The 144,179-nt window shown below is 37.4% G+C and overlaps 1 protein-coding gene, 1 long non-coding RNA gene and 1 pseudogene across 3 annotated transcripts; 2 read left to right on the top strand and 1 right to left on the bottom strand.

Moving 5' to 3' along the window:
* Window positions 1-29,246: 29,246 nt before the first annotated feature.
* On the bottom strand, window positions 29,247-38,325 carry LOC145985758 (uncharacterized). The gene is made up of 3 exons (XR_014441444.1): window positions 38,090-38,325; window positions 33,176-33,268; window positions 29,247-29,405 (listed from the first exon to the last, which is right to left on the bottom strand). It is a non-coding gene; the product is annotated as an uncharacterized LOC145985758 (long non-coding RNA).
* A 584-nt stretch (window positions 38,326-38,909) lies between these two features.
* LOC145984995 (centrosomal protein of 120 kDa-like) lies at window positions 38,910-127,598 on the top strand. 2 transcript variants are annotated; one of them, XM_083118479.1, is made up of 14 exons: window positions 38,910-39,239; window positions 45,851-45,998; window positions 49,550-49,676; window positions 54,701-54,814; window positions 73,906-74,085; window positions 79,667-80,736; window positions 88,187-88,430; window positions 99,029-99,197; window positions 111,010-111,113; window positions 115,430-115,612; window positions 117,810-117,908; window positions 120,148-120,315; window positions 124,493-124,596; window positions 126,798-127,598. In XM_083118479.1, exons 1-14 carry the CDS (start codon window positions 39,203-39,205, stop codon window positions 127,207-127,209), a joined length of 3,159 nt encoding a protein of 1,052 aa, XP_082974605.1. In that variant the 5' UTR covers window positions 38,910-39,202; the 3' UTR covers window positions 127,210-127,598. The 2 variants fall into 2 exon arrangements, with proteins under 2 accessions (XP_082974605.1, XP_082974604.1); XM_083118478.1 differs by having other exon boundaries at window positions 124,436-124,596.
* Window positions 127,599-138,186: 10,588 nt separating this feature from the next.
* LOC145985521 (ectonucleotide pyrophosphatase/phosphodiesterase family member 5 pseudogene) lies at window positions 138,187-139,458 on the top strand (annotated as a pseudogene).
* The last annotated feature ends 4,721 nt before the right edge of the window (window positions 139,459-144,179 follow it).

The following is a 144,179-nucleotide window of genomic DNA, read 5'->3' as shown; positions in this document are numbered from 1 at the left end:
GGATCCGGAACCAACCGGATCCGGATCTGGCCATCCCTAGTTTAAACTCGGTACACTCAGTACACTCCACTGATGTTTTTATTTCTATACGCTTCCACGTGAACACATCACAGGAAGGCAAGTTCTTCAAGCCGATGTGACGATGACGTCACAGAATTTTCAGACCGCGAGGGTTGACAAAATCCCATTCATTCTCTTTGCAAAAGGGGATGAGGCCTTGCTCGAAAAAGGTTTTATATCCCTGCAAAAGGAGACCTTCAGGCAGTGGGCAGAGAACACAACGTAACTTGACTGCGGGACAGAAGGGATGCCTTCTTGCGAGGCATAGAGGACCAGTCGTCCTTGAGCGAGGGAAGGTTGGGGGAGAGACGGATCCATTGACCATAGTTTGATGTCGTGCGTCAACGATTTCTTTAAAAACAACCCGCAAACTCCGTGCTGTGACTTCCTGCGTGATGTAGGCTTTGTCTTGGTTGGGACCAGAGGCGCAAACACGAATTTTTGTCTGGGGGGGAGGCAAGTACCAGGATAATCGTACCAATAATAATAATAATAATGTTAATAAAATAATGTTAATAATAATGTTGCTAATAATGTTATTGTAACATTATTATTATTATTATTATTATTATTGATTTACTTTATTTTACTTCTCTTCTTGTGCCGATCACCACTACTAGTTAGCAGTCTTAAAAATATTCCCGAATCAAACGATAGTATTATATATATTGTAATATTGGGCAATGTTTGTTAGAAGTTTTAATTTAAATTTTAGATTAACTGAATACTTAAGAAGAAATGATGCCTCTCGCTCAGGGTTGGCAAATTTTTTTTTTTTAAAGAACAAAACAAACTGTTTTTTTTTTGTTTAAAATATGTTTTTTTTGTTTTAAACATAGTTTTAAACATGAGTTTTAAAAAACAAGTTTTAAACATGTGTTTTAAACAAAAGAAAGTCAACTTTTTCCAGTAAATTATAGTTAAAGTCGTTAAAGAAAAAATAGGGATGTGCGGAATCCCGAAGAGTCGGGACCAGGATCTGGAAAAAAATTTCCCGACTTTTCGGGTTCCCGAGCAGTTAGTTTTTGTACCAGAAGTGCAAAACAAGTACTTAAGATGAAAATTACGTGTAGAATTCGAGATTTTTAGAGCTTCGGGAAATTTCGATCATTTCCCGTCCCGAAAATTTCCTGACTTTGTCGGGAAATGTCAAATATTTCCCGTCCCGAATGTCGGGATTTAAAAATAATTTCCTGTCCCGATCCCGTCCCGACCAAAAACATTCTGTCTCGCACACCTATAGAAAAAATACTCATTTTTATGAATCTATATTACTGAAGTACAGTGGCTGCAAGGACAGTTTATATCCCTTTGCAGATAAGGTTTACCATACTGTAGGATAGGGGTGTGCGGGACAAAATTTTTAGGTCGGGACGGGAAATTCTTTAAATCCCGACATTCGGGACGGGATATGTTCGAAATTTCCCGAAGCTCTTGTAATCGCGAATTCTACACGTAATTTTCATCTTAAGTGTTTGTTTTTGCACTTCTGGAACAAAAACTAACAATTTCCGATACGTTCCAGACATACATTTACATTGAAGAAAATGTTCAGAATTGGCGACTTTTTAAAATGACCATTCTGTATTTCCCTACTGCTTGGAACCTCAAAAAGTGGGGATTCGGACGGGAATTTCTTTTCCCGATCCCGGTGCCGACTCTTCGGGATCACGCACACCTCTACTGAGGGACAAAAGTAGGGGGTAATACCCCCATTTTCCGCCACTGCTGAAGTAGATTAGGATTCATATTCATCTAAATCTCAAGAAACTAAATATTATAGAATTACTATCTTCGTCGTGGAAAAATCAGTGTGAAATAGTTCCTGCTGCCTGAACAGTTTATATAGGAGAAAACAACCTGCAGTGTCATAATAGATTCTCCAGATCAATTTATCTATCCAAAGTACAAAATTGTGTTACCAAAAGTAAGCGTCTGCGCTTTATTCAGTTATACAAACGAATGAATCCTATCGCAAGATAAAAAAGTCACATCATCATCAAAATCACGCATTGTGTATTCAGATACTTCCACCAGTCTCAAACTTACAGGACGGTACGAAACAAAGAACTGAGAAGTTTCCATTTCTACAGTAAAGTACGGGCCCTTCTTGTCGCAAAACAGTTTTTCTACCTTGTGCATACATAGCTAGCCTGCCTAACCAACGTAGCCCGTGATGTCAGAACATGAGGTTGGTCAAGTGTTGTGCGATAAGTGAGACCCGTAAATTTTCATTCTCACAAATGGTTTGATATTTGGTTTTATTTACATTAAATTTGGCAATGTTCATTCCAAATGCCATAAACAGGCGAAGTCAAAATCGACCCTTTACACGGAACGGGGTCTTTCCCGGCGGTTGGAGTTTTTCCCCCTCATTTCGGCAGGACCGCGAAGGAAGGGAGGGATGCTGCTAATGAGTGCCAAACCTTCGTTGGAAGAGTAAACCTTCAAGAAATAGAAGATCGAAGAGAGAAAAGGCGCAGAATACCACATTCAAAGGTTCCAAAGAAGAAATCTCGGCAGGGTGCTCTTCTTCGGAATTAATGGAAAAATCACAATTAATCTCTTTTCATTTAGATCGTTCGGCGCCCAAGGCCGACTCTCGCCACCCCCAGCTACGGTTCGGAACTTGATAATACTGAGAAAATCAGGTACTGCTAGCGAAGCGAGGAAGAAAATTTTACGAAAAGTATTTTTATTTACATAAAATTTCACAATATTTTTTATTAGCTTTATTTTTACTTCAACTTTTGTTCACTTTTTGGCTAATTTGCGAAGACGGGGATGAGTGATTATATGACGAAATTGATGAATGGACACTCACAAATATCCATGCCCAGGCCGGGAACCCGAGACCCCTGGCGTTGGAATGCAATGTGCTAACCACTCCGCCACGGGAGCCGGCTGAGTTCACAATGAAAATTGTTTGCATGTCCGGGTAAAAACAAATATTTAATTTCGATTTTGTGGTTTGATTGAATTGGTTTATTTTATTTGCTTTTCTGCCACTTTTAGCTAATCGTGAAGATGAGGATGATTGATGTTCTGATGAACCGACACTCACAAAGAACAACCATGCAAAGCCCTGGCTTCGAACCTTGAATCCCTGGCATTGTTGCGCACAGTGCTAACCACAGCGTCACGTAGGTCGGCGATTTGGTGTATTAAAAATAAACAGAGAATCCTTGTGTATTAAATCATTCTTAAGCGAAGTGATAGCAAGGGACACCAGATCACCAAAAATAAAAAAAAAATAAAGACAAAATGAAATAAAAATAAAGAATACTGCTTCGGTAGTCTACTCGGTAGGGCGTCTGACTGCCACGTGGGAGACACAGTTTCGATTCTGGAGGTGGGCCTTGTCCCCTCATAAAGCGGCTCTGAGGCTCACCTAGCCTCTAATCAATGTGTATCTGGGGGCAACCCTTGGGATAAAGGCGGCCGGATCGTGGTGCTGATCACATGACCGAGACCGAGAATGTGTGGGGCCCTACCTCACATCCCCTAAATGTGTGTTATGGCACGGTGAGCTTTGCTTTACCTTACCTGTGAAAATAATGACGTCCTATACAGAAATTTATCCACGCACCCCTAACGACTACAAAATTTCTCAACTCTCACCAAAAATTTTTCACTGAAGTCAAATTTATGATTATTTCGGCTCTAAATTTACCCTTACACTTCTGTAAAATTCTAGGTTGACCCCTGGTCATATAAAATCAGTATCGTTCGGCTTGCAATTGCAAAACAGTGATAGACTTTTTGCTAGCTTCCTAGTAATACAAACTTTCTAGTAGAACCATATCAAATTCTTACTTATTATACTTGGAAAATATTTCTACTTAGTAACAACTTTTCTCCCGAAAATTTTGGCCAGGGTATGAGGCCGGAGGGCACTCACCATCATGAGCAAATTGGGGAGCTACGAACGATTAGTGTAATCAGGTCGTGGAAACCTATAACAACAACTGAGGGTTCGTCGTGCTAATCACACGTCATCCCGTAACTGGTAGCATGACAGAGGCGGAACCACGAATTTTTTAAATTTTTGTCTTGGGGCGGGGCAAGTACCATAATAAACGTACCAATAATAATAATAATAATGTTATTATTATTGATTTTCTTTATTTTACTTTGCTTCTTGTGCCACTTTTGACTTATTTGCGAAGATGGGGATGAATGATATGATGAAATTGATGAATTGACACTCAAGCCGGGATTCGAACCCGGGACCAACATTATTTTTATTATTATTATTGGTAGTAGTAGTAGTAGCGGTAGTAGTAGTAGTATCAAAGACGTTATTACCCTCGTAAATTATGCAAAAAGGGGTAGAAGTTGGTGCTAAAGTATTTGTTTTCGAACAAACGATCTAAATTATTTTTCAAGACGTTCAATTTCACATTAATAACGGAAAACAAGTACTCAAACTATTTTTGAAAGATAGTAATGCTTGATAAATGCATTCCAAATATAATTCCCTTTTACATTAACATGTATAACTCATGCACGATATATGTTTCGCACATATGCAACACTAAATTGTGTACGTATTCAAAGTTTCTTTAATGCATATTATATACAATATAATATATTATTTAAATACATTACACAATAAATTCATCCATCTCACAATAAACCAACAGCAAAAATTACATAAATTGTGCACGCTCCTTTTCCTCAACAATTGCTCATACATTTAAAACAAAATCAATTAATAAAAGTGTTACTCTCTCTCTGGTAATTTACAATGCATTACAGAAAACAACCTGCGAGCAAGAATATTTTTAGATCCATTTTTTTTAAATTTAATAGGGGGCAAATAATTTCACGGGACGCCAACGCATTCTCTCTTTTACAACTTTTTAGCTTCCCCGATGGCGTAGTGGTAACGTCGTCACCTTTTGATGGAGTCCCGGGCTCGATACCCGGCGGAGGCACATGACAGTGCTTCGGATCCCACTTTAAACTGTATGTCCAGTCCCTATTAGCCTTTCTGTGCATAAAGTGGACTTAAAATACAATTCATCTCTTTTCATTTAGATCGTTCGGCGCCCAAGGCCGACTTTCGCCATTCCCAGATATGTTTCGGGACTTGATAATACTAAGAAAAGCAGGTACTGCAAGCGAACCGAGGAAGAAAATTTTACGAAAAGCATTTTTATTTACATAAAATTTGAAGTTGTGGGCGGTAATTGCCCCTTGCAGATGCACTTGGCCGTCAATGTTTCCCCCCCCTCCAGAACTCATTTCCGTCCAAGGTTGGGGTGGGGGGCAATGCCCCCTGTAGTTGCGCCACTGTTGCATGATCTCCCTCTGCTGAGGCATGTGGGAGTGATGCCGGCAGTATCTTGACCTGCTTGGACCTTTGCGCCATGGGTTATAATTATAATTATTGTTTACACGGAGAGAGAAATTGTATTGTATACGCTTCATCATCCTCATACTCGCGATTAAGCTAAGAATTATAAAAGCAACGAAAATAATAAATACAGTCAGTTTATGTGAATTATAAGACTGTGTTTTCCATAAAGACCTCGTATGCTTTCTTTCAATTTTCTTTATCTTGAAACTTTTTCCCATCAAAGTTGATCTAACGGTGAGGTGAATATAAGTGTAATAAACTTAAATATATTGCTCTTTATATCATTAGATTAAGAAAGACGAGATGGAGGAATAAAAATATGAAACTGGGAGGAAGAGCCTCCATTATGGTTGCATCTTAGAATTTATCCGGAGTGATTAAGTACAAACTGATACACGTATCTATATTTTCTACATTTAATGGACAGCCTCAGTGGCCAAATGATTTGAGTTATCGACTCAAAATCTCACCGCCGAAGATTCCAGGTTCGAACTTCGCCCTGGGTAATGTACACGTTTTCTTGAAAATTCTATTAATGTTTGAATTAGTAAGATTTTCGGACAGATTTCATTAGTGTATATCCCACGACATATATTGATCGCTGATCATATAAATTATAAACTATCTGTTGAAAATATAAATTACAAATTTGCGCTGTCTGGATGTCGTTCAATTTGTCTTTCGAACATGGATTCGTATAAAGTGTACGCAATGAGGCTTTTCAAATCTCATTTCACAGTGGATGTTTTTTATGTGGAAGCAATTCTGTGAAGACTGAACTAAATATAATCTAAAAACTAATTTCTGACATAAGCACAGAAATAAGCATAATATTTCTAATGACGCCTTCTTTGACGAGATCCCAAGAGAAGAAATGGAGGACCTCTTCAACCTGGACATTAACGATAGGTTAATTATCATCTCTTAAACATGTAATTCAATTTCTGTAACAGTGCATTAATTATTATAATAGGCCCGAACCCGAAGTGACATTGGAACATGCTCTTCACAGGAATATTAGAAAATGGAATCCAAGAAGTTAAATGAAGATAGAAGTGTTTTAGTGTTCCAAGGTAAAAACCTGCAATTTTGTGACTGTCTTCGTTTGGATATCACTTTAATTCATTCCTGAATTAACAAACTTACGGACAGAAAACGGCAGCAAAAGTTTCACTAGAATAACTTACAAAAAAAGAAGCTCAGTTGTAATAAAATAAGCCAACTATTTTTTCAGCGAGTTTGCAGATTCAAAATAAAATACCAGGCTGTTCCAGAAGACCTGCACCATACTAGAACGAAAACGAAACACAGAATATCAGAAACAAAGACAGACTTTATTCAGCAAAGTACAGGCCTCCATGTTCAGTTACCTTCACCCACCTCTGCGACAACAGTTCAATCTGATGGCGATACCAGGTGGCAGGTTTAGAATTGAAAACCTCACGACAGGCAGAATTTACCTCATCATATGAACTGAAGTGCCGACCACACAGGAAATGAGAGAGAGCGAAACAAACCGTAATCGGATGGTGCAACTTCCAGACTATAGGCGGGAAGCTCAGCTAGTGTGTTGGTCACTCTTCGAGACCGGTGACTGGGAGCATTGTAATTTTGCAGCAGTAACCTCTTCCTCCTCGTTAATGCCGGGTATTTCCCGTCCAGAATGGCATACGCTCGGCGTAATTGTTCAGAATACATTTCACCTGTTACAGCATGGTCTTCTGGAACAAACTCATAATGGACAATCCCGTCAATATTCCACCACACACTCAGCATGAGCATTTTCCCAAATCTGTCCTGTTTCACATGGGCGATGGCCTCCTGCCTTCTTTTCACCCACTGTTTACGTGTATCGGGGTTTTCAGAAACACATACTTCTCGTCTCCTGTCACAATTCTCCTCCTAAAACGAAGATCATGCGGGTTTTGTAGCAATGTCTGGCAAATTGCAACTCTGCGCTGGGCCTGCACCTCTGTCAGCTCGTGTGGACTTTGTCGAGACTGTGTATTGGTGTAATCCATGTCATGCAAGCGAAGTTTTACTGTCGATTTGGATGCCCCAACCACTCTGGCTAACACGTGTGCTGGATTGTGGTGTAGCATGCACAGCATCCTGCAGAGACTCGTTAATGTCCATCGGAGGTCACCCCGTGCGGGCCTTGTCCGCGAGGCGTACTTCACCCGAAGCGAATTTTTTAAACCAACGGGAAGCTGTCCATCGATTCACCACTTCTTCGTTCTCCACACGACAAATTTCCTCCGCTGCCGCTTTTGCTGTTAGACATTTTTTCCATAAAAAAAAAGCTAGCACTGCACGAAGTGCAATTTGGTCCTCACTCATCGTGCCCACTTTAATTTCAAAGGAACACTCGCTACACATGCTGCGCGTGCCTTCACTTGATCCCACGAACCTGTCCTCTATGCCTGCCAACTGCCTTTCACCGGTGGCGCCACCCACCCTCGCAAACTTCATCTCTTAGGGCTCAGTGTGCTGATGGTGCAGGACTTCTGGGACAGCCTGGTATTAGTGTTGAACTAGTGTTTATTGACTAAATTATATATTTTACGCATGTACATATTTGTTGTGTGTATATGATAGGACAGGGTTTCGCCGATAAGCTGTCATTCTTCTGCTGGCTTCCTGCTTAATTGACTTCTATAGTGAGTACAGTTTTAATTAAAATTATTGATTTGATTTGCTTTCTTTTACTTCGCTTTTTGTGCCATTTTTGTCTAATTTGCGAGGATGGTGATGAGGAATGATATGATGAAATTGATGAATGGACAATCACAAACATCCATGCCCAGGCCGGAATTCGAGCCCAGGACCCCTGTCGTCGTAGCGCGATGTGCTAAGCACTCCGCCACGGGGGCCGGCAGTTTTAATTACACAATTAAAATCAATCAATTTAATAAAACAATAATCAATTTTATACGGAATAATATTATATATTTTTTATCAGAAAGGGGTTTGTCAATAATAATGAACAGAAATTAATTTAATGATGATGGCTTGAGGAACTTATATGCTATAATATTGCTTTGCTCCAGTGATTGGTAACTAATTTAAATTTATATTTGTCAGTCTTTATGATTATACCACACTTTCCAATTGTTAGTATAAACTATAAAAAAAATGAAAAGTATTTACGAATAAATTTGTTGGGATTGGGCATCGTCCTATAAAATAAAAAAATACTAGGCCGAGGTCTCGAAAAGGTTGAGAACCACTGGGATAGAGTAACCAACCTACCATCTGCTCTGTGTTCCTATGGACACAAGCAAGTGGAGAATAGAAGCTGCTGCGAATTTTGTCACGCTGCCCCTGCCCATGGCTATAGTAAAAGACCGAGGCTATTTATTCTGGAGGAGGCAGTTCACTCCCCCCCCCCCTCTCAATCCCTCCCATCGGGCGAAACACTAGAAACCACTGCCCGCTCGGTCCCGTCGATTCTCGAAACCTGTTTTGTTTACCCTCGGAATCGGAAAGTGAGAAGCCGACCATTTAGTGAGGCAATTGTACGCTGTTACCAAACTCAATATAATTAAAATCAAGTATGAAATCATTATTGCTACAGAGAATTTGAGTGAATAGATTATGAAATAAACCTTTAAAAAGTGTCCCATAAAATATGAAGGTCGTAAGTCCAATAGTTACGGAGGAGTGGAATTGATTACTTCTTTTACAAATAAACGGGGAAAACTCGTCTTTCTAGGAAAGGGAGGGGGAGACGGTCGCGCTCGATCAAGGGGCATGATTTCCTCTTAAAATACTATTTTTATATTTATAAAGTTACTGGACAAATGACAGTTATACAAAATTTTATTGCTTGAGACCTCAATTCGAGATGTTGGAATGAGCTCTAATTTATATGACTGAAAATGTAAGAACATAACCATCAACAAAATTTTCAATATGCAGTTATTCTCACAAAATACTTTAAAAATGAGTATTTCACAAAATAATCGTTTATTTTTTAAAAATAGATTTATTGATTTAGTGTGAAAGTTTATACTATTTGGAGCACTTCTGAGAAAACCAGACATTCATAGGCGTCACCGTTCCCGAGAAATATCAAACCAAAATAAATCTAATACGGTGGACTATTTTGAACATGGGAGGCATCGGCACGCACATAGCGATTGGCTCCTCGACTGAAAATTCCTTAAATGGCATAACAATTATACTACCAAGTCTCTTGCTTTTATCAAAAAGTGTAACAATTCGTCAATCATTAGGGACTTAGCCGCTGGACAGTGATCAAGATGGTGGGTACGAGTCCTCTATTTGGAGACACATCTTATGGCGATTCTTTGATTAAATACATTAAAAGTTATATCAGTTTAACGCTTATAAATTAGGCTATAATTTTTATTCCAAATAATATTCTGTCGCATAATTTATCTGATAGTTACAATCGAGAAAATTCTAAAAGTACAGGAAGCCTTGTCTCTATTTTACAGGGGAAGACAAGACTTGTCTTTATTTTAAAAGATGATTTCTTACATAACGTGAAAACCACTTACATTCGTATCATTGCCTATCCTTCCAATTTTCATTTATTTCGAATTGAAATAAATGAATATCCCACATCTATCACCACGTGGGATCGTACTACGGGTAATGTAGCTCATTCATCATTCATCACCCCCAACTATTGGCATACTCGCTGTTCATGGCAAACCTGATGGTAAGGTGCAAGTGGTACTGACTAAACACATACGTGTGGCTAGGGTTAGCACTTAGCAGATCGCTGTAAGGGAAATGTAGGACATGCTATCCAAAATGTAGGTAGGACACAAAACATTCTCAATAAATAATAGATATTTCTATAGAACACTTTAGAAAGTAGTTGAAAAGTGACACTTTTCAGTTTTAAAAAAAATAATTCTTAATGAATTTTTAAATGCAAAATTTCAAAACTTGCAATCATACTAATCAATGCACCTCTCACTACATGATTTAAGCGGTACTTCTCAGAGGAGACAATCTTTATCAAAATTTCAGGTTTAGCCAAACTATATTTATGTTAGAGTGGACAGTCAAACTCTTTGAAATTATAGGGACCAGTACCAAACAAACATTTTACAGACTTCATGAAAAAATAATTTCTCTCGTGAGTCTGTTGTGCTGATGGTAATGAAAGTACTCTCTCAACATTTGAATTATGACCTGTAATGGCAAACAAATATTCAGCAGTTACCGTAATTGAAAATGGTTCGAGAAGTTTCATCTTGAGTAGTGTCCAGGGTGTCTACCAAAATAACACATCCAGAATTCTTGACTTTTTCTGGACTTTTCTATACCTTTTTCCGTTTTTCTTAATGTCTATTTATTCGACCGCTACTTAGGTAAAGTTGAAAATTAGTAATTAAGAAAATAAATATTTATTTAATGAAAAACCCTACTAAAGGGCCTGAACTGTGTTTGGCAGATAAGCGAGGCTTTGGCGTCTACTCATGTGGGGCTTGTGTCGGTTGTCCCTATATGTTTGTGACTGTCTCTTCATCCATCTTATCTTACCACCATTCATCCTCATCTTCGCGATTAGCCAAAGGGACAGAAAAAAGTGAAGTAAAATAAACTAAATCAACCAATCAGTCATTATGATAGCAAAACTTCTTGACAACAAGAATAATTTATTGCCTTTTTATTGACTTCTTGACCTACTTGTTAATATATTTACTTTTTCTTGACTACCATGACTTTCTTGACTGGCAGACACCATGAATAATTTTGTTATCTATACCCCTGCTTTACAATCAAATTGTATTGAATATTGAATCAGAATGGGCAAGACCTTGTTCCATCAGTATAAACCCTAAGGCAAGAAATTCTGCTCAGGCATTGAACAGTGACGTTATCAGAAAGTGGTCCCAAAACTTTGTTCATTAAGTGCTTCCGTTTTCCTGTTTGTTTAATAGCAGGACAAACTTTTTGGGGGGGGGGCAATGACTCATGGCCGCGTTCACCAACTCCGATTATTTCGAAGTTCAGATGAACGAGATCAATTTTAATCCACAATAAATGAACTTGGTTTAAGGATTTGCATTGCACCAACGAAAAACGACGTTCAGGAGGTTCCGTTCAACTGATCCGAGATTAATTTGTAAGGCTATACCTGATTGGTTGGCTAACACAAATCACAACCAAGAACTCCATAGAGTAATGTGATGTGGTAAAGTATCAACATGTAGGAGAAGAAGATAATTCGGGCTGCAAACTTCTCTGAATTTGAGAGATGTACTAATCAACCTTGTCAATATGTACAAGGATGTAGTGGAGCGTAAAGAAATAATGATATTAAAAAAGAACTGACGGCACAACACAAAAGGAGGAGAAAGCATGGAACCTTCTTCTACGGGACTTTAATGCCTTACGAAATACATTCGATTTTGAGAGAACAGTGTACGCTGAACCTCGCCCGCAATAAAGATATATTATTATTATTATTTCTATTATTACTGTACTGTGGTAACTATTTGAATTTTTCATTTCTTAATTCTTATATATTTATATTGTCGTGTCGTGTAAATAGCCAGTAACATGTATTTTCGTAAATTTATACAATCATATTTCCAAAACCATGTAGCAATATCGTAAACATTGCTGTGTTCTAATTTACCTTGCGCGTAATATATGACATTTATATATGTTTTGTGTTCTGGGATAGAAAGTACAGTATTTATAAATATTACAACCTTGCACCACAGAACCACAAATTATTATTATTATTTTAACAGTTTTTAGTTTACATAGTTCTCGAATTATTAGCATTGTACATCCAACATCTCTAGCGTTTGCACGCCCTCGATATCACTTTCCGCTCTTTTTATATTAAAAAACAACTGCCTGCAGTCGAAGCGTCAGTATCGTGAACCAGGATCACACACCAAAACGGTCGCGAATGGCCGATCAGAAGGCAAACAAGTGTTGAACCGTCTTCGTGCAATGGAATTTTCCAGTGATCCTTTCCCGATCCGAGTTTAAAATTTGATCTTCGTTCGTGCACACGGACATCAATGACTGAAGCAAAATAAATTTCACTATTGAGTTTGGAAGCGTAGTCCATAGACTTGTAACTAGCATGATTTCTTTCTGTTACCTATTTTCCTAATTAATATTTTGTGACGCTCAAAATGTAGGACTTTTATGATATTTTTCAAATTCCTCCCGGACGCCGGACATAAGGCTAAAATGTAGGACATGTCCGGGAAAAACCGGACGTCTGGTAACCCTACGTGTGGCAAGACACACCACTTGAGTTTTAAACCCCCAAAGACTGGATCAACATGGCTTATTGGAAAGGGTATACTTGTCTCTGCACTACTGAAGATATGCGATGAGAGGTTACGCTCGAGACTATACAAAGAGTCTGACTTGCGACTCGTCTCGACACGGTCTTCCCAAGGCGTCCTCTTATCTCTCTTCGTAATCCTCGTACTCGCTCCTCGATTGACTGACTTAGAACTGACCACTGACCTCTCTCCTTCCAGACATTTATTCCAATCGAATTTACTAAGTAATGCCGACTCAGTTATCTGTAGACTCTTCCTTGATTGCGATCGTTTACACCTGTTTGCAACGACGGCGATCAAGGAAGCTCGGCAATGTCTAACAAGACATTCCTTAGATGGTTCTAGCAATTTCCTGATTTGGAAAGTGATGGCTAAATGTCTGGGATTTTAGAGTTCGTTGTACGTTACATTTAAAAGATTCTACAGATCGTTACGATGCCCCTCTCCGGAAAATAATTCCTTTGAATTCGTCTTTATATGTGATCCAATCTTATAGGGGCATCGTTCATTACCAAAACATAAAATCCTACAGATCGTTACGCATTATTGAACAACGAAACATTACCTTTTCTTCAGTCTATCTAATGAGGATCAAAAGTTTAATAGAAAAATAACTGCTTAGATATAAGCCAGTAACTAAGAGTCTGTGAATCCGATGCTTGAGGGGAAGCACAGGGGAGAAGGACGTGAACTTTTGAGATTTTTTTCTTCTAGTAGAGGTCTAACAACTGACCAAAATCCATCTTTTACGGAATCATTCCCAACATTCGTCGTTTTCAACTTAATTTTTTTTTTTTGGCTAACACAGAAGTTTTCACAACACTCCCACATCTCGTCCCCATGAACGCGGCTAAAAATATGAAAACAGTAACGTATAAATTAGCAATAACAGCACAAAATAAAGGCTATTATCAAGAGGAATATCATCTGTCCCTGAACAGTACGTATGTATATCCTCTAGCGCGACACAAATGAAAAGTCTCATTATAGCTCAGTTCATTGCTGATGCAGGACAAATTTCAAATTCATTTTTCTCTCTTATATAAAAAAAAAACCTTCATAAAACTTTATTAGTATGAAGAGGAAGGATGGTAGTTAAAAATATTCAAAAATGAGAAAAATCGATGAGGGGATGTTTTGAGCTGTTCAAACTTGAAATTTGAACATTTGAACAGTGTGTTCAAATTTTACAAAGTTTCAACATTTTATCATCTCATAATATGCAACCGTTTTTCCCCTTTACAACGAGCTCAAGAACGCTTCTGTATCTTCGTTCGTTCCCGAGATATACTTAATTGAAAAGAGCATGATGCTCAAAACTGACATTTTGAACAACCCTCATATAATTCGTAATAATCATATTTCAGCAAAATCCTTTCACAGGTTTTGGAGCAAAGCAAAGCTGTGTCCGAAATATCATCAACATCGTGACTATGAGGGTCAACTCCTGCCTGATTTGACATGGAATGAATGACCCGACCCATATTTATATATATAATGTCATTAAATGTCTCAAATTATTTTATAATATATACAATATATTATATCGACTGTCTTTCAATCAAAATGTATAATTGCAAATAGATGAACAATGATGTGCATAAGGGAGGAGGGATAAAAAATAAGATATATTAAGATGATATAGTTTCATGTATAAAATTCACATATAAATGCTATTACGTGTTTTATTAATATATCTATGTACTTCGTGGTTGCTAACGAAAGACGATGAGAAATGGAGAAGAAGTAACAAGTCGGTCCAATTTCTGTGTTCTGGGGATTGCTGGGTTTAGTGTCCTTAGAGGTGAGGCTCTTTGTTGTCCGTTCTTTTTGTATGTTCTCGATATTATTCCAGTCATGTATATTCGAATCTCAAACTAATTGTTTATATTTGTTGTTAAAACAAAAACTCTTCCCCCCTTGGAAGAATTTTTGTGGGGGGAGGGGGGAATTTCAAGACAAGATCGTTGGTGGGAGGAATTCCCCCGTCCCCCCGGGATTCCGCACCTTGGTTTGGAACATTTATGTTACATATTATGCTGTTCATTAAATCACATTTTTGTAATCTGTAATTTTAAGGCAGTATATTGTTTGAAATAAAATATGCCAAACCATTTCAAAGGTAGAATTACAAGTATTGTCAACTGACCCCGAACATATCGTCAACTCACTCCACATACAGGTTGAATTGACAATTGTCACTCTTCAAAAAAAAAAAAAAAAAAAAAAAAAAAAAAAATAACAAAATAAAAAAAGCAATAATTTTACAAGTTTTTTGGAGCATGGTGAATTAAAAATTTGTAGTGGTTGAGGAAAATACAAATATTGCTCGTAGGATTTCATCAATAGTATATCTTAATTTTTAAAAGCTGCAAAAATTTAAACATAAAAACATGGTCAAGTACGATTTGATGTTGCTCTTAAAGTAGGGTGACCATAATATTTTGACCCAAAGGTCACTTTACTCCCTCCTGAAAAATTGGTTAGGCCTAATTAGCTATAAAATTATTGTCATTAACGTATTATTATTATTATTTATAGTAACCGCTGTAGCTCAGTCGGTGGTCGGCCTCCGTGGAGGAGTGGTTAGCATAGTGGTCCCGGGTTCGAATCCCGGCTAGGACTTGGATGTTTGTGTTGTCCGTAAATTTAGAAAACCGAGAATATAGAGAAAAACTGATATGTACGAATGTTGAGAAAATGTGTGTGAATGACGGGGGATACCACCGAATAGGGGAATTTCTTTATTTTATATATAAAAAAGTCGGTATTGCGTCTGACTACCATGCGAGAGGCCCGGGTTCGATCCCCGGCTGAGAGAACCGGGACTTTTTCCACCTGTTTATGCGGCTCCGGCGCTCGCCCAGTGTTGTATAAAGTGGATACCTGGAGGAAACTCTGGGAGGTAAATGCGGCCAGGGGCGTGGTGCTGATCACATCACTCCAAGCTTCGGCCGAGATACGCCTTCATGGCGTGGTGCAAAGCACAGGGGAGCACTTTACCTTTTTTATTATTTATTATAGTATGGATCACATAAATGATACATCATGAACAATATCTATGTAAAATATGATCTCTCGTTGTCAAGAGCTATTAATTTTTATAATCTCGGTATGACTACTATGCCAGAAGTATTTTGCAGAAGGACCAATCTTCTTGAGAACAACTTTATTCTTTACTAACCGTTAATAAAGCTCCCCGAAAAAGTTGCATCACATATTAATATCTAACACAAAACGCGGGATTTGACATTTGAATTTCCGCCAAGACACAGAAAGTCATTCTTTTTAAGAATCTCTCAAATTTAGACTTGGTTTTCAAGCTAATTCCTAGACTTTTAAAAAACGGGACAAATAGTGTTTCTTGTATAATATCGACGGGACAACTGGGACACGCCTATGAAACGGGACTCTCCCGGTCAAAACGAGACGAATGGTCACCCTATCTTAAAGAAACGATTTTATTTCGAGCAAAGTGAAACAAAAATTATTTGAATTTCACGCTATTCAGTTCATTTTCATTTCTTGTGCGGCAAGGCCGAGTAAAGATTGTTGCAGTCAAGAAATGATTGTTGCGCCGGTGCATGGAATTCGCCGCCCCCCGTTTGTACTTCAGTTATGAGCTATTATTTTTTTCTTTTTGCTCAGGCCAATCGGGACTAGACCTACAGTTTAAAGTGGGATCCGAACCACTTGTAGCTCCACCGAGTATCGAACCCGGAACCCCTTGATTACAAGGCGACGACGCTACCACTGAGCCATCGGGGAGGCCCACACACTGTACTCGTTATTTCAAAAGTGGTAATGAAAATTTCCACAAGCGAAGTTGAAATATTTTTTAAAAAAAGTTTTTTGAGAACTGAATTTGAAAATTCAGGCGCCAGTTGAAAATGCCTACATTTTACATTCCCAATTCCGCCTTCAAATAAACACTCAAAGAATCTGTTAATTGCATAGGAAAGGCAACCTTACTTTCGAGTAAAAGATTCCGAAGAACTTTGAGGTGGCGGAAACGCATCACCCATCCCATCTCTTCACCCCACCCCTAACAGCGGTGCTTGGAAGGGAACCAGCGAAAAAGGAAGCCCTTGCCATTGGTAACAGCCTTGATGGCATACAAGAGATCTGACCAATAAGGACGTTTGAAACCCACGTGACTGTCACCGAAAGAGCTCTCCCCCCAATTTGTGCTGGAAACAGCAAAAGAAGACGGCCGCGCCATCTACTGGCCACCGATGGAAATGCAATTTCAAAGCGCAGCGAGGTTTAAATGTGGGATAATCCTCTACTCCCTAACTCCTCTATGGTATAACTGGGGTAGAATGTCGAAAGGGCCGATGAAACGCTAAATAGTTACAATATAATTTTGGTAGTTAATGATATATCAATCATGCCCTATATATTAGGGTTGGAATTACTACCACAACACTTTTTCCTTGTCTTCTTCTAATACGTAGCGTAAAAGGTAGGCATGCGCATGTGCTAGTGCAACGTCATAACAATGACGTCAGATTTGAACTTAAATGTGGATCTTGAATCTTAAGGGCCAAACAACACGATTCAGGAGCTCTTGTTTTAAATGGCGGCGTAGCAACATCATTACTTAAAAACTTGAACGAAGAAAGAAGTAATTTATTGCGAAAGACTGCCCTCCAAAAATAGGCACAATAAAATTGGAAATAATTAATTTAAAACTAAAGATTGCCTCACATTCGGTACATTTTAAAATTGTATCAGAATTCTTAGGTGACAGATTAATCAACACACTTGAGCAACAAACTGTTGTGGCAGCATACATTCAAACCTCTCCTGCAACAAAGTGTTGTGGCAGCAATACATTCAAACCTCTCCTGCAACGAAGTGTTGTGGCAGCAATACATATCCGTTTCGTATCATTCCCACTAAATGCTTGCCACATGTGGAGAAATATTTCATTTTAAACTTTATTTCTACATATTTTCAAGGAGTTCTGCCACTATTTTGTGAAATAATGGTTAAATTTTAAAGAGCGTCTCCCATCATCCCAGAGTGTTGTGGCAACAATGCATACTCGTTTCTTATCTTTTCCACAACATACATGCCATATGTTTTGAAATATCAGGTTTAAATTTCATATCTACACTCTTCAATGATTTCCGTCATTTCTTTTATTTTTCTATGTCGGATAAAATTTAATTTTAAAAACGTCTCCCTTCAAACCGCTCCTACAATGAAGTGTTGTGGCAGCAATACCCTATCCGTTTCGTATCTTTCAAAACTAAATGCATGCCACATGAAGAAAATATTTTATTTAAACATAATTTCTGCTTTTAAATGTATTTTCTCAAGGAATTATGCCATCAATTTGTGGAATAACGAATATTTACAAAGAGCGGCTTCCTTCAGACCACTTCAGCAACAAACTGTTGTGGCAGCAATACATTCAAACCTCTCCTGCAACAAACTGTTGTGGCAGCAATACATTCAAACCTCTCCTGCAACAAAGTGTTGTGGCAGCAATACATTCAAACCTCTCCTGCAACGAAGTGTTGTGGCAGCAATACATACACGTTTCGTATCATTCCCACTAAATGCTTGCCACATGTCGAGAAATATTTTATTTTAAACTTTATTTCTACATATTTTCAAGGAGTTCTGCCACTATTTTGTGAAATAATTGTTAAATTTTAAAGAGCGTCTCCCATCAACCCAGAGTGTTGTGGCAGCAATGCATACTCGTTTCTTATCTTTTCCACAACATACATGCCATATGTCTTGAAATATCAGGTTTAAATTTCATATCTACACTCTTCAATGATTTCCGTCATTTCTTTTATTTTTCTATGTCGGATAAAATTTAATTTTAAAAACGTCTTCCTTCAAACCGCTCCTACAATGAAGTGTTGTGGCAGCAATACACTATCCGTTTCGTATCTTTCAAAACTAAATGCATGCCACATGAAGAAAATATTTTATTTAAACATAATTTCTGCTTTTAAATGGATTTTCTCAAGAAATTATGCCATCAATTTGTGGAATAACGAATATTTACAAAGAGCGGCTTCCTTCAGACCACTTCAGCAACAAACTGTTGTGGCAGCAATACATTCAAACCTCTCCTGCAACAAACTGTTGTGGCAGCAATACATTCAAACCTCTCCTGCAACAAAGTGTTGTGGCAGCAATACATTCAAACCTCTCCTGCAACGAAGTGTTGTGGCAGCAATACATACACGTTTCGTATCATTCCCACTAAATGCTTGCCACATGTGGAGAAATATTTCATTTTAAACTTTATTTCTACATATTTTCAAGGAGTTCTGCCACTATTTTGTGAAATAATGGTTAAATTTTAAAGAGCGTCTCCCATCATCCCAGAGTGTTGTGGCAGCAATGCATACTCGTTTCTTATCTTTTCCACAACATACATGCCATATGTTTTGAAATATCAGGTTTAAATTTCATATCTACACTCTTCAATGATTTCCCTCATTTCTTTTATTTTTCTATGTCGGATAAAATTTAATTTTAAAAACGTCTTCCTTCAAACCGCTCCTACAATGAAGTGTTGTGGCAGCAATACCCTATCCGTTTCATATCTTTCAAAACTAAATGCATGCCACATGAAGAAAATATTTTATTTAAACATAATTTCTGCTTTTAAATGGATTTTCTCAAGGAATTATGCCATCAATTTGTGGAATAACGAATATTTACAAAGAGCGGCTTCCTTCAGACCACTTCAGCAACAAACTGTTGTGGCAGCAATACATTCAAACCTCTCCTGCAACAAACTGTTGTGGCAGCAATACATTCAAACCTCTCCTGCAACAAAGTGTTGTGGCAGCAATACATTCAAACCTCTCCTGCAACGAAGTGTTGTGGCAGCAATACATACACGTTTCGTATCATTCCCACTAAATGCTTGCCACATGTCGAGAAATATTTCATTTTAAACTTTATTTCTACATATTTTCAAGGAGTTCTGCCACTATTTTGTGAAATAATGGTTAAATTTTAAAGAGCGTCTCCCATCAACCCAGAGTGTTGTGGCAGCAATGCATACTCGTTTCTTATCTTTTCCACAACATACATGCCATATGTTTTGAAATATCAGGTTTAAATTTCATATCTACACTCTTCAATGATTTCCGTTATTTCTTTTATTTTTCTATGTCGGATAAAATTTAATTTTAAAAACGTCTTCCTTCAAACCGCTCCTACAATGAAGTGTTGTGGCAGCAATACCCTATCCGTTTCGTATCTGTCAAAAGTAAATGCATGCCACATGAAGAAAATATTTTATTTAAACATAATTTCTGCTTTTAAATGGATTTTCTCAAGGAATTATGCCATCAATTTGTGGAATAACGAATATTTACAAAGAGCGGCTTCCTTCAGACCACTTCAGCAACAAACTGTTGTGGCAGCAATACATTCAAACCTCTCCTGCAACAAACTGTTGTGGCAGCAATACATTCAAACCTCTCCTGCAACAAAGTGTTGTGGCAGCAATACATTCAAACCTCTCCTGCAACGAAGTGTTGTGGCAGCAATACATACACGTTTCGTATCATTCCCACTAAATGCCTGCCACATGTGGAGAAATATATCATTTTAAACTTTATTTCTACATATTTTCAAGGAGTTCTGCCATTATTTTGTGAAATAATGGTTAATTTTTAAAGAGCGTCTCCCTTCAACGCAGAGTGTTGTGGCAGCAATTCATACTAGTTTCTTATATTTTCCACAACATACATGCCATATGTTTTGAAATATCAGGTTTAAATTTCATATCTACACTCTTTAATGATTTCCGTCATTTTTTTCTTTTTTTTTTGTCAGATAAAATTTAATTTTTAAAACGTCTTCCTTCAAACCGCTCCTACAATGAAGTGTTGTGGCAGCAATACCCTATCCGTTTCGTATCTTTCAAAACTAAATGCATGCCACATGAAGAAAATATTTTATTTAAACATAATTTCTGCTTTTAAATGGATTTTCTCAAGGAATTATGCCATCAATTTGTGGAATAACGAATATTTACAAAGAGCGGCTTCCTTCAGACCACTTCAGCAACAAACTGTTGTGGCAGCAATACATTCAAACCTCTCCTGCAACAAACTGTTGTGGCAGCAATACATTCAAACCTCTCCTGCAACAAAGTGTTGTGGCAGCAATACATTCAAACCTCTCCTGCAACGAAGTGTTGTGGCAGCAATACATACACGTTTCGTATCATTCCCACTAAATTCTTGCCACATGTCGAGAAATATTTTATTTTAAACTTTATTTCTACATATTTTCAAGGAGTTCTGCCACTATTTTGTGAAATAATTGTTAAATTTTAAAGAGCGTCTCCCATCAACCCAGAGTGTTGTGGCAGCAATGCATACTCGTTTCTTATCTTTTCCACAACATACATGCCATATGTTTTGAAATATCAGGTTTAAATTTCATATCTACACTCTTCAATGATTTCCGTCATTTCTTTTATTTTTCTATGTCGGATAAAATTTAATTTTAAAAACGTCTTCCTTCAAACCGCTCCTACAATGAAGTGTTGTGGCAGCAATACACTATCCGTTTCGTATCTTTCAAAACTAAATGCATGCCACATGAAGAAAATATTTTATTTAAACATAATTTCTGCTTTTAAATGGATTTTCTCAAGGAATTATGCCATCAATTTGTGGAATAACGAATATTTACAAAGAGCGGCTTCCTTCAGACCACTTCAGCAACAAACTGTTGTGGCAGCAATACATTCAAACCTCTCCTGCAACAAACTGTTGTGGCAGCAATACATTCAAACCTCTCCTGCAACAAAGTGTTGTGGCAGCAATACATTCAAACCTCTCCTGCAACAAAGTGTTGTGGCAGCAATACATTCAAACCTCTCCTGCAACGAAGTGTTGTGGCAGCAATACATACACGTTTCGTATCATTCCCACTAAATGCTTGCCACATGTGGAGAAATATTTCATTTTAAACTTTATTTCTACATATTTTCAAGGAGTTCTGCCACTATTTTGTGAAATAATGGTTAAATTTTAAAGAGCGTCTCCCATCATCCCAGAGTGTTGTGGCAGCAATGCATACTCGTTTCTTATCTTTTCCACAACATACATGCCATATGTTTTGAAATATCAGGTTTAAATTTCATATCTACACTCTTCAATGATTTCCGTCATTTTTTTTATTTTTCTATGTCGGATAAAATTTAATTTTAAAAACGTCTTCCTTCAAACCGCTCCTACAATGAAGTGTTGTGGCAGCAATACCCTATCCGTTTCGTATCTTTCAAAACTAAATGCATGCCACATGAAGAAAATATTTTATTTAAACATAATTTCTGCTTTTAAATGGATTTTCTCAAGGAATTATGCCATCAATTTGTGGAATAACGAATATTTACAAAGAGCGGCTTCCTTCAGAACACTTCAGCAACAAACTGTTGTGGCAGCATACATTCAAACCTCTCCTGCAACAAACTGTTGTGGCAGCAATACATTCAAACCTCTCCTGCAACAAAGTGTTGTGGCAGCAATACATTCAAACCTCTCCTGCAACGAAGTGTTGTGGCAGCAATACATACACGTTTCGTATCATTCCCACTAAATGCTTGCCACATGTGGAGAAATATTTCATTTTAAACTTTATTTCTACATATTTTCAAGGAGTTCTGCCACTATTTTGTGAAATAATGGTTAAATTTTAAAGAGCGTCTCCCATCATCCCAGAGTGTTGTGGCAGCAATGCATACTCGTTTCTTATCTTTTCCACAACATACATGCCATATGTTTTGAAATATCAGGTTTAAATTTCATATCTACACTCTTCAATGATTTCCCTCATTTCTTTTATTTTTCTATGTCGGATAAAATTTAATTTTAAAAACGTCTTCCTTCAAACCGCTCCTACAATGAAGTGTTGTGGCAGCAATACCCTATCCGTTTCATATCTTTCAAAACTAAATGCATGCCACATGAAGAAAATATTTTATTTAAACATAATTTCTGCTTTTAAATGGATTTTCTCAAGGAATTATGCCATCAATTTGTGGAATAACGAATATTTACAAAGAGCGGCTTCCTTCAGACCACTTCAGCAACAAACTGTTGTGGCAGCAATACATTCAAACCTCTCCTGCAACAAACTGTTGTGGCAGCAATACATTCAAACCTCTCCTGCAACAAAGTGTTGTGGCAGCAATACATTCAAACCTCTCCTGCAACGAAGTGTTGTGGCAGCAATACATACACGTTTCGTATCATTCCCACTAAATGCTTGCCACATGTCGAGAAATATTTCATTTTAAACTTTATTTCTACATATTTTCAAGGAGTTCTGCCATTATTTTGTGAAATAATGGTTAATTTTTAAAGAGCTTCTCCCTTCAACCAAGAGTGTTGTGGCAGCAATTCATACTCGTTTCTTATATTTTCCACAACATACATGCCATATGTTTTGAAATATCTGGTTTAAATTTCATATCTACACTCTTCAATGATTTCCGTCATTTCTTTTTTTTTTTTGTCAGATAAAATTTAATTTTAAAAACGTCTCCCTTCAACCCGCTCCTACAATGAAGTGTTGTGGCAGCATTACCCTATCCGTTTCGTATCTGTCAAAACTAAATGCATGCCACATGAAGAATATATTTTATTTAAACGTAATTTCTGCTTTTAAATGTATTTTCTCAAGGAATTATGCCATCAATTTGTGGAATTAACGAATATTTACAAAGAGCGGCTTCCTTCAGACCACTTCAGCAACAAACTGTTGTGGCAGCAATACATTCAAACCTCTCCTGCAACGAAGTGCTGTGGCAGCAATACATATCCGTTTCATATCTTTCCCACTAAATGTATGCCATGTGTGGACAAATAATTTATTTAAACTTTATTTCTACATTTTTTAAGGAATTCTGATATTATTTTGTGAAAGAATCGTATAAATTCTTATAAAACATCTGCCTTCAACCGGAGTGTTGTGGCAGCAATATATATTTGTTTCTTGTCTTTCCCACAACATATGCCATATGGTCTGAAATATCTCGTCTAAACATAATTTCTATTCCTCTTAAGCATTTTCTCAAGTAATTAATCCATCTTGTTGTGGAAAATTACAGTGGCGTCTCATGGCCTCAAATTTGGCCAGGGCATATTTTTTTGAAGAATTTAAAATATAATGACAATTCACATGATTACAAAAGAAACAGGGGTATTGTTGTGAAACATACCTTTCTATGAACGTTGACTTCTGTTCTTCTGCTCAGCAAATTTTGTTATTACTTTTTCGTTGAAGCCTTCTTTGTTTGAAATGTATTCTATCTCTATTGTAAGCAAGTGCCAAGGCATTTGTCTGTCTTGTCCCATTGCATTTTATTAAGCAGGTTTTAATACGCTTCAATGTGCTGAAACATCGTTCAGATTAAGCTGTTGCCACTGGAGTTATTAAAACTATGTTTGTCATTTTTACTGTTTCTGAAAAGGTACCCTCTAAATAATTTTAAATAAAAAAGGAATGCAATCTACTGATAAGAGTTTATGTTTTTCAACTCTTCACTACAATAAAGAACACGAAGTTCCCTCTTTAGTTTTCCCTCTTCTATGAAGGGATAATAAATCTGGGAAGATGCCTCTGTTTAAAGATTGTTCTCTTTCATTATGTCCTCGTAGAGCAAGTTCATGTCGACCACAGAATTTTAAGCAATCCATAATTCTATTTAATATATGCCTATTTTTCCGGACAAATTCATTGTGTCTTGTAATTGACAGCCTATGTCCTTCATCAATTTGTGTTCGAACATCAACCCTGCCAAACTCACTCAAACATAGCGAATGAAAGCCACCAAAACACTACAGAACAACACGCAAGATCGAACGCGACGCAACAGAGCTAGCCCTGAATCAGCACTCAAATCCATTGCACTCTTCCCTCCTCTCTGTAGGCCACACCTTCCTTTGCGATGTGCCCCGGAAAACGATAATTGACATCAATGCCGCTAGGAGCGCTGTCGTATCATTGCAACAGACGATGACTTTTTTGGGGTAAAAATCACCTTTTAAAAGACTGTGTGATAGTTATGCGTTATGGTGATTGATAATTACGTGAATACGTCCGTTTTTCTTTAGGGCCAAGCCCCGGAAAATTAGATAATTTTTAAAGAGCATATTTTTTCAAACCACTCCAGCAACAAACTGTTGTGGCAGCAATACATATCCATTTCTTAGTTTTTCTACTAAATGCATGTCACATGGGCAGAAATATTTTATTTAAACTTCATTTCTACATCTCCTAAGGGATTCCTCAAGGAATTCCATAACTATTTTGTGTAATAATGGTAAATTTTATAAAGCTCCTTCCTTCAACCCGAAGTGTTGTGGCAGCAGGTGCATATTTGTCACTTATCTTTCCCACTGCATGCTTGCCGTATGTGAAGAAACCTCTAATTTAATTGTCATTTCTATGCTTTCTAAGCATTTTCACAAAGAATTCTGTCATTATTCTCATGGAATAATGAATAGATGTTAAGAAGCACCTTTCTTGAAACCACTCCAGCAACAAAGTGTTGTGTCAGCAGTTTATAACTATGTCTTACCATTCCCATTGCTGAAATTCTACAAAGCCTCATCGAAATGTAATTTCTATCATTACAAAAGATTCTGTCATTATTTTATCGAGTAATTAATGTTTTTAAAGAGTGTCTTCTTTCAAATATGAGTAACAACTATTTTAATAGATATTAGAATGAGCAGCCTAAAAAAAAATCTAGCATATTTTGTATTGCTTCTTGACACTGTTAGCTAGTCGTGAAACTAAAGTCTATACTCAGGGCAAGATTTGAAGCAAAAAACTGTAACAACCGGCATATTAGCCAATTTCATTCATGAAGTTAATGTAGTGCGCATATTCAGTCATGAAATATTTTACTTATCACTGTCAATTCTTAATCCGTGTGAACAGGTACTAAAATTTTGGACATGTTAAATAAAGTGCATTTTTTTGTTTTGCAAAAAATTCATTCAATCGTGATGAAATTTTAGTACGGTGTAGGCAGAAAGGTTTTAAACAAAATTCTTAATTATCAGATTTCCAAAGTTTGTAAAAATAATGTTCTTATCAATTTTGCGAAACAACTTTTTCTTAGTATTGGGTGGTTGTACAAATACAATATTGATCTTGTTTGAAGTTGTTAACATCTGTTTTTAAAATCCATTATCATTGTCAATTGACACTGCGAAACTGATTTTATACAGTTTTTATTCATTAAATTAGGCACACACAGGAGATGTACTACATAGATTTTTGAGCAAAAGATGCATGCTTGACCAGGACTCAAACCTGGGTCTCTGGCATACTGTGCCATTGCTCTACAACTGAGCTACCAAGCCAGCCTGGCATCGCCTGAGTTATCGCTGTTGCTGTTTTGCCTGTGTACAGTGTTTCAAAGGCAACAGATCCCATTGCAGTAGCTCTTGCAAAGACGAATACACACAGGTAAAACAGCAAAAAATCAGGTGATGCCAGGCCGGTAGAGCAATTGCATGGTATGCCGGAGACAGGGTTCTTTGAGTCCTGCCTTTTTCACTGAAAAATCTACGTAATTTTTATTCAAGATGTAGTCACGGACACTGCCGGCTTGTAACGATTCCATTGAAAGTCTATGTATTCATTACAAGGCAGCAGTATCCGTGACTGTACATGTAACATTGTAATACCACTCACAGTGACCCCCGCAGTTTTAACAACCCAATCTATAATGGCACCAAGGCAGCCAAACACAGACATAGAACTTCTTGTGGACATACCTAGGTAGCACATGAAATGTAAACTCCGTTAAATTATCCAGTTACACCCCCTCTCACTTAATCTTGATGAATGTACAGAACCACTAAGGTTTCTTGGCAATTGTATTCTTATATGACAGAAAATTTAATGATGTTTATAATTGAACTTTTGTAAGAGGTGCGCATCATTCTTTTCCCTTTAACATAAATTATAATCTACTGTGCTGTCATTCATTGTTAATAATGTGCAGTAAACTTGTGCATGAAACAGTATGTAATTGAGATATTTGTTGAAAATATGTGCATTTGTCACTATTTAAAAAAATATTAATTAAGTACTTACATACATGACTGAAGTGTGCCACTTGTCAAGTTACACAAACAAGCTCCTGTGACCAAGTATTTCCCTGCAGAGACCTTCACATAGATTAGCCTTTGTCAGAAAAGTAACAGGAGTGATTTTTTTTTCAAACTATGATACTGAAAGATGCACAATGGATGTTATTTAGTCACCTTATAGGTGTTGTGAATATAAATGAGCTTGGAAGTGGCTCTGCATTTACAATGCCTTTGATGAGTTTGGCTTTAATGACTTCAAATTCCATATTTGTATATAAGAATTGGTGTTGCTTGTATAAAAATATCAACACAATGTCTCTGTAAAATTCATGATATTACATTTTGATTTGATCAAGTTAAGAGAGTTTCTCTGCTCACAAGTATAACTTTTTAAAAATAAAAGCTGATTAGTATTCATCAAGATATTCCATCAATCCAAAAGATGGCTGTGTCATCATACATGCTGAGAAGCACGTATTGCTTCTGAAACCTCCAGAAATGCTCATAGTCGAGTATAGATATCAGAAGGGATTACTTTGACAGGACCAAAGGATCATTAATTGGAGAGTTCATTATATGTATAATTACTTTATAAAATCAGTCCTGGAACTTTTATGGAAAAGGGTATATGTTCCATAAGAAATCACTGCTTGTCAAATGAATGGAATTATTGCACACCTTACTGAGCAGCTTTATTTTAACATACATTTTAGAAATGGTGACAAAAAATTACTATTATCCAATCATATAGTATATCAAGGATAAATTGTGATAGTGTGTGAATTAATGTGAACAATTTGCAAAACAAGCATTGCAATTGTAGCTCAATTTTAATTATATCATAATTTGTTTCAGCTGGTACATATGCAGCATGCAGCTTACAAACTCCATAACAACCATGCTTTCACGAGACACTTGTTGCACACTTTCGCCGCTCAGTCACTAATATTCAATCAAGTTACTGCACAAATATAACAATAAGCAGAGTTACCCTTGCACCTTGTGTGTCATGAACACACACAGTTGGATGCAGAAGAGTTATATGCTGGTCACATTTAGACCCCAAAATACACATTTATTTGGATTTGGATGAACCACAGAGCTACTTCATGCAGCAACAAGGCTGGAAAAATACAGACTTTAGATCACTGTTCCTTGGACTCCTGTTTGGCAGCCAGACACCCTAACTGGACCACTATGGCTCGATTTGAGAATAAATGCATGGGAAATACTGAGGCAACACATTTGTTGCAGAATAGACACTTGATAAAGATTTTCATAGCATCTTACTATGTCCTGCACTTTTTGAATTTCATTTGTGAAAAAAAATTGTGGAATTTCAATTTTACATTTTTCCACATTTTGTCTCCTTTCACTTCTGTCCCCTGAAAAATGTAAAATCTAGATTCCACCGTACATACAAAATGTTTGAAGAGCCACAGTGATGAATAACTTAAGAAGAAACATTTGAATGATAAGAAATCCAATGTTCATTACCAAAATTCAAAGTCGTGTATTACAATGACAGCATTGAAAATGCTAAAAATTCTACTTGTGTAAAAATGAAGTAGTTTTCAAATTCATAAAAGGTATTAGAGAAGTTCTGAGGTATCTCCAAAGAACAGTCTTTCCAAGCAATACATCTAACATTTTTCTATTCCTAATAAGAGAAATTCATAATTTATGGGCATTGCAACCATATTTTGGACTATTGGTAATACCAATGCCCTACGATTTGTTTCACATTGAATGAGAAAGAATTGATGATGTCAGTCTTTCTCTCGCGTTCCTCACTCTGGCATCAATTACAAAGGGATCTAAGTGGTTCATTAGATCCAGTAGTTGACAACTAATTTAAAATTCCATGTCATTCACATGAAAAATCAGCTTCAATTCTTTGCCCAATACATAGCCCTTGTATTCAGAAATCTGATTAGTCCAGAAACATGTATATTGCAACACACTGTAGATTACAACACCACTTATATCTTAACCACAAAATGATTCCCCGAGCTCTGATAACCACTTTTAGATTAAATATTTATTTACTCATTCATTTGTGAGAAACTGTAATGGCAAGCAAATGAGACGATACAATATTGAATGGAATTATTTCAACAACTTACTTTCATGCTGTATGACAGTATTTTCTTCTTAAAAACAAGTTTGTTTCAAACATACAGTAGGTGCTATAGGTTTCATCTCTCAAAGTATGTGAATACGAATATCAATTGAATAAGGTTTATAAATAAACAATATTAATAAGATTAACACTACCACCAAGTTTGTGGAACACAAAGGTGTCTCTTAGGAGAAGATACCTGAGTACCTCATGTGTACATTTCCTTAGGGATTCCAGGTCTGCACTTATACATGTCATTCTGCTCTAAAGAACAATCAAATAAATCCTTCAAATCAAGAAATATTAACATTTATTACATTTTTTTAAAAAAATACTACAAGCAATTTTAAAACATGATAAAAATGTATTCCTCTTCCAAAGATATCTTTGTCGAGTTGTACCAGGAGTATGGTTTGGTGCGAGTGCAATTCTTCATGAATCCAATACTGAAATAAAAAGTTAAAAAACTTTAAAATCCAAACCACATAAATACATTACATGTAATTTTTCTTAGAACACGTCACCTTATGGCATGTACAGTCACTGACACTTCTGGGTTATAACAATTCCATTAACTTTCAATGGAATCGTTACAACCCAGAAGTGTCCATGACTGTACAAACACTTGAAGGTTCTATACAGTCTATTATCTATTCAATGAATCAGTATGTACAAATAATTTTGTTGACCTTAGATTCAGAGCTTGAGTTACTTGTCTTTAGAGTGAAATATACAGCAGAGGGAAAGAAACAATACAGGAGGTATGGTGAAATCAAGAACAGCATATGTTTGCGATTGCCGTAACTGCTTCATCATACTGATACTGTACGAATGCAGTAGACGTTATTTCTTGTGAATCCTTATATTTGACGAATACACATGATTGTATACACACAATAACAAATACAACTAAATTGTGTTCGCGCAACACACATGCACGTCTTAGTTGAATGTTTGACTGCAGCCGAATGAGTGTCTTGAGGCAGTGTTGCCAATTGTACATGCTGCTTCACTGGCATGCTGCAAGTCCCACTAAAACCTGAACATAAAAACGCAATATCATCATCATGGCAAGAAATACACTAAAATGAAAGTAATACTTTTGGTTGATTGATTGATTTAGTTTATTTTACTTCGTGTTTTGTGCCTCTTGGCTAATTTGCGAAGAGGTGGATGAGTGATGAAATGGATATTCACAAACAACCAAGCCCGAGCGGGATTCGAACCCGGGACCCTTGGCATCGCAGCTAACCACTCGGCCACAGGGTCCAGCAGTAATACTTTTGGTAATACTTATGCACAATAATAAAAACATATCTAGTAGAGCAGGCATGTTTCCTTGTCTGGGTGATTATTACAATGCAAAAATGTAATATAACAATATACATTGATTAAATGTAAGCTTAACGGATATGGATTGATTATAAATTCCATTTAAATCTTTGTCTACAACAACAGAAAGGGATTAGCTTCTACAAATGTTGAGAAAGCCCTCAACACAAACTGAGTCTCATTTAATTGTATACAAAAAAAGAATCTAAATGGCCTGCCATTACTTTGCCCATCCTCACATAAAACTGTATATTACTTGATAAGTGCCATCAACAAATGAAATATCAGAGCACTTTTGACATATTTTTCACACATCAAAGGTGGATGACATTGGTTGGAAATTGCCATCACACCATGCTTTGAGATCTTTTACAAATTCTTCAAAAGACCCAAATTCGGCTTGTAGATCTTTACTTTAAACTGCCTGCTACAAAGAAACATGTCAGAGAGTTCTTTCATTATTTTTAATATCCTTGCAGGTAGCTTTAACACAGAATTTAGAGCCATGTAGAAATACAGCTTGCAGCAAATATGGAAGGAAGACATCAATTTCATTAAACGTAAAGACTTCCAGAAATAACAGAAGGAAGCAAGAAATGTTACACAGAAAAGGAAGACAGGCTAAAGAAACACAAGAAAAACCAAATGCTGCATATAGCCACAGGAATAATTGACCAAACAACACTGCTAATAACAGATCTTCACCTTTGTTAATCCTATATATGGGATACATATATGAAGAGATGAAATCCAATTCTTGAGATATGCGGAGGCAGCTAAGGCTTTGAAACACTAACTTAGTCATAAAATTTATTGTGTGAGGGTTAACTGGGGAGTAATAGAATTCAGTATCATTTGTGTCGAATGAATCATTGGAATAGTTCAAACAGGTAATGAGGGCACCTAGGGAAGCTATATTCATCTGCTTTGCACTAGAAAATATGAGAACAAATTAGGTACATCAGGGCTCAAGGATTTCAATGAACAGCAAATTATTTACAATGAAAATGATTCATACGAGTTTCTCAGTATTGCTGTCTTTGTCGTGCAATGCATTTATTCTAGTTGTAGCAACATTTGCACATGAACTTTGTTTTGTTAGAAGTGACCACAAATCGTTTAATGATAGCCAGAGGAACATTTAACTCCAAAAATGAATTTTTAGGTTTTGTTTAATTGATCTCCTCTGAAAAGATCTATTTGGAGTGAGATCAACACCTCCATCTCTTCCACTTATCAGTAGTCATGTATCTACAATTTACTAATTTGACATTGAATACCAATGCGACACAAACTTCTCACGTCTCATGATTGCTATGTAATCTATGGAATGTATGCATACTACACAATCTGTCAAAAGCTATCTTAAGTAATTTTTCACATGAGTATGACTAATAGAGCTGAGCCAATACCACTTTGAACAGATATCCGCATCCAAACAAAAGTTCTCGGGTTACCAGCTAGGTTAAGCTGATGTTGGCTTCCAACGTTTCAAGCGTATACATTGCTCTCATCATTAGGGAATATAGAAATGGAGGCCAGTGTAGGGTAATCCAAGAACACTTGTTTGAATCACGTCGCCAGGAAAGCTACAATTCCTAGACATCCACATCGATGCCAAAGCTCTTACTGATTCCCAAGATACCAATGCTTTAAAATTGTAGCAATTAAAGGCTGTTCAAAATGTTGATCAATATTAGTGGGTTAGTTCTCCACTCCAATTACAAGCACCAGTTTATCAGAGTTTTGTCTAAAATTATTGAAGAATTACTCCGCCCCACATCAGGCTTTCAAGTAATCACAGTTTTCACACAGATTATTGGTGAAGTATAAAGTTCATAATTTAAATAATTTTCAAGATAATTAGATAATGCCATAAGTGTTACATGGCATTCTTGCAGAAAACCATGCAAGACCAAATGTTGGAAAAGTATCGGCCAGTATTAGTGAATAAAATACTTTATGATACCGATACATTAGCATTGGGATTGGCTCAGCCCTACTTATTACTTAGCTATAGTTGTTTAGATTGGTGACACTGGTAAAAAGGTAGGCTCCATCCGGAAATCCTCCACCCTCAAATTCTACCACATTTCAAATCTTTTTGTCCAAAATGTAGTTTCTTAAGAAAGGGTGTTTTTAACTAGCGCGGAAGGAAATTTTTCGAGATCTACATGCTACGAAACTTGCATTTTTTAAATATTAAAATTCCTTACATACATAACGTCATTATGGTTTTTCAGGGCTTCCATCATGGATTCAGTCACATTTCTTTTTCTTCCTATGACTGACTTGTGGAATGGTATAATTTGCGATATTTAATTTTTTGGTACCTTGAGTGAATTGTCGAAAAATAGTGTTGGGCAGGTTCTAACATGCCTTTAAAGGGATGCTATAGAAAAAGGTGGGGCTGCGGAAGTAGTAGGGGGTGGTAGGTTGATTAGCCCAGGGACGGAGCCTGGAATCTGTGGCCAATTTTTATGGTTTAGGCCTGAAAAAGCGACTGTTATATATCTATTGGTACGGGTGCGGGTGGCTGCTACGAAACTGACATGGCCGCAAGTAGACTTCCAGCTTGCAACTTTAAACGGCTGTATCTCCACTTTAAACGGCTTTATACTTGTAAATATTTGTTTCCACACTACAGAATTTTCTTTTCAACAATATGCAACACACAATCTTGCTAAAAATATTTCACTACCGAAATTGAGGGTGCAGGATTTCCGGATGGACCCAAAAGGTATATATGGAGTAAAATATGGAATACTGTAGACTTTTGGTCACACATGCAACTAGTATGGAAGTTGTGCAAAGTGATCTGAATACGAAGAGCAGAAAATTCAATAAAATATATAAAATTCAAACTATGAATGTTGAGACTTACCATATGAGTTTATTCTTGACACACGGTAATGTTCTGTGAAGATGGAAATACCATATTCCAACTTAAAGTTGTCTACTACATGTGGGAGAACACCTGTAAATTATGAAATTTGCATAAGCATTGTTGACATAGATTTATTTGAGTGGTAAGACAAACAGATTTGTATGACAATTTTCATCCATCTTGGCAAGCTTTGTGTGTAATAAACGAAAGATGAAAATTTAACAATCATGGCAAAAATTATTCCTACATACAAATTATATGCTGGATTACACACTAACAGCATTTTATGAAGAAAAACTCATAATGCAGAAAATTGTAAAATTCTGGAAAATATTAAGTAATTTATTGCTTTATTGGGATTTAGAAAAATTTCTTCACATGGCATAATTTGCAATAGCAACTACATACATCTCATTCCACAATAAAAAAACCTAATTTCTATAAAGTAGAACCTTGTACTTACAGCCATTGTACATTCACAAACTGACAATGGTTCATATAGTGTCTAAAAGAAAAAAATACTCAAAGCAAATTCTACATAATTGAAAAAGATAAGTACATTAGTTTATACAAAATTTATTTTCTGAACTGAATATAGGGCCTTCCCGATGGCACAGTGGTAGCGGTGTCGCTTTATAATCAAAGGGTTCAATACCCGGTGGAGGCACATAGTGGTTTGGATCCCACTTTAAACTGTAGGTCAAGTCCCGATTAGCCTTACTGTACTTAAAGTGGACTTAAAACACCAAATCAATCAATCAAACTGTCATATAAGGCAACAGATCACTATTTCAAAGCATTTACCTGAATCAGTTAATTGTTATACCATTGCTTCTTACAAGTAGACTAGATATGGGACAAAATAAAATTTGAAGGAACATAGAAACAAGCAATCAAAGCTTTAACTAATTTTTCTCTCAACAATAACAACCAAGACAAACTCCCCTTCAGTGAGACTGACAAATCCTCCATGAGACAGTTTTGAATTATATTAATGATTAATTAAAAGTTTAGTAGAAATTATTGAAGTTGCACACACAATTCACAGAAAATAATGCTGAACATTTCTATATTGAGCACCCAGCTGTGTTTAAATTCACTTATTTCCTCCTCCCAGAAATTTTACTCATGGGCGAGTCGAGGCCTACACTTTCTGTATAGCTAGTTTAGTCTTGCAGTTGTTATCATAGCTACAGAATTGAGCGAAGCAAATTGTCTGTTAGGCAGATAAAAACTCAAGTGTACAATACTGTACAGAAAAAAAACTTTCATTATGAAGATGTGGGAAAACTGTGCTAACGGAAAATTAAAAATAAAACCTAAGAAAAAAAGACAAACATAATGAAATAGTGTGAGAGTGGTTTGTCTCTGCCAGAGGAAAAAAAATCACCACATACTGGGTCCCATGTTACAGTAATATGCTAAAAATGACACTCAAAAAATGTGTAAGACTGAATTCAAAGCATGTAATGGATGGTTGGACATGTATTGCAAAAATAGACCATTATTGAACAGCATTAATTTGCCTTACAGCAGAATGATTTGGATATGCTTAGTGTGGTTTCTCAGGCTAAAAGCATTTGCGGAAAGTCAAGCAGCCAAGAATCTAAAATGTGTGCAGAAAATCCTGTTCCGCTACTGGTAAAAAAAAATTGTTGTGTGCTATTCAGTGCAATGTTAGCATTTGCGAATAAATACTGTATGGGAATATAGCACTTACTTAAGGTAAGACTGCAGAATATGGGCTGCTTAGGAGGAACACGGTTCATAATTTTTTGGTAACGTTTTGTAGTTAGTAATCGGGAAAAGGAAGTTTTAAGGTGCGGAAAATTTTTTTTTTCTTTAAAAAAAAACAACAGAAAAACGTGTCCAGGTTGGGTGGTATTGAAATCGTAGCAACGAAGGAAAATGCATATTCCTGCACAAATCTAGTGAAAGCAAAAAATGCCTATGTTGTTAGGTAGCTAGGTTTAGTTCTCTTAGCCTAAATAATAATTAGTCATTGTATTTATGCTAATGAAACCTAACCTAACAGGCCTAACCTAACCTTGTACGCATTCCTCGAAGAAATAATGAAAGAAACTGTGCGTAAGCAATATGGACACGAACGAATGGAGATATGCATTGCTTTTAGTAGCAGGAAAAACATTTTTCATTGTATTTATGCTATTGGAACCCAACCTAACAGGCCTAACCTAACCTTGCAAGCATTCCTCGTCTGAAATAATGAAAGAAACTGTGCGTCTGTGGGTGGAATCCGGAGCGACAAATCAACTCGAATGCCGTGAAACGAAGGGTCTCACTTATCGCACAACACTTGAGCGTGTAAACAATATAGACGTGAACAAATGGAGAAATGCGTTGATTTCAGTAGCAGGAAAAACATTTTTTATGTGCAATAATATAATAGTAATCGTAAAAGGAACACCGGAAAATGGAAGTAGAAGGTACGTACGTATAAGTGAGACCCTTATTTAATGTAATCTCAGTTTTTATATATAAGTATACTGGTCCCTTCTGATTCAATTTAAGGTGTGTTCCACTGTATTTTCAATAAGTAAGGCTTAAGGTAGGCAAACACAAAGAATAGTTTCACCACTATATTTTCATGAAACATCAACACATACGAAGTCCAAATATGCATGGAATTGTAACTGTCATCAAGCTGAACCCACAATATGAAATAAACAAGTTAAAAATTACAAACCCCATGAAATCAAATTAATTTGCTAACATAAAATATCTAATAACATAAAACTATTATATCTCATGGTAAAAATCATGCCTAAAAATAAAATCTGATAGTGTTTCAGGGTCTTGAGAGGTTCATTAGGTCCAGTTGATTTCCTATATTTTACTTCACTTCTTGTGTCACTTGTGAAGATGGGGATGACTGATGATTTGATGAATGGACACTGATAAACATCCATGCCCAGGCCAGGATTCGAACCCCGGACCCCTGGCATCGTAGTGCGATGTGCTAATCACTCAGCCATGGGAGCCGGCCCTTTAGATCCAGTGGTTGACAACTAGTTTAAATTGTTCTATTTGTCAACAATCCTAGACATAATCGAACTATTACCACAGAGAAATTAAATTTATAAATTTAATTTCTCTGTGCCATTACTCTTCATTATTATACCAAGATTTGAAAGGTGCATATCAATTACAGCAAAATAAATATATTTTTCAGGTGTTTTTGGTATTTTCACCAGGTGGTAAAAGCTAGCTTTTGACCTATTTTCACCAGACTTTAAGCTGCATGTGTATGATCTGCAACCTGGCCTAGCCTAATGCACATATGTGTGTATTCTTTAGTTGTTGATGTGTGTGAAGTTTACGGCAGTGTGTATTTACTTTTCGTGCAGGAGACAAGTACTTTTTTCTGCATGCCATGGAGTTGGAAAACTACCGCAAGGTGTTCGCATGTGGACTGGTGCTGCTACTATGTCACATGACATAAGTATGAAAGGGTATGATGTTCTTAATGCTTTCATTGCTAGGTTAGGCAGGTTAGGTTTATGGCTATTAGCATTAAAATTATTTCGGTAAATACTTCCGGTAACAGTTTACTATACCGGAGACGGATTTCTTCAAATTTACAGGAGAAAGTACTTACGCAAATCATTTTCTGTAGTGTTGTTGATGTTCGGGAATGTAGTTTTGATCCATTTTAATGCGAATGCATGTGGTTTTCTACGAAAATCTATTTCCGATGCGCTATTGCTGCTGCCGCCATGATGTTGTCCGTATATGCTAAATTGAACGAAAGGAGTGCTAATGGAACCTAACCTAACCTAGTAGGCATACCTCGTCCCCGTGATGGTTCGTGGGGCTTTCGTGAATTTTTGGGCTAACGTCAATGGTTTTTGGGGCTACCCGTGGATGGTTTGTGGGAAATATGGAACAACAGTAAGTACGGTACTACTTTACTATACCTGAGACACCTGGGAATGATTTCTTTTGCACTTTTTTACATTGCTAACGTACTATTCTGCATTCCGGAACACTTATTTAGGTGAAATAATGTAATTTGTAACGAAAATAATGTATATTTCTTACATTTACGAGTACTTACTGTTCTTGTTTATTTCCACACACAACATAGCGATAGCTTACCCTTGATTGTTCGTTGTGCCAGTGTTTTGTCGATTTGGAGTGTGCATGCAGTGTTGCAAGCTCCATTACCGAAAAATACCTACTTTCGGGCCGGATTTCAAAGTATGCTCAAATAAAAAAAAAATTACAAAATTATTTTAAAAAAACCTCAGGAACAAACCTTTGACGTTATGTTAGGTTAGGTAAGGCAAGCATAGTTTAATTTTTTTTAAAAAAATTGAAAGCACTTTAGGAATTTTAAATTAACTTTTTTACTTACTTACGGGGACGAGGTATGCCTACTAGGTTAGGTTAGGCCTGTTAGGTTAGGTTCCATTAGCACTCCTTTCGTTCAATTTAGCATATACGGACAACATCGGCTTGTAGCAGCAGCAATATCGCGTATTGTGCTCTCGTGCAGAAAGCAAATCACGGCAGCAGCAATAGCGCGTCGGAAATAGATTTTCGTAGAAAACCACATGCATTCGCATTAAAATGGATCAAAACTACATTCCCGAACATCAACAACGCTACAGAAAATGAATTCCGTAAGTACTTTCTCCTGTAAATTTGAAGGAATCCGTCTCAGGTATAGTAAAGTGTTACCAAAATATAATTAGCCTTCGAAAACGCGTGAGTGAATAAGTCAAACAGATTAGGATAGATGGAATAGTATATCCGCACTGCAATGTACACTAGAAAATAAAACGTTGATATTATACAAAAATAATAATAGTATTACTCACTTATATTCGAGGACCTGCAAAGTAAATAAAACTTCGATATAATGCAAAAAAGAATAGTAGTACTCACTTATATTTTAGGTCCAGCAAGTATTTTATGTTATTTTTTCCTGAACGATCGTTGATTCTTCGTGTAAATTCCTCTTCTCTAATCAACGTGGAGCTCCAATTCCGAAAAAAAGACTTCTTTCTTGTTGCTTGTTACCGGCTTTTACCTCAAACAAAACACATGTGAAGTTCAAAGATTCATTTACGCTTCCAGCAAGGCAGTACGTCATTAATGCAAACCAGTACGTCATTAATGTGTCCACCAATGAACAACGAGTTCGCGTCAACCAATCGGATGGCTTAAAACTGGTGTGGCAGCAATCACTACCATATATTAGGTTGATAACTCTGCATGGTATTGGAAATGTCTAATTGCGCTATGTTAGGTGGCAAATATATGCATCTTTTCTTGCGGGAGCGGCTGACTTCAATTTCATAACATGAACAACGGCGCCTATATTCTAACTAATAAAGAATGATATAATATACATATATGGAAATAGTTTTTTGTGTCGCTGGTTGGTGCTTTGTACGCAAATCGTTAGTTAAATCAACCTACTAGCTGTACAATACATGTTGACTGTATCCAATATTATGCTTGTTCCATATTTTAAAGAGATTATTAAAAAAAATATGCAAATGGATATGTAGAAACTGAAAACCACAAAGACAGATTTAACTCTAAATAGATTTTAAAAAAGGGAATTTGTATTCAATTCTTTTTTTGTTCTCCTTTGCTTTGAACCACCGACTATTTTTTAATCTTACTCAGCATAAGAAATACCGACTATCATTTCTGTATTGTATATTACAAAACATGATGCTCCTTTGTTTCTACCTATCAAACTTCCAACTTTGTGGTACCGCGCTGCTACAAATTTTGACACTTCATTCGGTTTATGTTAATGTATTCATTGAAGATTGCAGAAATTAATGTTGCTGCAAATATTATCTCAAGAATTAAAGCGGTACTTGTAATTGTTAAAAACCTGTAATTGCATTGTAATACTTTGGCATTATGGACCAATAGTACTTCTGATTTTGTTTTACCCTACTTGTGGTACTTGGAAGATGATTATAAGTGGTCAAGAGAGAAATTATCTCGGTAAATGTAAATTTTAACCAAATAATCGGGATGGAGGAAGTGCAAGTTATTCTCAGCGTTAAGGAAGGTTAGTCGCAAAGTATTCAGAAATAATGGTCTGTTGATATAATTTTAGATAACTAAGTTTGGATTTATGTGCTTCCATATACTACGTATAAGTCTTCATACCCGTGCTAGGGTTTCTAATATCTTAATTGCCTGACCACATAATTGGGGAATGCTCAACCAGGTAACTCCATAGGGGAGTCGGAAATCTGGTCAAAGTTTCTTTTATGCTCAGATATCATACGATACAGAGCCTTCAGTGGAGACGAGCCTGGATAAAGGTTCCAATGTTTAATGCTTGTTCGTAAGTTTTATAGGTGTATTAGGAAGTCTTTTAGAATATTGGAAATTATTATGGATGTAGTAGCTCGGAGGAACTAATTATCACGGTTAAAAACTTCGCTAGGCATTATTTACGAGAGAGATTATGATTTGAAAAGTAACTTAGTGAGCTTGGGTACTTTACAGTGAGCAGCCGTTCTTAGTTTTCCGTCGTCTCAACACGTTAACTGGCAGCTTTTCACACAAAGGGGATTCCGTGCTTGAGACCAGGTGTTATTTTAATGCTAAGAGCCCTAAATTAACCCACATAACCCAACAACGAAAGCATTTAGAGATGTAAAAACTCCTTTACACCTCATGTCATGTGACGTAGTAGTAGCAGCACTCCGAGCCCAAGTTCCGATTGTTTAATTCTCATTTCATCATGGCCCGACCCTGTGGCCGAATGGTTAGCACATCGCGCTGCGACGCCAAGGGTCCCGGGTTCGAATCCCGGTCGGGCTTGGTTGTTTGTGAATGTCCATTCATCAATTTCATAATTTCATCACTCATCCCCATCTTCGCAAATTAGCCAAGAGGCACAAAACGCGAAGTAAAATAAACTAAATCAATTCAAATCAAAATCATTTCATCATGGTATGCAGGAATTTTTGGTAAAACTGTTAAAGCCAGGAATCGTCTGTAACTCGTTTATTCTCTAATTGTTTACATTCGTACTTACTTATTCTGCATTGGGAAAGATGGTTTAACAAGGAATTTCGTTTTTTTTTTTTAACGAAATTAGTATCTATTGTTGAAATATCGAGTAATTATTGTTCGTTCTTTTCTCTTTCTGAACACGCAAAATGGCGGGCAAATCTGTGTTTCAAACGGCAAAGCAGTGTTTCAACCTTCTTAACAGAAAAATTCCCGCATAGCCCCAAAAACCATTCGGGATAGTATGACCATCCAGGAATAGCCCCAAAAACCAATCTGGATCGTATAACCATCCACGAATAGCATCAAAAACGGTACCAGTTAGATATGCCGGAAACACATTTAACTCGTTTATTTTCAAATAAAATTCATTTCTACTTACCTCATATGCAGAGCTGAACATTTTTCAACTTTGGATCACTTTTTTTTCATGAAAAAAGCGTTATTTTTAACATTATAATTATTTATTGGTCGTTGCTAATTCGGCCGGTAAATCTTGACTCACGTTGTCTATCGTCAGCTGATGTGCAGTGTTTCCAAATTTATGAACCGATATTCACAAAAGGTTTTTAAGCGAAAATTGATCCACAAACCATTCACGGAAGGTTAGGTTGGATTCAGTTAGGTTAGGCAAACAGAAAATTGAATTGAAAAAAAAACCGCTCGCACATCATCTTGTAAAACTACCGCGTTGTTGTTACACTATCACTTATTAACCGAAAAATGATTGTTTTTAATCCACAAACCATTCACGGAAGGTTAGGTTCGGTTCAGTTAGGTTAGGCAAACAGAAAATTAAATTGGAAAAAAAATCCCGCTCACACGTCATCTTGTAAAATTACCGAGTGGTTGCTACACTGACAGGGGGTTACGTAATAGAACGCACAGAACATTTGATTCACGTAGTCGACGGTAATGGTGGCACGAGCTATCGTGCAACGGAGATACATGAATGTCGAAAAATACCTTATTTACAGGCTGAATAAGTTGCACGATTCGAAAAAACACTTTCCCCAGCTTCAGAAAGTCCACAAGAACTAAATTCCGTAAGTACTTTCTCGTCTTTTCTCCTGTAAATTTCAAGAAATGTGTTTCCGGTTTATATAATCGTTACCCCAAAAACCATTCACGATAGCCCCACGCACCATCATGGTAAGGTTAGGTTAGGTTGCTTTAGGTTGGGCAATATAGTGAAAAAAACTGTGTGTTTGGAAACACTTACCGGGGATTACGTCATCAGATGCTCGCAACATCCGGTTCAAGTACATGGATGGAAATGCAAGCAACAGCTTTCGTGCATCGGACGGACATTATTATAGAAAAATACATGAATTAGCAGCCAAATACATTGAAAAATGCGAGAAAATACTTCTACGACCTTCCGAAATTACACAGAAACTCAATTCCGTAAGTACTTTCTCCTGTAAATTTGAAGAAATCCGATTCCCGGCTTTAACAGTTTTTCATGGTTCGATTTCTATTTATGTCTGTTAGCACATACTTCAGAGGTTTAGTGATTCTGATTGTGTGTTTACGGACTGCTACTATTATCTATGTCAGATGTGTGGTGCAAAGGGGTTTCATAGTTAGGTTAGGCGAGTTAAGTTTATAGCTCTTAGTATTCAAATAACGTCTCTAAATGCTTTCATTGTTAGGATAGATGGGCCAGGTTCAGGGCTCTTACAGGGTGTCTACCAGTCAAGAAATCGACAGGTAGGTCAAGAAATTATGCTTGTCAAGAATTTTTGCATTTTTTTTACAGTATAGTGAATTTACATTGTTATATACGTGTACTGGTATTTGTTCAGTTTAATATTTTGAAATCTAAAATTGCATTGAGTTGTGGTTATGATTTGTGTACTTTGTTTCTTAAGAATCTCATTCTTGCATGTGTGAAGTTGTGTAAAAATATTAAATAAAGTAATATGGCCATTCCCCATCCAGAATGAAGCCTGAAGCATTAATTCGGTATGAATTTACAATACCGGAAATATCTCCAATTTCTTTCAAATTCGGCATACTCACTAATTTTGGCCTCGTAATCACGAATCTGCAGTTAAAAAATGGTGGTCACGTCTAGAAATTGCAAAATAACCTTGTCAATTACCTCTATGATTCTCCATACACTAACATGGAAACGATATGAAGACTTCTTTCTTTCCGCATAACGGTCTTGCTACCAACATTGCCCAAGTGTTGTGCAATAAGTGAGAACATTGATTTTCATGTGAGAAAATGGCATCTTGCGTAAAGGTGGAAAACATGTCTGCCCCACGAACCATTCACTGTTAGGTAAGGTTAGGTTAGGCAAGCATAGTTAAAATTAAGGGTCATCATAAACATAGTTTTCAATCGCTAATCATTGCAAAAACATAAAATAAAATATAAATTTTATTATAAAATTTTAGGAAAAAGGAGAAAAAGTCAAGAATTTTTGGTTTGTTATTTTGGTAGACACTTAGCATTACAATAATTTCCCTAAATGCTTCCAACATCTCATTATGTTGGTGCTGGTCTCAAGCACGCCACTCTTTCGAGCCTCATGTAGGCCGTAGTCTGTAGAATGCCTAGTCGATGGGAAGCAGGGATATTTGCATAAGGTACATCTTCTTTTGCACTTTTCGAAACTTCAAACAGTGGTAATACTTTCACAAAGGTTCAAATTTACTATAGCAATCATTTCTACAATACTTCATCAGCTCCTATGGAACTGAAAATAATCATTAAACATTTGGATCCATTGCCGTGTCTGTGTCCAAGACAACAGTAAATGAATGGTTACTCACAGAGAGTTATGGATATTGCAGTATACAGAAGGGTAAAATGTTTATACACTAAACTGTTTGCCAGGAAATAATCACCGTGTCAGTGAAGTATGTGTGTGTAAAGGCATGAGTAGAAATCAAACCATGTTAAAATTGCATATGTTCAATGATTGTTTTGGAATTAAACAATCAGAACTTGAGCCAAACCTTTGACCTCTTGATTACAGCATTACCCAGTGGCGTATGCTGCTTTAACGAGTGTGTAATTTCTGACCGTTGATTCATCCACACACTCCTAAAATCCCCCTGCAAATTTACCTCAGCATCCATATCCAATTTATGAATATTATGTGAAAATTTTGTCTTATTGTTGTAGCCACTATCAATTAATTCTTGAGATTACAGTTAATCTATGTGTAGAATTTCAAATGATATAAGAAGTATAATGAAGCTATAAAAACACAACCTGTAAAATATAATATGAAATGCCTGTGCTGGTGAAATAAAAACACTTAATATTAATTTAATTGTAAAATTCAACTTACAGTACCTGGTTGCTTGCATATTCCCAATTTTTGTCTTTATATATACACAGAAATAAGCTCAAGAGATGGCAATTCTGCATTAACCGCATTAACAGTGCAATTTATCTGGAAAATATGTTGTTCTAAATGGTTTCACATGCAAATCTTCTATTATATCCATTGCCCTTTTTAAGTTTAGTAAACAGAGCACTAGCACGATATCATAGAAACAAATAATACATTTTTGAATCTTCAATGAGGACCACCAAGCACAGAGTCATCAATCACATGCATTCAATTCCTCGTGCCAATCTTCTGATATATCCCTGGCTCAGAATGAAACTCCATAGGGATGCTAAAAAAAAAATAATAATAATAAAAAAAAAATCTTTCCCAGCTTGGAATTCCCTGCGATGTGAGAGGTCCTATAAGTTCGACTCATTGTGTTGATCTTTTTTAATTCATCCATCATTTATCTTCATCATCTAAAGAGGCGGAAAAGCAACGTAATTTATTTCTGGTACCTTTCTCTTTAAAAAAATATTCGGTTCATGAAAGAATTACTCTCACTGCTTTTGAAGGTTACAGAGATAATACAAAAATGGTAAAAGCCAGTATATAATTAGTTTAATTACTCAAGCTTTAAATTTTAATCAGCTTAATTTGCTTCATCTTCAATATTTAAGCTTTTTCCTTTTGAGAAATTCCTGTTCAAGTAGCAAAAACCAGGACAGAAGCATATGTAAAGTGAAAATTAGCATAGAATTGGTTTGCCAATGCTGTTTAGATTTCTCTGTTTCTCATACACTTTCAGATGTATTTTCCAAAATTCCCTTTTCAGTATGTAATTTGTGATCCCAGAATTCCCGTTCCTGAGGAATTTCCCTGTTTAGCTTCGACACAAAGACCATCAGGGTAGAATGGCAAAGGTGGGTGCTAAGAGATCAATGGTAACCAGCCAAGGGTAGAGAAAAGGCTCTGGGGTGGAGAGTATCATTGCTGAACTCTCTCCCTGGAGGAGGTTACCCTGGGCTTTGAATGTGCATGACTGAGAATGGGTGTTTCCTTTCCTCGCAGCATGGTCCCTTGTTCAATACCCAGTGGAGGCACATGGCACAGTGGTTCGGATCCTACTTTATACTGTAGGTCCAGCCCCTATCAGCCTTTCTGTGCATAAAGTGGACTTAAAACAGCAATTCAACTTCAATCTTTCCTCGCAACAAGAGATTTGCAGGGAGCCAGGGTCGTCTCACACGTTAGGAGAGTTTCCAGGCTTGGCGGTTGGAACTGTTCACGAGTTGGAAGTAAAGAAATGTATGAATTGAAGATTGATTCGAAAGAATATTGCGGGGAAATAAAATAACACTTTTTTTAAAAAAAAAATATAGCTGGGTCATCTCCTGATTACCTAGATGACCCAGAGTATGTGCTGCTGGCATTACCATTACTTCATCAGGAGGTCCATAAATATTTGTCAATTCTTCTTATTCAGTAATTTAACTCTAACTCCCTAGCTTTCTTAAACCCAAAGGTAGCAACACAAGCATTCCATCTTGGGTTCGATACCCGGTGGAGGCACATGGCACAGTGGTTCGGATCCCACTTTAAACTGCAGATCCAGTCCCGATTAGCCTTTCTGTGCATAAAGTGGACTTAAAACCACAAATCAACAAGCATTCCATCTGTCCGTACCCTGGGCAAGATCTATCCAATCTTTTCCATCATTACAGATTTCCTTTAGGTCTATCTTAATGTTATCCCTCCATCTTCATCTTTGCTTTCCTACAGGTCTCTTACCATCACGTTTCCCAACAAGAATCCTGTAAACTCTTCTTTTCTCTCCCATTCGTGCCACATGGCCTGCCCACCTATATCTTCTTGATTTAATTATTCTAATAGTATCTGAACATGAATACATCTGAATAGTAACAATTTCTGCATTCATGAAAGTCCACCTAGTGAATTTGTACCAGATGAACTTTAAACTTGCTTCCATAATCATTTCCAATGTAAATAAATGCATTCTTCATACTCCTGTACAACTTGTAAAAGTCATTATGCAATCAGAACCATGACTATTTCTTGTTTACATCTCCATAGTGTAGCTCTACAGACATTGAAACAAATGTAAAGTAATTGAGGTCTAAAGTAAGTTGTTTTCAGTGGCGGCGATTGGGTCCCAAAACTGGGGGGGGGGGGGGGGGGGGGGGCAAGGTGCCAAAACTAGGGGGTCAAAAACAGTACGTTTCCCTTTGTAAAAAGATTTAGCATAGTGCAGGGGCAAAAGTGGCTGCCCCCTCGCCACCACTGGTTGTTTTTTTTTTGCATAGAGTCACGGTAAAAGTTACAATATTCTTTCTCAACAGGCAAAGGTTTCCCACCCTTGGACCGACCAATCATGGTGGATGCGAACTTAAATGGACTCACGTTACAGACAGATCCTGTGCCTCCGTGCCCTGATCCATTTTTTGGAACAGAATTGGTTTGGGAAGCTGACAAAAAGAACCTTCGAAGGTATGATTTTCTTGTGGTTCAATTAGCCATAAGCGTTGTGATAATAATCTTACAATTCCACATATTAATCATTGAGTACCAGTTTCAGTGTCATGCCAAACTGTGTAGTACATATTACATGATATATTAGGATAGTGAAAACTGTATTCTGATAATTGGATTTCAAATTATTACTGCTGCATATTACTGTTTTTCAGTTCTACATACCTACAGTATATCCTCATAGTAATTGAAATTTCCAATTAGATTATGTGCTAATTTCTTTCAGTGCAGTGTTAAATGCTTTTTCTAAGGAAGTTCTGGGGTCAGATGCTTTTTTTTTTTCAATGCAGTGTGTTGTGTGCTTTCTACAAGGCCTTGAGTTCTCGGGTCAGTGAATGCCCAAAAATTGACTTTTGTGTTTCAGTGGAGATTCTTTTTAGTATTAGAAAATATGTGGCATATTGTATTGTCATATTATACCATATATTAATTTTGACAATGAAGATGAATTATTAACTGATGGTTTGAAATATACAGGGTGGGCCAAAAGTGTGGAACCACCCAAATAAAACACAAACTGGCTGACACACACGAATGCAATGTCCGGACACATGATGTAGAGGAGGGGGGAAAACCTTCCAGACCATGCAACCAAGATGGCCGCCATCTTGAATAGAATCATATTTTCTTAAATGGGAAGGGGGTCATGTGACATACGAAATTAGGCAAGAATTTTACGAGAAAAACAGTGGTGTGTTCAGTTTTAACATAACTTTACTTATTCTCATGTTATTGTTCATTTTATGGACCTTGATGAAACAAAGAATCAAAGGTACATTTCAACCATTGAAAGGTCTGGACTGAAGAGAAAAGTGTTACATAAGATGTTCAAAGTGGTGGCCACCATGTTCGAGTGTTAAGGCGATCCTCCGTGCCCATTCCTCGTGAACCCTTACCAACACTTCCTGCGGAATACTGCCACGTGCTTCAACAATTCGCTGTTTCAGGTGATCAAGGTCCTGGATTTTTACAGCATACACAAGTGCCTTGACGTGACCCCACAGATAGAAATCCAAAGGCGTTAGATCCGAGGAACGTGGTGGCCATTCCACTGCACCCCTGCGGCCTATCCTTCTGTGGGGAAACTTCACATCACAGTATTCTCTGGCAGCACAACCATAATGTGCTGGGGCACCATCATGCTGGAAGAATTCGGGAAATTATCCATTTGTCAGACAACAACGATGGTAGGACATATTCGTCCAACAACCTCCGATAACGTTCTGCTGTTAACGTGCCATCAATGGAAAATGGTCCCACACACCAGACCATACCATCACTTTCGCTGATCCTTGTACCTGTGATGGCTCCATCCAGTGAGGGTTTGTGTCTGGCCAGTACCGGTGGTTTTGTTTATTGACCTCGCCATTGACGTAGAAATTTGCTTCATCACTAAAGAGTACCTGATGTGGGAAACGAGGGTTTCTGTGAAGTTGCTGTGTTGCCCATTCTGCAAATTCCATCCGACGGTCTGGGTCCTCCTCCGTCAGGTGATGCAGCAGTTGCAGTTTGTACGGGTGCCACTAATGAGTAGTCAAAATGCGACGTATGTACGACTCACCCCAGTTTCAAGGGATAGACGACGGGTGCTCCGCTGCGGACTCTTGCTGAATGCATTCGGCTGTTGTTAATACCATGATCATGCTCTGAACCTGTAACGACAAGAAATGAACAATAACATGAGAATTAGTAAAGTTATGTTAAAACTGAACACACCACTGCTTTTCTTGTGAAATTCTAAGCCCCGCGACAGGTTAAGTTTGCAGCAACTTTTCACTTATATAGACCCAAACGTGAGCGCAGAATATAGTTCCGCTGCAACACTGCCGATTTTCTCATTGTCTGTGACATGAACAGCTCGGCGGTTAAGGCAAGACTGACACAGGAGATGCTGAGCGCTGTTCTAGCATGGATTGATACATAACATCTGCTGCAAAGTTAACCTGTCGCGGGGTTTACCCTAATTTCATGTCACATGACCCCCTTCCCATTTAAGAAAATATGATTCTGTTGAAGATGGTGGCCATCTTGGTTGCATGGTCTGGAAGGTTTTCCCCCCTCCTCTACATCATGTGTCGGGACATTGTGTGTCAGCCTGTTTGTGTTTTATTTGGGTGGTTCCACACTTTTGGCCCACCATGTACATGTATTTTGCATACTTCAAGACAAAGTTGAAAATATGTTCAGTTTCTTAATCGGCATACTAGAAAAGCATAAACATCTCCCCCTGTGCATTACGCAGTGGCATGATAGCATGTGGGGAGTTTGGAGGTAGCACCCTATACATTCTCGATCTCGGACATACTTGAGGTGATGCGATTAGCACCACGATCTGACTGCCTTCATCCCCCCAAGGGACCCATTTTAAGCAGACACAATGTAGGAAAATATTCCACTTGAAATCACCCACCCTGGGAACTGAACCTAGGTCTCCTGCATCACAACAAATGCCCTACTGGCTGGACCATGAATAAAAAAAAGGTAAAGTGCTCCCCTGTGCATAGCACCATGCCATGAAGGCGTATAGGGGGTGTGGGGGTAACGCCCCACATACTTTGGTTTTTAAAACTACTTACCCCAGTCGGATATTACAGTATTACATAAATCTTTTCATGCCACTTCCATCCATGGAAACCATGCAATGTTGAAGATGCATTTTTGTGCAGTACAATGCTAAATTGTGGAAATAAAATATGCACAAGTGCAAACGAGTGCAAGCTTTGATCTGATTCATCAGTGCACATTCTGAAACTTTAATCTGGTTTACCGCAACAATTCTTATTTATTGCATATATTTATTACATAAAGGGCTTGTGGGTAAAACATGGTGACATTTTAGTCATTACTGAGTTTATTAAGCAGAAAGGTTATTAGAAGATATACTGTAGATAAATTGTTTTCATGTTGTGTTCAATGAGTTCAATTTAAATTGCATGACATGGAAATTACATGTGAAAATTGAAGGCTGGCTCTTTTTACTTTGTAACTCAATAATGACCAATATGTCACTTACCATATTTTACCCCCTGAGCCCTTCATTTATTAATTAGATATAATAGAAACAAAATGCCATTGCAGACTTGCAAGTAAAACAAGCAGTAGTTCTACAACTTCAAATTTTACGGCAATGTCTATATACTATATGAATAAAGTTGCTTTACCGGCAGTATACCAGGTAACATGAGAGATTACGCCACTGATTCAAATACAAATGAATCAAAGTTGTCATAGGAGAAGACTTCAACTGCGGACACAAAAGCTCACATTTACTCAAGTTCACTGATATTAGTAGATATAGCAGTCGTGTTTTTATGTATTTTTACTTCATTTATCTTTCCTATACTCAAGAATAAATACGTTCATCACTTTAGTTTATGACAAATATATGCTTTTGTGTCTCAAAAGCAAAATTTTAGGCATAATATATACACTCTAATGCAAGCTCTAAAATATGTTATCTATATCCTGCCAATTTTGTTTACACACCGCTTTTCGTGGTATCATTTCAGAATGAGGATGAGCATGGTTCCTGTAAAGGTCGAGTGCTGTGTTCTCAACTGTGACAAAAGAAAAGAGCGGCTTGGTTATATCCTCATTGGCTTAAAGTGTGCTCAACTGGTGCGAGAGGGGAAAGAGGTGAGCATCTGTGTCTTTAGGTTTGATTCATGTTGGTAGTGTGGATGATTTTTGTTTAAACTTTATTAAAATTTCATGTAAGGTGCAATTGATTATTTTATAACTAATCTTTGCCAGTTCTCCGGTTAAAGTAATGCTGTACGTGTATAGATCCACCAACTTATTTGAAACCCTGGCCAGAAACAAGTGGCGCTAGTGTCGAATGTTTAGGAGGGGAGCTCGGGAACTCTGGGGCAAGGGAAGGGATGGCAGAAACACGTGTTTTCCCCCCTGTGTTGCCAAATCTGGAAGTGGGCGTGTGCCGTGAAAGGTTTGCAAGTAAACAAATATGCAGGCCGAATATTAAGTTTCGTTTCTAGACGTGGTAATTCAAATAACATAGCATAAGAGAGACGAGGGAGGGGGACACTAAAGTTAAAAACGCCTGCTGTCTCGCAGAAGGATATCAACAATTTAAACACACAAGATTAATATTCTAAATTATGTAAACTATAAAAAAAAATTATGTAAAAAAAAAATAAAAAAGCATGAATCCAAGTTTCATCAATGTAAACAACAGGCTTCCCTTCGTTGCGGAATCTGTTGATCGCACGAAGATATCTTGCTCTCCAAACCACAATGTTGCTTCGTTCAACCAGAGCTAAGAGAGAGTTTCTACATTTTTAAAATTTAAAGCCTATTTGTTTCATAATTTTCCGTAATGTTTCTCGCCCCCCCCCCCCCTTATAATTAATTTCTTCCTTAGCAATAGCTAAAAGTTTCAATATTGTAGGAACTTCTCTTTTCACTACGTACATTTCATGGACAATTTCTGGTCAGGGGTTTGTAAATCTTTTTTCTCTCTTTTCAGTTTTTTAAGCAATGACTCCGACCGTCCCGTTAGATATACTGCTCTCTTTAGGGGTTGATCGCGAGGATAATTCCACCCGTCTCTTTTCTCTTCTTCACACTTCTCAATGATTCGTAGTAGCAAATTTAGCTCACTGCTGTGCACAACTTTCGACACTTTACACTTACTCAAAAACACGTCTACGCACATCAACAACACTCCTCGAATTCTTGAAGAGAGTAAAATTAGCAACACTGTGTCAGCGGAAGTAGGAAGGTCCTTGCCTGACCAGCGCCAGAGAAAACACCGGGGGTGAAAGAAGGGGTGGGGGAGGCCGGTTAGTTCGCATATTTTCCGAGGTTTCAGAAAGCTTGGTGGATCTATAATACTCGTGCACTTCCTTTGTGCAACAGCTCCTGCCTGCTACATCAACCCTTTGACTCCCACTCACAAGACATTCCAAGGTAAGGTTTGATGAAAGACCATCCCTTTGGAGGACCTTGAAGGCAAGATATAATAGTAAATCATTTCTCTTCATCTAGAACAATAAAACACTGTTTTTGTTTTGCAGTGTACAACTTTTTTCAGTGGTATTCTCTTTCAATTCTTATTGCATTTTTGTGGGATTTCTTAACTACATTTTCCTCCTTCATGGTTATGTTGTGCATTTCAGTTGCATTTGTTTCTCCCAAAAAAATGTATATTTTACTTTGGCTCAGGTGCAAAGAGAGAGGAAAGAATCAAATGCTTAACATTGGCAGCTGCAAATAAGAAGTACAATACTGCTTTCCTCATTAGCTTTGGGATAATTCTACAGTTATGGTCCTAACATTTGCAAACTCTAACTTTGTGTATTGTTTAGATGAAATATTTGAAAAGTTTGATTTTACTGTAGAAAGTGGATATTGACATGAATTTTACACAGTTATAAAGGGTGTTCCATTAAGACGGATCAAAGTTAGCAGTAAATAAAACTGTGTTATTGGTGAAACTTTATTGATTTCAATTTTGGGTCATGTTATCTAGAGGCATGGCAATTATGTGTGAAAAACAATATCGGCCAAAGGTCTGCCAAGGCTTCGGCAGCACACGTCCACTCGATGGTCAAAATTTTTGATGACGTCTCTGCATAGTTGCTCCTCGATCTCACCAATATGCCTTATCTCATCCTTCAGCTATTGAATTGTTGTTGGCTTGTTGGCATAGACCTTACTTTTGAGATAACCCCAAAGGAAGAAATCTAATGGGGTCAAGTTGCACGATAGGGGTGGCCAATTGACATTGCTGTTTCGAGAGATGATGCGACCTGGGAACTTCTCATTCAATAAAGTCATTGTTGCATTGGCTGTGTGGCTTGTCCTGTTGGAACCACAAATCTTCAACATCCATGGCATTCAATTCAGGCCATAAAAAGTTGGTTATCATGTCACGGTATCACTCGCCTGTGACCGTTACAGAATTCCCGGCATCATTTTCGAAGAAATATGGGGCAATGATTCCGCTAGCAAAAAATGCACACCAAACAGTGACCTTTTGTGGATGCAGTGGCTTTTCAACAATGTTCCTTGGATTTTCATCAACCCAAATGCGACAATTCTGCTTATTAACGAACTCACCAAGATGAAAATGGGCTTCATCACTAAAGATGATTTTTTGCGAAAAATCATCATCGGCTTGTTTTTGCTCGTGCATCCAATTGACGAATGTACGGTGCTTCAAATGGTTAGCAGGCTTCAATTCTTGTGTCAATTGAATTTTGTAAGCGTGTCAAAATTCGATGTAGCGTTGTTGTGGAGAGGTTCAATTCCTGCATGCGATGACAAATAGAGGTTCAGCTGAACGGCGTAAACGAGCACGCATTGGCGTTTTCACATCTGCCACTTGTTTGAATTTACGAACAATTTTGCCAATTGCACTCTCGGTTGGTCGATTATGTTGACCAAAAAAATCACGAAGTGCCCGAATGCATTTCTGTTTGAACGTCCATTTTCGTAATACGCTTCGATAACTTTAACACGTTGCTCGATTGTTAATCTTTCCATGGTTGCAATTGCCAAAGACTGAAGTTGTTAAATCTGAAAGAAAAAGAAAAAAAAACATTAAACACTTAACCTTATTTCACATTTCAAATCGTTCCAAATTAATGGAAAACCCTTTTTTTGGAAATTTTGGCTGTAGTTCTCATGTATTTGTTAAAATTATAGTGTTAATGGTCATAACTCAGAAAACTTCTTCACTTAGTAACTGCCTGTGAGATGAATAGTAAAACAAGAAAATTTCTGATATGCAAATAATAAGAGACCACGCTTTTATAAATTGGATGGTCAAAACAGTCAGTTGTTATTATTTCGTAATTATGGAATAAACGGTATGGGAGTAACTTTTCTGCTTACATCATCATCATTACAGTAAGAAACATTTATGCAAATACATATCAGATAGTGTCATACAAACATTAAATTGTCAGTCACAGGTCATTAGGTCAGTTGTAGAATTAATAGACTTAATACAACAGAATTTGACATTTTTTTTCATTTTTCATAGAATTAAACCTTTAATAACATAGATCACCAAACATCCAGTTGCATCCATTTATTCAAATACTTTTGTATGCATGTGATTCTTTTGTCATTTACGTATGTTTAAAAAATCAAACATAGATTTTAATGTCTAAATTAACTGTATTGGTTATTAACTCTGATAAACTTATTTTTCATTTTTCCACGTAAATTTCTTTCGCGATAAATTTTGCAATACATGCCTGATGAAGCTACCAGACGGGTGGCGAAATCGATCGCGAAATAAATTTATGTGAAATAATGAAAAGTAAGTTTATCAGAGCTAAGTTAATTACCTATCTCTGCGTAACCGCCAAACAGATATCTTTAAATACAATGTGTATTGGTCATTTTTAATTTTAATGCCATTTCATAGGCAATTTTTTTTTGAGGATTTTTGTGTCAACTTCCAAGCCCAAGCCATAGAGGTTTTTTTCCATTTTGTTTTCTTGTTTCTATCCTACCATGAATTGACTGAATAGATCTAATACATAAATAAAATATGTATAAGACCAGAAATTATGGGTGAGAGTTGGATTCAGTGGCATAACTATGAAGTTTTTGTTTTTTGCATGTGCTGCTAAACTTTTGATTTGAAAAAATAGTATTAAAAATCGTTAGGGAAAAATGGTGCTGAAATAACAACATTCAATGCAAATACTTGTCTTCCGAGTACATCAATTATGACTACTGCATTCATAAAATCCTACTGTTGAAATATATTTAACACATACATTGGTATGGTGCATTCAGTTCTCATTGTGAGTTCATTAAAATGCTATTTACAACAGGTACTTCTTAAAAAAAAAAACTTTAATTGAGAATGATCTACCTACTCTATCAGCAGTGGCAGGAAAAGTTGAAAGAAGTGACAAGCATTTGGTAAAAAATTATACATTGCATTGAACAACTGCTTCCATTATATTTTATCACTGTGTCAGATATAATTTTTTCCTTTTTGTTCCATACTTGAAATTTAACTCTGAATAACAGTAAAAGCATGTTTTGAGATCAGCACTGTATGCGTCGCAAATGTCCTCTTTGCATGAAGTAATATTTTGGGATCATTTGGCCAAAATTTCAAGTAGTGAGCCTAAGCCAGTAGTTGAATTGATCAGATATTAAATGTTTTCAGTTGTGTTCTGTTTATCAGCTTTTGCTACTATTTCTGCTTGATAGTAGGCGGTGTTGAATCCCAAAATATCTGTACTGGGATCAGAAGAAAAATATTGTCCTCTGGAAATTACTTCCCTGTTTTTTTCGACTGTCTCAAAATTATGAAAGTCATGTGTTAAAACTTTTTATTCTCTACATTTTCTGCACTATAACTGTTAGAACGTCTTGAAAATGGCAGTTTTCATTCCAGAAATGCAAAACCAATCGCTTGAGGAAGTTGGTGTGTAGAACTTGAGGGATTCAAAGTGTCAGGAATTCCTACACAATTTCCATTTCCTGATATTTTCAGCAAATTGATAACATTTCCCATCCTGAATGTTGAGATTTTTCCAATTATCCCATCCTGATCCCTTTCCAACCCAAAAACTTTCTGTCCAGCACACCCCTGCTTGATAGTGTGACTAGAAGAGTAATACAGGAAAGGGAGGACCATAGGCTCTAAAATAAGAATTTTCTTTCAGATAAAAGAAACATGGTATAAATTGTTGGGACTGCGATCAAGTTATAAGAATTATGCAATTGAGCTTTGTATGGGACTTCGAGTAGAGGATGCAGAAAGCAGGAAAGTGAAGAAGGTGAGTTTTTTTTAGCACTAATATATACTGCTGATTACAGAGTAATTGAAAAGTAAGTTGTGCATGAAAAATACAATTACCCTTCACTTTAATTTAAGTTTTAGTAATGAGACAGATCAGTACCTTATCAATATCATGACATGTGTAGCCACTTATCAGCAAAGTTGCTGATAATTTTACTGATGTGTACATAAATGTAATTGTTGAATAAGATCAGTCGTGTAACTCCATAACCTCTAGTTGATAATATCAGTGACAAATGTTTGGTAAATCATCAATTGTCCTGTCTAACTAACCATCCCATTTGGTCAATGGAAAGAAATGCAATAGATGTATCGGTTGTTTCTAACAGACTCTGGGCACAGGTCTTGACTTGATGCAATATTTCAAAACAATAATTCTAGAGCATAAATATCTTCTTTACAGTAAAAGGCAAACTTTCTGTAACAGATTTGGTAGTACTGCTGTGCATGTACAAGAGTAGTTCCTAAAATAAGTTTTGTGCAGTGATTTTTTCTGACATTGGGACATTAGTTAGGGGATCATCCTCTGTGTCACTGAGTATCATGTGGTCTCCAGAGATATTGTGCATGTGCAGGAGTAGGTGAAAGGGAGGAATGTTCATGCAGATTGTATTATAAGTGCTTGAGTCACAATGGCAATCAGACTCACGTTACAAATGTGGATGAAAGATAAGTGGAGGAGGTTGTCCACTACTGACAAGATTGAAAGTCATCGCTCAACAAAAGAGATGGTGTTCTGCAAGAACCCCACACATCAACAACAGCAGCAGCTCTTCTGGAGAGGATATGTTAGGACCATCTACCCTACAGTGCTGATCTTGCAACTAGCAACTTCCACTTCCCAACTTTCAAGTAGTTCCTGTCTCAACACTAGACACACACTTTGATGATTGTTCACGTCATTTACACCTTCATCAATGAGCAAGGCACAGAGTTTTATGCAAATGACTTTTCCAGCCTAGTGAATTGATAACAAGTGTCTCAATAAATACGGAGAACTTTATTGCTCACTTTTTCCATGAAGCTGTTTTTTGTAGTTAACGAGGATGATGGCAGTGGCCACCGAAATTAATAGAACTACAAAAAACAGCTTCACAGAAAAGGTGACTAGTAAGTTTCTCTGTATTTATTTACTCTCATTTCCAAAATATGAGATATCTGGGAAAGTATCCCTTTCCAATAATAATGTACATGAGTTCCTGAATAAAACTTCTGTGAAGACAAGACTCGTGAAACTTGTTTTCAGAATTTTCCTCATAGATATTCACTTCATACTAATTTCAGTTTTGTAAGTACTATGGCAAGCCACATGAAAACTCATAGCAGGTTGGATGTGGGCCAAAGTTTGGACAACCCTGGTGTGTAGCATACGTGTGTCTGCAAACCTCCAATAACCCATTTGAGATCCCATCCATTTAGAATTCATTTTTCAGGTTACGTGCGACTTACTCACTTGATAAACAATAAATAAAATATAATACTTATTATTTTTACTTATGTTCAGTGAGTATGTGTTGAGTAATTGATAACGTTTCAGGGACCACTGTCCCCTTCTTCAAATTGGTTTATCGGCTTCACGGTTGCCCACGAAGCTTCGCCAATAGCAATGGCAAGGATTAGCTTTACATGGATAAGATAAAATATTTTGGATTCCATTACAACTGACCTGTACTTTTTTTAAAAAAAAAACACTGTAAAATTTCCCCCTATTAAAATCTATTAAAACCCCACTGTTACACTTATTAAAAAAGAAAAAGAATCCCTCTGGCCTTTTGCGGATCTCATGTTAACAGTCAATGTATTCCCTGCGAAATTACTCAACACATACTCACTGAATGTAAGTAAAAATAATAAGTATTTTATTTTATTTATTGGTTTTCCATTTAGAATTGTTGGTAAATGCTTTTAACTGTACACTTTGCTGTTCACATTGTATACTTCCACTGTATTCCTTGTATGTACTGTAACTTGCATGATTTCACATATGCAGTGTAAAGCTGGGGCTTGAAGCTAACACTTGGAGGCATTACTTTTAGGATGGCATGGTCGTATAATGGAGGGCATTAAATACACCATACACTGTTGTTTGAAGTCAGTATATAACCTTTTCGATATATACTTAACGAACCCTAGTTTTCAGAGTACCTGCACTTTTGCAAGACATCAAATATGCCTTGCGTCATACCTTGCACTGCATTGTGCATTTGAGAAACTTGGATTTAGAATTATAGTATTTTCTGCTTTTGTCCTTTCAGTTCTACCAGGTGTAACGCTCTGGGGATACAAACGTTACTTAAAAGGAATCTTACTCGCTAGAACATAACACAACAGAGGTAGATTAAATATGGTTTATTGTATACTGCATTAAATATTGGTCATGTTGCGTCGTACAACAATCTAAGGCCTGACTCTAGCTAAATAAATGACCAGTTATATTAGAGAAAGAAAGGAACGTCGTCTTACCCACTTAAGGTAGAGAGGAGCGAGGTAGACTGGCAGCGTCTCGGTATCGATGTAGGTGAACTCCCCCTCGGCTGACTGGATTATCAGGACTGCACTCTCGACTCTCTGGACTCTCAGAATTAACTGACCCCTTCCATTCTATATCCTGCCCTTTTTATATTTGTGTATGTCCTTTGTCTCACCCTTAGTTCTCCCTTAGGGACACTTGCACTGAGTGGCTTGTGTACTTAGTTAGTCCTTTCTAGGAATTAAGGATGTGCAGGTGCCTCTGCACCTACGAAGGAAGTGATGGGTACTTTCGTACCCATCTGGTGCATCCTTCCCAGAACAGATGCACCTATGACATCCTGTTGTTTTCAAAGTTCATTCCCAGAATCGCCAGGGCCATATAGCACTCCTGGCATCGCAAAAGCCACAATGATATCCTGTTTGGTGGTTTTCCTAGTTCACTTGCACCGACCATAGGAAGTAGTAGATCCTTGACCAAGTTCCAAGAACTGAGGATGAGATAAGTGTACGTATGTGTGTGTGTGCATGTGTGTGTCTTTTTCTTGTCTTTCCTTAGTTCGAGACAATGCCAGTATTATGTAACTACCAGGTTTCTGTACGTTACATTACGCCCCACCCTAGCTTAGATGGTCCCCATCTAATCATATTAAGTATTGGAGCATCCTTGCGTCAGGAAATATTGACTGTGCTATATTGCAGTTCATTATTCTTATCTTACTCTGGCCACTTATTTATCCGGAGTCTAGTATACTAGAAGTATTATGCTTGAATACAATTATATATATATATATATGGTGAGTTACATTGCTCTATCGGAATAGTCTTTATGCATTTGAGCGTCTATTATTTTCCATTATTTTGCACTTGAACTTCGACTTCCTTGTTCATCTTGACCTGGAGTCCACTTCCTCTTCCTGATGTCCATTGGAATGGTGCTGCGGCTGGTTTACTTCCGGATCCCCGGAGAGGCTGGCTTCGAATTTTATAGTTGTCCCAGGCTCTGAAACTAACATATCTTTAGCAATAGATACATATGTTATTCTAAAATACTTTCGTAGATTGGGCATCGTGGAGCTTCATAATTAGGTGCCTGATCTAATTTAGTTCTTATGGCCGCAGGAACAGAAGTGGTTCTTTGTGCCCTATGCTTTCTGCAATTGATCCTATAAGAGATCCATGCCGTGAGAAAGATATACAGGCATGTCACTAGACTAAGCCATACATGAATATGTACCAAGGACGTCACATTTTGTATAGACGTTTCGGTAGGTTGATTCACTACTTTGCATATAGGCTTTTCAATAATATTGGCGGTACATTCGTATTCGGTATCATTGGTGTTGTTCTGATCTATCCAATGTATGGGCAAAAACTGCGAGATCTGCGCTTTTGTAGGATTTGGTAAAATACATGGAAATTGTGCTCGATAGCATTGCGAAGCAATACACATAACACACTGGCATCCTAGTTGTACTACTAAGGTGCCATGAGGGGAATTACGTTTAAAACTAAAGAGTATACTTTCACATTTTACTGTGATCTCAACATCTGAAGATGGTAATACTAAATAAGTTGAAACATTTAATAATACAGGTAAGTTTAATATTGGTTCATCATGACATTGTAGTGGGCAGTGTTGCACAACTGATTGAACTTCTTGTTTAACTATAGAGTCAATACATCGATATTCCGATGTAAAAATGTTTCTGACAGGCGTGATAAAGCATATAATATCAGTTGATATGGAACAAAAGTGTTCGTAATAAGTATGCTCGTGTTCGTCGAATAATATTACGTCTGTTGTCAATTGTATTTGACAAACACGCTGGTCAAATTGATAAGGTAAAGGTCTCAAGTTATATGCTTGTATAGTAGAGTGTTTCCTGATAAGAGGTATTTTTAGTGCGAGTAAGGTGTAGTTGGGTCCAATAGTACATTCTAAAATCGGTATGTTATAATACTGTCCTAAGTTATTGGACGATATAGCCAGAGTGTAATTATATTTGGTTACCTTACTTTCCAGCGTCTGAATATGTTGTGCTAGCGTGTAGAAGGATATTATCGCTGGATGTATCTTTCGTTTTTGACAAGCAGTAATTAGGATATGCATTACGTGGGGTGCATTAGCAAGATCAAGACGTTGGATATTAATCCAGTCTGTTGCTGGGAATTGTAGGATTCGATATCGAATTTTAGTGATATCTTGTTCTTTTAAAAATAGAGTTCGGATATGGGTTTTCGTAATAAGGAAATAGCTCCATCCTTGAAGTGAAGGGTCGGTGGTAATAGGAGTGTTTCCTATAGATGAAGGTAGATTTTCCCAGTCTATAATTTCAGAGGATGCCTCACTATAATGAAGTTGGTATAGTAGAGGTACTGAAGTTTCATACAAGATAGGGGGTTCAATTTCGGTCATATATATTCCAGATGTAACGAATGTTCTCATGGTTAAGCTTTCAACGTTTACAATAGACGACTGAAAGATAGGAATCAACACGACTAGTCATGCTGTCATTGAGAGGTGCACAAGTTTATGTGCCGTATTGAGTTTACGTGGTAGAGGTTTAGGTCTTGTTTTGATTCCAGGGTTCATCTGTACATTAGAGGAAGTGTCGTTCTGAAATAACACTTGGTAGACGGAACAGTCTGTCTTGATCTTATTAGGGTTATATGTCTGCAACACTGTCTCACATATTTCTTAAATATCCAATACATAAAAATAATTACCAAGAGTATCATTAACGTAATAGTTGAGTAACTTATAATATCCTGAATTAATTCTGGTGATGTTTCCAATGCATCTGCGGGTTGTACTTGCTTAAGTGCCATTAATTGAGCTGTTATCATACGATATTTATAAACTATCCATACTACAGTGAGAGTAAGGATAACATTCCACACGAGACCAAAAGATATTTTAATTAAATTTCCATCTGAGATATCGGTATTGATATCCTGTAAGCTGTCAGGATAATCCTCATTATCTTTAACTGATTCGGTTTGTGTTGTTATCTTTAGAAATGGTATTTTCTTAGGCCAATCAGCGTCTAAACAATCGTTAAAGTGATTAAATTCTGCCGCTTTACTCCCTGCGAATAATACGTCTATTTTCATTGTTGGTATTTTACCCCAGGAGGCGGGTAGAATATGATAGCTGTGTAGATTATCGCTAGTCTGACTAGCACAAGGGAATGTTCTTGGAATAGCCGTAGTATCGGTTATTGTTAGTGAACAACTGCATGGAAGAGTGATTTCCAGAGCTCCTGGCTCTGTATCGTAAGTTTCTAAAGTGACTGCCTTATCGCTACATTCGCCGTGAATCAGAGGTGGTGGATTTGTGACGACATAATGGTCTTGAGCAACTTCCGTAATGATAACATTATTTCCTTCATAACATTGAAACATGCAATGTCCTGCTAGTTCCTTTATCGTAGCGCCTAATCGTATCTTCTGGGCGCAAGAACTGCCAAGTGTAGCGTCGTGACCAAAACGAGGTAAATAACACATTGGTGAATTGTGTGGGTCACAAGTGGCGAGAAATGTACCTGATAAAAGTCGAACGGAATTTGTTTAAATTTACCTTGTGATTTGTGTTATTTGCTTTCGCAGTTAGCGTCTTAAGATGTTCTCCGAAGTTTGCTTTTAAAATATTAACTTGTGTTTCAATAGTATATAAAGAACTATTTGTTTGCTGAATTAAATCGCGTATTTGTGACTTTAATAAATGCACTTCCTGATGTTCATTTTTCAAGCTAGAAGTGACCTTGTGTATTTCTGAATTCAGTGTACGTTCGTTCACGAGGATATCATGGAATTGGTTTTCACTTAATATCCCACAGCACCAATTTGCAAAATTGCCAATAAAATTTAAACCTAATCCCCGCTTAGCTCTTGGAAACTCATCAGGTGGTGATGGAAATTCTATATCAGTATTATTTAAATGTAACACAAAAAGTTGCTGAAAATTACCTACCATTTGATCCAATGAGTTGAAGATTTCGTCCTCGGGATTCGTCAATAGAATATTTACCTTTTCCTGTTTTGCCAAATCGAGAAGAGATTGATCGACCACGTTCTTATGGGGAAGATTCTCCTTGTAGGTGAGCGGAACACTTCCTTCGTAGAGGATCACTTTGGGAAGCTGTCTCCAATAGGCCCCTGGCATGAGTCTAATTGTTGGAATAGCCCAACCAACATTTAAGCACAATAGTACTATTAGGAAGTTCATGGTTCTGAAACTAGAGAACGTATAAGCAACTGCAATCTCACATTTTATTTTCCCCTCTAGAAAAGGCGCTTCGTCCCGAAGCGTGGCGAATAAGAAAATGTATGAATATAAAGTAAAACGAAATAATCGCTAAATTGAGTACACTGTATTCAGATTCTGGGTGAACATACGACATCACACAGAAAAAGAAATTTTCCCATCCCAGTTAGCAGCGAGGTGGTGGGATGCCGAACGGTCTATTAAACTATGTACAATTAAAAATATGAATTGTGTGCGCCCAATAGTACAAACAAAGGGTACTTATAAACTTAATAATAGTAATCCCTAATGCTAAAACTATTACTATGAATGGTATCGATCAAAGACTAGTAATACTCACGATATGAAACATGAACTGTACAAGAACAGAGGTAAGTTGACCTTTTGGGTAAAATTCCAAGGTTAGTGGAATTGTAACTAGAATATATCCTTAATCCTATTAAAAAATATATATATATATATATATTAATAATACCCTAAGCTATGTACATCATGAAGAAGACATGAAGGTATTAGTCTTCACAGAGACCAATAAATGCTTCCAGAAAGCAGGGCAGTAATGCAAATAACCCGTGCTTGGGTCATAATGCGAATGTAGCGTCCATAGATCTCCCGCCAAATTGATGACGGAAGTTACAAACGTCCTCAATTCTGAGGAACGTTCATTAAGCCACGAAACACGTTCTTGTGGGGAAGGTAACATATCAAGCCCATTACGTAAGAAAATCACAAAGTCATGAGTTACATACACATATGCGAATGAACTACGAGGTAGGACCATAGGTAAAATATTGACTCCCTCGTCAATAAAAGGATTTTCACCTGAAATGAATGCCTGGATAAAATCGACATTCATAAAAACAAAAATAAGTAGCTCAATTTCTTCATTAGGCATTGGAAGAAGAAAACAGGCCTGAATATCCATAGCGTTGGGATAATTCAACTGAAAAGGGAGAGAAGGGTATTCTGGAAGAATATCCGACTCAAAATCATGCGTTGATAGTATACGTCCATATGCCTCAGAAGGACTATCGTCTGCAATAGACATATTATCGTCTGATGATACATAGGGTAACGTAGTGACACTTGAAAAAGAATCTTGACTTTCATCGCCCATCTTAAGGAAAAATATTCACTAATAAGCCTTTAATAAGCAATTAATTCAAGCGTGCCTGTTCTAGCCTGAAATTCACAGTCGAACATGAAATCTAAATCGTAGTTGCGATAGCACCTAGCTACAAAATGTTTGATTCTCTGCAACGAATCTTGCAAAAAGTTGTCTTTAATGTGAGCCTCTACTTCACACTCATTAACAAACTTGACAAATAAAAACAACTCGGAAAATATGACTTACTCACATACGTGGTCACGAATATCTCCTATAGGAGGAATAAAAAATGGTTCAGTACTTAACCTATGGAACCAATGATCAACGTTAATACTCATGACTGCATATTATTTCTTCCTAAACATAATGTACTAGTGAAGAAAACTTAATCTGCCTTGAAATAATCATATATTTAGGTGTAAATCTTGGTCAATGATACATTAACCATGGGATAGAGTTCTGCAAATATATTTCTTACGGCACCTTGTGAGGTAAGATCTCGTCGAATTGGGTATACAAATCAACGGCGTCCCTGTCGTCCTTTCTAGTATCTATGGTACTTGGAAAATTCTTGTATATACCTGCTTTAATGTGGAGCCTTACGAAATTGTTGACAATTTCTGCACAATCGGCAAAGAATTTATCTGCCGTCTGTGTTTTATAAAGAATGAGCAAATGTTTATTTATTGATTCAACCTTAGACTGTTCTAGAACTCGCGGTGTGCAAACATGTAGGCGAGAGGCTAAACCGTCTACAATAGATTGAAATTGAGGACCGTCTTGTGTAATTGCCAGATCTAATCCTTCCACTGTGATTTTCCCTATCACTTTAGGCGACATAGAGCGAAAGCTTTAAAAATTACTGTAGTAAAAAAAAATTAATAAGGATAAGAATCCCATATACAGTTTGTTAAAAGATATGCTAATAGCTCGAGCAAAATAAAGCGTTACAACTGCACGTAAATTTGTAATATAATGTTATACCTGAAGTCTATTTAGAATCGTGGTATAAACGCCTGAAATAAGAAAAAGAGAAAAAAAATTAATAAGAATGGTAATAATTTGCACTCCTTTTGTATTGTAATTACAGAAAAGAATTAATTTATTTTCATATGCACGTTAATAGAGAATATCCGAAAGATTGATAACAATTGTGTGTTCTTTCGGAGATACTCAGGCTGTCGACCGGAAATCAGATAAAGCGTTAACCGCAGTATTCAGATAACTCATAAGGAAGAGGGATTTTATTTTCGCTTTTTAATAGTGTTGACGGAAAACGAATTCTGCAGGATAGGTGTTAGTGTCATGACAATAAAATAGTTTCGTCTATTCCATCTTTCCTATTTTCGCTTAACAAAACCACCGAAGAGTGTAAAGTAAATGAAGGAAAGAGTTATCCCGACGAAGAATCACGTGAATATTTAAAACGAGTTGTGCATTGCTTTTACTCGAGCTGTACATCCGTGATACGAGGCAAATCCTGACGGAAACAATTGATTGGTAATCAAGGGAGAGACAGGTTTGTTACCCGGACAACCTGAATTAAAAATTCTCACACAGTACTTTGCGTGTTTAAGTTATTTTGAATAGTGTATGTAATGTAATCGGCATCCCGATTAATCACACTGCTTAATTAATCACCTCTTTTAATTTATTCTGTCTACTGATCTGCCTATATGAAAGAATTTCCTCGTTCGTTAATTTAGATGATAAAAATGAAATTCCCTTATTATCCCTTCTGTCGAAGTTCGCTGTGTTAAGCCCGTCTGTTAAAAATACGTTTCTCTTTGTTGAGTTCGTATATTGAAAGGATAAGTTAATCGTATCTAATCTATCGATTGACCTGGTCGAGGCCAATACTTTTTCAACCGAGAAATATTAACCCGTAGTGTTTTCTGTCCTCTGACTTTCTGTAAATCATAAACATTATTTCCTCTGACATCTGTAATGCGGTAAGGACCGTCGTATTTTCTGCGCAGTTTATCCGAAAGTCCTTTTTTCTTTGCAGGCATGTAAACCATTACTAAATCATCTACCTGATACGTAGGTTCTATTCTGTTGCTATCGTAATGTCGCTTAGAGGCTAGATGTCTTTTGTCGTGTAGTTTTCTTACCAATTCTTCGATATCTTTTGCCTTTTCTCTAAATTTCATGGAAAAAGGGTCCGTCGGATTAAAATTTAATCCTACCTCCAAAGGAAATGTTGGCTTCCTACCGTACATTATCTCGTATGGAGAAATATTTATGCCTTCTAGTGGACTTACGTTATATGCATATACGACTAGATTCAAAAATGTGGACCAATCCTTTTGGTTACGTGCCGTATATTTACTTAAAATATTGGCGAAACTTCTGTTAATGCGTTCTGCTTTCCCATTACATTGCGGATGGTACCCTGAGGTGTTTAGATGCTTTATTTTAAGTTCATCCAATATGTTCTCTACCAAAGCAGCCTTATAAACTGAACCTCTATTGGTGAGCAAGGTGTTAATGGGTCCGTGCACCGTGTAAACCTTATTTACCAAAAAGTTAGCGACATTTTTCGCTGATATGCTTTTTAACGGTTGTGCAACGACCCACGAGGATAGTGCATCTATTGCAAATAGGATATATTTATACCCATGTGAAGAAGTAACCGGTCCAAATATGTCTGATGACCAATTTTCACAAATATTACCCGTAGGTATGGGATGTAGTAAACCCTGTTTGACACCCGTAGGAGAGTTCTTCTCCTGGCATAATTGACACGTACGAACGTAATTGTGAACATCCCGTCGAGCTGTCTTCCAATAAAATCGTTCATTTACTTTTTGCAAAGTTTTACTTTGGCCTGTATGCGCTCCGGTATATGGCGAGTCATGCACTTCGGACAGCACGTCCTGTATCATATTGTTTGGAATGACAAGTAGATTTCTGTCATTATGACGTTTATATAGGACACCATTGATTAAGTCGTAATAACGGACCGACAGATGTGTTGGGTCCCTTTCTTTTAATTCAATTAGAGTTTTTACCTCTGAATCTTGCAATTGGCGTTCGCGAATTTCTTGAGAGCGCATACTTGATGTTGTACCGATCTGCTGATCGATAATACAGATTGCGTCTCCATGATCAATAAAATCGCGCTCTTGGTCTGTGAGTGGTTCTTTAGCTGAGCAGGAGAGACAGTCCGGTACGCAATGTACTTTTCCTGGACGATGTCGGATAGTAAAGTTAAACGTACTAAGCCGAATACTCCATCGAGCCAAACGCTTTGTCAAATCTTTCACTGTGCGTAAATATTGCCTAAAGTGTAGAACGCTAAATACTAAACAGTAGGCCTCTTTCTCACAGATACTATAGTTTATCTGCGCTCCTGTGAACAATCTTGACACAAAAGCAATTGGTTGTGTGATATGTCGTTTTGGATTATTTTGGTCAATTGTGACGTGACAGAGCATTGCTCCAAAGGCAAGCTGAGATGCATCGCAATGTAATTCAATCGCTAATTTAGGATCGAAATGTCGTAAAATGGGTGCACTTGATAGACGGTGCTTAAGCTCATTAAAAAAGTGTTCCCCTGTGCATAGCACCACGCCATGAAGGCGTATAGGGGGTGTGGGGGTAACGCCCCACACTTTCTTGATCCGGTCGTGAGTGGGGGTGATGTGATCAGCATCACGCCCCTGACCGCCTTTACCCCCCAGGGTTTCCCCCAGGTAACCATGTTATTCTACGCTGGGTAGGCACCGGGGCCGCTTCCACCGTTAGAAAAGTTCCCGGATTTGAACCGGCCGGGGATCGAACCCGGGACCTTGAGCATGGTAGTCAGACGCGTTACCAACTGAGCCACCGCTCATTAAATGCAGCAATTTGTTTTTCTCCCATGTTAAATGGTACACCTTTCTTTGTTAGGTCTGTTAACGGTTTAGCTATCAGAGAAAAGTTCTGGATGAAACGGCGAAAAAAATTCGCGCATCCCAAAAAGGAACGAACTTGTTTTAAATTAGTTGGGATTGCTATATCGTGAATTGCTGAAACCTTACGTGGATCGGTGGCTATCCCATCTCTACTGATAATATGACCCAGATTCTCTGTTTCTGCAAAGGCGAAGTGACATTTTGACGGCTTGGCCTTGAGATTAGACTTCCTTAGAGCAAGGAACGTCTTTTCTAACCTTTCCATGTGTTGTTCCCATGTATCACTGAAGACTATAATGTCATCTAAGAATACGCATAAACTGTTCCATTTTAGTCCAGCAAAAACTTTGTCAATACATCGCTGAAATGCAGCTGGTGCATTTGCAAGGCCAAAAGGGAGTCTAGTGAACTCATACGTTCCTACCGGACTAACTAAAGCGGTTTTATATTGATCTTCCTCGGCAATTTTCAATTGATGGTACGCGGAATACAAATCCAACGTAGAGAGATATTTTACACCACTCAAATAGTGTATTATATCCGAAATTAATGGAAGAGGGTAATTTGGGACCTTCATCTTCGCATTCAATCCTCGAAAATCCTCACACAATCTACAATTGCCATCTTTTTTTGCTACTAAAATAATTGGGGCTCCATATTCAGATTCGGATTCCTTGATAATCCCGAGACTAAGCATTTTGTCTAATTCCGACTTAATAAAGTCACGTTGCTTTGGGGACACCCTGTAGGGAGTACGTCGGACTTGGATATCATCTATAAGTGGAATAGTAACCTCGTATGCATTCGTGACACCTAATTGTTCGGGAGATGATGCAAAACAATCCTTGAATTGTTCCAATAATTGTAAAATTCGTTTTTCTGCTCATCAGTTATATCTTTTGAAATATCCAAATCTGTCTTTACGTTTAACTCTTTGTTTGAATACGTGAATGCGCTCTTTAATTTATCGTCACGAATTGCGTTGATAAATTCAAGTGACGTTTCTTCCGGAGGAGAAGAAATAACTTCCGGTTTAAACAAAACACCCAGAACATAGTTTTGTGGAAAGGGGACTTGAAAATGGTTCATATTTATAATAGGAACTTGCAGTGTGGTTGATGAATTTATAAGCAATCTTTGCACTAAACAGCGATATTGGTCATAAAGACCATTATTTACCTCTAAAACAAAATCTTGATTAGATGGAACAGCTGGAGAAAAAGTCACTATCAGTTCCATATATTCATACGGTTTTAAAATTACTGAATGCGCTGAAAAAACCTTTAGTTTAGATGCTGCTCTTCCATTATTCTCGTTTTCCTTCTTGTCGCAGAACGGAAGCTCTCGAAAAAGAGTCTTATCTGTTACAGCATTAGAATGCGGCAGTGTAAAACTCTTTCTTCCGGAAGGAAGATTGTCCGTGAGTGTTTCCGCGTCTTCGTCCGGATTATTTTCCTTTTGCCGAAATGTTGTTTCCTGCTATGGGACTTCGTCGCGATTAGCTGGTAAAGCAAAAGAGATAAATTTACGCGGATGATTAAAAATACGTGGAATCATTATAGTATCTTTACTTTGTCTGGGATAGTGACTGTCTGCAGCTAATACTGTCGTCTCAAGACTAAATTGATCGTCGTTTTTGTCCCGGTTTTGAATCTTGTTTGTACTCATTGATAACTGAGTTTCCATTACGTTTGGTATGAATGAATCTCGTGATCTGTGTAACATTACGCCGGTTGGAGTCAAATACTTAACAAAACAGTTAAAGAAATCAGCCCCCAAAATAATACGATTACGCAATGAAGAATTACCACAGATAGCCAATGGCATTGTAAATTTATGTTGCCCGATTCTGAAATGGAAATTACAAACTGGAGTGTTTCTTGATGCAACTCCTGATAAAGTGGATAGGGTTACAGATCCAGTTTTTCGTGCATAAATCCTAAAATGTGGAGGTAACATTCCAAAATGTAATAGACTGCAAGTACTACCTGTGTCTATAAGAGCGGGTATATTTTTCCCGAAAATATTAACATTAATCATAGGTCTTTGAGAAGAGTGATTATTATTTGACAAGAATGACGAACAAGTTTCGGCGTGATACGCTCGTTTTCTCAGGGGTTTTCCTTCCCTTGGGCTAAAACGACCCCTGTTTCGCTGGCCCTTTAAATGTTTGGGGGTTTTGCATTTCCAGAGAAGGGAGAAGGACTTCGTGTTTCTCTACTGTAATTCCTGTTGAAATTTCCATGCCGATTATTCTGTGAATTTCTGCCTTGAATAGAAAATGATCCACGACCACGATCAGTTGAATATCCTCCCCTCTGTGTAAATGAAACACGCCTAGGACAGTTTCTTGCAAAGTGACCGGTAGATCCGCACGTAAAGCATTGTCGCGACGTATTCCCACTGTTTTGTGCATTGTTTGACTTGCCCCTGTAAGACCCACGAAATGCTGACGAACCTTGATTATAACCAGTATTTCTTTGATTACTTTTCCCATGATTATCCTCCGTCTGCCTATTTTGATCCTGACGGTCAGTATGCCGTGATTGATCCATTGTATGGACATAACGGGTGTGATTGCTCGTGTTGGAATAAGATTCTCGTTGTCTGTCATTATTTCCTCTCACTACTTGTGCGTAAGTACATGAAGAAATGTCGGATTGACGTTTCGCCCGTTCTAAAAGACGTAAATTGGCTAACAATTCGTCCAGCGTTTGTGCGTTCATAGTTACCAATTTTTCGGCGTCTTTTGCCGGTAAACCGTTACACATGAAGTTAATTTTCCCTTCGTCGTTCATATTAGGGTCGGCTTTCTTACACAGTTTCAATACGTCGTAGAAATAATTTTCTATCGATTCATCTTGCAATTTCTTCCGCACTGCAAGGTCAAGGTAGGCTTGGCCAACTGGTAAAACGGGTTGAAAAGCTTTGGGCAAAGCTTCTTCGACCTGCGAAAAATCTTCTAGATTTTCTAAGGTAGTTCGGTTCAAATCCCAGTATGCTAATGTGCTTTTCTTTAAGTAAGCAGGCAAAAATTTTACTTTTTGCGATCCCGTCCATCCCAATATGGAAGAAACTCTTCTATACGTATCAAAAAAAATCTGTGATATTTTCACCCGTGTCAGCGGTAAATGTGTCGGGTTGAATTGACGGTGTTCTGGAGGAAGTACACATCGTAGCGCCTGAAGTACTAGGATTTGACGCGGAGTCTGGCATTTCTAATGCTTCGCTATCAGCGGGTAATGGCGTGTTTATTGCTTCTCTTAAGCAACCAGGTAATGGACAAGCAACAACATCAGTAAGAAGGGGTTTACGTTCACCAGTGGTTTGCTGACGTGTTAGAACCATTAAGAAAACATAGTGTAATGTCACAATCAGCATAAAATGGAACTTTCAACCTATCAGTTTGAATCCACAACATGAACATCATACGAAGCAGAGTTACCTCAAAACGAACAATGAACAACCGACAACATCGAACTAAGGACAAAACGAGATTTGCCTATGCCTGTAACATTTTTAACAAGTACATAATGAAGTGGACAGGGGTCGAGCCTTTGCCGTTAGCAAAGTAACGCACCTCCACCAAACTGTAACGCTCTGGGGATACAAACGTTACTTAAAAGGAATCTTACTCGCTAGAACATAACACAACAGAGGTAGATTAAATATGGTTTATTGTATACTGCATTAAACATTGGTCATGTTGCGTCGTACAACAATCTAAGGCCTGACTCTAGCTAAATAAATGACCAGTTATATTAGAGAAAGAAAGGAACGTCGTCTTACCCACTTAAGGTAGAGAGGAGCGAGGTAGACTGGCAGCATCTCGGTATCGATGTAGGTGAACTCCCCCTCGGCTGACTGGATTATCAGGACTGCACTCTCGACTCTCTGGACTCTCAGAATTAACTGACCCCTTCCATTCTATATCCTGCCCTTTTTATATTTGTGTATGTCCTTTGTCTCACCCTTAGTTCTCCCTTAGGGACACTTGCACTGAGTGGCTTGTGTACTTAGTTAGTCCTTTCTAGGAATTAAGGATGTGCAGGTGCCTCTGCACCTACGAAGGAAGTGATGGGTACTTTCGTACCCATCTGGTGCATCCTTCCCAGAACAGATGCACCTATGACATCCTGTTGTTTTCAAAGTTCATTCCCAGAATCGCCAGGGCCATATAGCACTCCTGGCATCGCAAAAGCCACAATGATATCCTGTTTGGTGGTTTTCCTAGTTCACTTGCACCGACCATAGGAAGTAGTAGATCCTTGACCAAGTTCCAAGAACTGAGGATGAGATAAGTGTACGTATGTGTGTGTGTGCATGTGTGTGTCTTTTTCTTGTCTTTCCTTAGTTCGAGACAATGCCAGTATTATGTAACTACCAGGTTTCTGTACGTTACACAGGGTGTGATATATTTGCAGCATTTCTGGGTACCATGTTGGTCCCTGTACGGTAGACCACTGTTCTGTTAAGTACAGTTCATTGTAGTCTATGTTTGTTGTCCAATGTTCAGCCAGAGATGCAATCCTTTGGCAGTATAAGGTGGCTGGCTTTAATGCAGAAAACTCTGTGATGTCATTTGTCACACCATCCGAGAAACTGAACTAGTCTTCAAGAAATGTACCATGGAATAACATAGCTGAAAATTGGATAGTACAACATTTAAACTATAGACTGGGTGTGGTATAATTTCAAGACCATTTGAATTTTCTGGTGGGTAACATTGGGCATTGTCGAATTGCATGAGGAGTGTCTTACATTTAACTGGTGAAGAAAATTGTATACAGTGGAACCCCGATTTTATGTTCCCAGATTTTACATTTTCCCGCATTATACATTCAATCTTCGTGGTCCCAACATAGCAAAACGTTATAAAATTTTCCTCAATTTTACATTTTCCCGCATTTTAAGTTTTTTCGACTTGGTCCCCTGAAATATGTAAAATTGGGGTTCAACTGTACTTGCTGCAGCTGGTCAGCATACAGGTTCCTATTGACTGTGGGATCACAGTGGGCCAGTGGACAGGATCCTCTAAGTTCTCACAGACACACACAACATGGTCTTCTTTTTTTTTAACACTTAGAGTGCTAATCACGTACCCGAACTTCTCTAGTGGATCACGTATATATACGAAGTTGAATTCAAAATTTATTTCAACGGTCATTTGCCGTACATTTACGAAGTTAGCAATCCTGAGTAATGTTTGGACATCGTACTTCCTCATACTGCCACTAGATGGTGGGCAAATGCTCATAACGGTTCTGTTCACGTCGTTGTCTGATAGCGATATGCTTGCTTCCGTTTTCTACAGTGCCGGCAATTAGAGGGGGCGACCCCCACCCTCCCAATTTTCGCCACTTTTGCCCCCGTACTATGCTAAATCTTATCTACAAAAGGAAATGTATTGTCTTTGCCCTGTAGATTTGGCATCTTGCCCCCCCCCCCCCCCCCCAGTTTTGGGACTCAATCGCCGCCACTGCACAGTGCCGATGATTAGGGGGCAAGGAGGGGCAGTTGCCCCCAATTTTTGGCCATTTTCGCACCCCCCCCCCACTATGATAAATCTTATCTACAAAGGGAAATAAACCATCTTTGCCCCCCTAGATTTGGGACCCAATCTCCTCCACTGCATGTCATATATCTTGTCAACATTTTATTTTTAGTACATTTCATATCATTTACGATGAAACGTCCAAGGTAGCCATGTGGTTATAATGTAACATATCATATATCAAAATAAAGAGGAAGAATCAAACTTTTCAACAGTGTATGATACATATATTTTACATTTTTAGTTTTTGAGATATGATTTTTTAAAAAGTAGTGAAAATGGTCAGCATTCTTGGGACGGAAAGCGACTTAGAGGTCAGCACTCTGTGTTAAAAAAAAAAAACACCCTCTTCAAACAAATGCTTGCCTTCTGGTTTCCAATATCTGGAAAACCTAACTTGTTAAGAATCAACAGCAACCTGTCATGTGGATTTTCCTGCAATTCTTGACAGAAAGTGACTGGGGTCAACTTGTAGGAAATCGTTTGACATCACATGAAGTGAAAACTGAACTGGTTCCATTGTACTGTGCAACAACATGGTGGTTGCTGGTCCTCAACACTTCAGCATGTAGGTGTCTTCACTTCAGCGTGTAGGTGTCTAGTAAGTTGCATACTTGATCCAATTGTGACCAGTACATATTCTACCGTACTGCACTTTTATTACCCATTTGAAGGCTTATCTACATCAGTACTGCAAATGCTATGAATACATGACTAGCACTGGTAATATACTGATTGGTTTTATGTTGCTTTTCTAGACTTTTTATCGTGAGGGTGAATGGTGATTTCATGTAATAGATGAAGTAACAAACAAAATAAAAATGTCCATTTCATATCTAGGATTTGAACCTTGGCACATACAAAAGTTTGTCACAGTATGTTTTAAGTCCATATTATGCACTTATGTGCTCCACTATGAATCGAACCTGGAACCCATAGATCATAAGTAGAGCCACATATTTATGGTGAATAAAAGATCAAGATTTCAGTACAAAAATTGGGCATATTTCAGGATCAAAAGTGGTACTATATATAATGGCATTTCAGTATTATAATGGTGAATAAAACCCTAAATTTGATTTAAAAACTGCACTTGTTACACAAAATTAACATTTCACTGTTAATAGCACATTCAAATATTTATCTGAGTATTAAGTGTATTCCTGTGTAAAGGAGTCCACTTTTGCTTCTCAAATATTTACAGCGGAATTAATCAATTTCCCATGATTTGCGTAAATCGCAGGATAATTCAGACCTCAGAAGGTTTCGTGTCATTTAATAGACCATAAATTTCGTGTAAGAGTTTATTTCACATTTTGCAGTTTATTTCGTGACAGAACGTGGTAACAAAATGCACCTCATACCTTTCAAAAAATGAAAAATTAACATTACAATGTTTTATTTCACATTTTGTGTTTTCGTCAAAAATGAAATATGCATGCCCCTAATCATAAGGCAACAGTGTCAATCACTACACTTATGGGGAGGCAATGGCATAGATGTAGTTAGTCTCTGTGGTGTAGTTGTTAGTTTTACATGCTATGAAAGAAGGGGTGCCAGGTTCAAATCATGGGTGCACCAAGGCTATTTTTGAGTGCATGTTTTACCAGCTTTTCAATTTATCATCCATCCTCAGCAGAAGAAAAATAAACAGAATACATCAGAAAAACAACAAAGTGTATGAGGAAACTATTTTCTGCTTATGTAACTGTAAAGTTGCTTCATTATGAATGACTGTTGCTTTCTTTGTTTTCAATGCATGCCACAGCAACATTTGTTAGAGAGTATACTGCAGAGTCCGCCACTGGAGTCATCGCCATGTTGGCCTTCAGAGATCCAAGTGGAGCTGAAAGATAGAGCTGGCTACATCCAAGTGGGGCCCCCAGATGTGTGTGTGGACATGTTCCAGTTGACATTAATTTTGGGAGCAGCTCTGAACTTGGATTTGGTAAGGAAATTTGCAGTGATTCTGAAAAAATAGTTTTGTGATTGTTGCAAGTTGTATTTGGATAAAATAATTTGGGTCTAAATCATCATAGCCACATGTATTCCAGACATATTGGTGTCTTCGTACCCATAATTTAATTTATTCCGATCTTTTCTTGATATGTCCTCTGTTAAGATTTAGAAATGTGGTCATTGTGAAGAACAGAGCATTTTGAATGGACAAATAAAGTAAGAAATGAACCTTGTGTGGAAAGAGTTAGTGAAGAGAGACCAATGTCAGGAGGTATCAAGAAAGAAGAAAAAAATTGGATGGGACACTGACCTTAGCATGCAATGTTAATTGGTTTATCCATTGTCTAGTGCAGGGATTCCCAACCTTTTTATGTTCACGACACACTTGGGAATGAGATTAAAAACTTGTTAGAATATCTTTTCCATTTTTAATCTTAAATCGAAATGGAATATGTTATCAGGAGAAAATTATATTTATTGTCAAATAAATTCCTACTCCAGTACTAATGTTATCCATTTATTGAAAGATAATATAAGGAACATTATTAATAATGATATTTTTCTAATATTTTTTTTATAAATATAGTTTTTTCGTTTTTCGTTTATCCCTACAATATCTCACCGCACCCCTAGGTCGATTTTGCTGCACCTGGCATCCTGGTTGGGAATCACTGGTCTAGTGTTTTAAACTATACATTTTGAAAGAGCATCTCTTCTCTCATCTTCAGGTGAAATTTCTTTTACCGGTGGTGGGAATTGAACACAAACTACTCCATGGTCCAATTAACATTGCATACTAATGTAGAAGTATTGTCACTAACATTCAGAATGTCATTGCCTGTCTGGTTAAATGTCTGGGGAAATGTACGTTGAAGGAGGAACATCTTTAAATATATGGGATTACAGTGAAATTGCAATTATACGTTTCGCGATAGTACGTTTTTCTCGTTAATACGTTTTTTTCTGGCAGTCCCTGCCAATTCCCATTGGGGTGCATGCTATTATATTTCAGATATACGATTTTTCCAGTTATACATTCGACGAATTCAGTCCCAACAAGGAAAATACTTCAGTTACACGTTTTTAACTGTGCTTGCTTGAAAGAATGGCTGCTCTTGGGAGTTCAAGATTTCCATGATGATAACATCTGCCACCCATTAAATAGTGAAAATAAAAGACACCTGTATGTAGAACTCAGAAGAAAATATAAACAAATTATAGAACAGGCGAAGCAGGATTGGAAAGTAAAAGACACGGAGATGCTAGAAGCAGCAATGGAGACAAAAGACAGTAGAGCGATATGGGTGTGATAAAGAAGCTAAGGGGAAGTAAAGGGACCAACAGTAACATAGAACCAAAAACGTGGGATATATATTTTGCAGAACTATACAAAATACCAGAGGAGGAAGGGTGAAACAATGGCGTAAATCGAATTTTGTGACAGATCGCCTGGAATATCGAAAATTGTGGTCAGCGTTTCGACTAGGATGATGACGTCGAAGCAGGAGTGCATGGATTGCTTTCATCACAGGCGGGAACATTCTATGACGATGGGATACAAAAACTAGTGCCACGCTATGACAAATGCCTGAAAAATAGTGGAAACTACGTAGAAAAGTAGTTTAAGGTCCGTAGAATGCAATACAAATAAAGAAGGTACAAAACTATTTTACTTTATCTTTTACACCCTTTCGGTACTTACTTTCCGAATACGCCTCGTACCTATTTTGTCAACTTCCAAAAGGCATTCGATACTGTAAATAGAGAAAAACTGTGGGAAATGGGAATGTCGGCCATGATGATAAACGCAATATATTCAAAGGTTGAATTCTGTGTACGTTGTCAAGTGGATACCGTGACAGAGGAACGAAAATCGGAAGCGGGGGTAAAGCAAGGATGTGTTATGTCACCCCTGTTCTTCACTCTTTATATAAATGATTTAAAAAAAGGCGACACCCCCAAGGTGTACCGGCGCTCCTGTTCGCAGATGATGTGGTTCTGATCTCAGAGACAAATGCCAGCCTACAAAGGGCTCTGGACAGCAGAGAATCCAAACTGCAAGTAAATCTCACAAAAACAAAAATTATGGTGTTCAAGAACGGATATGTATATGGAAAAGACGAAAGGTGGACTTTCAGAGGGCAAGAATTGGAAAGGGTAATAAGAATAAAATACTTGGGATTAGTTCTCACTATGGCAGGGACATGGACAAGACATATGCAAATGGTACAAGGAAAGGCTGGGGCAATAACAAATGAAATAATGTAGACAGTATGGATATTGGAGAAATACGATATACATTTTGTGGAAAAACTGTATCATACATTATTAATAGGGTACGGGAGGGAGATATGGGGAGCAAAGGGGGGCCGATGTACTAAACAGAATCCAATGCACATTTTACAAGAAGGCTTTGCATATCAGCATGGGCACTGCAAACTGCAGCGTACTACGGGAACTTGGACTGGTAAGGGAGAATACGTGGGGTATGTTGAGAAGGGTTAAGTACTGGGCGACATTAATATCGAGAAGGGATAACTCGGTAAAAGAGCAAGCACTTATGCAACAGGTACAAGGGTAGGAAATGGGAAAATGGGCAAAAGAGATCAGAGGCAAACTTCACGAAATTGGACTGGGATGGAACTGGGAGGGAGAACACGTCGACCAGGGGACATTGCAATTAGTGAAACAACGATTAGAGGATATAAGCAGGTAATAATAGTGGAATGTGAAACTAAGAGATCACTCGAGCTCCAAAGAAGGGGACCGCGGGAATGGGGACAAGCAGCGTACATCAAGAAGGTGAGCATGGTGGCAAGAAAGGGGTTGGCATGGATGAGGCTGGGGTGATGGAGACACAATACAGTAAAAAATGAGGAAAGGAAATATAAATGCATATTATGCAATGGTGATGATGGGACAGAACATTTATTCTAATGTCAGGACATGTGCATTCTGCAGGAGGAGAAGCTACGCAACATAAGCTTGGAAAGTGTGTACGAATCAATAGTAGTGCAAAGGAACATGGAACTATTGGAAAAAAGTGGGGGTATATGTACAAACAGTTAGGGGGAAAAGAAGTGTTGCACGGGATAAGGAAGAGGAATAAGTGTTAGTTTAAGTGAGAACAGTTAAAACGACCAGAACTGCTATTTAACACCTATACGGAATGTAATGGAAAGTGTAGTCTGTAAGGAAGATCATAGTTGTGTAATAAGAATAGATGTAGTGAGCACAGCCGATGGCTCGCACATGAGGCAAGCAATAAATACTTACTTACATTCTCATACAGGTTTTCTTATCAGCTGCAACCATGGGACCAGACTCTCGACTTGGAATTCTATTTTTGTCCCTTGAATAGGAGAGAAGGGGAGAGGCTATGCACCCTTGAACAAGATTGGCCTGTGCTAAATAATCCTGCTTTTGTTCTTTGCATTGCCTTCCGCAAGTCGTAGCTGCCTGAAGCAGATCGGAGATTATCTTTCAAGCTGTCAGACAAGTAACTGGCGCCACACTTCCCAGCCTGTCATAATCATTACAAACAAGCTGAAGAAAGGGAGGGGGAGTTGACAGTGGCCTGCAGGGGGGGGGGAGTTAAGCTGGGACTTATTACTGTCATATTTAAAGATAATACGGTTCTTGAAGACAGAGACGTTGCAGTACTTTTTATTATGCAAAACGAAATCTCAGATAAATGAATTATTGAACACTGTGACTTATTTTTAATGTGTGAATGTTTTTAGAGTAAGCAGTGATCATACACCGTGTGTATGATCTCATTTCAAATGGCAAGCGCCATTTGAAATGAGCACTTTTTCCCCTTTGTTCTATGGGATAAATTGAAGATAAAATGCTATAACTGCTCAACCACTGCATCTCTTTTAAAAATTTAAATGTAAGAATGAACAAAAAGCAACATTTTAAGTAACTTCCGACAATTAAGAGTCCAGGGGGAAGTAGGAGCAAAGTCCCAAAGTTCGAATTTTTCCGTAATGAACAAAATTTTTGAACGCCGTAATTTCCATCTTTTTTTCAAATTTGCGGCAGGAGAATTACATATGATCATAGAGTGATCTTTTGTTGTGTCCCCCCCCCCCCTCAGCATCCATAGGGCCGACGCTAGAAGCTAAATTCCGTAATTATGCAAAATTTCCAAATGCCGTGATTTCTGTTTTATTATATATTTTTCGAAGTTGCGGCATGAGCATTACATATCCTCATAGTGGTCTTTTGTTGTGCTTCTCTCAAAATTTTTACCATCCAGCCTCCATAGGGCCGACGCTAGAAGCGCAATTCCATAATTACGCAAAATTCTGAATGCAGTCATTTCAGTTTTATTATTTATTTTTCAAAGTTGCAGCACGAGCATTACATATCCTCATAGAGTGGTCTTTTGTTGTGCTTCCCTCGAAATTTGGTTAACCCAAATTATTTGGAGGCACAATGTGTAAATTTTACCTCGGCTAAAAGCCAAGTGTTTAAGAAAACAAAACCAATTTCCTTCTCTCTACGACAATTAGTTCTCGAGCTACGATTTTTTTGTACTAGCAGCAAGTATGAAAAGCACATGCTTACAAAGGTGCGGGCTTCAACGGGAATACAGGCACGCGAGGCTCCATCTGCTAAAGGTTTTAAGTACACTTTATGCAGAGAAGGCTAATCGGAACTGGAACAAATTGGTTCAAGGCCGCATGGTGAATGAATAGGCTGCTACGAAAGCAAGGGAGAGGTCGACTGGTATACGGGACAGGCTTCTGGCAAATTTTGCCATTGGCTGGGTTTGGAAAACGTAAAGCAGGGAAACGAGAGTTACAGTAAACATAAGATCGAGATAAACGTCCTAATGTTCAGCATAGTTTTTTGCAGGGAAATGGCTGAATGGATCAAGTGGTAAATCTTGCTTGTACCCCTTTCACCCTCCGCCACCTTCAATGTCTATTTCTCGTGAATTTGTGAATTTACAATATCGATTTAGAACAGATTAGTGCAATACAGCAAACTTTGGTGTATATGTAGTACTCTTTTTCTTTCTTTGTGTACTTAATCTTACCATTTTAATTATATTTCAATAATACGTTTTTCTCAGTTATAAGTTTTTAGCCTTCTGTCCCCCATAAAACGTATAACTGAGATTTCACTATTATTTTTTAACCTCAAGATTAGTGGATGGAAGTCAAACTTAAACTGTAGATCCAGTTTGGATTAGTCTGCATGTAAATCCTAAGTAACACAAATTTTTCCAAACTTTTCAGTATGCATCACTGCCTGCTGCTCCTTTTATAACTTGGATCTTTTTTCAGCTGAAATTGAAATTTCAAATTAAATGCAGCTAACATGTACTTAAGTTGTCATTAAGTGACTGTAGAGTAAGGATACAATTTACAATATATTTCCCCGTGCATGTTTTTATCACCCAATTCTGCTGGCCTGGCCCAGTCTCCAGTTGTGGATTTTTTTAAAAATATTGCTCCACAACTTTCTCATGGAGAATTTATTTTTACTTGTGAAAGTTTTATTTATCTGTGTGAATAATTTATAATTTTTGCTTTCTTATTTTTGTATACTTATAGTTGATTCCTGGGGAGCTTGAAGCGCAGGTGGAAGAATGTTACTTTCTATATACAGTTCTTGGTTTCCAAGTTCAGTCCAAATCATTGTCTAAAGTTGGGAATTCGTGCATACTTGATGAGAAAATTGTTGTAAGGATCAGAAGCTCTTTGGAATGCCTCCGGTTGTACTTTTCCAAACAGCTAGGTCTTACACTTAGCTTTATGTGGGATGAAACAGTGTTTGGTGAGGCAGGGGTTGATTTTCAGAAGTTAATCCCAAGCAGCAGCGACTTAGACGGACTCATTGATCTTTTGGATGGTGACTCTGAATCCTATAATGAAGTCCGGTGTGCTCTGACATCAGTTGGTAATGATCAAACTGCCTGTGATCCTGTGCCATCTGTCAACATGCTGATCAAGTTGAATATCCTGCCAGGACCTGATTCTGTGATTAATGTGGCCAGAGATAGTCAGAGTGAGGTACTGACAGAAATAGGATCCAGAAATGAATCTGATAAAGCTCAGATAGAATCAGAAGTGAGCACAAGTGCACTGGGTGATAATTTGCACATCAATCTTGCCGGAGAGATAGCTAACGATGGTGAAAAGCAGTTGTCGAATGATTATTTGTCTCAAAGTGAGGTCAGAGAGACTGAAAGGCCTCGAACAGCACAATCTTCCAATGCGCCTGTATCAGAAGACAAGCCAAAATCTGCACCTGAAGGTTTCTTTGTAAATGTGGAAGCTGCAATGTCTGGAGATAAATCGAAACCAGTGCAAGAGCCTCTGCAGGAGCATGTCTCAACGCAAGCAACACAGGAGTTACCGTCAGCAGCTGGTGATTGTCAGGCTTCAAGACACGATTCTCCCTCAAAATCTACCCCAACTACACCCGTGGAAGCCGGAGAAACTAGTGGCTCCTTTCCGAACCCTGTGTTGATGCCACCTTCTGACGGTTCTAGGCCGCAAAGCTCTGGCAGAGGAAAGTTTTCTCTCAAGGGCATTCAGCCATGTCATTTCTTCAGCGTCACAATAACAGTAGAAAGCATTGTGCTCCACGATATACCAGAGACTAAGACATGCAAGTTCAAGTAAGTTGAGTCATTGAAAAATGCACACACTCTAAGTTAAATATGTCTTGAAACTTTGTTGCCAGGGAATGATGAAGATACCTTCTTGTGAATTTGGCAATGTTAGCTCCAGAAATGTTTCAGAGTTTTTGATTCTTATCTTCTATGATTTACTTCATGAAAACCAATCTACAACTTATTCCCAAGAAGTCTCTTCATCATATGATAAGTTATTTGGTAATACAGGGTAAGTCAAAATGATGGACCCGACTTCAGGCATTTATTCTGTGAAATATAATAAACAAATGTTATTGTGAAACATGTGCTAAGAAAGGTAAACTGTCAAAGTTTTTTCAAACAAATCACAAGTGTTCTATGTGAGCACCTCGCGTAACACGGCACACATCAAGCCGATAGTCTATCTCCTGCCAAACCTTGTGTAGCATGTTGCGGTCAATATCAGCAATGGCTGCTGTGATGCGGGCACGCAGGTTATCCAATGTTGTTGGAAGTGATGTAAACATGATCCTTGACAAAACCCCACATAAAGAAAGCACATGGGTCAAGTCGGGGGAATGAGGTGGCCAATGAAGGAGAAATCGATCCTCTGGAGATGCACAGCCTATCCAACGTTGTTCCAATGCCCAATTGAGATGGTCCCGGACGCTGCCATGGTAATGCTCAGGGGCACCATCCAATTGGAGAATGAAATCTGTGATATCCTGTGCAAGGAGCCATAGTTGCAGCATTTCAAGGAAAACAAGTCCTGTCACAGTACGTTCATGGAAGAAAAAGGGCCCATAAATCTTTTCATGGGAAATGGCACAAAAAGCATTCACTTTGGGAGAATCGCGTTCGTGTTCCACAAATTCATGGGGGTTAGCAGTTCCCCAAATCCTTACGTTTTGTCTGTCCACTTTCCCTGAAAGGTGAAAAGTTGCTTCATCACTGTAAATTAACCTCTCAGAGAACCCATCCCTTTCCATTAATGCGAATAAATCAGCACAGAAGGACGCGTGCAAAGCATAATCAGTGTCTTTTAAGGCTTGAACTAGTTGCAAGCGGTAGGGTTTCATTTGTAAACGTTTCCGCAGAACCCGCCAGACAGTTTTCTGTGAAAGTTGAAGTTCTCTCGCTGCCCGGTAGGTGGACTTCTGTGGACTCCGCACGAAACATGTGCGCACTCGTTCCACTGTCTCTTCCCCAGTCGATGGACGGCCAGTCGATTTTCGTTTACAGATGCAGCGCGAATCTCTGAAATGTTCATACCACTTACGAATGGCCTTCCCCATAGGCGGTTCTCTCCGATACTTGGTACGGAAATGCCGTTGCACACTAATCACAGACTTGTTCACATGATAATCAAGCACACAGAAAGATCTCTTGTTCTCCAGTCAACACCATTTTCCTGCTCGTTGCTGACTCCTAGTGGTAGAAAGTGGAAACACTGCATGGAAACTAAACTTTGAAAGTTAACCTTTCGAGGTGCAGTCTCACAATAACATATGTTTATTAGATTTCACATAATAAATTTCTGTAATCGGGTCCATCATTTTGACTTACCCTGTATTCTTACCATTGCAAGATTTAACCACTAAAGTAGAATCCAAAGACTTAAATACCTTTCTTTTATCATATTTTCATTCTTGTTCTTTAGAATAGGAAAGGAAACAATAACATTGAGTACCTACTTATTTTTTAGATTTTAGAGCATATACTCTTGTTTCACTCTTGCTCACAAGTACTCCCTGCTACTCCCAAGGGGTGAGCATACGTTCACATTTTGATATCAAAGTAAAAGAACATAAATATGGAGAAACTAGTACTCATTTTATACGCAGAACTGTTTTTCTTCTTTGTTCTATTAATAATAAAGTGAGTACTAGTTTCTCCATATTTATATACTACCGCGTCTGTTTTCCCAATTATGAATAAAAGAACATGTTGGAAACTAAGCAGGTGGTTATATATATAGTGGAATCTTGGTTTTACATTCCCACATTTAAGATTCATCTTCATGGTTCCAATAAAGCAAAATGTTATCAAATTTTCCTGCATTTTTAGCTTTTGCAGCTGGTCCCAGAAGAATGTAAAATCGAAGTTCCACTTTATACCCATACAGTAGGGTACAGTGAAAATATTCTTTTGTTGAATTTCAGAAACTGGTAGTGCTCAAAATATGCCTTTACTGCACCCCTAATCGCCGCCACTGACTAACACAAATTACTGATTGAAATTAAAATATATGTGTGAAATATATAACTTTAGATTGACATTCATATTCCAAGGATGCTGCCCTCCCCCCCCCCCCCCTGGATGTCCATGATGATATGTATTAAGTCTTATACTCCAAGAAAGTGATCGTGCAGTGTAAACAATCAGATACACGTTGCAGTCTTATTGAACTATGTAGTGAAATACAAAATAAAATCATCCTGCCCTTAAAAACACAATTTTTGAACCTTTTCAATGTAACCAATGGAGGTACAAAATAACTAGTACATTATACCTTCCATCTGCCACAAGACAAAACGTGAAGAGCACAGCAACTGTGTCATCTTTAAAATCCCTTCTGCCGCACTATCTCCAACAACGAACTATAAAATTTCTTCGTGAACATTGGGCAGGCCTCTTCCTAACAGTTTTTGAAAAAGCTTGAAATGGTACGTTTAGTAAACATGTTATGTGGAACAAATACATAGAATGTATTTAGAAGAAAACTACCCTTCATGTTATAACAACTCACATTAAATAATTTCACGAGCACGACATGATGGTATCTTAAAAGCAGCTTAAATTTTTGCTCCAATGTAAGGAAGAACACGTAGGGTGAAAATAAACTGTTTATCAACAATGCAAAAAAGAAAAAACATAACTCACATTAAGCTATAGGCCGCTGATCCTTACAGAGGCTGCCACCAGTACAGAAAAGTATCGGCACCTCTTTCAGTGCTTGCCTATTGCATACAATAATAACGGTCTTACTTCAATACCTATCATTCGGCACTCAATGTGACAACATGACATAATATTACATATTAATGTTAGTGTTTTCAGTTGATCGTAGGGGGTGTGGAAGAAAATTAAGGGGCACGCAAGCACCCCCTTTTGCCCCCCTGGTGCCGCCCCTGACGATGCTATTAAAAGCTCACTGCATTATCATTATGTACCTTGCAAGTGTTCAACTGCACACACACACACCATCAGACAATGCATCCAATTGCAGAAGAATATCGCATGTCATTCTGGTGGGTGGCTGTATAACCAATTGGCCCATGAAATTTTCAAATGAAAAGTGAAAACTGAAGAAGTGAAGTAATCGAGTCGAGATTTTTTTGTGTATTGTAAGGAAGTGAAGAGGCATATTTTGAGCAATATCTATTTCTGAAATTTGACAAAATGTTTTTTGCCGTACCTTAACATACAAGTATACAGTGTAGTGTATAGTGGACTTTTAAATGTTGCTACATCTACAGGATGTATCTATAAGGTATCACTAGATTGGAAGCTATGTGAGGGAGGACTTTATTCACCCAAAAAGTACAGCACATGCTCCCTTCTTAATTACCCATCCTGCTGTCGTTGGAATATTTTGTTGCGAACACCTATTCATTGCTATTAATACAGCCCAATACGTCTTTTACTGCATCAGATATACATCTTCTTGTAGATCTTGTAAGACCTCTCCTGACTGTTGTGGTTCAGATCCCACTTTATCCCAAGTTTTTCACTGATGCCTTGAGAGAAACCTGATCTTGGTTTGTACTTTAAGCAGTCATCAACAACATTAATGTACTGTATTACACAAATGCAACAGAATCTTTATAGATTCTTCACAATAATCCAACTCTTAGCAAAGACCAAGGATCAGTCCAATTAATTTGACCTTGCTCTTTGGTATTGCGTGCCACTGATCTACCAAGCTCAGACTAGCTATTTCATTTGTCTAGTTTAGTTGATAGAAACATATTTTTTGCAAGTGAAAGAGAATAGAGTACTTTAGTATTATACGGACTACTTCATTTCAGACCGTCTGTTTTCTGGGACAGCAAAAGAAACGCTTAAGGACATAATAGGAACACTGTATTTGAAAGTTTACAATATATAAATCAAAGTAACCTAACCTAACTATGGTAAATTACTCATGTTTGCAAGGGGAATATAATTTGTTAGGTTAGGTTAGGTTCATTTATATATTGTAAACTTTCAAATACAGTGTTCCTATTATGTCCATAAGTGTTTCTTTTGCTTTCCCAGAAAACAAACGGTCTGAAATCAGGAGTCCGTATAATACTAAAGTGCCAAAAATAGTATTATTTTAAACAAGAATTCAGTTTTAATCGTGTTTCTGTCACACACCCAGATAGTGTGAATGTTTGGTATTAAGCAGATATAATTTAAGGTGGCTTATTACATATTTGATATCTAGTTTTGTCATACCTGTTATTTGTAAATGTTATCCAGAAATAATCCTTTGGTAAAATAAATCAAAAAAAGGAGAAAGTTATTACTCACAATCTTTTTTAAGTCCACTTTATGCACAGATAGGGTAATTGGTATTGGTAGTGGACCTAGAGTTTAAAGTGGGATCTGAATCACTATGCGCCTCCACTTGGTATCAGGCCTGGGATCCCTGTGTAGACCACATTGTTATGCAACTGCTGCAGGTGCAATCAGTAACTAGTTGGCAACTTCCACACATTCACACCAAAAATGAAGCCATTGCATCCATTTCATTTCATCATTGTTGCTCCATGTATACATAGGAAGCAAGGAGACATGGTAATGTACTCATGACCATCAGTGCTCTTCCACCAGTTACGACATTTTCTATGTGATTCGATACTTGCAAGCTAAAGGACAACTTGTGGCTGATATTCATTTAAGGGTGTGCATTGTGTGTGCATAAAACTTCATAAGCGAAGTGTGTGTGCAGGAATAGTGTCATAAATTTTGCAACACTATTACAGTTCAATTTTTTTAATTTTTTTTTTTGTTATTTTGATTTGCTTTTATTTTAATTCGCTTTTTGTGCCACCTTTGGCTAATTTGCGAAGATGGGGATGAGTGATGAAATTGATGAATGGACACTCACAAACTTCTATGCCCAGGCTGCGAATTCGAACCCAGGGACCCCTTGCATCGTAGCATGGTGTGCTAACCACTAAATGTAACAAGTTTTAGGGAAGAAATGAAGGCTTCACTTCATATGTTTACCATTGTAGGTCTGTGATATATGATTGAATTTTTAAAAGGATTACATGTAATATTCCCAGATCTCCATGTGGGTGATCTGAGGTCTAAATTCTTTCCTGCGTTGCCCCCACATAAAGTGGCTCTGGGGTTCACCCAACCTCAAATTAATGGGTACCGGGGACAACCCTCCAAGGTAAAGGCACCCAGAGAGTGGTGCTGATCACATCACCTCCAAATTGGCCCAGATAGAGAATGTGTGTGGCCGTACCCCCACATCTTCTAAATGTGCCTTGATGACATGGTGCTATATGTACAGGGAACTTTACCTTTGCATGTAATATTATTTTTCATATAATGCTATCTTGCATAAAATGGAAACTAGCGTGTGTCAGACATGACTGACCGAAGATAGTATTTTTATTAGCCTTAATTTGCAAAAAAAAATTGTTCGCCACTTGCTACGATTACCAACAAAGTTAATAAATTCGAAGTTCTACATTCACATTCCAAAATCATGACCCTTTATCAGTTGGTCTCCTTTGGTGTAATTGTTTTATTATAGCTGAAAACACTTTTAGTTCATCTTTTAATTCAGTAGCCTTCATGTGTTAACATTCTGGGAGTTTTCTACACTTTTCAAACAAAAGATCAGATGGCATGTCTTTATGCATACTAATATCATAAAATAAATTGAAAAATCACCATGATGTTTAAGCTGCTCAAATCTTTCTCTTAGAGCTACAATAATAGTGTAGGACCTGGTAATATGAATCAACTTTGTACCATTTTTGTGGATCTTTTTTTTTTCCTTTCCTAATTTGCTGCTTCTTTCGATTTCGGCCCTGTACAGTGTTGCCTATCTTTGGATCATCTATATCTAAATTCGATGCCAATTCCATCAATTCACAGGTCGCCGTCCCCCTACCCCTACGCCTCCACAAGTGGAGGTAGGAAGGCCCTGCTAGGCTGCCAAGTGTCGTCTAAGAAACTTTGAAATTTTTCATCACTCCTGCTTTTTTGTTTCGAAGACATTTGCTCATTACATTACGTAGAGTAAAAATTCATACCAGGTAACTAGTGAGCAAAGGAATGTAAAGCCAGGCAACTGGTTTGCAATACACTGAGCCTCATGTGCGACCATTTGGACAGTTTTATTGCTGCCACTTATTTGAAAGAGCGCATCATAGGCCTCTGAGTTAAGGTATCAAAACTTTCAAGTTTTCAATGAGCTTATTTTTTTTTCTTCTCTTCAAAATTTGCCACTCTGGGCGGTGGCATGGTTCGACCTCCCCTTCCACCGGCCCTGATTCAGTGCGCAAAGGGATGCAGAGGGATGGTATCCCTCACCAGCTAGCAAAAATTCCCCCCAGCTATCTCATTGTCACTATGTTTAACTATAGGAGCATCCCCTCAGCTATCATTTTCCACTTCAGTGCTGGTTGAATTGCAGCCTGGACATAGTCATTTCTTTCTTCATCTTCATAATCATGATTACCCAGAATCGCAGAAAAGTGCTCAAAAGAAGAAAATACTCGAGTGCATATGGCTGCACCCTTATTATTTTTATTTTTTAATTTAAGATCAAACTCTTGCAGTGCATATCTAGATTTTCCAATTCTAGTTGACGGAGAATATAAGCATGAAAGGTGTGGTGGTTACACAATTGCTTTTCCCAGTGTTCGACCTCCATATGCTGTGGTGTGAGCTGTCTGGGGGCCCATCTCGCTGACACTTTGCGATACCCAAGTTCTTCATGGATGATGGTATATGCACTACCATATGAAATGCCCACCTCATTTGCTGTTCTTTGGATTGTTGACCACCGGTCCTCCTGAATCAATGCCTCCACAGCGTCAACATTACCCTGTGTGTGGGATGTGGAAGGCCATCCAGAACGGTGTTCATTGAAGACATTCACATGCCCTGTGTTGAACTTTGCACACCAGTTACAGATATGTGTGAATGTCATGCATGTGTCACAATACACTGCACACAACTCACGATAGATTTGTTTCTGTCCCTCTGACCACAGAAACTGAATCACACTCCCCAGCTCAACTGTGTCGAACATCTCAAACGTAGCTGCCATTTTGAAACAACTGCCTCTCGGCATGCACACACCTGCCATCTCGTGGAAAGGTGGCAAACTACATGTACTTCCAAATGTATATTTCAGTTTTTGTGAATACATTTCCGTTCGGCTCTAAAAAAATTACTCAATTACTTTTTGATATCCCCTCATAGTATGTTATTTTATCATCATTCTTTGTTCCAGGTTCTACCATCCTAAAGTTGACATATCTGCTAGTGACCATCCAACAGTCATAGTGGAACCCATGAAAACATTGCATTTGAGAAACATCAGGGGCAGGTTGAATTTCTTGTCATCAGAACAGGAAATGAACCGTGTACTGCTATCCTGGCCACCTGAGGTGTATGTGAATGAGATCATTCATGATTCTCCAAATCTGATAGCACAAGCATCGCTAGATATGAGTATTCTTCTGTCACAGAAAAAGGTAAGACATGGTGGCTAATGGGCAATCTTTGCAAATATGACGAATTCTATATCAAGAACATCAAGCAAGCAGAATAATCCAATTATTCTGTGATATAATTTATGTAGTATTTAATATAAACAGCTCATTCCTCCTTATTACAATTGGTGATGTTGCACAATCTTGTTTGTAGTCAGACCCAATGAAGTGGTAAAAAGCAAGAGTATGCTGGATTACTTATTGTGCTGAATCAGGCCAAAGATACCCGATTGTTTATTTATAACAAGATATATGAAGGGCTCTGGTGTAAAACATGGTGACATTTTTGTCATTTTGGAGTTACAATGTGCATCATGTAGTCCATCGTAAATGAAGTCGAATCGTACTCGAAGTGTTTCGTTTCGTCAACAGATGAGAGCTAGACGTGTTGAAAGTTATGGTATCTACCAGTTGTTTCATGTAAAGTATGGTAAGTTGCAAAGATGGCGGTGAAACGGCTGTTACTGAATTGCAACGTGTCTCAGAAAGTTCGCGAGTATTTAGGCAACAGCAAAGATGAGAACGAGTTAGAAAGTGTATATGATTCCCATAATGACTCGGAATATGTACCACCGACTAAGAATGAGGAGAATGAAGAGGTTGCCAATCAAAAATGCAACTAAAACTTTGCATGGCCACGTACATTTTATTTCATGTAAAACGTGGTATCTACTGTAGATACCATTGGTTAGCTGCAGCAGTGCTCGTAATGGCAATTTTCGGATTAAATGTTACTCTCGTACCTGGATGTGAACTGCGATCTAGTAGAAAAGCACATACTTTTCTTCAACTAGATATAAATAACTGTAGCCACATAGAAATTCGTTGGATTTTTAATTGGGTATGCGCATTTAAGGCTGCTCTAAGATACCATGCCTCCCAAGCAACATCAAAAATGTATTACACTTAAGGAATATATAATTTGATCTGAATCATATCAATTATTTGGAACAGTTTAGTTTTTATATAAAATATTTTCCATAGATCTGTAATGCACATTTTAAAAGTTTTAATATTTTTATGATGGACCTAATAATGTATTTGTAATTTAATTAACTTCCATATTTATGATATGTGTGACTTTGATGAAAGCAAATTATTTTAATTGTTGATATTGCAAATATGTCTTCTTCTTGGTTCGAAATAATGACTATTTTAATCCATAAGAGCCAAATATCAGTGAAAACTATTAAAAATTAAAGCCCTGTGTACATTTTAAATCATTCTTTACAAACATGTTAAGTTAAAGAAAAATACGAGGGTGGTTTGAAAAGTTCTCGGAATCACCACCAGATGTCAGTGCTAGGACAACGAGGTTCTCGCATAGTAATAGGCCATCATTTATTAATAAACACGTGGCGCGTCAGTGTTCTGGGTAGAGATCTGTGGTGCGGACGTCACTTTGTAGTTGTTCCCGTGCAGTGCTTTGTGAAGATGGAAAAAATCGAGATTCGAGCGGTGATTAAGTACTTCGTAAAGAAAGGTATGAAAGCAAAGGAAATTCATGCCGATTTTCTGAACGCACTGGGGGACTCTGCTCCTTCTTATTCAACTGTTGCAAAGTGGACAAACGAGTTTAAATTTGGTCGGGACAGCTTAGAAGATGATCCACGTAATGGTCGCCCAAAATGTGCTACTACCCCAGAAATTATTGAAAAAGTGCATAAATTGGTCATGGAGGATCGCCGACTGAAAGTGTATGAAATTACTGAAGCTATAGGAATGTCATCCGAACGGGCATATCACATTTTAACAGTTGAATTGGATATGAGAAAATTATCTGCAAGATGGGTGCCGCGACTTTTAACACAGGACCATAAACGCATCAGAGTGGACATTTCCGAACAATGTTTGACTCGTTTTAAGAGAAACTAAACAGATTTTTTGCGCCGGTTTGTGACGACAGATGAAACGTGGGTCCACTACTATACCCCAGAGACAAAACAACAGTCAAAGCAGTGGAAACATGTTGATTCACCACCACCAAAGAAAGCAAAGGCAATACGGTCGGCCGGAAAGGTAATGGCGTCAGTGTTTTGGGATGCGAAAGGGATTCTGTTGGTCGATTATCTTCCCACTGGTCAAACAATTACGGGACAATACTACGCTAATCTCCTCGACCAACTAAAGCATAAGATACGGGAAAAGAGGCCAGGTTTGGCAAGAAAGAAAATCATCTTGCATCAGGACAATGCGCGCCCTCACACAAGTGTCATTGCCATGGCAAAAATTCATGAACTTGGTTACGAATTGTTGCCACATCTGCCTTATTCGCCTAATTTGGCTCCCTCAGACTTCCATCTTTTCCCCAAACTCAAAAGTTTCCTCGGTGGACGGAGATTCTCTTCAAAGGAAGAACTAATAGCCGAAGTTGACACGTATTTCACAGGCCTGGAGGAATCTAATTTTCGAGATGGGATCAAGGCATTGGAACATCGCTGGACCAAGTGCATTAGTGTACAGGGAGACTACATTGAAAAATAAAAAAAATCACTGTTGTAAGTCGTTTCTTTCTATTCCATTCCGAGAACTTTTCAAACCACCCTCGTACAACAGAAAGTTACAAGGTCATAATTGTGTCTTCATTGATTTTCTTTATTTTATCTTGTGTCACTTTTGGCTTATTTGCGAAGATGGAGATGAGTGATGATATGATGAAATTCATGAATAAGCACTCAAAAACATCCATACCCAGGCCGGGATTCGAACCCGGGACCCCTGGCACCATAGTGCAATTTCCTAACCAGTCGGCCACAGGGGCCGGTAATTGTTATCTTGAAGATAGAGATTTAAACTAGGGATGGCTTTTCGAAAAAATTGTTTTTCGATTTTCGAAAATGAAATTTTTTGTCTTTCGGAAAAAAAATCATTTTTGGTTTTTCGAAAAAGAAATCGTTTTTCACTTTTCGAAGAAAAAAAATAGTTTTTCGAGAAAAAAACCTTTTTTTGTTTTTCGCTTTTTTGTTTGAATTTTTTTTTAACTTTTCATTTTCGAAAAAAATCTTTTTAGATTTTCAATTTTTAGATCAAAAAGAAGCCATTCCTATTTTATGTATAAATTGCTTATTGAATCACAAAAATCTAATATTGCCATTGTATGCAATTTGGATAGTCTACATAACACAGCTTTGTATCAAGAGAGGCTTGTGAATCGCATTCTGCTTGGCATGCTGAGGTAATAAATAGAGCCTCTGTCTGTGTGAAGTAGATATGTGTAGCTGAAAAACCGCTCATATATAAACATGTTTTTACGAATATTGATCTCCATATAGATATAAGGAAGTTATTTTTAATCACAAGCATTCAGAACTTATTTTTTTAAATACTAACGTAATAAAATGACGAAATCTACTTTTCTAATTTCAGTCAGACGCAGGAGCAAAAACTTGTTACAACAAGTAGCTCAGGTTATTGTTTATTGAATAAAATTATTATTATTAAATGCTTTCATTTTTGTATTGCAAATTGTTATTATTGTTGGTTGCTATAAAAAGTCTAATGTCAAAATATTATTATTGAACTGACATCACAAGTTAGCTTGAATAAAGCGGTATCTGATCACTCATTTTGATATCGTTGCATGTAAAGCATGGTAACTACAACAATTCCTTGAACAACCCTCAAACAAATCGCATATAGCACCACCGAGTAAAATAATTCGGATGAAATATCATGTTTGTATGATAGTAAACATACAAGTGAATCATATTTGCTGTAAATAATTTAGAAATTTATTTTAATTTGTAAATCAGATTTTTTTTAAACATCAACTTTCAATATCTCGAAATCTGCATTTTGTCACTTACCATGTTTAACACCCGAGCCCTTCATATGATATTATAGCTACATGGTTTTCTGCCACTGTCTTGATTGTATATTATATCTTGAATTTCCAAATTCATTGTCATGTAAGTTTTTCTTGTTTTATAATTCAATACTTGTAACAAGAAACACTGTGCTTTTTATAATATAAATAGTGAAAACATTTTACAGCACAAGGAGTAAGACATGTTGCCAGTCAGTGCCGAGTGTGGCCTAGTCCCAACCTCGCTGCCGAAAGTTCTAGGTTGAAGTCCTGACCTACACATCAGAATTCCTATCTGAGTGTCCTTTCATCAATTTCATGTAATCACCATTTGATCCTCGTCATCGTGATTAATCAAAAGTGGCAGAAAATTTTAAAATAAGAACCCTCCCCCCACGAGAAAGATACATCCAATTCAAGATGGTACATTCCTTAACAAAAGTTTAAGGCCACCCACATTTTCTAAGTGTTATATAAGAGCACAGAACAGTACTTCAGTAGTCAATTGGACCACCTTTAGCCTTCAAACAGGCATTTACTCTCTTCGGAATGGATGCAATCAGCTGTCTGCATTCCTCAGCACTGATGTCCGCCCATGTTAATGCAATTGCCTCTTGCAGTTCTGGGATAGTTTTTGGCTGATACTGACGTAACCTGTTCCCAATTGTGTTCCAAAGGTTTCCAATTGGATTTAGGTCTGGGCTTCGAAAGGGCCATGGCAAGAACTAGTCATCTCTGGGTGAGGTCTTCCTCACAAACACAATTACAGGGTGCATGGCTGCCTTTGTTTGTTACACCCTTATAATGCATTGCACACCTTATCGCAACGTTGCAAGTCACATTAGCAACCTCACTATGTATAAAAAAAATGTATTTAAGCAGTATTGAAAATCAGTGCTGGTGCAACACACTCTCCTTCCCCCCCCCCCTTTTATTTCATTCGCAAAGGTGAAGAAGTGCTGTATTTTAGACTAATTGTGAAATCGTACGAAATGGCATATTTTCACTAATTATGCTTCGATTTTCAGATTCAAAGACCAACAAATGCTATTTCAGCCCTTCTTATCAAATATGTCCATCAAAATACCAAAAACATGTTTCTACACATTAATTTACGTCCATAATCACTTACTACCACATTTTACACGTGGCCTTAAACTTTTGTTTCGGACTATACATTGAAGCTCTCTTTCTCATAGTCCCCTCATGGTGGAGTGGTTAGCACATCATGGTATGAGTCCCGGGTTCGAATCCTGGCCTGGGCATGGATGTTTGTGAGTGTCCATTCATCAATTTCATCATATCGTCACTCATATGTCATACCCATCATCGCAAATTTAACAGAATTGGCACAAAAAGCATAGTAAAATAAAGCAAATCAATCAATCAATCTTTGTCATAGTCATTTCCCTTGTTTACAAGGTCAGTAAATGTAAATATTAAAACTCCGTGGTGTTTACACACCCACTCTCTTGATTTTCCTTTTATGTATTTAGGAAGAGATTAGAGCCGAGCTGATACCGATTCTGATGTATTGGTCGAATTTACAACAAAAATAGTAGCACAAAAGGTGCATTTTTACAGGAACTACAGAAACATTCAGCTAGAATATTATTGTTATTATATCCTTCTTAGCATCGAGTCAACCTAAGTTCAATCTCAATACAGAAATAAGAGAAAGATGTGCCATGAAATTAGTTTAGCATAGTGATAATAATTTAAATGCACGTTTCTTTCGTGTAGTCACATTTCATGTATATTTATTATTAGTGGTGGTTCTTTTTTCTGGTGGTACGCAACAGTATGCCTTAGTAGCACTTTATTTTGCAGCTGATGATGAAATATACATTTTAATTTTTTCTTGTAATTATTGTACATTGCTTTTCTAACTTGGGTTAATAATGACAATGAGATGAATGACAAAGTGGTGAAATGGGTGAGGAGATAAACACAACCTAAACCAAAGTTCGAACCTGGGACCTCTGCCTTCGAAGTAAGTTACACTAACTATCCCACTGTCATGGAGGGTTGCATAATTCAATATATGTATGAATGTACAATCACATATGAATATACTGCAGTATTATTAGCACTTATAAACATGAATGATTTCAAGACATTTTGACTTCTTTTGTGTTCCCTATCAGCTTGGTGGCCTGGTGATCTAATGCTATAAGTGATCAACTCTTAGTCTTGCTTGCAAAGTTCCCAGGTTCAAGTATCAACTTGAGCATAGTTTTACTGTGAGTGTCCCATCATCTATTTCATCTTCATCATCCATATCAATCAAAAGTTGCACAATAGTGAACCTAAGTTTTTGTTGGGGGCAGAGTCCTGCACGCGGACCAGTTTTGCTTACTAAACCCACCTAGTCACCTGGCCAAGTTGTCATCCTCCCACCTGGTGAGTCAGCGAGTAAGAACTGAAGCTTCAATCATCAAAAGCCCGCAGGTAACTGTCAGGCCTTGCATGCTCCCAAAGACCCACCTTGCTGAAGTCTCATTCCCGCTCCAGATACACAAGTCATGCAGTCACTGTTGCCAACTTTTAGATTCTAAGTTGCACGTGAAATGTTCATCACGTATAATCAATTTGAAATTGCAGATATTTATTCCATTGTAGAAAACATTTGTATTACTCACACTAGTATAAAGGAGTACGAAGCAAGTTACGCAAGAAGTGCCATGGTAAATACATTTTTGAAACATTGTGTGGCTAGTGGTTGTTCTACATTAAACTACTTTACGAAAAACTTTGAAAAATTTTGCTACGGGTTTTCTCTCTGTTGCAATTTTGCTAATATCCAAATTATTGCTCAAGATATACCCTTCCCTTTTTGAAAAATTATGCTATTCGTGACTTGCTTAGTGCTATGTGCCCTACATGGCACAAAGATCGGTTGTTTTATTTTCATAAATTTAATAGCGAAGAAAATTTTATCCTCAATTTAGGTACGATGTAGCACATTACATTCTGTCCATAAAATATGTGATAAAATCAGTATTACACTACAAAAGGTTTTTGCATATTGTCATCGATTTCCAGCGGCGGCTTGTGACTTTTCAAAACTGTGTGCTCCACATTCTTTTTTGCATTTACAATGACCTACACACACACACATACACTTACTTGGAACTGCTAGTGTATCGAGGATTTTTTTTCGTAGGATTCTGAAATTGTAAAAGTCTGTATCACATAGCTCTTTCTGGGCAGGGGTGGAATAAACATTTTTTTTTTTTTGCAATCACCACATTTAATCTTCGTTTTTAAAGCTGTTGAAAGACAAAAATGGTAATCCGAGGTCATTTTAACCTTTTGGTGCCCAAGGCCATTTTCACATGTAACCCCCTTGATGCCCAAGCCGATTTTGAGCAAAATGCAGAGTTTCAATTAAGTGAGTGTAGATCGGAGGCTAATTGTCCTTGAGAGATGAGTGATATACCGTTGTACGCGGAATGAACCAGAGATTCAGACTATATAAAATTTAAGCAAATTCGGCATATATGTGGTTGGGGGAGGGGGCTAACTCTCAAAATTCCAAAATTTCGGAAAAAAAATAATTGGTTCCCTCACCCTCCCTTCAAGAAAAAAGTACATGACAGTGTCGACATGCACATGGAAAAGATTGCTGACATGTAAGGAACACAAAAATATTTGCATTATTATCATATGACCAATGTAACTTGAGTTGTACCCCCAAAAGGAATGGTCAGCACGCCACTGATTCAAGTTTCAAAATGCAGCGGTACCTTGAAATGACTTTAGCTCAGAGACTATTTGCCCTGGAGATATGGACGATATACCGTTGTACGCAGAATGAATCACAGATTCAGACGATATATAATTTATGCATATTCGGCGTATATATGGAGAGGGAAAGGGGGGAAATCCCCTGAAAATACTTTTTTTTTAAAAAAATGGGGTTTCTTCCCCCCACCCCTGAAAAAAGGATATGAAAAGTTCAAAATGCACATAGAAATTATCGCTAGCATGTAAGAAACAGAAAAATATTTGCATCATTGCCGTATGACCAATGTAACGCGAGTTGTACCCCTGAAACAAAAGGCTTGTACGCCACTGTCTCAAGCTTCGGAATTGAGCGAAATGCAGAGTTACATTGAATTGACTACAGTCCAGAAACTAAATGCCCTAGAGATATGAAAGATATACCATTGTACGCAGAATGAATCACAGATTCAGACGATATATAATTTATGCACATTCGGCTTACATATGGAGGGGGAAAGGGGGGAAATCCCCTCAAAAATACTTTTCTTAAAAAAAATTGTTCCCCCCCCCCCCCGCCCCCCGAAAAAATGTCAAAATGCACAAAATGACAAATTAATGCAAATTTGGCATATATATGGAGGGGGAAGGGAGAAAATCCCCAAAAATTATTTTAAAAAATTGTCACCACCCAAAAAATGTCCTCGCACTTGGGCACAAAACGACACTTACGCACAACATTCACGGACGAAAAGCTAGAACGCAGTGAAAAATGAGCACCGATTCTTGCAGCTGGTTGAAATTCTATTTTTAGACAATGCAGGGTAACCCCTGTCGCAACTTGTGGACAGTTGTGCTAAAAAAACAAAGGTTTCCTTCCACGTGCTTCGAAATTCCATATTCACAACGCAGATTCAACAACCAGTCTTCCCCCTCCCCCCCCCCTGCCTGCACCCTCACGTAAAACTTTCATTTTGACATCGGATACTGATAAACAAGTTTCCTTCGAATGCAGTTAACAGGAGGGAGTGAAAAAGCATTGCTTTAGAACAACAAAGCCGGTCTTGCTTTGTCGGCAAAAATTTGACCCTGAAAAGAGATGCAAAAGAGAAGTCCCTTTTCCCCACCTTTTCCTGCCTTTTCCCCTCCATTTCAGTTATAATTTATTGCATTAGTAACAGTGAGTCCTAATCTAATTTTCGGCATAATCACCACCGTTGATCTGGCATTTGTCATAGCATGGCACTAAATTTTGTATGTCCATGGTATATGTGTCTGACAGCAAAGACTGGAACTATCTCTACCGCAGTGTAGCTGTCAAATCCTTGCTCTGCCAGAAACCTCTTCAGTTAAGCAAAGAGATGAAAGTCGGTACATTCAAGGCCAGGGCTGTTCAGGGAGTGGTCCAAGATCTCTCACCTGAAGTGATGCAAAGGGCCCGTGTGTACTCAGCTGTATGGAGTTGTGCACATTCGATTGGCCTTCCGTGAATTGTCTGCACCATCGTCTGACCATACTATCACTCACGGCGTCCGGTCTGCACACCTCACACGATTGCTGGTGGCTCTGTGCCAAATTCTGAGCATGCAATGTAGGCTACATCGCAGTCGGTGGGAGACTGTGTGAGAGCTGCAAACTTTAACCTAGAACTGTCCTAAAACGGCTACATTGCAACTGTACCAGACTACAGCTACATGCCACTTCTTCCTGCCTGCATGTGTGTGTGTCGCTCTCCGACCACTAGTGCTGCGTATAGGCACCATTTGGAGCTTTTTTCAGGATTCCCCTCGTATATGAACTTTCAGAAGCTTTTATTATTAGTGTTTTCCTGTTTTAATGTGTGGTTAGCTAAATCAGGTACCTATACAATGCAATTCTATAAATTCCTTGTGTTAAATTTCTAATGCCTACATACTCTTTTCGTCAGCGTTAATGGTATAACTGCATGTTGTCTGTTTCACAGTACTTCACTTGGATATACTGTACTGAAGCAGAAATCCCATTGATAATGTAAGGAAATATGACACTTTATTTTGTTCGATTCAATTGTTTCACTTATATGCAAGAGTTAAGTTGTTTGCTTTACAGAGAAAAGAGAAGTAGCTTTATGCATTGATAAATGAGTCCGCACTCATGGTTCTTGCAAGCAGAGGGTTCCAAACCTCAGTGATAATATCAACATATAATACCGAGAATGTATAAGGAGACTGATAAATTACAAATTGTATTTCTTAATCTATCTCTCTTCACTCTTATCTCATTTAGTCGTAACTTTAAAAATAATCAAGTATTTTATTTTAAACTTGCTGCGTATGACAAAATTCCGTAATCCTTCCGTAGCTTGTGAATTGTAATAATTTTCCAAATTCACTATTTTTCAGTTTGAATTCAAATCATAGAGAATAGAGAAATTAAGTCAATTTCATAGAAGATAATATTGGTACTTAACAAATCCATACGTGGATCTGTATGATTTTATTATTTCCATTTGCAAAAACATCGATTTTGTTTAGTTTGTAATTGTCAGGGAAAAATGTAAATTTTGTCCTGGAAAACCTGGAAAAGTCAGGGAATTTCATTTCTGCTTGTTTGTAGCCACCCTGAATTTGTGAAGTTATAAAATCTAACAGTTATACAACCTCACGGCCTCTGTGACTAACATAAATTCAAATGTCTCCATGCCTAGTGAAATTTAATTGCAGTTCACAACACTGACAATGGTGCTTGCATCGGACCTGAAGTAACTACATCAGGTATCATGTGACGACTAGGCCCCAGGTAAAGAGAAAAATCTGGCAAGTCTCGAGTCCTGTGGATTCTTGCTCAGGCAAGCTCACTTATGCAATCATCCAACATCTGGCTTGACATGCGAGTTGCATATTATTTTAGGCATGCCTTCTTGTGGGTGGGTTTTCTCTAGGTCTCGTGCAGGCCTCTGGTTGGGGATTCTGGTCTCTACTTATAGGATTGTAGTTCACAGCTATTACTTACTGTAGAAAAGTGTTAGTAACTTGTATTAGATATTGTTGTTTTTTTATTTCCTCCTCAGTATCACAAAGACTTGACAGATGACCAAGCATATCAGAGTTGTAATTTTTTGGCCTCCCTGGAAAGTTCTGGAAGTGTGGTAGGATCAGTGGGAATTTCCGTTGTGCTGGAGGACTTTGGTTCAGATTTCAAACAGGATGATGTACCATATCACCCACGTATTTTGTCCGGTAAGTTTTCTATAATCCAAACTGTGATCACAATTTAAATCAACATCATAGAAGGAATATCATTTATGTATAATGGCTAACCCTTGAATGAATCTGAGCGGCGAAAGAAGCAATGCAACAACAAGGGGTGTCAACATCTGTACAAATTTACACCATCTTCCAGCTTGCACCACGAAATTGGAAAAATGTGGAGCGAACTGGCTGGATAAGGCATTCTCCATTGTTAAATGCTGTACTTCCCAGGCAATTAAAGGGACCATAGGTGTAGCAAACCAATCAAAAATTCCGTCTGTTTTTGGACGGAATCCTAGCTATCATTCAGTTGTTAAAACAGGGCTGACATTATTCCCAGCCTCCAACAGTGTAAGAGTACGGGAAGATTCAAAGAACACCTCCATATGATTGGCTGTTTCAAGTGCCTGCTGTAACAAGTAGGAAAATCAACCCTGTAAGTGACCAATCACGTTACCTATTTCACCCACTGACACAACAGTTAGGTGAAAGGGGAGGGTTTTGTGCCGGAAACTACAACTGCCTTAGTATAGAGGCTGTTCATCAAGGAGAGAAGACCACTGCGAACCTGCCTGCAGTTTGAGTTTTGAAGTTGAGGTTTTTTAGCACACTTTATGCACAGATAGACTAACCGGGACTTGACCTACAGTTTAAAGTGGAATCTGAACCACTATGTGACTTCGACGGATATCGAACCTATGCCCTCTTCGTTGGCGATGACGCCTCAGGGAACCCCAAACCTGCCTTGGGAATCAGCAGCAGTTGCACTTATGAAGGTTGCACCAATAACTTCGTGCGGTATAGAGAGAAGGTTCTCCATGGATACTTCTGGGTTGTAACAATCACCTTGAAAGTTAATGAGATTGTTACAACCCAGCAGTGTCTGTGACTGTAGTACAAGTACCTACTCATGGAAAACTGGAAGAACTTCACCACGGAGAACATTGAAATGCATATGGTGGTGAGGTGCTTCAAAATATGATGAAGTTTTAACCTTTGCCGCCCAAGCGTCTCGAACGAGATACTCAAAAGTAACCCTCACGGAACCAAGCATCTCGATCCAGATGCTGTGTCAAGGTCGTAGTTTTTACGTTATAACTTTTCTATTTTTGGCTAGAATTTCGATTTTATTTTTTTATATTGTTCCTAACACATGTATTTAATAGAAATGGTTTTTTGCATATTTTTTTGTCTTCATGAAAATGGAGGGGGGGCAAAACCCCATTTTTAAAAGAAGTATTTTCAGGGGATTTCCCCCTCCATGTATACGCCGAATGTGCATAAATTATATATCGTCTGAATCTGTGATTCATTCTGCGTACAACGGTTTTGTGTTCCTTACATGTCAGCGATCATTTCCATGTGCACTGTCAAAAATTTTTTTTCGAAATTTTGGAATTTTGAGAGTTAGCCCCCTCCCCCCACCACATATACGCCGAATTTGCAAAAAATTCATATAGTCTGAATCTCTGGTTCATTCCGCGTACAACGGTATATCACTCATCTCTCTAGGGCAATTAGCCTCTGATCTACACTCATTTAATTGAAACTCTGCATTTTGCTCAAAATTGGCTTGGGTAATAGAGGCTTACATGTGAAAAAGGCCTTGGGCGGCAAAAGGTTAACATTGGACAAATTGTATATTTTTATAATCAAAGAATATTATTCATTGCACTAAAGATAGTAACTTTTTATACAGATTGCATCTAAGACCAGTTATATCATAAAATTATTATTAATTAATAATTATGCCTGTTAATTTATTATAAGCACCTAAAGGTCCTAAAATGGAATTTATAATGTCCTAAATCCCTCTTTTTTAGCACCTAAAAATCTATTCCCTAGTGATGATATATTGCTGACACAATATATATTGCCAAAATATTATGACGATATATGGCAGACATGATTTTTATTGGTAAAATATTGTGGCGATATATCGTCTAGTTGATATTGCCTGGATGATATTTTTTCAACATCATGATATAGCGTCTGGATGATATATTGCCCAACACTAGTTCTGAATCACCCAGCATGACATTGTTACCTTGTAACCAAGGGGTCTGGGTTCGATACCTGGTGGAGACACATTACAGAGTGGTTCGAATTTCTCTTTAAACTGTTGGTCCAGTCCCAATTAGCCTATTTGTGCATATGTGGACTTGAAACAAATATTCAATCACCCTGCGAGATTATTTTGTTACCAAGTCAATGGAGTGGCACCTGCACAGTTCATGCAATGTGACAGAAAAAAAACCAACATCTTATTACACATACTACCAATCTGAAAATCCTGGAAAAGTATTGGAAATATCAGTGAAATTTACTGCTTTTCTAGGAAAATCAACGTTTTTGTTGCAGTGCACTAAAAGTAGGTTTTTGAACCTAGAAGAAAAAGTGACAAGGGAGAAATTTTAAATTTGTTGTGTACAAACTAGACTGGGTGTTATTGTAGTTACAGTAGAAATTGTATATTAAATACTGTAGGAAAGGGTCATGTGAACTATTTTCATGTAGAAATCTACTACAGCAAGTGGCTACTGGAATTTACCACATTTTTGTTGCAATTTTTGGTTTGTATTTGGTAGATAGTAGAATTAATACAGATTTTTCTTACTAAATTTTGCTATAATTGTTAAGAATTTTTTAAAGAAAACAATTCTTCGGTAGTCCCAAGTCAATGCTGCCATTATCACTTTTATATGTGAGGTGAATATTCTAAAAACTTGGCTAAGTGTAGTGTTAGCTAAAATATTGTGACCTTCTTACAAACATGTTAATATGCCTGAATTGCTCTAATGATTTTAGTCTGGAAAATCTTGGAAAAACCTGGAAAAGTCAAGGAATTTTGTTTTTACGAAATTGTAGACAACCTTTACAAGCTTTCTATGCAGGAATTGAGTCTGAGCTATGTGAGTGTAAACCTCCTACATGTAATGTGACTAGGGCTGAGCCGATGCCAATGGCAATGTATCAGAAAGTATCGGTTAGATTTTACTTACCGATACCAGTCAATAATTTTTCAGTCTTTTTTTTTATAGTTCGTGGAGTCCACAAAAATGTCATCTGACACTTTCACAAAGTCTAATTATCCTGGAAGTTTTGCAAAATTCGAAGCTTTCATTGATTGTGCACCAATCTTATGTGAAAAAGAAACTGTATTTTGTGATTATTACACAACAGGTGTTTTAATATTCTGATGCAATTTTTTAATAATATAAATCAAAACTCTGGTAAATTGATGACTAATTGGAGTTTAATACTCACCCATTATAATTAATATTTTGTGAAATATCTATGGGAATCTGTAAGAATATCGGTATTAGTTCAAAATGGTATCGGTTTGGCCCTAAATATACTGCTGGACAAAAAAAAAATACGGACACCTTAATATTTGACATCTGAATTGCAATTACTTATTATTTTATTCTAATTTAACTTATTAACAATTCTGCTTCGAAGGCTAACTAAATGTTGCAGAAATTATTGGAAATAAGAAAACCTGAATATATTCAACAGAAAACAAATTATTATATAAATTAGGCAGCACTACTAAATTTGTGCGTTGTCACAAGAAATGCAAGTGTCCAGTTTATTTTCTCCAGCAGTGTACATTGACAAAATAGCTATCAAAGTTAATGCTATGCGACTTTCAAATGAGTTTAAAAGGAAAGTGTTATTACTTTATTTTTTATTTTTTGCAAATGCATCCAAAATAGCTAGTTGAAATGCAGCAAAACAATAAATAAAAGTTAAAACTCTGATACGTGTTAAAAACAACACTAAACAAACAAACAGCATGATAAAAAAAAATCACTTTAACACATCTCTCAACCAGCCCCGATAATGGTTCCGAGATGGAATCAAAAGCTTGGACTAACTCTTCATGTGGTTTTTATCATGCTGTTTGTGTGTTTTGTGTTTTTTTAACAAGTATGTTGCTGTCACGTACTTGAAATGACTTTTTGTTGTTGTTGTTTATTTATTTAAGCAATTGAATGCAACAGGTATGTTACCTATTTATGGCGTTCATTGCACAATAGTTGAAATGCATTTTAACTCAAATTAATGCAATATATATACATACATAAATATACACATAGAAACACACACACACACACACACACACACATTTAATACATGCAATTCTCATATTCTATTGTTTTTCATATGTTTTAAAATTGACCTTTTCAGGGAAAATACGAGGGTCACTATTTATATTTTGAGCCTAACAATGAAAAAACGAATTTGGCATTGAAACTGCTTTATTGTATTCTCCTTTATGGTCAATACACTTTTGCATTCGTTCGAACCATTTGTCAAAGCAGTTTTTCCAATCTTCTTGAGACACCTCCATAATATGGTTTTTGAACGCATCAACGGTGTCCACGCAATTTATTCTTGACATTCGGGAACAAGAAGAAATCATTGGGTGCCAAATCAGGACTGTACGGCGGATGACCCATCAATTCGATTTTTTGACTGTTCATAAAGTCGGTTGTTAGACGAGATGTGTGACAGCTGGCATTGTCTTGATGAAGAATGATCCGACGGCGTTTGTTTGTTTTCCGTATTTGACCGAAGACCTCTGGCAAACAAATTGTTGTGTACCATTCAGAGTTGACCGTTCTACGTTCCTCTAAAGGCACAGTTGCCACATGACCAGTTTTCCCGAGAAAACAGGCGACCATTTGTTTCGATGTGCTTCGAGCGCGAACAACTTTTGTTGGATTGGGTTCATCTTGAAACACCCATACAGTCGACTGCTGTTTACGTTCCGGCTCATATGCATATATCCATGATTCGTCACCTGTTACAATCTTATATACGTCTTTTGAAGCACCACGATTGTATTTATTGAGCATTTGTTTGCACCAATTGACGCGAGCATCTTTTTGAGTTTTTGTCAAATTGTGTGGGATCCAACGAGAACATACCTTTCTCACAGCTAAATGATCATGTAATATTTTATATATTCTGGTGGAACTAATGCCTATGGTTGCCTCAATCTCACAGTATGTCACATGACGATCTTGCAGTATTAGGTTTTGCACAGCATCAATGTTTTCTTGAACAACAACTGATTTTGGACGACCTTTGCGAATCTCGTCGGTGAGCGAATTGCGGCCACGATTTAATTCGTTATACCAGCGTTTCACAGTGGCAAAGGTTGGGGCTTCATCGCCAAATGTGGAAGTAAGTTGATCGATGCACTCTTGTCTTGATAATCCACGTCGAAAATCGTAAAAAATCATCGCACGAAAATGTTCACGAGTTAATTCCATTTTATTGTTGTCGCGCAATCTCCAAGGCAACATAAACAACACAAATGAAGCTATTGACAAAACATTTGAAGTACGTTATGGTCAATAATGCCAGACGATTCCATGCAAACGTCAAATCGCGCCTAACTTCAATCAGTGTTGCTAAGGCTCAAAATATAAATAGTGCCCCTCGTAGATCCACATTGTTTTCACATTTAACAATCTCATTAAATGCCATACACATACTCCAAATTGGGTGCACTGGTTCTACTGTGTTGGAGGCTAAACAGTTGCTTTCTTGGTCGTAACTTACTTGAGAGGACGTAGAAATCCAGCTGTGACAGGGCGAATGGAGCTTCAGTGTGATTATTTAATATTTTGTGAAGGAAAATGAGCTGGTGCATGATTCGTCTGCTGCTAAGTGTTGTTAAGTTAAAATATCTGAGAAGGCTCTCACTTGATTCCATTTGAGGGTAACTGCCATCCAATTTGTATTTTACAAGTCTCAAGAATTTAGTCTGGATTCCAGTGGCGTACGCAAGGAGGGGGGGGGTTACCAGGTTTAACCCCCCCTTGAGCTTTTGAAATATTATGGAAAATGTTGTAGAAAAAATTAAAAATGGCTAATTTATCACAGTCAAAGATCTGCGACAGTAATGATGATAATAATAATAATAATAATAATTTGAATTATTATTCCAATGCAGCATGGAGAAAAACAACATTCCAAACACAATCTAAGCGGCCATAAAGTTCAATTTTGCAATTCTTTTGCAAAAAGTCGCGCAGTCTCTCGCGAAAATTGTGAAAATTACTTGCTTCATCGCAGTGTGCCGACTTTATTGCAAACGTTCTTCCCGGTACTGATTTTGCATCCCCTTGTGAACTCTCAAGTGATGCTGAGTCTACATCCACATCATTAAATAATGTTGAAGAAGTGCTTTGTGAATCACCTACAAGTGATAAATGTGTTGGAATGTCTATAAACTTACTTTTGAACGAAAACATAGACTCGGTGGAATTTGGCAACATGTATTGTCGCGCCTCATCATCATCCTGGGTGAGTTCCATAGGTAAAGGTATTGTAAATTTCCCCGTGCATATAGCACCGTGCCATGAAGGCACATGTAGTGGTGTGCTGGGGCCCACACATTCTCGATCTTGGCCATTTTGCAGGGGATGTGATCAGCACCATGCTCTGGCAGCCTTTATCCCCCAGGGTTGCTCTCAGGTACCCATTGATATGAGGCTGGGTGCGGAGACAAGGCTGGATAAATTCCAACCAATTCCTGGAATCGAACCCGGATCTCCCACGAGATTGTCAGACTAGACTACCGCGGACCCTTGAATGAGTTTCATATTTTGATTATTTCAATAAATTTAATATATTTGCTTATTTTTATGAATTTTCTTCACACTTAGAATGTTTCACCTATCATATACAAATAACAGTTTACTAGACAATTATTTCATAACAAAGAAACAAAAAAGAATGTAATTTTGTTCTATTGCTTTCATAAATATATTTATGAAGATCTCTGCTACTTAATAATAGTAGTGATATAAGTAGTAACAGCAGCTGCATTAGTAGTATTATTAGTAGTAATTAAACGAATTAGTTGTAAGTATTATTAATTAATTATTATTAATTAATTATTATTAATTAATTAAAGTATAATAAGACAATGGTAATGTGAATTTGTAGAAAGTTTTCGAAATATCCCCCCCCCTTTGATGAAATCCTGCGTACGTTACTGCTGGATTCGTTCTATTTTGTTTACGTCTTGCTGGGTTTGAGGGTGCCATACTACACATGCGTATTTGATTTTCGACCTGATGTATAGCATCATTATGCTTTCGACACTTCTGAATTCCTTGCATGTAAGCATTATAAATCCCATAAGTTTGTAAGCCTCGTTTGTTACAAAGTTAACGTGCACGTGAAATGTAAGTTGAGAATCAAACAGAACTCCCAAATCTTTGATTGTTTCTACTTGTTTTAATTTTTGCTCTTTTATGCAATATTCATATTTTATTGGGGTAGTGTTTATAGTATATGACATTTGGCTATTTAAGATCAGTTTGTTGTTTTCACACCATTCCACAAGGTTGTTAATGTCTGCTTGTAACTCGGTGCAGTCACTGTATTTTTTTGTATATTTTTAAGTCGTCCACAAATAGTAGCTTACCCGATTGGTTCAAATGTTCATGAAGATCGTTTATATACATAAGAAAGAATAAGGGTCCAAGGTTAGAGCTTTGGGGAACTCCGGATGTAGCCTCAAATTCATCGTAAGTAATCCCCTGAAATGTTGCGTACTGTTTGTGGCTTGTTAAGTAATAATAATAATTCTAACATCGGATTCGATATTAGATTGTAAGATTTCAATTTTTCCATTAAGACTGAATGATTTACCGTATCAAGCACTTTCAAGAAATCTGTATATATTACATCTACTTGGGCTCCACTATCCATCGCGGTTGCTATAAAATGAGTGATTTCAGATAAGTTGGTACAGACAGACTTTTTACTTAAGAAACCATGTTGATAAGGAGAGATCACTGATCGTATGCAATAAGAAACGTGCTTGTAAAGAATTTGCTCCAAGAGCTTGGCCGGTGCTGCCAGAATTGCTATCACCTATAGTTCTCTACATCATTTTTTAAATTTGATTTTGGTATCGGGGTAATTTTCGATAGTTTCCAAATATCTAGAAATGTTGCGGTCGAGAGCACTATATTGAACAGCGTGTGCAGAGGGTATTTGAGTATCTCGTCGCATCCTTTAAGTATATAAGGTTGAATTTTATCGAAACCAGTAGATTTTTTATGTCATCTTCGATATCTTCAAGACTAATATCTGATATTTTCCTGTAGTTTACGGTTATTACAAGCATAAGAAAACAGTTTCTCTTTGTGACGTTTCAGGAGAACACACGCTCCGTTCATCAGACATTTATTTTCATTTTGACTAAAGATACAGTTATAACAATGGTTAGTAATTTTTTAAACAAAAAGAATCCGTTATATAATGGATGTTCTCAATGTTACATTGTTGCAATATAGGAACTTAACTGTGAAAAAAGCAGTCTGTTTTATTTTTATTTCAGATTTTTTTAAAATTATGAATCCCAAATATCATCAGGTAATTCAAATTCATCATTGTTTTCACAAAGTCTCTTGATGTTTTCTGTTACATTAAATTTTATAGATGGTGGCTTACTCCATTTGTGAAAGAGAAAACTCCATACTGGATCTATGTTACCATTTTCATTATTTAATTTATTCCAGTGTTCTTCTGCAATGAACGAAGCTTCCCAGACATTCAACTCTGTGTTTCCCGTTAATCTTTTTAAAACCCTTCTCTTTTTAATCAAATGCTTCTCTTCGATGATATGAGTTGACAAACCTGTTCTTGGGTTTAGATTTATAATGTCTAAATCGTGTTTGTGCCATCTGATTGCCATTTTCCTTGCTGTTTGTCCCACATAATCCTTTGAACATGAACAACTTATATTATATATTCCTGTGGTTTCCACATCTGGTAGAGAGTTTCTCATTTTGAATTCATTAAATGTACATTCCAAACTTCTTGGTGATTTAAAAACAATTTTGAAATTAAAACTTGTAAAAATTTTTGCAATTTTATGTGAGAATCCCTTGTGGAATGGAATGCACACAAATTTCTTTTCAACAGATTTTTCATCTTTGTCTGTATTTCTCTTTTCCTTTATTTTCTTGCAACTTGTTTTTTGATTTGGTTTATTCTGTTAGTGTGAAAGCCATTTTCTTTTGCTATATTAAAAAGCCTTTGTTCTTCATTTTTGATATCCTCATTATTAGAACATAGTCTTTGTGCTCTCAGGAAAAAAAATTAAAAATATGTTATCCATTGTTATACGCGAATGTTCTGAATTGGCATGGATGTATTTTTCCCCCGCTAATTTTTTCCTATGGACTGATGTTTGAATTGTTGAGTCAGTTGTCTTAATTTGCAGATCAAGGAAAGAAATTACATTGTTATTCATGGGTTCGCAAGTGAATTTTATGCGACGATGTGATTCATTTAACAATTTAAATATGTCCATGATGGTGTTCTCATTTTTAGCAATAATTAGCACATCATCTACATATCTGATGTAGAGTTTGATATCCGCACCTATCGCATTAACAATTGGAGATTCTATGTAATGAAGGAAAATGCTGGAGATGATTCCGGATACTGGGTTTCCCATTGATAGACCATTACTTTGCTGATAGATTTTGCCATCAAATATAAAGTAATTGTAATTTGCACATACAGTAAACCATCGAACCATTTCCCATGATTCTACTGGGTTAACCTTCATCTCAATAAGCCATCTGTGTAATGCATCTGTGGCACCTTCTATTGGGACACTAGGATATAAATTTTCAACATCAAAACTTGTAATACGATACTCATTATATCTTTTAGTTTCTGTTTCACTTCATATGTATTTTTAACACTGAATGGTGTTTGTTGTTTAATTATAGCAAGTCTTTCAACTAAATATTTGGATAGTTTGTATGCAGGATGTGTGAAAGTTGCAATGATGGGTCGTATTGGAGTTCCCGGTTTGCGAGTTTTTGGTAGTCCAAAGGCAATTGGCAGGGTTGAATTTTTGACAATGAGTTTTTTCTTCATTTCTCTTGGTATCGTGATACTGCTTTCAATTACTTTCTTTACCTCATTTATTATTTTAGTTATAGGGTTTCGAGAGGTATCTGTGAAATTGTTTACTTTGAAACATTCTTCCATTTTTTCTTTATAGTCCTTAATTCGAATAAGGACAGGTTTATTTTCCTTGTCCGATTTTATTAAGAAAATGTAGTTTTCTTTCAACCAGATCTTGAAACTATGAACTTTTTTCCCCAACCTTATATGCTCTTTCTCCCGTTGTGTATTTTGGACCTCTGTTATTTCTTCTGTTGTATTCAAAACTTAACCGTTCATCAAGAGCATCATGTGTGAGACTTCGTAATTTTCTCTTTTCCTCCTCATCATCTAAAAAATTCAGTGCTTTCTCTATTGAAATCACAAAATCTTCCTCGTGTATATAAGCACTACCAACTGAAAATTTCATTCCGAATTGAAAAATTTCTATATACTCATCAGGTACCTTAATATCCGTAAGATTTATAAATAATCTGTTGTCAATGTTCTTAGTTTCTATTTTACCAGTGACATTAACTGCTTCCCTTCTTTCATTGTTGTTGTATATAACTTGTTCCTCTTGAATTAGCTGGTAGAATTTTCTATCAAGTCTCCTTTCTGAAAGCTTGCTGTAGTGTTCTACAACTTGTTGTGTAGCTCTGTTTACTTTACCCCATATGAGTGGAAGCAAAGAATTTGACAGTGTTGTGTGTAGATCATATGTCTTTTGAGAAAGACTGTCCAATTCTGAGTACGAGTCCCTCATTAGTCGTCCTATCATTAACATTTGTAGTTTCCTTTAAATTCACTGGTGTTGGTATTACGAGTTCTAACTTTCCACTTCAAAAAATTTGGCACTATATTGTTTAACTTGCATCTTCTCAAAAATCTGATTCTCTGAAGTGTTGTTTGAATCTTGATTTGATATTTCTGGAATGTACGTACCTCTCTCCCCATAATAGATGAAAAATAGTTTTTCTTGTATGTACGCATTGCTTGCATTATAGAATTATTTTCCTGTAGTTTACGGTTATTACAAGCATAAGAAAACAGTTTCTCTTTGTGACGTTTCAGGAGAACACACGCTCCTTTCATCAGACATTTATTTTCATTTTGACTAAAGATACAGTTATAACAATGGTTAGTAATTTTTTTAAACAAAAATAATTCTTTTTCACAAATGGAGTAAGCCACCATCTATGAAATTTAATGTAACAGAAAACATCAAGAGACTTTGTGAAAACAATGATGAATTTGAATTACCTGATGATATTTGGGATTCATAATTTTAAAAAAATCTGAAATAAAAATAAAACAGACTGCCTTTTTCACAGTTAAGTTGCTATATTACAACTATGTAACACTGAGAACATTCATTATATAACGGATTCTTTTTGTTTAAAAAATTACTAATCCCAGACATATGGGACGTCTACCTCACACATAATAATATTGTTCAAACTTTTCACTTGAAGCATAACTTCTTTCAGTTCCTGAATCTCGCTTGAGAAATCGACATTTTTACAGGGGCCTGGATTATGCTCAATGCCACTTATGATCAGCAACGTTAGCAGGATTACTCCATATGCATGGTAGGCACTCTTCAGAAAAACACTTCCCTTTTCCGTTCGGGTGTTTGGACACCAAGCTGCACGGAAGAGGCCGACCACATGCTGCCACTGCACCACATAATTTGCCATCGTGTTCTGCTACACTGCACTCTGGTTGCACTCTGGAGACAACCGAAAACACGTCCGTTCGCTTTCACTAGAGTGTGTAAGTGTTGATGATAGGTCAGCCTAACCTGGTATTGTCTAAAACAGAACACTGTGGGTAATGTTGGGTTCGTTCTTTCTTGCAGGAAGTGAAGCTGTTCCATTAGGCCTTGATCCTAACATTGTGTATAAGATTGTTGAAGAGCTAGAAGATTGGAAAGACAAACAGCAAGAGATTTTCAAAGAACAGGTATCATTTTTTGTATTGTATAATTATTACTAATTATATCTGTTTTTCTTTTTATGTTACTTTTCTGCCATTTTTGTCTAAATGGGACAATTAATGTGAATGGTGATGAAATGGAATTCATGAAAGTATGCTCATGATGTTGCTGGCTTTCCAAATAAAATCTAAACATTGGCATAGTATATTTTAATTTTGTACCTTTTCTCATAACACTTCCTAAGTATGTATAAAGGACTCTGCCTGTCAATTTCATGAGAAATATTTTGGCCTGGAAAATGAAGAATACCTGAAAAAAGCAGTGAAATCAACTACACTGAGGGAATTTTGAAAATACATAAAAAAAAGTGGGAGAAAAATCTAAGGGTTTTTTGGAATAAAATTGGGGAATGGAAATAAATTCTATATTTTTTCTTTAGTCAGATTAATTTAATTTCTTTGGAAAAATCAGGAAAATTTACTATTTTTCTTTAAATATCAAGTTTTTTGTAGCATATTTCTGGTTTGATCTGAAAATAATTTTAAACTGGATTTAAGATGTTTTAATTATTAGGAGCATGATGCTTATCACATCACCTCCAAAATTGCTGAGATCGAGAATGTGTGATGCCCTACCCTTATATCCCCCAAATGTGCCTTCATGGGATGGTGCTATATCCACGAGGAACTTTACTTTTTACCTTGCTCATTTTAATTTTTGTTGCAAAACAACGACGTAGAATTTTCTACAAATAAGGAATTTACATCAATAATGTGTTGTGGACAAATAATGTTTGTTTAATATCCAAAATACTGATATACCAGTAGTTCAAGTAGAAATTTCAGATTAAATTTTGAAGGAAACTGGAGTCTTGTTATGAAATAAAAGTCTATTACAATAAGTGGTTATTAGGATTAACATTTTTCTTGTCTTTTTTTTGGGGGGGGGTGTTTGGTAGGTTGTTATCAGGAGGGATATGTTATTAAATTTTGCTATATTATGTACAATCTATAATGGTTATGAATTTTTAGGAAATTTTTGTTAATATTCAAAATATGACATCATCATCATCCTTCGCCGTTTCCTGTCTCTAGCTGGGTCGGCATAGAAGTGAAGTTTCTCCATTTTTTCCTGATCTTCCACTACTCCTCTCTTTCCACAGTGTTCCAGTCTTGTCCTCTTCTCGTAACACTCTCCACTATCTGCTCTTTTCCACCGACATCTTGGTCTCCCCCTTTGGCCTTATTCCCACTCCTTGTGCATTGTAAGCTCTTACTGGTAGTCTTTCTGCATCCATCCTCTTCATGTGTCCGAACCATCTCATCTGTGTCTGATATATACTGTCCTCAAGCTTCACCACCCCCACTGTCTGTTGGATTTCCTTATTCCTTATTCTATCCCTTCTAGTCTTCCCCAATATAGTCCATAAAAATTTAATCTCTACCACCTGCATCTTTCTTTTGTCTTTCTCTGTCATTGTTCAAGTCTCTGCCCCGTACGTAATTATTGGCACATAATATGTGTTATATATTACCTTCTTGCATTTCATAGATACATCCCTGTTCCATATTAATTTTCAAACGGTTTGATATAGTCCACCACCTCTTCTGTTTACCTCCTCATCCATTCTTCCACTTCTCTCAATTATGCTTCCTAGATATTTGAAGCTATCCACTACCCTCAACTCTTCCATGTCTATCTGTATTCTTGGTTCATTTCTGGCTCTGTTTTGTTATTACTCCCTCTTTTCTGCACTGAATTTCATTCCTGATTTCCTCATTCCAACTATCAAGCTGTCTCTGTACTTCTTCTTCGCTGTTTCCCCATATTACTAAGTCATCAGCGAACAACAGGGCCTTCATCTCTTCCTCTCCTATCTTCTTCCCCACCTTTTGTTAATTGCATCCATTGTAATTATGAAGAGCAGTGGGGAAAGAGCACTTCCCTGTTTTAGTCCATTACTTATACTGAACCACTCCGTTCTTCCCACTGGTGTCTTCACATAGTTCTGGTTGGCCTTGTGTGTGCTCTGCACTCTACACACTATATTTTCCTCCTCGACTCCTTTCTCTCTTAGAGCCTTCGAAATCTTTCTTCAGTCCATGCTATCATATGCCTTTTCTATATAGGAATGCCAAAATGAAATAATTTCCATACTCAATGTGCTTTTTCTGTAATTGCCTTATGGCAATATCTGTCAATATCACTTAAAATCTTCACTTGATTCTCTCCCCCGCCAGTCAATTACTGTTTAGTTTCTTTCACATTATTACCTTTTACATGTGATATACTCAAATAGAATATACGCAAACTTGGTTATCCCTGATGGCGCAACTGTAGTCGCCTTGTAATCAAGGGGTCCTGGGTTCAATACCCAGTGGAGGTACATAGTGGTTCAGATCCCACTTTAAGCTGGCCCCCATGGCGGAATCGTTTTCACACCGGTTTGCTAAGCCAGGGGTCCCGAGTTTGAATCCTGGCCTGGGCATGGATGTTTGTCAGGGTCCATTCATAAATTTCATCATATCATCACTCATCCCCATCTTTGCAAATTAGCCAAAAGTGGCACCAAAGGCGAAGTTAAATAATGCAAATCAATCAAATCAAATCCCACTTTAAACTGTAGGTCCAGTCACCATTAACCTTACTGTGCATAAAGTGAACTTAAAACACTAACTCACTCAAACTTGGTTATGTGGTATTCTATGTGCACTAAAATATAGTGAACTCTTTCCAGACATGTTCATGTGCACTAATTGCCTAATGATGTGGTCTCTTAAATTTGACAGAATTTATTTAAAAACAGTGCAGGAATTCCAGCTCAGCCAGGCAACTGAGCTACCAGGTCTGAGAACTAGTTTAGGTCCTGGTCGATTTGGAGTTTCACTAACTTTCTACAATAGTATATATTTTCTGTGTGTGTCAAGGCACAATGCATATAGGGTGTTACAGTGACACTTTGGAAGGTGCTCAGAAGTCAACATATTTCCATGTAGTACAACTTGGCTCTGGTACCTGAACTCTCCACCAGTCCTCTGCATTATTTGTGGTTTGTGTCCTATCCATGTGTGTTTGAGATTGTTCTCTCCATGCACAGAAAAGCAACTTAAAATAAATCAATAATAAAGAGAATTAAAAAAACATAATGAACTAGCTATTTAATATTTAAATATAATTATCTATTAATTCGTCAGTCCTATTTGTACACATGCAATCGTTTCATTAATATGCACCATTGCTAAAGAGTATTCACTAGGGCAATACTACTTTGACTAATACCGATACCACTTTCAATACTCTTACAAATCTCCACCAATACTTGAGAATTGTAACTATTTGATGTAGTTTATAAATTTTAAGTTGTAAGTTTTCTGTTGGAATTGTATCAGCAATCTACAGGGAGGTCACATAGTGGGCTTACCCCCCTTTGTTTCTGACTACAGTGATTGTTGTTGTTATAGCGATGTGATCACGTACCCTATAGTTCACGTGTCCAGGACATCGGTATGGAGACCATCATGATCGTAGCACAGCTGAATTCTGCACCATGTCGTGGCAGATGTTTTGCAGGTGTCTGATTAAATTGAAACTACGAGAGCTATGCAGAAATTAACTTCCAATTGGTTCGTAAAAAGCAATACATAACCGCAGTGACATGGTGCATGAGCAGTAGCCAGTAGTAGTGTGTAATCGACCCCTCACACAACTGCAGTCCATTTGCTTCAACAGTGCGCAAGTAGGAACTGACGAATATGGACGCATTGTGTGATTCGATTCCTTCAAGCAGGAGGAGTCAATGCAGTCGAAATTTATTGCCAATTGTGTCGTGTTTATGGCAATGGCTTGTGAGTGATAGTACTGTGAGAGACTGGTTCAGAAAATTGAAGGCTGGATATGCAGACATGCACAATGAGGGAGGTCAAGGAAAGCCTTCAATTGTGACTGATGAACTTGCCTAACAAATAGAAGAAATTGTGCGAGCAAAATGTCATTTTGCAATTTCACAACTTTCCGAGGAATTTCCTCAAATTTCCAGGATACAATTGATGATGATTTTTTGCTGTTAACTCCTCCTGCTTGAAGGAATCGAATCGCACCACGCACCTCACAACTGGCGGGAGCAGTTCCTACTTGCACAGTGCTGAATCAGATGGACTGCAGTTGTGTGAGGAGTGCAATTACACACTACTGCTAGGTACTGCGCATGTGACATGTCACCCCGGTTATATATTACTTTTTACGAGCCAATCGGAAGTTGATTTCTGAATAGCCCTCGTGTACCAGCTGATACTTATACATTGGTATTGGATCAGTCTTAGTATTAACTTTTTTTTACTTTCAGTTGAAAAAGAAAGAGCAAGATCACCTGACAGCCTTGACATCGGAGTGGGTAAAAAGATGTGAGGAGCTGGAGCTGAATTTCCAGAGAGGGGTAGCCCAGTGCAATGACATTCTGGGGACACTCGAAGGTTTTACCTCGGAGCTGAAGGAGAAGGGACAAAAGGCTTCCGAACAAGAAGTAGAGGTAAAAATTGTGTTGGAGTTATTAAGCAAATAAGAGTCTTAACTATAACAATAAGAACATTTATTTGTAGCTTCCATATTCCTTTTTTTCATTTATACTACTTTCTCATAAAAAAATGTTCAATACACTCAAGTGGAAAATCCACACTAGATTTTTTCATGTGAAATAACGAAATTGTGTTTAAATTTTCTGTTTAGTTATTTATTTTTCAATACACTAGTAATTGTATTCCATGATGGAGCAACAACATAGTTGCCAGGGTTTAAGGTACAGTCCCTTATTTAACTAATATGTCCTGTGCCGTGTGACAATGATTCCTGGGATGTTTCTCAATACCTAGATCATCAACTTTTCTGCCACCTCCTCTGCACCACATCTACTTACTTTCTTTCCAGCATTTGAAGTGGAAATTGTTGGAGGATGTTCGGTTGAACCTGGGGTCTAGCTAGGAGGGATACCCTACAAAGCCCTTCACTTCAAGCACTGGTTCAGTGTGTTTCAAGATGAGTGGTAAATTGAAAGTACAGGTTGCGGCAGAACCAACTAAGCAGTTTTAAGGAGCAATAAAAAGTAAATCTGGATATATAGAGAAAAAATGTATTTGTTTTCTAAATTAGTACAATATACCATTTTACATTCATTTAGTTTTGAAAATAATGTCGTCAAGATGGCGGCCGTCAGCATCAATACATTGTTGTAGACGATCCCTGAAGTTTCGAGCAGCTCTTGCACACATATCGTGGGGTATGGCATTCACTTCGTCAATAATCCGCTCTTTTAACTCTGGTAGGGTGTGAGGGCAGCTTTTCAAAACCCTTTCCTTCAGATATCCCCAAAGAAAGTAGTCACAAATACTCAAATCTGGTGACCGCGCAGGCCACCGGACATCACCCCTCAAAGAGACGAGGCGTCCCGGAATCATTTCTCTCAAAACATCAAGTGAAATTCGAGCTGTGTGAGCAGTAACTCCATCCTGTTGGAACCACAAGTCCCCCATTCCATGTTCTTCAACAATCTCGTCCATTCTGGGTTGCAGAAAATTTTGCAACATTGAAACATAACGTGTGGAATTCACTGTCACTGTCACTCCTTCCTCCTCAAAAAAGTAAGGGCCTACCACGCCAAATTGTGATATGGCACACCACACTGTCACTTTAGGAGAATGTTGCGGTCTTTCATGAATAATGCGGGGGTTATGTTCAGCCCAGTAGTGAAAGTTTTGCTTATTCACGCACCCACAAAGATGAAAATGTGCCTCGTCACTACTGAAGAAAGCTGCATTCGGAGGGATCTGAGCAAGCATTTGCTCACACAGATTTTTACGGTTGGCGTAGTCTGCTCTGCGTAATTCTTGAGCAATCATTATTTTGAAAGGATGGAACTTCAAATCGCAGTGCAGAATCCTTCTCAAACTGCGGTCTGAAATCCCCAATGCAACAGCATGTCGTCGAGCAGAACGTTGCGGCGATTGTTGAACTGCTGTTCTCACCCGCTGCACATTTTCTGGCGTTCTGATGGATCTGCGTCGGCCATGTGTATCTGTTCTTAGTGTGCTACCAGTTTCCTACAACTGCCGAACCCACGACCGAATTGTGTTTGCATTAGGAACGGCATTGTTGCGTGGAATGTTGAACTGGCGCCGAAAAGCTCGTTGTGTAGCGATCACAGATCTGTTGTTTTCATAATACGCACGAACGGCAAAACCACGATGTGCACCGGTCCAGACCATCTTAGCTACTGAAATGGGGTCAACGCCTGAACAAAGGCAGACCACGTGCAACTGCCTACCCCACCACAGCTCCCGCGGTAATCGATAGAAACTGCTTAGTCGGTTCTGCCGCACCCTGTATATGGAAACGACTTTGTATGTTCTGCAAGTCATGGTTGAAGGATAAGGGTAATAAATATAAAGCAGGTTGCAAATACTACAGAAATAATTTTTATTGATTAGGACTCTATGTTGCATGTTTGCAAATCTGTCCCTTATTTTCATCTTGATCACCTGGCAGCCCTGCACCAACGTGATTGTATATTGTGATAATACATGTATAATACTTGATTTATATTCAAATCAGTCTTCAATATACGTATTTATTTTTTGAGGGCCATGGTTTTTTAATGTCACTTAGTTATGAATCTATACAAATGAAATCAATAATTTGCACTTCCTTTATTTTCTTCTATACCTTTGCCACAGGTCTCAAGACTAAGAGAAGAGCTCGATCGAAAATACTCACAAAAGTTGCAGGATTTGAGAGAGGCTTCACAACGACTGGAGAATGATGTGCAGCATAAGGTTGGTACCCATGCTATTTGTGATGCAAATGTGTGGCTATAATAGCTGCCACTGAATTAGGTGACTAGGCAGAAGTAGGATGGTGCCACATATGCAAAATGAGAGAGACCAAAAATTGCAATTTTTTGTACACCATGACCTTATTTCTGTGGCTATGTGTGTGTGTCTCTCCCTCTCTCTCAAGTATATGTATACACACACACACTTCATACACTGTAGATGGTATTTTTAATTGAAGAAAGTGTACAGAATATATCATCTGTGAGTAAAATGTTTGATTTGTAGCTGCACTTTTGTAAGCACATATTTAGAAGGGCTGTGTGAGCTCTTTTTTTTATCATTCTTGTAGCTTTTCTTCTCCACATCCTATGATTTACATTTATATAATGACAGTCCGTTTACTTCTAGAATATGTCTGCTCAGAATGGAATCTGGCCTTCAAAATCTGGTCAGAGAAGATAGAGAAAATGTAATAACTTTTTTATACACCTTTTGTTTTGTAAATTCAACTCCAAAGTGAAACAGTTGTTGTGAATATCTTAATATATTGGAAGTCATTAATCTAATAGGCACTGCAGTCCAGAAGGTTAACTGCCAGCAATAAACATGCAAACAATATTATTTCTGGAAAATATGATTGTACCTCCTTATTGGATCAAGCATTACTGAAGGTACCATTGGGCCTCCGTGATGGCGTAGTGGTAAACCTATCACCTGTGACCAAGGGATGTCCAGTTTGATCCCCAGTGAGGTGCGTAGATATTCACATCCCACTTTAAACTGTAGATCCATTCCCAATTGGTCTATATGTGCATAAAGTGCACTTACAACAAACAAAGGTACCATTATACAATTATTGATAAAATACAGGTTCCGCACTGTGGCCTTGCAGCCTAAGCCATCATGCTTTGGGCTCTGACTATGGGACACATGCAGGTTCGAGTCTCCTGGGGAAAGTGCAATAACTTTTCTCCTAAGATTTCGGCCTGCATATGGGACTAGTAGCAATCCACCATTGTGAAGAATTGCGGAGCTACGAATGAGAAGCGTAACCCGGTCAAGGAAACCTACGTGCTGATCACACGTCACCCCGTAACTGGTTGGGTAATCTTCCACCTCGGCAGGTGGGAGTGAGCCTGGCAGTCTGTAGGTAGGCCCTGGCCCTCAAGGCCTGTTGCACCACGGGTTATTATTGTTAGATAAAATACAGATTTTACTGTGAAAGGACCTGTACAAATGCTACTTTTTATCTGATTCATTTTATTCACATGTTCTTAAAGGTAAAGGTTCGCATAACCACTATTTATAGATGCAAAATAATCTAACACGGTTACTTTTAGTGGTTTTTATTTTATTTAATTTTATCTGTGACGTTTCGTTCTGGTTTCCCAGAACTTTTTCAAACTAGACTAAGATACACATACAATAACACAACCTCACTCTACACTTCTAAGGAATGAAGTGTCCTGTGTGTCCTTATTTCCTCCTAGGTAAACTGGTTTATCCTTGCACGTGTCATAGCTGGCTTTTTCTCCCCCTCCCCTCCATCCTGTAACCTACTCTTCTTGTCTTCCCTCCCATCCTCCTTCCTGTGGCACTGACCTTCACTTTCTCCTTTAACTCATCTGGCAAGTTGAAATCTTCCATTTTTGTGCAGAAAATAGAAGGTGGCTCAGGAAACTTAACCAACTTACTTTCCACATGCTTTTTTATCAGTTCCACCCATTTCATTCCACTTTCTGCTTCATTTTTGTTCATTTTCTCTCCCCTGTTTATGCATATGTGCTTTGTTTCTGCTGCTTTTCTCTCTATTTCATTTTCCCTCTTCTCCTTCATTTGTACTTTCTTAATCTTGTGCCCATATGTCAACATATGCTCACTCAATGCTGTTCTTGGATCTTCCTCTTTAATGTCTCTCTTATGTTCTTTAATTCTCTCGTTGATGCTTCTCCCTGCTTCTACATCCACCACATTCTACTTCATATACCCCTGCCGTTGCCAATTCACCACTCTCCTTTGTATTCATTAAACCATTTCTCGATGCTCTTTGGTGGCTTGAAGGCTGCTCTTAGGTCATACTTTCCATAGATGTTTCTTATCTTTTTCTCCATCTCTCTTCTGAATGGCACACTCGCATTCTTTTTCCCTTCCTGTGCATCCTTATTTTCTTCTTCCTTATTGTTTCTCTTTTTTTTTAAATTTTCTTCTCTGTACTTCTTATTCTTATTATCGCCAACAGCTCTCTCAGACTTCGACAGTGACCCTTCAGCTGGAAGAAAAAATTACAAGGTTAGAGCAAGAAAATAAATTGTGGCGGGAGAAAGTGAAGCATTTAGACGACGAACTGGAGAAAGCGAAAAGAAGCATGCTGTCTGAAGGAGAGACTTCTAAATTGCTTCAGGAATTGGTCAGTACACATTGCTTACATTTTGTTAAGTAAAGTAAGTGTTCATGTTACGGGAATTTCCATTCTGCCATAGTGGTATCTTTTGAAAATGAATCAAGAAAACAGTACACAGGTCATTCAAAAGGTAACTTCTCATCTAGATGTTAATAACACATTTTGCATCATAAAAGGAAAAAATGGAAGTTTTTCAGAGCAAAGAAGCTGGCCATGAATTAGAAAATAATGTAAATTTATAAATAGTACAAATGGAAACATGAATTGAGCAGTAAAAAATCTTACAATGTTTTGTGAACAAAATGTAACCACTGGAGCATTGCATTCAAGTAGCTATTATTATTATTATTGCATAAAATATTACGAGAAATGCAGTTCTTGCATATTTGAAACTGAAAGCATGCAGTGTAACCTCAGTTATACATTTTGCAGGAGATTGTAAGAAAATCTTGCAAGGTTACATTTATTTATTGAGGGTTCCCACTGACCTGAAAACGTATTTAATTTCCAGGATTTGAAACTGAAAACGCACTTAAGTTCTTCCTCAAAACACAATTCCTTAGCATGGAGCGGATGTTTCATGTAAAAATATTATTTGATTTTATGTTTCATTTATTTTAAACATTGTTGAATAAACTTGATTTATCTGATTTCCATTCAAAATTTAACATAACACTAATTTATTAGTGTGTCAAATCCTTACAGAGTGGCCAGGAAAGTAATTTAAAAGTACAAGGAAAACATGGTATAGTCAGGGAATTTGTTTTTGCAAAGTGGATGGGAACTTGGTTACTACGTTTTATTAACATGTTACAAAACAAAACAAAAAATAAAGTGCACTGAGAGGATTAGAGTAAAAGAAAGACCAATGTGCAAGAAAGATCAAAGAAAGAGTAGAAATATCAAAATTAACCTGTGAATAACATTAGCTGACTTTGTTGTTGATCACATGATGAAGAGTGTTTAAAACAGTAAAAATATTTTGTACAAACAAATGTTATGTGCCAGAAACACTAATAAAGCATGTTGTGATATGTATTTTTTTAAGTAAATGATGGTGAAAGGCACAAGTGATGCTTTATTGTAGCCAGTCATATTTTTCAAACATTGTTTCAGTTCTGCTAGGTATTTTTTTTTACTCTGAAAGTACCTAATAGATATGCTCAACAAGTTGAGCGATGATTTTCATTTACTTTTCAACTAGTTATTTTATTTTGAGTTTGTGAAAATCAGTTACAACTTATGTTTCTGTTAGAGATGGGACAGATTGATTGGTACTCTATCAGCATTGGCCGATATAGTAGGGTGACCAGACATATACATTCAAAAAGAGAGGACAGAGCATGGCAAAAAAGGAGGACACTGCAAAAAATGGCAGCACATTCGCCATTACTCATATCTTACCCATACTTTGCTCACAGATACTTCTCAGATGATTTATATTGTTTCAAATATTTGCTTATTTAGTACTTTTTACATGTAAAATGTTTCTGAGTTTGAAATATGTGTTTATTTTTTAACTATGGCAAGCAACCTAACCACATTAACTGAGCATTGCAAATACAAGATAGGTCCACATTCTGACTAGGGTGCCATGGAAAAATCTTGAAATGCTAGGGGTGCCATGAAAGGAAAACATTTCGGAACCTCTGTACTAATTATTTAACACATGACAATCATAACTAAGAATATCTATAATTTGAAGCACAGAATTTTGCTCCTTTTCCAATTCTTGGATATTAGAATGAAATGCAAAAGTAACAAGTAAGCTTCGCTTATTTTCAAAAAACCGAATTTAAATTTTATGTAGTTTAGAATGATTGGGACATTTTAATGCCACCAACATTTCTTGCACTCTTTCAACAGTTTCGACAGCAGGGGAAAGTGACAGCCACCTTACACTTTACCTCATACTCGTTTCTTCCAACCTTTAAAAGCTGGATATCTTCTTGCGAGGTCATTTTTCAATTTACACTCTCGCTTCATTATTTCATAAAAATAATATGTAAAAATCAAAATTCTTACTACACGCTTATGTATCGCATATCTAGGACCAGAAATGAAACTGTCAGACCTCCGTGTCGGAGTGTTTAGCACAGTGTTCCGGGTTCGAATCCCAGCCTGGACATGGGTGTTCTTTGTGAGTGTCACTTCATCAAAATCATCATATCTTCGTGGTGAGCCAAAAGTGTCAGAAAAGTTACGTAAAATTCAAATTTCTTTATTTTAGGGCGAGGCTCAACCTGTGGCTGTTCTCCCACCTAACCCTAAATAAACCAAATCAATACTGCACAGACTATGTGTGTTCCAGTCTGGAACATGCTCAGACTGTGAAGCAATGAGTTAGAATAATACTAGACTCAAGTGTTCAAATCACAGATGCTAAGTGAGCATTGTTCGAATACTTCACGTGCCCCAAGTGATATGCCTTAAATGATGATCGTTATGTGTGGAAGCATTCTCTATGCAGCACATTTACTGTGGTCAATGCTATACTCTTTCCAAAAAAAGGAGGACATTTACAGATTCCTTAAAAATCTACCCGGATGCCGGACAGACACCTAAAAAGGTGAACATGTCCGGGTAAAAGAGGACATCTGGTCACCCTGCGATATAGGCATATCTGTAAAATTACTGATAATTTTACTGATCTATCTGTAAATACATATCTTATAATTTAGTGCAATATTCTACCATTTTGTTAAAATTTTTATGGATATACCAGGTAACCAAGAAAGTTCATGCAGTTTTAGTACAAAGAAGAAAAGGTCCAAAACAATTGTGTTTACCTTATATTTATTCTGCAAAATATCCACCATCCGCTTCTACAACCTGCTCACATCTTTGTACAAACCTGTAGATGCCATGTTTGAAAAAGTCTTTGTGTAGGGCCGCAAAAAACTGCACCACCGCGTTTTCAACCTCCTCGCGAGTTTGGAAATGTCGATTGCGCATATGGTTGTCCATAGACAAAAAAGATGGTAGTCTGATGGAGCTATGTCGGGTGAATACGCTGGATGTGGCAGAAGTTCCCAGCCGAGAGAAGAAATCACCTCCAGGGTCATCTTTGCTGTATGCAGTTTAGCGTTGTCTTGTTGGAAAAGAACACGCTTCCTATTCACTAATGCAGGTTGTTTTTTTGCAAGCTGTTCGGCCACTCTTTGCAATTGCGCGGAGTACACCTCTTTGTTGATGGTTTTACCACTTTCCAAGAACTCATAATGCACAATCCCAGTCGTAGTCCACCAGACACACAGCAGCACCTTCCACTGATGAAGAGCAGGATTTGCAGTTAAAGGTATGGTGTCATTTGACGATAGCCAATGGTATGAGCGTTTCTTGTTATCGTACATTACCCACTTTTCATCACACGTCAAAATGCAGTCCAAAATTGGACAGTTGTTGTTCCTAGTGAGCAAGGAAGCGCAAATGTTCAGTCGTTGGAGACGGTTCGCAGCAGTCAGCTCGTGCGGGACCCACTTACTCAGTTTCCATGATTTGCCAAGCTCATGCAAGTGCACACGAATTGTTTCAGCACTTACCGCAAATCGTTGAGCGAGTTCTTGACACGTTTGACTTGAATCCTCTTCAATTGCTGCCTTCAGTTGGTCCACATCGAGAGATTTCGGTCTGCTCGATCAAGGTTTGTCTGCCAGTGTCTCATCGCCACTCGAGAAGGTCTGAAACCACTTTTGCGCTGTCTGTTCACTAATTGTACCTTCTCCAAACACTGCACATATTTTTCTTGCTGCTTCCGCTCCTTTTGTGCCCAACTTGTACTCATACAGTAAACATGCCCTGATTACTGCATTCGACAAAGCCATTGTTCACTGCGAATACTTGCTCCCGAACTATCGACTGCGACCTGTTATCTACGTTAGCCGACGTGCCAAGGAATGAGCTTTCCGCCAATCACACATACATGTACCCCTGGTGGCTGAACTGCGTACTACCCCACGAAAACTACGGGCAGTTGTAACAACCTCATGAACTTTCTTTGTTACCTGGTAAAAACAATCTCCATGCCCTACTTTTCTTAATTGGCCCTTTTCATATTGGCCCATCCCTAATTTGTGTTAAGCTATAGGTTACTCATTTCTTTTTTTTTTCTAATGCCACACTGTAGAGGTCTGTGGAGGCAAAGCTGGCCAATGCCAATAACACCAAATACTTCTTTAAACAGCAATGGTCGAGAGCTGTGCGGGAGATTCACCGTCTCAAGTACGAGAACCAGGAAGCCATCCAGGTCAAGCTGAAGCAGGAGCGAGAGGAGCTGAAGAAACTAGGGTAAGCTAGTTGACCACACTTTTATTCTTAGCCTCTTTTTACACTGTCCTCGCCAGTGATATTCTAACAATTTCTTGCATATCATATATCTACTGACCAATCTCAGACTTTCCAATAGACCAACATATGCTGAGAATTATGATGACAAATTTTATGGGGGTGGAAAATTTGGTTGAATGGGAATGTTTTGATAGTGAAAAATTATTGTTCAAGCTAAGTATTAAAATTAGGGAACATGGTAGGTTAATTGGTACATTATTGATATTCGCTGAATTAGACATATCGGTGTATTGGTAAAATTGCTGATGGTACGCTATATTTTTATTTTGTTATTGTTTTTATGAACATAGGATTTGCAGTCTGTGTGCCTCGCTTTTTCAAAGACAAAGCCCACAGCAGTTACCAATGTAAAAGTCTACACTTTTACATTGTATAGAGGTGTACATTGTTAATATCGGTAAGCTGTGGTTACGCGAACCTTTAAGAAATTATTAGAGCAGAGAGCTAGTTAAATATGTTACGAAGTGAAATGAACCATTCTTGCATTTGTTTTATTTTTATTTTCTGGGTCATCATAGAACATTGACTCTTGGATTGTTAGAATATTGATTATTAGTCTCAGATTTTTTTTAAATAAAATGTTACGAAAATATTTTGGGCTTAAAAGAGATTAAACAACAGAAGTGGAGGAGGTCACATAATCCTAAACTGCATAACCTATGTTGATCTCGTGATATTATTAGAATAATTAAACCCATAAGGCTTTTGTGGTTAGGTCATTCATGGGAAGGAATAGAAAAGTTTACAAGATCCTTGTAGGAAACCTGGTGGTAAGAGACCTGTAGGAAGGCCGAACTGAAGATGGAATGACAGTATTAAGATAGACCTGAAGCATATTGGTAAGGATGCTTAAGAGGAGATAATGTTTCCCAGGATTGGAACGAATGGAAGACTTCTGCTCCTGCAACAATAAACTTTTAAGTTTAGGAATGCCAGAGAGATAGATAGGTACTAGTGACTGCATATAAAATCGTTAATATTTAGTGCAAGACCCTCGCGCAGAGTTAATGGATCTTCTCTAACATGCAAGCTTCATTGAATTTAATCCATTTCTCCCATTCATCACTACATTTTGAGAGTGTCTTATTTCCTCATTGTAAAGTTAATAGTTTTTTCCCACTGATGTGGGAATCAAACTTACAACATATGACTTAACCAATGTCTATTTAAGATTGCATGCCAAATTTTTTTCATAAAGGAAATGGCAGGTGAAAAACTCACAGAATATAATTTTTTTAATGTATTATTGTGCACTGTGCTGTTTAGTTTTGTCTTGGTTTATAACAATTAGAGCAAACTGTTTTAAGCTTGGTATATTTTGTTCTTTGTTTGAAATTCAAGTTTGCAGGGTGGCAACATATTATATTTATCAATGTCAGTTGGTAGTGCTGTCCTACTGCAGGCATGCATGTGCAGAAATATCATGTGCTTAGCCAGCTACAAGACTTGTGGTCAGTCTGCCATGGAACATTGTTCTGTTCAGATGCAAATTGCAGCAGTGGAGGTATTCATTCAAACGGATTTCATTTTTGAAATAAAGAGAGCATTGCAATGGTCCAATGAGGATCTCAATTCATTTCAAGTGGCACAGCATATTAAAGTGAGTCAAACATTAGAGATCTAATAGCAGTGTGCACAACCAGAAGTTTTCAGTCTGAGAAGATGTATCTGGCACCATGAAGCTTCTCATTGCAGGGCCAGCTACGCCTCCACTGCTGTGATTCGTGTCTGAACTGACCAACGTTCTATGGCGGACTGATTGCAAGGCTTGTGTAGGCCTAAGCATGTGCGATTTCTGCACATGCCCACCTCCATTTGAACATGGTTATCAAATGACATTGGTCTATACAGTGTGTACATTTTTCAGATCTCAGAGGCTGAAGAATTTACATTGCATTGGAACAAGAAGATTTAAGTATATTTTGTGGGAAAATATATAATTGAGGTCACTGTATGTCTCCCCATTTATGTTTTTTTTTTTTCATTGTCTGATTCTGTGCTTCTCAAGTTTTACCTCACATCTGTCAACAAAATCTAGACTATCCTAACCATTTTAGATTCATAATTTGCAATACACTAGGACCATGGCAGTAACCCACCAACTTGGAAAACAGTGATTAAGTACATCATTCTTATTCTAGGCTAGAAGGACTGATCCGTGAAGAAGAGCAGGGATTGAAGCAGGATGAAAAAGAATTACAGAAGCTTCACGAAGAGGTTCGAAAGTACACGGACAAGAAGTACGACTCTCAACCTATGAATCATGGCCCCGGAGCATTGGATCCTCAGCAGCTGTATAAAATCAGAAGGAAGTACTTGGGTTTGCACTCTGCAAATGCCCAGCAGAGCTCCGAATATGGCAAACAGCAGTCAGCCTCGAACGTTGCACCCAAAACAATAGATGCAGAGCAAGCCGAAGAAAGAATCTCCCAGCTGATAGGGGAACGTGATAGCTTACTTCAAACTGGCCACTATGAGATTGATGATCCTATAATCAGTAAATTGAATCAAGAAATTAGGTTTCTGTTGACTGAACCTGCAGCGGATACGTGATTCTACTTTTCTCTGCGATTCGATGTTTTTGTTCAGGGAAAACACTGAATGAAGTGCAATGATGTGTCCTGTAAAGTTTTTGTATGTTTTGTAATTTATTTCCATTGTATATGTTGTCTGAGGAAAAGTTCTGGAGAAATTCTTCCAAGTTGGTGTGTTTTTCTCTGTTGTGTAATTGTGAAACTAAGTGCTTTTATGGGGGGAAAAAAAAGTTTTCACATAAAGATTTAAATTTTTAAATTGATAGTTTGTTATGAATTGTACAAATTTTGTAAGTATAAAATATTTGATAACAGACCTTTTTGAAAGTATATTTTATGTGAAGAATTCTGTATATTGTGTATCAGAATATTGTTTTATTTTTATATAAAAAAGTCCATGTACAATTATTAGCAAATTTCTTCCACGTTTCAATACACCAAACTGAACTTTAAAATTGGGAAAAGATGAAGCAGGATAAGAAAACATACAAAACTGCCTGTCATGTTTCATTTTAATAACCCTGGTAACACTGTTTAATATTGGTTACACGTTGTAATGTATATTCATATTGTAGGGTTCTTACTGGGGAATTACAGTACAGTAACCATAGTAGAGTACTGCATGGGACAACTTTCACTCGCTTGCAATCCTTTTGAGTTTCTCACCCTTGAGTGTATACAATGGAATATCATTTTAATATGACAATAATCTTAGAAACACATATGTAAAGTGTCCACCCTGCTAGTTTCAGCCCGCGATCATATTTCATATATCATTGTGTTGGTAAGATAGACTAAACTACATTTTAACATGTAAGTGATGGCTGTTCACTTAAGTTTCAATTTCACATCCTCTTGCACTTCACAAACCATACTTAATGGCCCACTTCAACAGAAAAGTGACAGTTATACATGTACCACCAGGCTTCAAGTGTATATTGCTAGTTTGACCTGCTCAAGCGTTATTGACTCATGGTGAGCTCTCAACTTATGCATTCTAGCATCGTCTGTGTGAACTATTATATTCTGAAGCAAAAACCTCTCTTTGCAGCACTCTAAACCACAGCCATTGTGTATGAAAGGAATTTTTCAGTGTTTTTGATGAGGTTTCCACACTGCTAATGAATACTTTTCGTGTGTCTTGGCTTCAGGGACCCATGGTAGAATTGATAAAACTTAAAAATATATTTCCTCCCACATGGATGCACAGATATTAAAGCCTGCCTGAGTATAATGAAAGGAATACTGTGTGTACCATATGGTGTTCGTCATGCAAGAAAGTTCCTTTCATATGTTGTAGAAACATATTGAACATGAGATCACTTAGCAACCACCACCATATTCTTCTGTCCATGGAAACTGCTTGCCTCTTCTTGTAACGTTTCATTATGGTCGTCCTTACATCAATTTAAACATTGATTTTTAAAGCCTCAATTTTGCAATGATTATTTGGATAACCTTGTTCCATCAAACATCCCTATAAATTAAAATTGTATGGATTTAAGTGCAAAGGAAAGAGAAGCTGGTTCCATTCAAAGCTGACAGATTACAGAACTTGAAAATGTTTCACATCAAAGTTGCTTGAAATTAAGAAACATCAAAACAAAGTGTCAATCCAGGGGTTTATCTAGAATTTTTCTTTGGGACAAGGGGTGTAAAAGTTATATGTAGTGCCAAAATAACCTTCATTTGGGCCTTTGTCGGAAGGTGTTTGTGTTGTTGAAATTTTGGAGGGTGTTGGAGGAGGATACATCATTGTGTGAATCAACCCCTTTTAATATTTATGTATGAGGGGCAGTCAAATGAAAACCGAACACCCTCTACAAAGTGACAATGGAGTTTGTTTTATTCAAAAGTAATTGCCACAAGTGTTAAGACATTTATCCCACTGGGGGACGAGACTATCAATTCCAGTCTTGTAGAAAAAGGTAGGTCACTGATGGATCCACAACCTCACCCACTGTTTCACTTCCTCGTCCGAATGAAACCGACGTCCACAAATGTCTTTCTTCAGGTTACCAAAAATGTGGAAGTCACAAGGGGAAATATCAGAGCTGTACAGAGGATGTTCAAGCGTTTCCCAGCCAAATGTCTGAAGCTTATACCTCACCAGATTGGCAGCATTGCGTTATCATGCAAAAGGATGATTCCTTCCGACAGCATTCCAGGGCGTTTTGACTTTATGGTGCGTCGCAGTTTCTGCAACGTGTCTGCATAGCGCTGCACATTGATTGTGGCTCCATGCTCTAGGAAGTCGACAAGCAGAGGGCCCTTGCAGTCGAAGAAGCAGCTCGGCATGACCTTACCGGAACTCGTATGGACAGCCTTGGATTTCTTTGGCGGGGGAGAATCGACATGTTTCCATTGTTGGCTTTGCCGTTTGCTCTCGGGCTCAAAATGGTGGCACCACGTTTCGTCCCCTGTGACGATACGTGACAGAAACGCATACCCTTCCTCGTGGTACCGCTGCAAATGACTCAGACATGCAGTCATTCTGTCAATCATTTGTCCCTCCGTCAGTTGATGCGGAACCCACTGCCTGCAAATTTTTCGGAACTGCAGGTGATCTTTGATAGTGGCATGCACAGAGCCATGACTAATGCCAACCTTAACACGAAATTCTTCCCCTGTGATTCGTCGGTCTTCCCGGATCAGACCATCGACCCTCGCAATCACATCAGGCGTAATGGCTCGATGGGCCTGTCCCGGGCACGGATCGTCTTGCAGTGATGTGTGTCCTTCGCGGAATCTCTTCTGCCACTCGTACACACTTGTCAGGACACTGCAGACATGCGACGATGAATTTCGCATGTTCCAGCGCCTCAGCCACCAAGAAACAAACCACACCTCTCTGCTCTTCTTTGCTTGCCTCCATTTCCAATGCTGGACGAACACACTTTTCACTCCGCTCACCTCCTGAGCAATGACAAAGCAACTGTGTGGACCTGTTCGTTTTCACTATGCATTTCTCCTACCCTACAGATGGCAGTATCGATACGTAACAACAGTGTTGCCAACTTTTGCGAGGAATGTGTTTTATGGTGGGTGTTCGGTTTTCATTTGACTGCCCCTCATACCTGGTAGTGCTTTCCTTCCTGTGCATGCCAGTATTGTCTTTCCTGCATGGACAGATTAAAGGAAAGGGCACATGAGATAACCACCCATCCTGTCATATCTAAAGAAAGTTCCTCTTGACATCTAAAGTGAAATCGCCATCTGCCCTTTGAAAGCCCTGTGGGGCATCTGAAACCAAAATAAATCATTGATTAGCATAAGGGAAAATTAGGAATGCTATTGAGATGAGACAAGTTTCAATGTCATATTAAAATTTGAGGTGAGGAAACCACATCCTTAGAGACTTGTTCAGATCAATTTGAGGGTGTGTGTTCATAAATCATTGTACAATTGCGAAGTGTAAAGCTTTGATAAATCATAAAGGTAAGGTAAAGTTCCCCATACACTTTGCATCATGCCATGAAGCATCTATAAGGGGATGTGGGATTGCCTAATCTGGCTGTCCTGTGTGGCAGTCCGACACCCTATTCATACATACCAAGCAGACATGATAATTTATAGATGGATCATATAGTATTAAGTTCATCGTAATTTCGACGTTCTTCCATTTTTTGAGGGTCCGCAGTGACAAAATTAGATATCAGTGGGGGAAAAAAGCTTGGATATTTGTTTTTGCTTTTAATATCTATATTAGTCCAGTCAAATTAGAAAAAAGAATGGAAAAAATTCCAACAGAGATAAAAATTGGTAGATATCACCAGTATGGTATTTCAAACAACATACTAAAAGTCCCCGACAATCCGAGTTGTGCTCTGTCCGCCATATTGGAAAATGGCGGATGAACGGTGACGTTTGATCATAATTGCTTTATTAACTAAAAATGGTGAAGGCTGAGCCGAAAATGTGTTCAGACATAAATTAAAGAAAATAAAATTTCCAATAACTGTAAGAAGATAAATTTTTGTGATTTAACCTACCATTTCACTGTTAATAATATATGTAATTTCTTTAAGGGTGCTGCCCATTGTGGAACTTCGATGTAATGGATCTGATCATCAGAAAACAAACTGAATAACCTTTTTGGCAAGGCAACAATGGATATAACCCAATATTGTATTATTTGTGAACAAACGTTGAGTGAAGGTGACAGTGTGGTTGTGATAAAAGGCTTAAATGCTATAAAGAGCAGCAGTTTACTTCAAAAGGATGGAATATTTGAGAAATTGGAAAATGAGACGAATGTGAGATTACATATTAAGTGCCGTAAGGACTATACTCGTGAGAGTAGTATTACTGCTGCAAGTAATTGTTCACCACAAAATTCAATACTCCTTCGATCAGCAGTACATATATTTCACTTCAAATGTGATTGCTTGTTTTGCAGTGAAGTTTGTGATTTTCAAGCAGAAATGAAAAACAAAAATGTGAACCGACGAGTTAAAATATTTGAAGTTCGATCCTTAGCATTCAAGGAGCAAATCATTGAAGCTGCCATCAAGAGGAACGATGATTGGGGAAGGACAGTGCTTGATCGAATGCACACCGTTATTGATCTAGTTGCAGTTGAGGCTAGGTATCACCATCCTTGTTTCACTAAATTTTACACATCTTCACCTACATCAGGAAAACGTGGTAGGCCTGAAGATAAGTGTATTTCTATAGCATTTCTGCAGTTATGCTGTTACCTTGATAATGATAACGACGAGTGTCAGTACTCGATGAATCAACTTATGACGAAGATGAAGGAATATCTTCCACAAGATACTGATGTCTCAGAAACAACTCTTAAGAAACACCTATGTGATCACTATGGAGAAGACATGATAATAAAACACGTAAAGGGCAAACCACTACAGTATGTTTCCGTGATACAGGATATAAAATATTATCCAAAAGTTGGTACAGCCAGAAAGAAGAAGATCTAAAGAACGAAAGACTTAGAATTGTTAGAACTGCTGCTGCAATAATTCGGGAAGATATACGATCCGAAACATATGCTAAAGATATGTATCCAAATCCACATTAATGCTTGAAGACAGCTGATGATATGGTTCCAGAGACATTAAGGGTCTTTACAGAGGGTGTGATTATGAAACGAATAAAAGGAAATGAAGACTCCATCAAAAGAAAATGTGCGTGTATTGAGCATGCTATTATATCAGCAGTAAGACCACGGTCATTCAATTCAATGATTCAGATTGGACTTGCAGTTCATCCACATAGATATTTTGGTTCAAGAAATATTATTGATATGTTATCAAGCATGAGTTTATGTGCATCCTACAATGAAGCCGTATTGTATCTTAGTTCTGCAATGTTAAGTGATAAGGAAATTGTTGTTGACAAGGAATTATTGAATCAGTTTGTTTTTGATAATGCAGACGTCAATGTTCGGACCTTGGACAGACTAGGAACTTTCCACAATACGGGGAGCATTATGTGCACTACTCCTGCAAGATCTGTTCATCCCAGAAAATAAATTGTTCGATTGAAGAAGCAACCACCAGAATGTTACCTTGCCAAATTTGGTAATGTTCCATTACGCACATACGTTGTGCCTGCTGTCCGTGGCCTGGAGAAAATCAAGATTAAAGAAATTGAATACACCAAACAGGTAGCACCATCAGTGCATGTTGCATCACTTCTTGATTTTGTATAGATGTGTGGAAATCACCTTACCTTGTCACCAAGTCCAAGTTGGAGTATTTATATGGAGCTTGCCACTGACGGTAGCAAGGAATATCACATTTCTGAAATAAGTATATTACCATTTATAAAGCTGCTGCCGACAAGTCCAGATGTCATATACTCATCCCTTATGTTCGCAGTTGAAGAATACATGAAACATGGTCAAAACACATGTATTGTTACTTTCGACCAACCTCTATATCTGAGAGCCTCTGAAATTGTTGCGGCTTCTCTGGACAACGGATATATGTCGTCAGTTGTCCTTCGTCTAGGTGGATTCCACATGCTTATGTCGTACATGGGAGCGATAGGATACATGATGAGGGGAAGCGGATTGGAAGAAGCTTGGTCAGTAATATATATTATTCGTTACAAATCGGGAAATAAAAGCGTACAACTTCCATCAACACCAGGAAAATTTGATTACAAAATAATGGGAAAAGTTTCCACAAAGTTAAATTTATTTTTTACATTATTGGATTATATTGGTTAAATTTATTTTTAACATCATTAGATAGGTTGGTTAAATCACAAAAAATTATCTTCTTACAGTTATTGGAAATTTTATTTTCTTTAATTTATGTCTGAACACATTTTCGGCTCAACCTTCACCATTTTTAGTTAATAAAGCAATTATGATCAAACATCACCGTTCATCCGCCATTTTCCAATATGGCGGACAGAGCACAACTCGGATTGTCGGGGACTTTTAGTATGTTGTTTGAAATACCATACTGGTGATATCTACCAATTTTTATCTCTGTTGGAATTTTTTCCATTCTTTGATGACATTTTGCCTACTTTTACTGGACTATATGCTGTGAAAGTTTGTGCAGTCATATGCTGCATCAAGCAAGCTGCATATGTTGCTTGCACAAGACACACATACAGGATGTAACAATAGTCACTGATGGATTTCAGTCATTACTAACTCAAGAACTGTTGAAGATTGCAAATTACAGTTTTTACATTGAATTGCATTGTATTGTCTCCGGTCAATTTTTCTGGACTTCACTCTAATGATAGGAACTTGTTTGACGTCTTCCTTGCTTGTCTTGGATCTTCCCACTTCTTTTCCTGTCAAGAACACTACCAATTTCCATAAACTTGTTGTACCAAGCCTTAATGCTGTTTGCAGAATGAGAGTTCCTTTAATCTGATACCTCAGTCTGGCGGAAAACATATAAATTGTACTGATTTTATTCCATTTCCAAGCTTGAACTGGAAGAAAATGTCAAAATTGAATTGAGGTTCAATAAATCAGACTACTTTTGTGGTACCCTGTACTGTAGGAAAATCTGCAAGTAGGATTGTAATTTCTCTTTTGGTGTGACAACCTTCCTTAAAAAAGAGAAACAAAATCATGAATTAAAGATATAATGGCAAGTTCTAAGGTAACACTGGGAACCAACTGCAGCCACAGAAATGAGTGTTTCGAATGACATGGCTTTCTGACATTCCTGTACAAGCAAGTATGTAAAACTATTTTAAAGCTTGAGAAATAATATACAATTTTTATTTGGAGCATATTGCTAAATGCCGATACTCTCTCAGATCCCCACTGATACCGATACTTGAAAATTGTAATAATTAAAAGTTATTAAAAATATTCATTAAGAATAGTGTGTAAGAATTCCACTCTTGTTATGTGCATTAATTTAACAAGATTTTTTCTTTAAAAAGTTCAATAATTACATTAGAATATTAAATTACATGTTATGTTATCATAACATTCATTATTTTTGCACAAAAGTGGTGCAAAATAAAAATAAACTTCGAATTTTACATAACTTCCATTATAGTTAGACTCCGTGAAGTGTTGTGTGGCATTTTTGCGGACCCCATGAAAGTCCAAAATGCCGGAAAAGTATCGGCTGGTATTGGTAAGTAAATTCCAACTGATACCGATGTATCGGTATCGGCTCAGCCCTATATACATGGTGTCATTTTAATGGCACCCATGGACCACGGAAACGTATAGAGGACATCAAAACAAACAACTTTTCTCAGTAACATTTTTCTCATTGGTGTGTCGATTCGACGCTACAGCCGTTCAAAAAAGACCGTTTTGCCACCTGGATGCTGGCAACCCAACACAACATTTGATCGTATCTCTGACGTCATTTCCTGCGGCGAAACAGCACACAGCAGGGTTGCAAGGAACACACAAATTTTGTGAAAATTACAAACTACCAACTACATTATTAGCTGTAAAACCAAGCGAGAAAAACACCCAGTAGACCAAACATCATAGCCTACCAGCCAGAATATCAGCAGTCATCTCAGGGGAAAGGGAAATGAACCAACGATATGAGAAATGGTAAAATCGTATTCAAAATGAAGTGTCAATATCGGATTTTATCTCGTCCTACATGTCGAATATCATCAACAATAAATTTTATTGGACTTACACCTTACATGTGGCTGTTTACGCCCAGCTACATGTCAAATATTTGCAAATCTCTTTGCAAGGTTGATATCTACAGGTTTGTGTCCAGATGCCTTGTGGTACTTTTGTGCTGATAACGGAAGTATCTGAGGTTTGCGTTGTTACATTACGGCTAAAACACGTACAACCACAGTAACAATCTAATGAAGAATCAGTAGCGAATATACTGTCCTGTTCACAGTTGCAAACTATTACATGTGTATCTGGTGCATAGATAAACACAGTCATCGCATCGGAGAGTTTGTATTACTACTACTTATATCCCTGAATTTTCAACAATTTTTGCCACTTGCCTCATAATGCCCTGAATATACATTATATTAACCTATGTGTTGCTTACCTTTGGAATTTTGAGTTCTTTCATTTCTATTTTGTCATCTGTTCAGTGGTCACAGACAACTAGTATCAGAAGGACGAAGTGAATAGACTAAATTGTACTATTATAGTATGTGGGTGACACCTATAAATCATATATTTCGCACTTTTTTACATTGCTAACATACTATTTTGGAATGCAGAACGTTTCCTAAGGTGAAATTATGCATTTCTAACTAAGATAATGTATATTTCTTACATTTACGAGTACTTACTGTTACTTGTTATTTCGATTCTGTAACACATTATGGCGGGCGATAGCGTACTGGTTCAGGGTGCGTTGTGCGAGTGTTTTGTCGATTTATGCAGTGTTGCAACCTCGTTCACCGGAAAATACCTACTTTCGTGCCCGGATTTGAAATTATGCTAATACCTCGCAAACCATTGACGTTAGCCTCACAAACCATTGACGTTAGCCCCACAAACCATTCACGTTAGCCCCAAAAACCATTCACGTTAGCCCCAAAAACCATCTTTCGTGAGGTTAAGTTAGGTTAGGCAAGCATAGTTAAAAATAAAAAAAATACTACACGTCATGTCCTAGTGAAAACACGGCAAGTTTGAAACACTGACTATGGGGAACATTGTGCTCTCGTGCAGAAAGCAAATGGCGGCAGCAGAAACAGCGTGTCGGACAGAGATTTTCGCAGAAAACAACATGCATTTGCATTAAAATGGATCAAAACTACATTCACGAACTTCCACAACGCTACAGAAAATGATTTCCGTAAGTACTTTCTCCTGTAAATTTGAAGAAATCTGTCACCCCTATACTATAATGTTACTGACTAAATTGTAGATGCACACTTGGTAACTAGATTTGCAAATATTTGACATGTAAGCTGAGACAAAATTCGATATGACCACTTCCACTTGAATTCTCATTTCTTTCTACCATTTTTTGTATCGTTTGTTTACTTCCTGTTAGGTTACAGAACGTGTTTTCTCGTTTTGTTTTACGGCGCATAATGTGGCTGATTGTAGCTATGTCATTTTTCATAGAATATGTGTGTTCCTGACAACCCTGGAATGCATCGCTTCACGACAGGATATGACGTCACAAATGCAATCAAATTTTGTGTGTGTTGTCAAGCATTTAGGTGGCAAAACGGGCTGTTTTGAACGACTAGCGCCGAAATGATGCACCAACAAGAAAAGTTGTTTGGTTTGATGTCCTCTATACTTTTCCGTGGTCTGTGGGTGCCATTAAAATGACACCCTGTATAATATACACTGATCTATCAGAAAATATAGCAAAGAAAAGAGTTTGAACACTCCTGTTTTTCTGATATTATAGGCGAATTTATGAGAATGTGCAATTGTGATCTTCGGAGGGAAGGGAGAGATCTAAAGCTCAGGCAAAATTGTTGTGTACTAAGGTATATTTTCCCTGGACGAAACAGTATGCAAATTCTTAGTTGCATAAAAATGTATGTGAATATGTCAGTACACACGTGAGCATTTTTCCCCTTTATTGAGTGGACCTCAATTATTACTCTATTAAGGCTTTTAACTCTTCCTTATCTTCCTGTTTCACTTTCTTTCTTTTATCTTCTTCATTTTATTTGTTTCTTTCTTTTCTCATGATAGAGTAATTAACTCTCCACTGAAAATAATAGAGTAGTAGTAGTCAGTCACATATCCAGGATTTTCAGAAGGGGTGGGGCAAATATCCCCAGCAAGGAAGGAAAATTAGATAGATAAATGCTCTTAATATCACTGATGTGCCCCATCAATCCCAAATGGAGGACTGTTTTTCTTCTGGAATGTATCAAATTGCAGTATTTCTGGAGGGATGTCTGCCTCCCTTCAGACGTCATAGTTTTACAGAATATAGACATTGTTCTTACCCCAACCCTCCAAGTTGACCTTTTGCTGGTCAGCAGGTCCACGTTGGTCTTGCTGGGAGAACTGCAAACCAGATCCACTGACCTTCCTCACATCAACTACCAGTTTAATGCTCTGTACGCCATAACAGGCCGGTGCAGGATGACTGTTGCTACCCCCACTCTGCCTTCCCATTCATTTTTGTGGCACCATTACCAACTTCACAACAACAGATTGTGGGGGGAACGGGAGCATGGCCCACCCTTTTTCCACTTTTAGCTTTGGCTATGATATGAAGGTCCTCACAGATATGTCATTAGCTCATGACCTTAATGTTGCCCCTGGATAAAAACACACCCTCTATTGTAATAATAAAAACATCAGCATTTCTAATTTATATCTGTGTTTTTTACATTTATTGTCACATCCTGCTTTTTCCTCATTCTAGATATTTATTTGCACCTTCTCTTTATTTCTGAAAACAAATCGTAATCACAACATAGTCTAGTTTAACGTTCATAAAAAGTACTTTATTTTTTAAAGAACTAATCTGTTTTTGGTACAAAACTTCCAATAAGCAAGAGAAAAATATTTTATCACAAACAATGCAATTAGGATGAATTGTGGCAATTGTTAAAAAAATGAGAGACTAGTAATAACATGGTAAAAACATGGGTCTGTTTAATACTTATCCTTTTAACTGTTTTCATTCAAATTGAATGTGTGTCAAAATACCCAATTCTGATCATTATATCTTTTGATGGTTTTAGGTATGATTATTATCAGAGAGTTGACACACCTAATATAGACTTTCTCATGAGCATAGGAACCCATAGCCCTTACATCAGAAATGTTTTTGTTACTAAGACTTGTCCTAATCACCATTCAATAGCGACAGGATATTATCCAGAAGTGCATGGGGTCGTAGATAATGAAGCATATGATCCAAATATTAAGAAGTTTTTAAGTGATTGTGATGAAGAATTTTGGACTTACAATAAGAATGTTATTCCAATATGGATCTTAAATGAAGTAAGTGACATTCACAGGCATAGTGGAGTTTTGATGTGGCCAGGTGGGGAATTCAAGTATAAGAATATATATCCCACATATTTTGTGCCTTTGGATGAATCAGTACCGTGGTTGAGAAGAATACAATTGGCTTTAAAATGGATTCAAGATCCCCACAGGCCAGCAAATTTAATAATGATGTATTTTGAAGAACCTGACGAAGCTGGCCATGGGTATGGACCTGAATCATACCATGTTGATCAAGCAGTGCAGAAAGTTGATTGGGCCTGTGGCTATTTGTGGTGGCAGTTGGAAAAGCACAATTTGACTAATGCTGTGCACGTGATAGTCACAAGTGACCATGGTATGGAAAGTGTTTCTGCCAAGACTGTTATCAATCTTAGAGAAGTAATTGGTGATGATCAATACGTAATCGCTGGTCTTTCACCTGTGTTTCAATTTTGGGTCACAGATGATGCTTTAAACCAGCTATATCGGAATCTTAAGGAAGGTTCAAAATCTAATAACTACAGTGTTTATCTCAAAAATGAAATTCCAGAAAGATGGCGCTTTAAGAACAATGGACGTGTGGCCCCTATTATGGTGGTAGCAAATGAAGGATATGCTTTTTCCAACCTCGGCAAGTCAAAGGACAGCACGATTATATCTCGATCTGCTCCAGGAGTATATGGAACTCATGGATATGATAATAATGAACCAAATATGCATCCTTTCTTTTTTGCCTGGGGTCCATTAATAAAGAAAAATTTCATAATATGTCCATTTAATTCAGTTGACCTGTTCCCACTTTTCTGTGAAATTTTACGCATTCCTATTTCACATTCCAATGGACACTTTGAGAATGTCAAGGACATGTTGATATCTTATACGAATAAAAAGTAGACCTTGAAGAAACTTTCCTCTTGATCATGAATATAGAGTGCAATGTGTGCATGTCCAAGATGTTTATTTTTATAATACTTTTGCTTCAAAGTTTAAATCCAGTTATTATTTCTGGTACAATAATGATTACAACTAATATATCAGTCACTTAAGAATAGATGTACATTTCAATCTTAACTTCAACTGTAAGGAATGTTGAAGCATTTTAATGTAATCCATTAACCTCCTCAGCATGGCTGGTACACATAACATTCCACTGTGGGTATTGGGCTCAGGATGGCACCATATGGCAGCAGTTATGCCATTTCTTGAAAATTACACATATTTCAATTTGGTCTTTTTTGTTCATTTGTATACATATGAAGATATGACAAATTTGGAGTTGGTCGACCACCACACACTTTATCTCTAATTTTCTTTCAACAGACGAGAAAGTTTGTTTACGAGCGGTCATTTCTTATCTGTTCAGACAGCAACACCTATACTGCATCAAATGATGTAACATAGTTCATCCCTCGCTTCAATCACAGCATCACTTAATACTTTCCAACAATATCCAAGCACTTCAGACACTAACAAACTTGAGACATTGCCACCAACAGGGTTAGTCACGTGTTCCTTTCTTGTGTAATACCAATACCGTGCCATTCTTTTCCTTTGGCATACCCAAAGTCTTTCCACCTTTAAGGGAAAAGTCTGAATGCATGCACAAGTTATTTTAATGTATCTCTTTTATTTTAATTCATCATATCTAATTCCAGCTTTCATTCATTTCTACTCATCCTTCTCTGCCAAAATTTTGCATTTATTCTAAGATGCTCGGCACAAAAATGATACAAAGAGAAGATTGAATATGTAATTTATGCATTTCAAACTTGAACCTCACAGGGCAACACTGGAAGGAGGAAGCAGTAAGGATGGTGCCTTGTGCCTTGTACCGTTTCTTGGAGATCAAGAATTAATATTATATATATATATATATAATATTAATATTAAATAATACTCTTAACATAAGTTTTTATAGTTTAATCAAAACAATGGTCTTGTAAATCATAAATGAATTAATAATTCTAAAAACATCAAGGAAGATATGGTTATATCATCAATAGCTCCCAAAGCCAATATTTTTATTAAACTACTCCTTGATATCAAAATACAATTAATATTAATTACTATTATGCTATTATTAGCACTAATAATACTACAAATAAAACATCCACTATCTATAGGGATTATACTAATTATACAGACTATTACCGCATGCCTAACAATATCAACATTCCTAAAATCCACATGACTTTCCTATGTATTATTCCTAGTATTTTTAGGGGGAATACTGGTTCTATTTATTTATACAACAAGACTTACACCAAATGAAATATTCAAAATAAGAACAAAAATAATAATTATGGGTGTAACCCTAATATTATTATGTTTATTTATATTAATAATAATAGATCCATTATTAACCCCCTCAACACTACAAAATATAGATACATATACAACCTGAAGAAGTACACCCCCGCTACCAGGAATAAAATTATATAATGAATCCATTATAATAATAACTACTATAACAGTAGTATATCTATTTATTACATTAGTTGCAATTGTAAAAATTACTAGACTCTCATATGGACCTCTAAAAATAATTAAATAACTACAAATGACAAAACCAGCACAAATTTATCACCCCCTACTTAAACTAGCAAATAATGCATTAGTAGACTTGCCAGCCCCACTAAATATTTCCTACTGATGAAATTTTGGTTCACTTATAGGAATATGTCTTTCAATCCAAATCTTAACAGGTCTTTTTTTAGCAATACATTATATTTCAAGAACAGACTTAGCTTTTTCTAGAGTAATACACATCTGCCGAGATGTAAACTATGGATGAATACTACGAACTATTCATGCTAACGGGGCCTCCATATTCTTTATTTGTATATATATACATGTTGGACGAGGAATATATTATGGATCCTATTTATATCTTCACACATGATCTATTGGAGTTATAATTATATTAACAACAATAGCAACAGCATTTGTTGGATATGTACTACCATGATGTCAAATGTCATTCTGAGGAGCCACAGTAATTACTAATTTACTCTCGGCAATTCCATATTTAGGAACTATACTAGTTCAATGAATTTGAGGGGGATTCGCAGTAGGTAGTGCTACACTAACCCGATTCTTCGCCTTTCATTTTTTATTACCATTTATTTTAATAGCAATATCCATAATCCATCTACTCTTTTTACATCAAACCGGATCTAATAATCCACTATCTATTAATAGCAACATGGATAAAATCCCGTTCCATCCATACTTCTCCATAAAAGACACACTAGGATTCATACTTATAATTTTAAGATTAATACAACTCTCATTAATATTTCCAACAACCCTAGGAGATCCGGAAAATTTTACCCCAGCAAACCCACTAGTAACTCCAGTACACATTCAACCAGAATGATACCTTCTATTTGCATATGCCGTTCTACGATCAATTCCAAATAAACTCGGGGGAGTGGTAGCACTAGTATTATCTATTATAATCTTATTCATTATACCAATACATCATAAAATAAATTTTTGTGGACTACAATTTTACCCTTTAAATCAAATATTATTTTGATTAATATTTGCAACCTTTATTTTATTAACTTGAATTGGGGCCCGGCCCGTAGAAACTCCATACATCACTACTGGACAAGTATTAACAATTATATATTTTATATATTTCATTATATCCCCCGCAACACTACTATTATGAGATAAAATTTTAAAAAAATGACTTCTTGACTGAAACATTTAGTGTATGTCTTGAAAACATAAAATAGAATATAAATATTCTAGAAGTCTTCACATTCTAATTATTATGCAACTAAATATAAATTGATACAATTAAGCCCCTAAAGCCAACAAAAAAAAAAAAAATAATTTAAAGAAACCGGAAGAAAACTCCTTCAAGCTAAATATATAAGTTTATCATAACGAAATCATGGTAGTGTACCTCGAATCCAAATATAAATAAATCCTAAAAAAATAACCCTTAAGTAAAAAAATAAGAAAAATGGTATCCCCCAACAATAAAATTCTAAATAAAACACTTATAAATAAAATACTAGCATATTCAGACATAAAAATTAAAGCAAATCCCCCAGCGCTATATTCAACATTAAACCCAGAAACAAGTTCAGACTCCCCCTCAGCAAAATCAAAAGGAGTTCGATTAGTTTCAGCTAAACAAGAACTCAATCAGGCTAAAGCCAATGGTAAAGCAATAAAAATAAATCATAAATAATCCTGAAAAATATTAAATAAAAGTAAATTATAACCACCAATTAAAAAAATAAAAGACAATAAAATTAATACCAATCTAACCTCATAGGAAATAGTTTGAGCAACTGCTCGAAGACCCCCAAGCAACGCATAATTAGAATTAGATGATCACCCGGCAGATATTACTCTATACACTCCTATTCTCATACAACATAAAAAGAAAAATACCCCCAAATAAAAATTAAATAATAAGGTGTGATATGGAAAAACAACCCAAACAAACAAAGATAAAAATAAACTAAAAACTGGAGATATATAGTATGGATAATAATTTCTCAAAGTAGGTAGTGTTTGCTCCTTAGTAAATAATTTAACTGCATCAGCAAAAGGCTGAAAAATACCACAAATCCCAACCCGATTAGGCCCCCTACGAATCTGAATATAGCCTAAAACCCTACGCTCAAATATAGTAAAAAAAGCAACTCTAATTAAAACACACACAACTAAAATAATAAAAGAAATAACTCCAATAAATAAATCTAATATCATCTACTATAAAAAGAAATTTATCTTTATTTTTGAATTCTAAATTCAATGCACTTCTCTGCCACAATAGTAATTATTATTAATCAATATTATTATATATAATATAAGTATTTGGTCCTTTCGTACTGGAACACTTTAAATATTAAGAGATAGAAACCAACCTGGCTCACGCCGGTTTGAACTCAGATCATGTAAGAAATTAAAGGTCGAACAGACCATCAAATTTGAAATGCTACACCCAAACGATATCTTAATCCAACATCGAGGTCGCAACCCCTCCTGTCGATATGATCTCTCAAGAAAGATTACTCTGTTATCCTTAAGGTAACTTATTCTTTAAATCACTAAAAATGGATCCAAATAACAAAAATTATTGAACATCAAATAAAAAAGAGTTAATTATTATCTTCCCATCACCCCAACAAAATATTATTTAATAATATATATAATTATATTACTAATCAAAACATTATTAAAATATAAAGATCTATAGGGTCTTATCGTCCCCTAAAAAAATAAAGCCTTTTCACTTTAAAGTAAAATTATACACTAACTAATCAAAGACAGTTTATTCCTCGTCCAACCATTCATTCTAGCCCCCAATTAAAAGACTAATGATTATGCTACCTTCGCACGGTCAAAATACCGCGGCCATTAAACAAGCGTCATTGAGCAGGTTATACTTCATATAAAATCATGAAAAGGTGTTTTTTGATAAACAGGCGAGAATAAATTTTGCCTAATTCCTCTAATTAATTAAATAAATATACTAATAGAATCATAATTTCCAAATAAAACTAATTAAAACATATAATTAGGTAAACAAGTAAAACCAAACTAAATTTTTAATAAAATTCCAAATAAATTATAACAAAATTACA

This window comes from Lepisma saccharinum, chromosome 3 (genome assembly GCF_977018435.1).
Source record: "Lepisma saccharinum chromosome 3, izLepSacc3.1, whole genome shotgun sequence".
Lineage (NCBI taxonomy): Eukaryota > Metazoa > Arthropoda > Insecta > Zygentoma > Lepismatidae > Lepisma > Lepisma saccharinum.
This window is presented reverse-complemented; position numbering and strand designations above follow the sequence as displayed.

Coding starts and splice junctions, on each gene's coding strand:
- LOC145984995 (XM_083118478.1), top strand. CDS start 39,203: ATGGAGGAAGTGCAAGTTATTCTCAGCGTTAAGGAAG. Junction 80,737..88,186: donor ACTAAGACATGCAAGTTCAA/GTAAGTTGAGTC, acceptor TCTTTGTTCCAG/GTTCTACCATCCTAAAGTTG. Junction 120,316..124,435: donor CTAAATTGCTTCAGGAATTG/GTCAGTACACAT, acceptor GCCACACTGTAG/AGGTCTGTGGAGGCAAAGCT.